Consider the following 144179-nt stretch of genomic DNA (forward strand, 5'->3'; position numbering starts at 1 on the left):
GAGGCAGCAACAGTGACTAAGCATGAAGGAGTGGAAGAAGAGGTGGAAATGGAAAAGGGTGCTGTTGAGCTATGTTTGTCAGAACTGGAAACCAGCAGAAGAGTCACAAGAGGCATCCAAAGGTTTACTGAGCAGTAAGCAGCCCCAGGCGTCACCTTTAGGAAGTACCATGCTGCTCAGGAGGAAAACGAAGGTAAAGGACACTCCTCCTACCCTCCTCCCCTGCACTTCCACGTGGTGATTTGACATGTGAAGCTTTCAGCAATTCTCCAGTTGTTGTCCATGACTATACCTCAAATCTTGAAACCGTGACTTTGATCCCTGCAAGCCCCCTCCTGAGATAAACCATGACAGCCGTACTAAGCAGCTGCCTTGCCAGTTAGATCAAACAACGTCTTCTGTACCACTGACTGAAATGACCTGAAGTCTACGAGGGTTCTGTAACAAAGATGAGACAGTGATGTTGGAGTTAGTCTCTGAAGAGCCTATGTCGATTATCACTCAGTGTGCCGGTGAGCCTGCTTTTGTGCTGCCGTCTCCTGGCCCGATGTTGAGTCACTTAGAGCTTATTGGTGACTGTGACGTCTCTCTTCCTGAATACACAGACACCCAAAGTGCTGCTGATGGCGACAACGCCACTATCTGTGGAGAGGTGGGCGGTGCCACGAAGGGCGAAGTGGCACCACAAATGTTTTTAGCACACGGTCTGAAGAGCGGTGACGATGGCGTCAATGCGAATGACATTTGTCAGATAGTGGAAGATAAAAAAGACTTTTCAGAAATATCATTGAATATACAGATTCTGCAGTTAATGCAAACTTTCCATCTGATTACAAAATCACATCTGTACAAGAGGAAACTGGACTCCAGACACGCCTCCTGTTGTACAGGATGAAGTAAAACTGCCTCAATCTTTCAGTGTCGCCTCTCCATCACACAGTGTACTTGACACTGTTGATATTAATCCTGTTATTTGTGAAGTGTCTGTTACGGACAACCTCAAAAATATCACCTGCCAGCTCAGCGATGACCTCACTACCATCACGGCTTCTGATGAAATTAGCAAAGACAAGCAAGACGACATGGAAGAGAAACACAGAGGGCTTGATCAGACGTCTGTGTCGTTTCATGAGGAGGAGAAGAAACAAGTTGAAGGAACAGCGTTAAACAATCAAAAGGAAGCAGATGAAACCAAGCAGCAGGCTGGAGATGCAGGCGCAGCTCCACAGCAGAGTGATAGGTCAGATTTAAAGCCTGTTGAGGAAACAGGAGGCCTGCAGCCATCATCTGAAGTACAACAGACTGAATTACTGATAACGAATATGATGGAAACAGAAAGGAGTGGCAGTGCATTTAAAGGGGAAAGAGGATGCTGCTTCTTTATCGCCAAACACGCCGACAAGTTCAAACAAGTCTGGTGGTGATCATGTTCTTGACCCCCAAACTTTGCCATATTGTAGCACACCTCCTAGCCAATCACAGTCCAGCTCCGCTCAAGGCTGCGCTCGACAACAAGTGCAGCAGCAGCTGGTAGCCAGACGTCCTGCAGATGGATATTCAGCCGGCTGTCCACAGTGGTGTGAGGGGAGAACAGAGAATCACAGCGAGGTCAGGCCGACCAAAGCTCTGATTCCTGAAGTAAAAGGGGTAGCAGAGGGAGGGGGTGGCTCTGTTGGGAGTTTGTTTCAGTTGGCAGCCAGGAAGAGATGATGGATAGTGACATCAACAGCAATGAGAGAGTGACAGATGTAGAGAAAATGAAGGAGAGCAAGTCAGCACTGTGCCGGTCATGAGAAGGTTTATGTGCCTTCTCTCCTTGAAAGTGATTTCAATGAGAGTGGAGCCATGAAGAGAAATGCTTCAGCAGACATGGGCACAGTAGGTGATGAAAGACAGGTTGAACGGTGGGAATGAAATACTGGGATTAGGGTCAGATACAAGTTTTACACCAGGCGCGGAGGCTGTGACAGACTTATCAGCTGCCTGTCAAGGCCAACGTGGCAAACCTCAGGCCTCAGGGAGCACTGCCACACCCACTGATGCTGGGTGGCATGAACATGAGAATTTACTTTTGGAATTCTCTGGCTCATCTCAGCTCAGCACTGAACAAAGTTCTAATAAAACCTCAGCCGTGCACAGCGGTGTAACGGTACACGCGGCCATAAAAGGTCCTGATGTTTGTGAAGTCACAAAGAGTGATAAAGCAGCTGGCAACGACAACAAGGATAGCAGCCATGAGACAAGACAAAATGAAATACAAGCAGTAAGTGAGGAAGAGCAGTGTGCTGTAAATCCACCTGGGAGTGCTCGAGATTTGGGCTCAGGCTCAGTTAAAGTTTCTGACCTCAGTGAAAGTGAGGTGCTGGACGGCAGCACAGAGAACGTTTGTCACTCTACAGGGAGCTTTACTGTGCTGAAGGGAAAAGAAACAGAAATAACTGATGTTTTTAAGCTACCATCTGCTGTTTGGTCACAGTCCTCGGACTACACTGCAAAAACCAGACTGGGCTTCCTTCCCAGCCGGTGCCTAACCCCCCTGGTGTGAGTGAGGTGAATCTTGAATGTGATCCTGAAGAAGGGAGATCAGAGGGAAGAGCCCCCGTCTGTACGTTTCCCACCGAGCAACAGTGTGGACCTGCGATCATGACAAAGACTCTTGGACAACCATCCCAAGAAGGCGAGATTGACTGGATAAAAGCTCTAAAAGAGGCCGCTGCAGTCTCTCAAACTGAACAACGGGACAGTGTGGAGACTTCTGCTACATCTTCAAGGTAAACACAAAAGCGTGTGTGTTTAAAAAGATAGAATGAGGTGTTGCCGACCGAATGGTCTCCCCTAAAAATCGGTCTGCCCTGCCTTCACTGCACATGCGTCATTAGCCGCGGTTCGCCGATTATCACCTCGTTTCTGCTTCAAACTGCGCTGCAGTCATCATCTATCTCAGCAACAGATATCTGAAGCTTTTGTACAATCATTCCATATAAATTCAGCATTATTTCATCATAAAGATGGAGGAAGCAATCAGAGCTCCGCGGCTACACGAGCTGCTAGCTGATGCGTTCACTGCGTGTTGGTCATTTCAAAGCATCACCGAGTATTGCCTCATTTCTGCTTAAAAACGGCCTCATTTCTGCTTCAAACTGCACTCCAGTCATCATCTATCTCAGCGACAGATATCTGAAGCTTTTGTACAACAATCATTTCCACATAAATTCAGCATTATTTCATCATAAAAGATGGAGGAAGCGATCAGAGCTCCGCGGCTACACGAGCTGCTAGCTGATGCGTTCACTGTGCATCAGTCATTTCAAAGCGTCACCGGGTTTTGCCTTAATTCTGCTTAAAACTGAATTTAGAATGATTTAATAGGTTTTACCTTGTCATCTGAAGGTTAATAATCACATTAATCCATTTGATCGCTTTGGGTGAAGAGACTCCGTCTCAGACGAGCTGCTGAGCTCCAAAATGACGCATGCACAGTGGAGGCAGGGCGGACCAATGTTTAGGGGTGGACCATTTGGTCTGCGACAGCGGTTTTCGTTTTATGAGGGACATGCCTGAAGAAGTACGGATTAAGGGAACACACACACACACACACACACACACACACACACACACACACACACACACACACACACACACACACACACACACACACACACACACACACACACACACAGGTGTTTTTTTTTTTTGAGAAATGGTGAACCCACACTATTTCAAATCAAAATCAAAGCTTTTCAGCTGCAAATGATGTTTTAAGTGTACTGTTTTATGTAGCATCCCTGTAAGGTCTTGTGTAAGCTCTAACTCCTCCAATGTGTTACACAAAGTAGCATGCTGTCACTCTCACATACCATGTTTTCAACTCTGTGGCAGAAAGTAATGCTGCATTTGTCTTGAGAGGGGATCTTTGAATTTTCTCAACATCCTTCATCTGCATTGTCTCAGTCCACCTAGCTGTAAGCGGGTACTGATCTTGGCTGGTGAAATAACCCGTGTTGAACTGGCTTCCTTCCATGTAGAGTCATAGACTCTCATCCACTTCACAACAGAAGAATTCAGAGATACAGAACAGCACCAGTGGGCTCCAGGGCCTGTATACAATATGGAACCTTAAGGAAAAGTCAAAGAAAATGTTGAGCGCTATCTTGATGATCTATGGCGCATTTGTCTAAAGGCCATAGCACAAATGCATTTGTGGCAAGTTCAACCACACTTTACAGTTTGCATGTAATCTGAGCTCTAAGTAAGGCGCATTATGCAAGAAAGTTGTATTTTTCAACGATGTCATTTATGTAAGGTGTATCTGAATATTGGACTGTGTAAATCGCAGGAACACTCAACTTTAGGCCATGTTTATGGTTGTCTATGGTGCAACTGCGTTCTGCTTCACTGTAAACCCAGACTAGCTGGCATGACTTAAAAATATTGATGCAATTAATTACCGCACTTTAAAAAAAGGTTATCTTCTTAAAAATTTCAAAAGTTATTTGAAATTAGTCGTACATACAGTACATCTTTTGAATACAACTAAATTACAATAAGTTAACTCAAAACTCAAAACTTGTTTTTAACTAAAATGAGCTTAACAATTTAACATCCATTAAATAAATAAATAAAATTGCATTGTGACCAAGGGATCTTCAGGATTATGAACAGCCTCTTCTACCAACTGAGCCACAATCACTGCTGTTGTTGCACTAGCATGTATTTAAACTAGAACAAGAGATCAACAACATGTTTTAAGAAGACTGATCTTTCTTCTAAGACTTTATTAGATGTCATTTTTCTTTCTTGTTTTTTTTTTTTTTTTTTGGTTTACTGAAGAAGACACAGATGTTACATCTGCTGCAATCAAACCACAAAAAGAAAATTGGTTATGGAATGACAGTACAGTGCTTTGGGACAGTGGTAAAGATGAAACTGGAAAATTGGCCAATCAATCCCGGAGTGCACCTGTATGTCAGCATGTCCTTGAAAAAGTCAGTAAACCCCGCAAATGTTCCCACCAACATTAACGAAAAAGCATAATGTTTATTCTGCCATAATTACTATTTAAATATTCTGTTCTTTGTACTTAAAATGATTAGTTTCTATTAACCCAAAAACTGTAAGTTGAAACAGCTGAAAGTATGGGTTAATTAAATCAGCATTTCTAATTTAGCTGCAACCAGAAACAATATGTTATAGCAATTTCAAATATTTATTGAATTGAATTTATTAGATAACCCTGCAACAAAATTTCACTCATATACAACAACAAAATCCTAAACAAATTAGTCAAAGAATAAAGACAGTAAGAAAAAATAAACAATGTACATGGTACCTAAAGGCATAGGCAGAAGCAAAGCTTATCAACGCCTACACCCCTCCATGACGTCAAATCAAACCAGGCATATGTGCCTGTTCATAACAAATGTGCCTTTGTGTTTGTGTGTAAACACAAACTAAACTAAACTGTAAATCCTTAAAAAGATCAAACAGACGTAACTTTAATTGTAAACGTGGAGGTCTTTGGACCCGGAAACAGATTTATCACGTGATGCGTTATGTCAGCGCTTAACAACCGGATACATATCTGGAGAATACCATTTCTTTGTATAAATATTTGAACCAGTTGATATCTGGACATCGGTTGAGTTTCTCAGGTAGATTATTCCATTTTTTAGGACCACAGAGACACAGAAGCATTTCGTGGTTGTCCTAGCGCCAGTAATTTTAAAATGATATAAGCCCCTTAAATTATACATTCCTTCTCTTTGCGTAGATATTTTTGAATTCTAATGGTAATTGCTTATTTTTGCTTTATACATCAATTGAACAGTTTTGAATGAAATCATATCATAAAGTTTTAATATCTTTGATTTAATGAACAATGGATTTAAGTTCTAGTTACCTGTTATTTTTGAGTACAGAATTTTTTTAGGCAATCAGTGAAATACATTTTTGAGTTCTACCAGCCTGTTTGGGTTTGCAGTATCCTCATGATACTGAATTAAAGTGACCATACCTCAGTATTTTAAGAGCAATGGCCCAGAGTAAGTAAGTAAGTAAGTAAGTAGGCTTAAGGACTGGGTGCTGGGTGTGAAAACGAGATGTGTGTCAGTTGGAAACCATCAAAGATGCACTGCTTTGTGCCAGGTAGAAGATATGTTTCCTTGACTGGGAGATTTTTTTAATCACTTGTGAACCTGGGATTGTACAGTACAAAGAAGCATTTATCATATTTATTACATTTTATTGTTTCCATAAGTTTTAAAGTGGTGGTCTTTTAGTGTTTCCCCTTTTGTAGTACGTCTTCATAGATTTTTGTAATTCCACCCCAGCATGGTCAGCAGTGAAATTACAAAAGTAGTAAGACTATGCATATGGATGAGGAGGTAAAGACAGAGCTGGACTTTGTAGTAACTGGAGCTCGGGTCAGATGACTGCGCCTTAATGAAAGTAAAGCAGGCCTTTATATCCAAAGGATGACATCAGCTGGGATGTCGTATCTGCTCTCCAGGGCAAGAATGAGCCTTTTTCTCACAAATGAACACTTCACTCATTACAATGCTACAACACACACCCACACCCTCCTGGAGTCACACAAGCTCCATCCTCACACAAACACAAACACTTGTCATTTGTCAGTCATTCCTCGTGTATGTGCTGTAAACTAAACAGCAAATATCCAACCCCTTCTCTTTTGTATTGTTTCTACAGACCCCTTCCATCACTGGAGTCTCCTCAAGTGGAGTTTCTTACTCCAACTGAGGAGATAGCTGCTCCTGAAATCCAGGAGGACAGCCTACCACTGAACAAACAGCAGAGAAGCCACCTGCAGTTCCTGGGAGGAAGCCACTAGATCTCCCTGAACTCAACCACGATACAACACTCCAAGAACTATCACAGCAGGTGGTGGAGCCTTCCAAACAGAAGGCAAATGAAAAGGTCTCCGAAGTAGTGGTAAAGAAGATAACAGATCTACAGGAACCAACCAAGAAGCTCACAGAAGAGCTTCCAGAACCGCAAAAGGAGCCTATAACTTGCTTGGAAATACTGGATGAGCCAGCTGCACATGCAGAACCAACACAGAGCATCGAAGAACTGGTGGAATTGCAGAAGACAATAGCACAGCACTTGAGAGAAGACATCAGTGAGCTGCCAGAGGAAACACAGGAAAAAACCATTGCAGCAACACCAGTGACAGATACAACCCAGGGTCCTGCTGAAGTTCCACCAGACAGTGGGTGAGTGTATTTTGATATGATGCAATATTTGTAGGCATCCACTTTGGTTAATCTCTTTTTGGTTACTTGCACAGAACAGGTTCATGGTTTTCACTCATATTTGCTTGAAAATATGTTGGTTTGTCAACAAGATTTTCAAAAACTAATTTTTACTTTTTCAAAAACTGGGCTGAAGAAACCAGAAGTGTGAATTGAAAGCGGTGAACCCAGGAAATTTTAAATGTTTTCTTAAAAAAAAGAAAAAAGAAGAAAAAGAAGAAGAAGAAGGCAGAATCAACTGTTTAAATAGAGATGATTTTTTTTAATGTGGTAGACAACTCTTTGGCCTATATTGATCAGGTCTATAATGATCACTTGCAAAAAATTGTAATTTTTCCTCCGTACACCACTACAATGGAGATAAAATTAAAGAATCAAGTTCTTGTAGTGTGGATTTTCCGTTTCATTCAAGGGGTTACAGCCAGTTATATGCTGCCTACTCCAGACACATTTATCATTCAGTACAATACTGTTTGTATTTCAGTTTGTACACACTTAATGCTGTATTTTTATTAAACCCCTTGAAATAAAACTGAACATCTATGCTACAGGTACAGGTTGGCCGAAATGGGCTTCTTCAAGAGGGTGGCTAATGTCTCGCTTAGAGAGAAGGTGAGACATTCGGTCATCCGTGGGGAGCTCGGAGTAGAGTCACTGCTCCTTCGCGTTGAAGGAACCAGCTGAGGTGGTTCGGGCATCTGGTAAGGATGCCTCCTGGGCGCCTCCTAAGGGAGGTGTTCCAGGCACGTCCATCTGGGAGGAGACCCAGGACTAGGAAAAGAGATTATATCTCCACACCTGGCCTGGGAAACGCCTTGGGATCCCCCAGTCAGAGGTGGTCAATGTGGCACGGGAAAGGGAAGTCTGGGGTCCCCTGCTGGAGCTGTTTCCTCCACGACCTGAACCCGGAAAAGCGGTTGAAGATGATGATGATGATAAGTGAAATGCAGGACAAATAAATTGTCAAATCCACCGTAGGAAACCTTTTCCAAAAAAATTAGAAAAATGGTGCACAAAAATATATGCCTGTGGTCAAAGATAGATAAATAACCCCACTCAGTTGATTGAGGGTTAATACACACATTTTATCAGTAGTCAGTCTGACCTCTCAGCAATGACTCGAGTGTATTCTGTACATTTGAAGTATTTTAGCACCTCTATTAATTTTACTGATGAGAGTCTCCTGGGAAGAGCCTATGGAGTCATGAGGTTGCCGCACAGAGGTGTTTGGTGATGTCGATATCTTTGCAGGAGAATGAAGGTCCGTGTATTTATGGTACTTGTGCTTCCTGTTGTACCGTATGGTTGTGAGACTTAGATGCTAACCAGTACCTAAAGTGATGTTTTTTTTATTGCGTACCACTATGAGATTCTGGTCATGTGTTGTGTTTCTCTGTGTGTATAATGCAGCGCAGTGTAGAGGGCACCCACATTCACCTCGCTGTGACAGACAGATGTTTACTTTGGGGAGGTGGGACGGGCCGGCTGTTAGCCTCAGTGGTTGCCGTCTCCAACATTCCATGTACAGTATGCTGTTCCCTTCTTTTAAAGAAACTGCCTTTTGCCATCTCTCTGAGTTATCTGTCTTCTTATTGTCACCACTTGCTACATGCCCAGTACCCATCCCCCATGCCAGAGTCGCACTTGCTGCCTGTCAGTCACAGCACTTGTGCCATCACTGCTGTCGGAAACAAACGTTTTTGTTGGGAGTAGAACAGGAGGAGTGACATCGATATGACTACTACAGTCTCATCAATGGATAACATTACACTGCGTATGTGGAGGAGAGAGAAATGTGAGTGCACACTCGATGATGAGTGCGTGTGTGTGTGTGTGGTGTTTTTTCCCCCGCCCACAGAGGCTGTCCTAGCTGTCAGTCCTGCTCAATCCGGGCAGCTTTGTGAAGTGAAGCCTGTAGTGGGAGGAATTTTGGAAGGCACTCGGCTCCACTGAAGTCATTTGTACAGGCCAGACAGAGTGGAGCAAACGCCAGAGTTCAGAGAAACACTTGCGTGAGCGTGTACGACACAGTCTAAGTCACAGTCTTAGAGAGAGATCAGTGGGATGTAGGTTTTAGTGCCTCAAGGGTTTTTGGAGCATGCCAAGAGCTCAACAGGAGTCAATCCCATGGCAGTCATAAAGCGTGATGAATTCCTCCGTGGCTGAAGTCTGGGTGAGTTCATACGAATACGATACAAGTTTATACAAGTTTCTCTCTCTCTCTGTCTCTGCCTCGCTCTCTCTTTTTGCTTTGGATATGTGTTTAAGTCTGTCCAGGTGCACTGAGCAGATGGTCTGTAGGTAACTTGTGCTAATTACACTGTGCGGACCTCATCAGGTGGGCACAGCGGCGGAGCAAATAGAAACCTCGAATGACAGAAGGATGAAAAGAAAGAACAAATGTGTGAAACAAAACATAAAACCACAAACAGGTTGAAGCTTGTTTCCATCTGCTTGTGCGTATGTTTGATCTGTTGTCTGGAATTCCCCTCAGTGCTCCAAAAATCCCATTTTAAAAAGGAATTTCAAAAATTAACTTGTGCATACCAGGAAATAATAAGGCCCAGTGACATTCACATGCAACATCAAAGTTTATCAAGTGGCTAAAACAGTGACTATATAAGGTCAGACTTTACTTTTTAAACACTCTAGGTGACTTTCTTGATGGTACGTAGGGTGTTTGTCCTCCATGTTTGCAGAGTTAAAAGAAAAGTAGGATGTGGCGGATCTCACATTTCTACTGCACGTGGAGCAGCACCATTGTTCACATGACTATACCTGCACAAATGACGCGGATAATATGTCGTTTCTTCGACCACACCAGTCACAATGTGGTTAAAGGGAAGTTGTTGAACTTGCGATATGTGTGTGTGTGAAGGCAGTGTGAGTTTTCTGCTGGATGCAGGACCGAAATGGTCCTCCCATCATTATAAACAAATAAAAAACATACAAATACTTTGTTTCATTGACTTCAGCTGGTTTTATTTCCAGTTTACAGTTTATCATTTAACACTCTGCCTGGACGTGTTGCTTGTCATCTGTTTATGTGGAACAGAGCACATGCATGTGCACTTTGAATAGAATACACACCTCCTTTATTCTCATCAGTTATGAAAGTGGACAATCAGGACTATTCTGACTTGTGATAAAGAAATCACTACTTTGAAGTGCTATACAAAAAAAAAAAAAAAAAAAGAAAACATCAACATGAAAATCATGAGTGCACAGACAATAAATGTATCAAAATAAGAAGGACTACACTCTTCTGGACAGAGACCTCCAATGTTGTGCCTGGAATCTGCTGGAGCCTCTCTTCCAGTTTGGGGGTTACAGCTCTTAGTGCTCATATTACCACTGGGACCACTTTGGACTTTACCTTCCACATCTGCTGTAGTTGTTCCTTCAGCCATTGGCACTTCTCGATTTTCTCGTGCTCTTTCTTTCAGCTGGGATTGTCACATTGATCACAACTCTGGTTTTCGTTCTATTGTCAACCACCACTATGCCGGGTGAGTTGGCCAGTAGCTGCTTGTCTGTCTGGAATTTGAAGTCTCACAGGACCTTAGCCCTGTTGTTCTCCACCTTCATCAGTGGTGTTTCCCATCAGGGCTTGGGGCTTCTAATCCACATGTGGCACAGATGTTCCTGTACATGATTCAGTGTGGGCTCTCCCAACATGCATGTTTCATCCTGCTGCTATATGCTGGACTGTCTCTGGGGCACATTTGCACAGCCTGCAACTCATGTCCTGTTGGCTGTGGTAGACTCCTGCCTCTATGGATCTCGTGCCTAGGGCTTGTTCTTGTGCTGCCATGATCAGAGCCTCTGTGCTGTCCTTTAGGCCGGCCTTTTCTAGCCATTGGTAGGACTTCTTGATGTCAGCCACTTCCTCTATCTGTAGATGGTACATTCCATGGAGGGGCTTGGTTTTCCTTGATAACTCATCCTCTTGTTCATTATCACCATCTGTCTTCAGCTGCCTGAGGCATCCTTGTAGCAGCTGGTTTTGAGGGCCATCTTTCTGATGCATTCATCGATGCTTCTTGTCTCATCCTGGGTTGAGCCTCTGACACTCACTAATCCTCACCCTCTCTCTTTCTGTTGCTCATGGAGCCTGAGGGTGCTGGACTTTGGGTGGAAACCTCCGTGCATTGTGAGGAGTTTTCATGACTTGACATCAGTGGCATCTGTCTCCACTTATGGCCAACTTGTTATTCCAGCTGGGTATGTCGTGAATGGTAGGTCCTTTGCATTGATGGCTTGGATCTTATTCCTGCCGTTGAGTTGGCTTCTCACCACCTTCTTACATTTTGGAGGTATTTGGCTGTGGCTGACCTTCTTGCATCTTCATCATGGTTTCCATTTGCTTGTGGGATTCCCAGATACTTGTAGCTATCTCATATGTCTGCTGTCCTGTCTTCTGGCAACTCCACCCCCTCAATCCAGATCTTCTTCCCCTTCTTTGCCACCATTTGCTCAAACTTATCCAATCCAAATGACATCTTGATATCCTCACTGTAGATCTTGGTGAGGTGGATCAGTGAGTTAGTGCTCACTCTTGGCATGTAGCTTGATGTCATCCATGTACAGGAGCTGGCTGATGGTTACACCACTCCTAAATCGCTATCCATATCCGTTCATTGTAATGGCTGAGGGGGTTGCGGCCTGTGCAAGACAGGAGCGGGGACAGTGCACCGCCTTGGTATATTCCACACTTGATGATGACTTGTGTGCTATCTATCTATCTATCTATCTATCTATCTATCTATCTATCTATCTATCTATCTATCTATCTATCTATCTATCTATCTATCTATCTATCTATCTATCTATCTATCTATCTATCTATCTATCTATCTATCTATCTATCTATCTATCTATCTATCTATCTATCTATCTAGTACAAATTTTAATTATGAGATTAGTAATCAGTGGTGGGCGCTGTTCAGCTAAAAGCTAAAAGCCTATTATCATATTAGCATTTCAGCTAACCTTGAAAACAATTTGCCTACCAATAAGCTTCCACTAAATTCAGTTTCTCCAACTTTAAGTCAGCTAACATTTTTTTGAATTAAGTTTGAATGCCAAAAACATTCTTAAACCCAAAAACCTTACATGATTGGATCTTACACAGTCATTAAATAAGCCACAATAATTGCCACACTGTGTGAAGGCAACAAGTGTCACCTCAAGCCTGAGTAAATATATGAATTAGATTTAAATCATTCTCCATGTGTATTTATTTCTAAATATTTGTTATTTAGTTTTTTTGCCCTGTGAATAAGCTGTACGAGGTCTGTTAGAAAAGTATCGTACCTTTTTATTTTTTTCAAAAACTATATGGATTTGATTCATATGTTTTTACATCAGCCAAGCTTGAACCTTCGTGCGCATGCGTGAGTTTTTCCATGCCTGTCGGTTGCGTCATTCGCCTGTGGGCAGGCTTTGTGTGAGCACTGCTCCACCCCTCTCGTCGTTGTTTCATTGCGAGGAAATGGCGGAATGATTTGGGCTTTTTTTCCATCAGAATTTTTTCAGATACTGTTAGAGACAGGCAGCTGGAAACCATTCGAAAAACTTTTCTGGCTTTCGGTGAAAATTTTACGGGCTTCACAGAGAATAAGGACTGTTACTACAGCTTAAGGACGCCCCACAATGGCGCACGGCGCGCCGCGCTCCGAGCCGCCATCGAGAGGCAGAAAACACCACATCATTTCTAAACGGATGGCTGTGTGGAACCGGGACCGTCGTGTGCAATTTCTCTGGTTATCACAAGAGCTGGACATCAGCCATTTTCCGGCAGATTTCACTTTTAACAAGAGATTTTGTCATGGAAAGCCGCGCGGAGGCTTCACGCGTCACGACTGATTCACTGATCGAGCGAGACAAAGGAACACCTCCGTTTTGGAGTGCCAGGGGACAAGTTGGGACATGCCTATCTCGGCTTTCAATGCTTACCAGCCCAGTGAGTATAAGAGAAATTGTGGAGAGCTGGGCATGTCCCAACTTGTCCTCTAACACTCCGAAACGGTGTTCCTTTGTCTCGCTCGATCAGCGAATCCGTCGTGACGCGCGAAGCCTCCGCGCGGCTTTCCGTGACAAAATCTCTTGTTAAAAGTGAAATCTGACGGAAAATGGCTGATGTCCAGCTCTTGTGATAACCAGAGAAAGTGCTCATGATGGTCCCGGCTGCACACATAGCCATCCGTTTAGAAATGATGTGGTGTTTTCTGCCTCTCGATGGTGTCTCGGAGCGCGGCGTGCCGTGCGCCATTGTGGGGCGTCCTTAAAGCTGTAGTAACACTCCTTATTCTCTGTGAAGCCCGTAAAATTTTCACCGAAAGCCAGATAAATTTTTCGAATGGTTTCCAGCTGCTTGTCTCTAACAGATTCTGAAAAAATTCTGATGGAAAAAAAGCCCAAATCATTCCGCCATTTCCTGACAATGAAAATCCGATGAGGGAGCGGGACCACTCCTCCCACAAGGCGTGCTCACAGGCGAATGACGCAACCGACAGGTGTGGAAAAACTCACGCATGCGCACGAAGGTTCAAGCTTGGCTGACGTAAAAACATATGAATCAAATCCATATAGTTTTTGAAAAAATAAAAAGGTACGATACTTTTTGGACAGACCTCGTATGCTAATGGAATTGCTGTTTTTCCTTTGTTCATTTAATTATTAATGTGTATCTTGATCATCATCTGATTTTGACATGCTAAACCAAAAAGACAAGTGAGGAGGGGCAATAACAAAATAAGTGGGTAACTGTTTATGGGTCAGTGTTACAAAAGGTACATATTACCCTGGTGTTAAAACCGCTTCACTGATTACCTGATTGTGTGAGGCCAGTTTTCCAGGTGCTGTTGTTGACTGAGTGGCTGTGTGCACCCTCGTATACTGGGTGGGTGAGTTGTTAAAACCTTATGTGCTGTCATCTCCCTGTATTGACAGCCAGCTGGTTTGTTGTGTATTGCAAAGATTAAGAAGACACCAGTTGGAGGTAGAGCTTTTTCATATCGTGCACCAACACTGGGAAACAGTTTGCCAGTTGAAGTAACTTCTGTTGAGACTTTTGAGGACAACCTTAAGACTGACCTTTTCTCTGAGGCATATGAATGTTTATGAGTTCAATGGTATGAATGAGGTGAAGCCGAGTTGAATGGTATGTTCCAGTTTTCACCAAATTAAATATTCATTCCATTGAAAGAATGTAAAAACATTCAGTATTTGTTTTATATAACAGCTAAAATAGATCCTTGTCATTTGATATTTTATTAATTTACAAAAAACAGAAAAGGGTCTTACATTTTAGTGTTTCACTGCTGCTGAAGTCCGACATGATCTTTAAATAGAAGTCCAAATTGTGACGTGTAGTCCGGTGATGCTGTGTACTGACTTTGTACTTCCAATAATAACAATAATAAAAAAACTTTGTGTAGTACCTCAGTTCAGCACAAAATCATGTCAGCTTTTCATCCGAACAGCTCTTCATGCCACCAGACGGCTTACAGTGGAGTGGATATTTTGTATGTGTGTGTTAGAAGAACTAGCACTGTCAATTAGCTTTTTCAAATCGTCGTCCATCAGCAACACAAACTCCGCCACATTTGTTTTAAAGCAGAGCGCCGTCCCACTTGTGTGAGTGCGCACGCGCATACCGTGCATGCGCTCACACAAGTGGAATGGCGCTGATGGTGGTGGAAGCGCGCTCTTCTTTTCTTCTTCTTTTTCTTTTGGCTGCTCCCGTTCGGGATCGCCACAGCAGAAGCGTGCAATGGTACCAAACGTATGGAACCAAATTGCACTCTAAACGCAACAATGGGACGAATAATCCATGTCACGTGATATACAAAGCACCAATCAAATAACAAAGATCCACTCAGCCATTATATAAAACCTTTTTAGGTTGTGAGGTATGGTTTTGTTTTATGTTCTAATCTCCTCATTTATAGCTGATTTTAATGTACCTTTTATGTTGTGTGTTGTTTTATGGTGTTAATGTGCTGTGGGCTCTGTTGTACAGCACTTTTCATTCTCTGAAAGCATTTTTCAAATAAAGTTATTATTGTTATTTACAAAACAATGCTACATTTTCCCCTTTAAAAATCGAATCTTGTGGTGACACTAATTAACTACACAGATATGAAGATGGAAAAGCTTCTGTCAGCACATACTATGTATAGCGTAGCTGAAAGCAGCATCATGGAATGCTCAGTTATCTTTCCACATTAAAGGCACTAAAGCAGGAACTAATCTTCACTCATCAATCCTTGCAATCTGATTTTATAACAATGCCTCATTCTTACTAGCTGGATTCCTTTTCGCTTTCTCTCTGTCTGCACGGTTACTGTTTTTGACTACCAGTGTAGGCAGCACTGAGTTTTGGTCAGCAGATGGTGTTGTGACTTCTGTGGTTGACTGGTTGCTCCTATTTCCAGAGTGCATGTGCCAAGTTGGTCACAGATGCCGACATACAGTATGCATAGCTTAGACAGTAATGGTCAATGTGGGTTTTGCCACTGATTTAGAACGTTAATTAAAGGAATGAGACAAAATATAATGATATATGGAAATGTAGGACTTTTTTTTTAGCGCTATACAAACATATTGCATCAACTAAAAATATATTTTTAGTTGCATTTATACATTAAAGTGAAGCAACCAGACGTGAATTAGACCTAAACTGACGTTTCTGATGCTATGCCTTTAAGAAAGCACACACCCTCATTATTAAATGTTCTCTTCAAAAACTGGGAGAGATGTTGTAAAGATCCACTCAGCAGATTGGCCTGGCCAGACGCCTGAACACAATAAATTTCATGTCACTAATGTAGTTATTGTGAAGTGCTACTGTTGTAAAGTGGGATTGGCAGTGGTGGCTTTAGAAGGGTTTTTGTATGTGTATGTGTCTGTCAGTCCATCTGTCTATCTTAGGTTCTGGATGACAATCACCCAGGCAGATAATCAATCCATCGTCACCTCTCAAAAGGAACCATAGCCAGGTGAAGGGTGGCATTAGGAGAAAAGATCCAGGTCCCAAAGCGGTTCTGTGGCGAGGTGGATACGGTGACACGCACCATTGCCGCATGGTCCCAGATGTGAATTGGCCTATATCATTATTTAATAATGGGGCGACCTAATTTGTAGCAAACATGCAATTATACAATTTAAGGAATATTTCAAGTGTGCACATATTGTTAATTAACACATACACTACCAGTTAAATGTGTGTCCAGTCTTTTGACTGGTACTGTACAATACACAACAGAACTCACAATAACAGCCAGCAGGTAAAATTACTTTATTATTTATCCAACACTGATTAATGTTGAAGTATAATCAAAATGCAACATTGATACAACATCACTGTGCCCGCTGGAAATTGTTTTAAAATCCTAAGGCTTCTAATGGGACACAAGTGCAACTTGGGAAAATTTACAGGCAGAACAATAAATGCACAGTGAACATCAAAGTCAAACAGGCTCCTCCCATTAGGGGTCACCACAACGGGTCATCCTTCCTCTGTAACACCAACCCCCTGCAGTTCCTCTGTCACCACATCCACAACCTCCTCTTTGACCTTCCTCTTCTCCTCCATGTGGTGGCTCCATCCTTAGCATCCTTCCTTAACCACATCCACTTTCAACACCTCTATTATGCAGCTGCATGATTCTTGCTCCTGCTGACTTTCATTCTCCATCTCCATGTATTGAAGTTTTTTTTTCGCAGTCTGCTTCCAGGTCTCCTTACATATCACAATGTCATCTGCAAACATTATAGTCCAAAACTGCATCATAAGAATTATATATATGTTGTATTATGTGAATATAATGAATTTGCTCAGTTGATTCCCGTGCAGTGTATGTACACAAGGAATGTGGCAACTGGGGGCACTTTAGGGCCAGATCAGTCAGATAATGTGAGAAACTGACGCTGAAATCAATGGCTGTTGAAGGTCAAAATCTGTTTTAGTGGCAAGTGTAATTATGAGCGAGAAGGGTTAGGCATGTCTAAAATGACCTCATCCTCCTTGTTTTTCTTATTTCTGCCGAACCAAATCACCTCAACCGACCTGTTTGTTGCTGAGATTTTTAATTACACAACAAATTCAGGATTGCTTTTTGCACTGCATGTTTAATGAAGCTGTCTTGATTTTAGATTCAGTCAGCAGCTCTCTGTCTGTACTCACTGACAGCTGACAACCTACAGTTATCCCTTTTTTTCTGTGATTGGCTTCTGTCATTTCACACTTCATCTGCCCAAAATGTGTTTGACTTTAAACGCTGCTTCATTATTTCAATACTTTCTCAGGCCTGTCAGATCTGAGTCCCTGATCCCAACACTGACCAGATCAGTGTTGGGTTCAGAAACTGAGGCTGAAAATCAATGGTTATTGAACATCAAAAATCGCTTTTAGTGGCAAGGGTATGGTGGAACTGCTGACATTTTTGGGGTGACTACTGTGCCACCAAGCCCCACCTTCAAGCCGCCTGTGGGGCTGGTGTATATTTAGAGCTACATGGGAACCATGCCCCAAGTGAGAAACAGCTGCCTGTATCTCCATTGCTTTGGCTGCCAGATTAGTGTCACACTCCTGACAGCACAAGCCTGGAATAAGGCCAAAGCTACTTCACCAGGTGGCTGACAATGACAGAGCCACTCACTCATCACCCTCAGGGAGACTACTTTACTGAAGATGGCAGGTTGGACAAATCAGGAAGTGTAGACCATAATGCCCTTGCACATGCTCTCCGGAGGAACAATATTGTTAAATTCAGTTCAATTCATTGTATTTATATAGTGCCAAATCACAACAACGCTGCCTCAAGGCACTTCATGAGTAAGGTCAAACCTTACCCCCCTGAGCAAGCACACAGGTGGCAGTGGTATGGAAAAACTCCCTCTGGTGAAAATGAGGAAGAAACCTCAAACAGACCAGACTCAGAGGGGTGACCCACTGCTAAAGCTATTCTAACAGTTACAAGGTGTTTTTTTTTTTTTTTTTTTTTACAAATTTTACAAGAAGGAACAAACAGAAGAAACAGAAAACAGAAACAGAAAAAAAAAAAAAAAAACAGAAGAGCAACCAAAACAGAGTCCTTAATTGAAATTAAAAAGCAGTCTATTTGGGGTCTTTTGTCTCTGTGCCTCCAGTTTTTTGAGTAGGTAGGTCTTGAATAGTATTGAATAGATAGTTTGGACTTCTTGAGGTTAGTCCGATGCCCTGCAGGGCCAGCATCCATTGAAGGTCTTGTCAGTGCCTCGGACAGAGAGAAAAAGAGCAGAATCAGTCAACCAGAAATAACTACACCTAAGATATTAATTCACAAGCAGTAAATTTACAGGGAAGCAGAGAGAATACTAAGGTGATCGCTGGCAGCTACCCCTGTGCTTCACTAACAGACCCAGAATTTCAATGTAATGAGGCTGAGACCTGTTCTGTTTTTAATAATATGAATTAAAAGGAGGGGAAACATAATTCCATACTACACTGGTAAGTTAGTCATACAAGACATAGAATATGTGTGTTTAGTCTGGACTTGAATGTCTCTACGGAATCTGACAATTTTATCTCTGCGGGAGATAATTTCACAAAACAGGTGCACGATAAGAAAAGGCCCTGTGGCCTGCCGACTTTTTTAACCATAGGGCCACAAAGTAATCCTGCGTCCTGAGAACACAGAGCATGGGCCAGTATGTAGAGTGTAATTAGGTCAGCTAGGAAGGGAGGCATCCATGAAAGGGAGGCGCTAGTCCATGCCATTCCTACCCAGACAGAGGTGTCTGAGTGCCCTTCCAGCCCAATCAAGGACTTATTATTAACATTAGGTCTTATTCTGTCCTGATGTGTCATTTCATCACAGGATAATGATGCGTGTCTTTATGTCATTTTAACTCACCATCCTCTGCTGCCTTGTTTCAGTCTGTTGATGTTTTTCTTTTCCCACTCCTTCAGGAACCTCCTCACAGAACAGGCAGGGACCAGTGACCACATCACTGCCTGTCTTTCTGCTCCTCTCTCTGGACTCCATTTCCCGCCTGTGTTCCATCCTCCCCTCCACGACACTGCTGAGTCCCCAACTCCTTCCTCCTCACAACCCGAGAGGCAAATTCCAGATGTTCAAACAACCCCACCCACACCTACATGTCCTCCTTCTGCTTCTCCTCCTCCTTCAGTCTGCCCAGCTCCACCTTCTGATGATCAGTTTGAGAAGTCCTGTCCTTCCTCTGTACATTTCCACCCCCATTTAAGGTATTTATGTAAACCCTATGATGGCTTCCCAACTTGTTCTTTGGCTTTTTCCTGTTGTGCAATAAGATCATAGTTCACTGAACGCACAGAATTTGTTTTTGCCCGTCTTCTGCACCATTTAAGACTGATTTCTCCGGGTCTGACACTAGTCCCATTAAATAGTCTCACTCTTAACCCTTCAAACTCTGTCCAGATCAAATCTAATCACTAAGTCAACATTTTGAAGTTATTGAGGCGTGTTGTTCTGGAACAAACAGAGGAACTACAAGATGTGTGGCGATCTGTGTCTCTAACATCTAATTCATACTTAAGAAACGCACAACATATTTTTTTTTTATTGAGAGACAAAGTGAAGCAAACTCATTTGCTACAGTCAGCATTCTGTTTTATTACCTCACGCATAAAATATTTTATTTTTCTAAGCACCTGTTAACTTATACGACTTATAATGACTCAGTGGACAGTGCCACTCCCAAATGTACTGGAGGTTAAGGTAAGCGGCTAACTGTTTAATACGATGTCTTAAAAACTATCTTTGCATTTAGTGAGTTAGACGTGTGCCCATTTTCCTCCATAGGGATCCTCTCTATGCTACCAGACTGTTCTAACGACATTTTCACGTGTTCAGTGGTGACATTTTTTTTTAGATTTCTTTGTGCTGTAATATTCTGTAATTGTTACTGTGACATGGTTTGCCTTCAAAATCAATACTGCACCAGTTAAATTTATGTTGATAAAGATAAACCAGAAAATATCAAAAAATAAAGCCCAGGTTGGAAAATGTCCACATTCCCCTTTAAGTACTAAATAATTGTGGTTCATGACCTTCTCCAAAGGGCAGAGGAAGGGCAAAGGTTATATGGTCACACATGTCTTGCAGGCACTATATCTCCAGTGGAGTTAGTTAAAAATGTAGTGGGGAGGTGGTCACTGTGTGAGTGAAGAAATTATTTAATATTTTATTGGACATCAGCATCTAAATACATGTTTCATTTCTTTTGTTGCTTCACATTATGAAAAAAATGTGTTGACATCACAAAACTCTAATTAACTCCTCACTCATTTAACAAAGGTAAAAATACAGATTTGTGCTTTCTGAGTGCCCTTCGAGTTATACCAAATTGATTATTGTCAAATACCCTGCAAAAACTGAATATTAATAACACAAATAATGTTAATAAGACAAGATATGATCATTTTTTTCTGTCAAGATATTTGTTTTTAACTCATATTATATGCTTGTGTGTTTTCAGATATTTTTACATAGTTTAAGTAACATTTTGTTTTGTTTTGAAGTGCTGACTTTTTACACAATATATATATTTTTTTAAAACCACAACTACACTTTTTCCCCATCAGCACATTTTCTCCAACAATGCAGTCTGTTGGCACATTTCTTATGATTAAGCCTATTTTTTTTTGTAATGGCACAAACAAGTGTTTCATCCAACAACACAATGATTTTTATTCATCTCACTCATGCAGATTTCAGTAAATGTCATGTATTATGTTGCTATAAGCATCACGTTATTCTCTTCTAATGCTGAATGTTCTTCTGTCTGCACCTCTTCCTGGCAGTGTGATTTATGTTCATAAATTTGTTTTATAGTGAGGGAATGACTCAGCAGTGTCAATTCCAACCAGCAGAGGGCGCATTGTTTTTGCAAAGTATTCTTGCAGCCCTGCCAGCCTGTGTGCATACTGCAGTCACCTGCTCCAAACATCTATTTAACACTCAGCAGCTCTCCACTGTCTGTTTAATAATGCCTAAAAAAGAGGCTAAATTCTTTCCGATACAAAGCTGAGAGCCAGTGCCATTGTACAACAATTACTTCTTCTAGTGTATTACTACCAGTGCCGCATGGCTCTGCACAGAACATTAGTAGCTACAATCTTTTTTCTTATAATAAAGTAATATTTTAAATGAGACCTGACTGAATCTAAGTATGCAATCTAGTAATATAGTGACTGGATCACCCAAGACCTGGACTATGCAGATTGATTCGAGATCTTATGTCAAAGTATGAGCATACAAGGTACCTGTGACGTTTGGCATTTAAACGTTTCAGTGGTTCTCAAGTTGACCTCTGCAACTGATCTGTGACTTTCACATACATACTTCTGGGTGTCATATGCAAAGTTTGGCTGGCCACAGGTATGATTCAGTATTTTTGGGGGGGTATGAAACATTGTTAGATGGAGTATTTGGCCTTTGGCACACATATGCATTCTGAGTGTCCTTGTAATTTTAAAATAAATGTGTTTATACGCCTCGATTCACCCTTCTGCCACCTCATTTTGATTTTTACCCCCCGCTGGTGCTGTTATTTTCTTGATCCCACATTCTTTTATGCACCAGATGAACTGAAAAATGAATTTATTTTGCTTGTTTAATATCTCACAGACTTGGTGGCCATCTGCTGGATGATTAGTGGACGTTGGATTGATAATGGATCAGGTGGTTGTCAGTGAGGCAGACAGCAATTTAATAAATCACAGACACAAACTGTTATTTTCTGATTGTTTCACAGTGATCATGTTCTAAAATTCATATAATAAGGTCGTACCCCCAGACAACCCTGCTAAAATGATTTATTATCAATTTAGCAGTGAAAGATAAAGAGAGTGAGGGAGAAGGCCAAGTGAGGTGCACAGTGAATGGAGTCTGTCAGTGTGTATGAGAGAGTGTGTTTTAGACCAGAAATTTACAAAATCAGACATACATAAACTGTTACTTTCTGATTGTTTGACAGTGTTTATGTTCCAACACCCCTATTCCATAGGGCGCCGTTCTACTACGTTTGCCCAGAATAAAAAAAAAAAGGATAAAACAACTTAATCCGACTTGCTGGCTTATAAAGTGCAGACCTGGCAACTTGTTGGCTTATAAAGTGACCAGAACCACAACAAATGCTGCTTCAGCTTCAAATTTTTACCTCGATGGAGCAAGATCAAACAAGTTTCAAGTAGTAGCCACTATGAATAGGAGTGATTGTTTTTGGGAACTTTGCAGCTGGCAGTTGCGTCACATGAAGTCAAATAACTTTCTGAGCTGTTTAGTTGCCCAGCATGAGAAGCACAACAGCAGCCTAATTGTAAATTCAAACTGTCCCAGGTATCTTGAACTGCTCATGACATGTTTTAATTTGTTGCATGAAAGTCCATCCATCCATCCATTTTCTTCCACTTTATCCGAGGTGGGGCCACGGGGGCAGCAGCTCAAGCAAAGCCGCCCAGACCTCCTGATCCACACACACCTCCCCCAGCTCCTCCGGGGGAACCCCAAGGCGTTCCCAAGCCAGCTGTGAGACGTAGTCCCTCTAGTGCGTCCTGGGTCTTCCCCGGGGCCTCCTCCCAATGGGACGTGCCCGGAACACCTCTCCAGCAAGGTGTCCAGGGAGCATCCGAAAAAGATGCCCAAGCCACCTCAGCAGGCGTGGAGGAGCAGCGGCTCGACTCTGAGCTCCTCCTGAGTGACCGAGCTCCTCACCCTATCTCTAAGGGAGTGCCCAGCCACCCTGTGGAGGAAACTCATCTCGGCCACTTGTACTCGCGATCTTCTTCTTTCGGTCATGAGCCAAATCTCATGACCATAGGTGAGGTACGGAACGTAGATCAATCGGTAAATCGAGAGCTTTGCCCCCCTGCTCAGCTCTCTCTTCACCACGACGGTCCGATACAGCGACCGCATCACTGCAGATGCTGCACCGATCTGTTTGTTGATCTTACGCTCCATCCGTCCCTCTCTTATGAACAAGACCTCAAGATACTTAAATTCCTCCACTTGAGGCAAGGACACTCCACCGAACTGAAGAGAGCAAAGCACTTTTTTCCAGTTAAGAACCATGGCCTCGGATTTGGAGGTGCTGATTTTCATCCCGGACGCTTCACACTCAGCTGCAAACCACCCCAGTGCACGCTGAAGGTCCTGATTTGACGAGGCCAACAGAGCCACATCGTCCGCAAACAGCAGAGACGAGATTCTGTGGTTCCCAATCCGGTCTGTTCATTACCATAAAGGTAATGAACAGAACCGGTGACAAAGGGCAGCCCGGGCACAGGCTGACGTGCACTGGAAACAGGCTTGACTTACTACCGCCAATGCAAACCAAGCTCCTGCTGTGGTCATACAGGGACTGGATAGCCCTTAACAAAGGACCCTGGACCCCGTACTCCTGGATCACCCCCCACAGGGCGCCTCGAGGGACACGGTCGAATGCCTTCTCCAGATCCACAAAACACGTGGACCACCTCGGTGACTTCGGCCTGGGTGATGGATGAGTCCACCTCTGAGTCCCCAGTCTCTGCTTCCTCTTTGGAAGACGTGACGATGGGATTGAGGAGATCCTCGAAGTATTCCTTCCACCACCCGACAACATCGCCAGTCAGGGCCAACAGCTCCCCACCCCGCACTGTAGACAGTGTTGGTGGAGAGCTGCTTCCGCCTCTGGAGGTGTCGGACGGTTTGCCAGAATTTCTTCGAGGTCAACCGATAGTCCTCCTCCACGGCCTCCTCGAACTCCTCCCAGACCCGAGTTTTTGCCTCTGCGACTGCACAGGCTGCAGCATGCTTGGCCTGATGCCTCCTGTCAGCTGCCTCCGGAGACCCACCTGCCAACAAAGACAAGTAGGACTCCTTCTTCAGCTTGACAGCATCCCTTACTTCCAGCGTCCTCCGCCGTGTTCGTGGATTGCCACCCGACAGGCACCAGAGATCCTGCGACCAGAGCTGCAAGCAGCCGCATCGACAACGTAGGTGGAGAACATGGTCCACTCTGACTCCATGTCTCCAACCTCTCCCGGGATCTGAGAGAAGCTCTCCCGGAGATGGGAGTTGAAGACCTCGCTGACAGAGGGTTCCACCAGTCGTTCCCAGCAGGCCCTCACGATACGTTTGGGCCTGCCAGGTCTGCACGAAAGTCCATTTGCAAATGTCTGCTTTGATCATGATGGGACAATAAAGATCAGTTTTTTTTTTCTGAATTTTTTAATTTATTGCAACAGTTTATGTTCATCTTAGAATTTTTGTTTTTTTGTAATTAGATTTTTTTTGACAGACTTTAATTTAGTTTCATAAGTTGTTTCATTTGTTGGTGTTGCATACCATTTTTGTTATGTTATCAGACTCTGTATAAAACAAGAAGGGGCATTCAGAGAGTGCAACACTCGCACTGTTTGACACCAGTCCATGCAAATCAGTTAATTGTGATTCACTGATACTCTAATATATGGATGACTCTCTGCTGCCTTGACATTTGATCAATGCTGTTCCATATTCAACTGCTGTATTCTTTATTAACATACAACCCATTCACAACATTTAATCTATACTGGCTACAAGCTATTGGAGTTAACTAGTTATGGTAGTGAGTTTGACCTCTCAAAGTCTCCCAAGATCAAAGGTCATGTGACAAATGGAAAGGTGATGTATGACTTCACATCAGTGCTTAATTGTAACTATAAATATATTTTTAACCAGTTCCTCAGAATGGCCCTTCTAAATATCCCCTATTCTGTACTGTACTATACTATACTATACTATATCCTCCTGACTACCTGGACACACACACACACACACACACACACACACACACACACACACACACACACACACACACACACACACACACACACACACACACACACACACACACACACACACACACACACAACAAAAAATATAAACGCAACACTTTTGGTTTTGCTCCCATTTTGTATGAGATGAACTCAAAGATCTAAAACTTTTTCCACATACACAATATCACCATTTCCCTCAAATATTGTTCACAAACCAGTCTAAATCTGTGATAGTGAGCACTTCTCCTTTGCTGAGATAATCCATCCCACCTCACAGGTGTGCCATACCAAGATGCTGATTAGACACCATGATTAGTGCACAGGTGTGCCTTAGACTGCCCACAATAAAAGGCCACTCTGAAAGGTGCAGTTTTATCACACAGCACAATGCCACAGATGTCGCAAGATTTGAGGGAGCGTGCATTTGGCATGCTGACAGCAGGAATGTCAACCAGAGATGTTGCTCGTGTATTGAATGTTCATTTCTCTACCATAAGCCGTCTCCAAAGGCGTTTCAGAGAATTTGGCAGTACATCCAACCAGCCTCACAACCGCAGACCACGTGTAACCACACCAGCCCAGGACCTCCACATCCAGCATGTTCACCTCCAAGATCGTCTGAGACCAGCCACTCGGACAGCTGCTGAAACAATTGGTTTGCATAACCAAAGAATTTCTGCACAAACTGTCAGAAACCGTCTCAGGGAAGCTCATCTGCATGCTCGTCGTCCTCATCGGGGTCTCGACCTGACTCCAGTTCGTCGTCGTAACCAACGTGAGTGGGCAAATGCTCACATTCGCTGGTGTTTGGCACGTTGGAGAGGTGTTCTTTTCATGGATGAATCCTGGTTCACACTGTTCAGGGCAGATGGCAGACAGCGTGTGTGGTGTCGTGTGGGTGAGCGGTTTTCTGATGTCAATGTTGTGGATCGAGTGGCCCATGGTGGTGGTGGGGTTATGGTATGGGCAGGCGTCTGTTATGGACAAAGAACACAGGTGCATTTTATTGATGGCATTTTGAATGCACAGAGATACCATGACGAGATCCTGAGGCCCATTGTTGTGCCATACATCCAAGAACATCACCTCATGTTGCAGCAGGATAATTCACGGCCCCATGTTGCAAAGATCTGTACACAGTTCTTGGAAGCTGAAAATGTCCCAGTTCTTGCATGGCCGGCATACTCACCAGACATGTCACCCATTGAGCATGTTTGGGATGCTCTGGACCGGCGTATACGACAGCATGTACCAGTTCCTGCCAATATCCAGCAACTTCGCACAGCCATTGAAGAGGAGTGGACCAACATTCCACAGGCCACAATTGACAACCTGATCAACTCTATGCGAAGGAGATGTGTTGCACTGCATGAGGCAAATGGTGGTCACACCAGATACTGACTGGTATCCCCCCCCAATAAAACAAAACTGCACCTTTCAGAGTGGCCTTTTATTGTGGGCAGTCTAAGGCACACCTGTGCACTAATCATGGTGTCTAATCAGCATCTTGATATGGCACACCTGTGAGGTGGGATGGATTATCTCAGCAAAGGAGAAGTGCTCACTATCACAGATTTAGACTGGTTTGTGAACAATATTGAGGGAAATGGTGATATTGTGTATGTGGAAAAAGTTTTAGATCTTTGAGTTCATCTCATACAAAATGGGAGCAAAACCAAAAGTGTTGCGTTTATATTTTTGTTGAGTGTATATATATATATATATATATATATATATATATATATATATATATATATATATATATATATTTCAAATAGGGAATGTTTATGAGTGCAATGGTAAGAATATTTCATGATGTTAAAATGTGGAAGATGGAACATTTCATCACATCTTTCATTCTTTCACATCATGAAATATTCTTACCATTGCATGAATGAAAAAAACATTCATTATTTGTTTGCTGAACAATCCTGATGATGCAGTCTGTACCTGATGCCATGCATTGACTTCTTCGTGTACAGACTGTCATCTACTTTGCTCAGTCCAGAGAAAAATCGCAACATAACCTTGTAGAGCTCTTAATCTGACAGCGATTGTACTTCAGGTAGAGACATCCCAGCGAATAATGCAAATGCCTATATACAGCTTACAATGTACTCAATTTGTTGTTGTTATTTTTGTGTGTGTGTGTATGTTACAAGAATGAGCACCATCATTAAAACAAACCCCGCCATGTTTTTTTTAAAGCTAAGTGTCATTGCTGCTAGTGTGAGTGTGCGGTGGTCGCAGTGTGATAGCACAAAATATATAGCACCAAAATTGCATGGTAAATGGAACACAATGGCATATGGTGTGAATAATCCATATCACGTGACACACAAACCACCCACCACATGATAAGGATCTATTTAGGCGCTCCACACACACACACACACACACACACACACACACACACACACACACACACACACACACACACACACACCACACACACACACACACACCACACACACACACACACACACACACATATACAGTAGTGTTCGGAATAATAGTAGTGCTATGTGACTAAAAAGATTAATCCAGGTTTTTAGTATATTCCTTATTGTTACATGGGAAACAAGGTACCAGTAGATTCAGTAGATTATCACAAATCCAACATGACCAAGCATTCATGATATGCACACTCTTAAGGCTATGAAATTGGGCTATTAGTAAAAAAAAAGTAGAAAAGGGGGTGTTCACAATAATAGTAGTGTGGCATTCAGTCAGTGAGTTCGTCAATTTTGTGGAACAAACAGGTGTGAATCAGGTGTCCTCTATTTAAGGATGAAGCCAGCACTGTTGACATGCTTTTCTCTTTGAAAGCCTGAGGAAAATGGGACGTTCAAGACATTGTTCAGAAGAACAGTGCAGTTTGATTAAAAAGTTGATTGGAGAGGGGAAAACTTATATGCAGGTGCAAAATTTATAGGCTGTTCATCTACAATGATCTCCAATGCTTTAAAATGGAAAAAAAAAAAAGAAAAAAAGAGATGCGTGGAAGAAAGGAAAACGGAAACATCCATCAAAATGGATAGAAAGAATAACCAGAATGGCAAAGGCTCACCCATTGATCAGCTCCAGGATTGATCAAAGACAGTCTGGAGTTACCTGTAAGTGCTGTGACAGTTAGAAGACGCCTGTGTGAAGCTAATTTATTTGCAAGAATCCCCCGCAACGTCCCCTCTGTTAAATAAAAGACATGTGCAGAAGAGGTTACAATTTGCCAAAGAACACATCAACTGGCCTAAGAGAAATGGAGGAATATTTTGTGACTGATGAGAGTAAAATTGTTCTTTTTGGGTCCAAGGGCCGCAGACAGTTTGTGAGACGGCCCCCAAACTCTGAATTCAAGCCACAGTTCACAGTGATATGGGCATGTTTCTCCTACTATGGTGTTGGGCCTATATATCGCATACCACGTATCATGGATCATTTTGGATATGTCAAAATACTTGAAGAGGTCATGTTGCCTTATGCTGAAGAGGACATGCCCTTGAAATTGGTGTTTCAACAAGACAATGACCCCAAGCACACTAGTAAATGAGCAAAATCTTAGTTCCAAACCAACAAAATTAATGCCTCGCAGATGTGAAGAAATCATGAAAAACTGTGGTTATACAACGAAATACTAGTTTAGTGATTCAAAGGATCGCTAAAAAAGCAGTTTGAACATAATAGTTTTGAGTTTGTAGCATCAACAACAGATGCTACTATTATTGTGAACACCCCCTTTTCTACTTTTTTTTACTAATAGTCCAATTTCATAGCCTTAAGAGTGTGCATATCATGAATGCTTGGTCTTGTTGGATTTGTGAGAATATACTGAATCTACTGGTACCTTGTTTCCCATGTAACAATAAGAAATAAACTCAAAACCTGGATTAATCTTTTTAGTCACATAGCACTACTACTATTCTGAACACTACTGTATACGAGGTCTGTTAGAAAAGTATCCGACCTTATTATTTTTTTCAAAAACCATATGGATTTGAATCATGTGTGATACATCAGACATGCTTGAACCCTCGTGGGCATGGCGAGAGTTTTTCACGCCTGTCGGTTACGTCATTCGCCTGTGGGCAGTCTTTGAGTGAGGAGTGGCCCACCCTCTCGTCGATTTTTTCATTGTTTAGGAATGGCTCAGAGACTGCTGCTTTGTTTGATCAAAGTTTTTTCAAAACTGTAAGGCACAACTGAGTGGACACCATTCGATAAATTCAGCTGGTTTTTGGTAAAAATTTTAACGGCTGATGAGAGATTTTGGTCTGGTAGTGTCGCTTTAAGGACGGCCCACAGCGCCTGACGGCAATCTGCGCTTCGAGGCGGTAGCGTCTCACCGTTTCAAGTTGAAAGCTTCCACATTTCAGGCTCTGTTGACCCAGTAAGTCGTGAGAGAACAGAGAACTTTCAGAAGAAGTCGGCATGAGGAGTTTATTCGGACATTCCATTGTTAACGGACATTTTGTAATGAAGAACGTGCGGGCAGAGTCGCATGTCGGGCCGGACCCGACCGTGGGGGGTCGCCACAGGAAAAACACCTCCGTTGGAAACCTTAACGGGCAAGTTGGAACATGCCCAAGCTGTTAAACAATTTCTCAGTTACTCACTTGTTGAAAGCCATCAAAAGCTGCCTGAATTTTACAAATGGTTTTCAACACGGAGGTGTTTTTCCTGTCGCGGCGCACACAGATTCGCCGAGTCGTCACGGAAACGACTCGGCGAATTGCTGCGCACGTCTTTCATTAAAAATGTCCTTAAACAGTGGAATGTCCGCATAAAGTCCTCATGCCGGCCTCTTCTGAATCTTCTCTGTTCTCTCACGACGTCCTGGGTGAATTAAGCCTTAAATTAGGATGTTTTCAGGTCGAAACAGGTTGACGACGGCGTGTGAAACAAAGGAATTCAGCCGAGAGGGCTGGACCACATCTCACTCAAGGCCTGCCCACAGGGAAATGACGTCACCGACACGCGTGAAAAAACTCACGCATGCGCATGAGGGTTCAAGCATGATTGGTGTAATCGCACGTCATTCAAATCCATATAGTTAAAAAAAAAATAAAAGTGTCGGTTTCTTATCTAATAGACCTCGTATTTATATATATAAAATCTAAAAACATGATGGGAATATTACTTGTGCAGATATTTTGAGATTATTAATTTTTGAAGAGGATGAGGCAAAGATCAGGGTGAAGGTCAGCAAAAACAAATTGCAGAAACATATATTCTGCTATATCTCTGGAACCGATAGGGTTAGAGAGATGATCCAAAGTTTGTATTTATCAGCTCGAGAGATGATCCAAAGTTTGTGTTGATCACCAAAATGTTTGTGATTGACTGGTAACATGAACTATTGTACATGGATACATCCCTGTGCGCAGACTGTGTAAGGCTTGCATCAGCTTTCTCATTTAAATTCAAACATATCAAATGTGGAGCTTTTCGATACTGTAACTATGATAAAGGGCAAAGCTACAGTATTTCCTTGAAGTACTCATATAGATAAAAAAAAAAAAAAAAATCCCGAGCACGTTTATATTGTCTTTTTGCAGCTAAATGAGAAGTTGTGTCATCATGCACAGAGGGCATATTTTTATTTTCTTCCATAAGTGGAATTAACCCCTTAATATCCTCACATTTTTCAATAAAATGTACAAGATATCAGTACATGCTCTACCAAATGATTGAGTGCACCATTAAAGGGTTAACAACCTTTCCACTTAGCTTGAATCTGCACACTCTAAGTTGAACACAGACACTAAAATCCTCTTGCAGGCTGTAACTTTGACGTGGTGACCTTGTTTCTTCTGGAGCACAGTTATGAATCTTTTAGGAAAACCTGCCACAGCCTGGTCTTGGAGTGCTTGAATTTGTTGAATTTTTAATTTGTTCATTTCTGTTCAGGGCCACACTCGTAACGTACCAACAAAGACAGGATGTTAATGTTAGCTGTGTACGTCTGGATTTATTTTTTCCAGTGTAAGTTACAGTAGCACAATAGAAACCTTATCTTCACACATTTGATTCCCTGTAGCTTTGGAACAGTCCTGGCTTCAGTCAATATTTTTCTTACAGCAGTTTTTTGCAGGTTAGTGAGCAGTGTTTTTACTCGTCCCCTCAGGCTGTGAAACGATGACTAAAAGCCACATCTGAGAATAGAATCACATCGATATCCCTCATAAACTCCAGCTAATGGACTTCACGTTTACATGAAAACATTTCCCTTTTCAAACGTGGTGCTGCGTGCTGACCAGGCGCAGTGATTTTGGGTTCCCACATTTTGTAGTGAAAACGTAGAACATCAATTTCACTTTAGCTGATGTTGGACCGAGGACGTTACCGGATACCTGCGTGAAGCTGGTTTGTGGGACTCCAACTGCTGCAGGCTGCAGCTGCTATTGTGTGATGTCCTCATTCTCCCGCTTTCCCATGAGCGTAGAATAGATTTATTCCACTCATATTTCTCATCGCTATCTCCTCCTGACAATCAATGGGGATTTGTATAACATAGTCCTTCTTTTATTTCCATTTGAGGGGACACTTTTGGTGTCTGTCACATGTAGCTGGAGATAAATTAGAATCTACAGCATAATCTGATTATTGCTCTTCCAGCCTTTCTGTGTAATAAAAGGTTTGATGTAAGTGGCAGTAAATTAGATCATCGGTTCAGCCTGCTGAGAGTCGACACGAAGCACAATTCACTTCAGACACCGTTTGTCTCAGCCTTGTCATCAAAACAAAGACGGTGGTGAGCACAGCTAACCTAAAAGTTAGCTTCAATAGCTGCTAATGTGCTATATGAAATGCTAACCGTGGTAACACTAGCCATTTAGCTGAGGCTAATGGTTAACTTTTACAATGTGAATTTAGCTTTGGTTGTTTTGTGTTTTTTTTTTGTTTTTTTTGCAGAAAACCCTGAAAAACATACCTAAAGATGTGAAATTTTAATATGTTTTAACATAAACATGGAGATTCCCAAGATGCCAATACCAGATGATGATCAAGATGTACATCCAGTGGCTTCACATCTCCTTAAATGCATCGAAATTTTCCCACAATGCTCTACAGATTTTGCCACAAAAATCAGCACGCAACAGTTTCTGGTAAAGAAGAAAGCGATGGTGGACACAAAAGGTGGTCATTTTTTTAGTGATACACCCAAAATAACTGGTCTGAAAAGAAGGAAATTTGCTCATAGAGGTAGGTTTTGTGATGCATGTTAACCCCCCAAAATGTGAATCAGCTGCAAATTATGAATTATCCACAAACCATGATTTGCAAAACATGAATACTGAAAAAATATCTCCCGAAACTTGAACGCACATCTGTTAAAACTTGAATTTCCTCATGTTTGGTGTACTGTATGTGCTTGGCTGAGAAGCTAATGGTTCGAAGACCATCTGTGGAATTATGAGTGCGCGCGAAGTGGTGAATCTGAAGGCGAGAATTCGTACGACTGTTGGGTGACTGTCCGCCCGATGAAAAAAACAATCAGCTGGTTTTGTTTGGTCTCTATCTTGCTTCTAACAGTCAGCTGATAGCGCTCATTCCCAGGAACGATGAGATTTATAAACCAAACTTACCTGAAATGAACCATTGCACATTAAATTGACTTTATTGGTGACTCTGACCCCTTTGAAAAGTGATGAAATTACATGTATTTGTATTGAGCTTGGTGGTGTTTTCATCGGCCAAAAATGGCCACCAGAGGGCAATCGGTCTAAAGTCCGTGCCAACCCATAGATATCATCCATAGTAAAAATAGGATCACATCATGTCATCATTTTAAGTCCTGTAACGGTTTGTTTGTATTGCATGTTTTCTTAGTTATTGCCTGCTTGAGGGAAAACCTTTTTGTTGATTTTATATCTTGTTTTACCGCTTTTGTTTGTGTGTGTTTGCACATGAGCAGGGCTGGAGGGGGAAAATGCAAAGGCGCGTATACATCCTAGTTTCTCAGAGTCTATTGTTTACCTCTTGCAGCACTCTGGTTGGCTGCGCTAGCTGCCGGAAGCTTCCATTGTGTGTGGAAAAAAGGAGTCAGAAACTGACTGATATTGGCTACACAACTCAGTGGGTGAGAGAGGGGGATCGTAGCAGGAGAAAGAGGTAGAGGTGTTGTGGGAGGGAGGAAGAAGGGGAGGCTGATGGATCAAGCGTCTGTGATTCAGTGTGGTTTGGGGGTCTGCTATTGTTTGGTTCCTGTGCATAGTCTCGGTAGTGGACTAGAAAAAACAGCTTGTCTTCTTAAAGGCACAGGAGACTGGGGAGAGAGTGGAGGAGAGCGGAGGGGAGGAGGCAGAGCAGCAACACAGCTCAGAGGTATCAGCAACCAAACAGGCGCCTCATGCAAGATGATAAGAGGGAGAGCCATTTCTATTCCATCACATTTCTTCTGGATTATTTTCTGAGATTCGTCCTGCTCTTGCTGCCTTATTTGTCAGTGAGGAGTACCTACGGAGGAGAAGAGCAGTGGGGATGCTTTGCGTAATGTGAGAAGCTCTCACTATTCATCTGCTGCTTTGCTCCTGATGTGAACGGGACTCTGTTGTCTTCTGCACTGCAGCACAGGAAACTCAGCGTGCCTTAAACACAAACTGCAAGGATCGCCGCGACGGGAGAAGGGGGTTGAAGCTGCAGGTGCATGTGGAGGTGGGGGGCCGGGGAGCAGGAGCCACCAGGGGAGGGCAGGGGGCTGAGGTAGCTGACGATGGGAGCCAACGAGTCCATGGAGCAAGGACAGACCCCCTGTCCCCTTCAGGAACACATGTGAGTGTGGCTGAGCGCTCCTTCGTGCTCGCAGGGAACATAAACTATAATCTACGGGTAGAATTTTTGGTCGAACTGCTTCTGTTTACTGGTGTGACCTCCTGGAAAGGCTCAGCACGGGCTTGGGTTTGTTTTATTATGTATATTGCACTCACCTGTCAGTCATGTTGTGTGTGTAAACAGCTGCTGATGTCACCGTCACCACGCCTCCTTGGCGTGTTTTCTGCCTCATTCGCTTGAAGTTTCCAATTGATTTTCTTCTTTTCGTGCACACTGTTATAAATTTGCCATAAAAGCTTCCAGGCTGTATAACAGTTTGGTTTGAGTCACTGCTACTTACATTTGTCACATACACGAGCATTACGCTTCTAGAGGCACTGTACAGACAGTTGATCAAATATAATGTTGCTGAAACTGGAACATGTGTGGGATCAGAATGCGTTAGTGCTCCCGGGGTGCTCGGCAGGGTGATGTTTTGTTGTGTAAAGGAGGACACGGCTGTCGTGGTAGCTGCTGTGTTGAAACAGAACACTGTTGGTGGGGCTGGAAGAAGATAACTCAGGAATCAGTGGATGAGAAAGTGAGCGATAGTGCTCCAGTTTGCTGCGCTTTATTTATATCTCAGACACACTATACTGCACGAGAGAGCAAGGACCTGAGCAGAGACAGAGGAGCACGAGATGGGAAATGAAATGACATTTATGCATTGTGTGTGCACCTGAAGGTGCTAAAGTCAAAGGTCGGAGTGCAGGTGAAGGTTCATCAGATGCACTTTATTTAGGTGCAGTGTGCAGCTCTGATATGTGTGCAGACTGTGTTACTAAAGAGCCTGTGGTGTGATTTAATGATCAGAGTAGTGACAACATAACCTCATCCTGCTTTTTAAGGTGCCATCTGCTTGCAGTCAAAGTCTCAGATTAGGAGAGATGAGGTATTACAGCCAGAGATTATTTTCGTCTGCAAGCCTTTTGTCTCTGTGGCTTCTTTGTTCTGAACATGGATCTGGACTGACGTTTTTTTTTTAAAGCAGATAAAAGTTGAGATCATTCTCAGTGGAGATGAGAGAGAAAAAGGCCATTTATTTTCATTATTTTTTAAGATGACAAACATTCTCCCACAGTATTTAATTTTCTGAAAGGGGTGGTCCATGTCTCATTTTGTCCAAATTCTATTTATATGCTGTTTGGCAATAAACTGTCAATATTTTGGATTCATTTTGGTCATCAGTATAATTGTTTTAAATTTTATTTTAACTTGTTAAAAAGAAGCTGGGAGGCCATTTTTAGGATTCAGTATGAGGTCAGGTTCCTAAAACACACACCACATTGCTGCATCCACCACACTATTGTATGTAACTACCATGGGTCCTGAATGGTAACCGCCCAGATAGAAATCTGGTCCATCCCCACCTCCCAGTACTGGTATTAATCTTCCATCTGCCTCATGCATGTGAAACAAAGCCAAGGGTTCAACACTGATGCACCTGCACGCTGGATCATCCCCAGAGAAACACACCACATGACTAAAACGTTGTTGCTGATGTTCCCTCACAATGCAAGTGAATTCAGTATCTCTGGAAATATAACTGTCAGCTGTGAAATTTAGTGATGACAGCCTAAACTGTTCCCAGCCAGATCCAGTTGATGAAAAGGCTCTACCAGAAACCATGTGTTTAATTTTTGGCCCTTGTTATTGTTTTTGACCGTTATTGATGTTATTACAAAAATGTATTTATATTTTTCAACAAAAATCTAAATAATTTTATTATTATTATTTGATATTGTTGGTCCCACAAAATGCCTCAGAGTGTGTATGCACTGCGTCTCAATTCTTGGTCTGCAAAAATGTGAGACCGGTGTCACAGACCGAACAGCCCCCCCCACAAATTGGCCCCCCTTAAAAAAATCGGTCCGCCCTGCCTTCACTGTGCATGCGTCAGCCGCGGTTCATGGATTATCGCCTCGTTTTTGGTTCAAACTGCACTCCAGTCATCATCTATCTCAGCGACAGATAGCTAAAGCTTTTGTACAACAATCATTTTCACACAAATTCAGCATTATTTCATCATAAAAGAGACGGAGGAAGCGATCAGAGCGCCGCAGCTACATGAACTGCTAGTTGATGTGTTCACTGCGCGTCAGTCATTTCAAAGTGTTACAGAGTTCCACCTCTTTTCTGCTTAAAATGGCTTAATTTCTGCTTAAAAATGACTTTAGAATGATTTAAGAGGTTTTACCTTGTCATCAGATGGTTTATAATCACATTATTCCTTTTGATTGCTTTGGGTGAAGAGACTCTGTTTCAGACGAGCTGCTGTGGTCCCAGAACTTATCTCTTTTGCATGGTTTTCTCACATATTGACTACTGTTTCACTCACTAACTGGGCATTTGAGCCACCTCGATATTAAAATCCATAGAGCAGCTGTATAAAAGAGCAGTTAAGATATATAATAGACAATCTTAATTCTTATCATCACTGTAAGGTTCTGGAAAAGCATAGGTTTCTAGACTTTGAGAATCTGAAGGTATTTAAATATGCCTGCTTCATATATAAATGTTTAGATGAACCAGTACCAACTCTTGTTAATGAATTCATACACATAAAAAGTTTCACAGGGTACAAAATCTGACACAAGAGGCGACTGTGAGATTACTCATAGAAGGACCACCTTTGGTCAGAACGTGTTATCCATAAAAGGTGGGCAAGCTTGGAACAGTCACAGTCAGGGAGAGCACCACTTTCAGTACCTTCAAAGGACAATTGAAAGCTTGGTTACTGCAAATCAGACATGCCATCCCTGGTTCTCAAGACCAGGCACCTAAGTGGCTCTACTCTACTCTTTTCTACTCTCCTATTTTACTGGCATAGTTTCACCTTAGAATTGTAATATAATATATAAGATATACCTTACTGAATTTTCATGCAACCATCTGTAGCCTAAAAACAATTCAACTGTGGAGGCACCATTTTTTTTTCTTTTCAGTTATATGTACACAATGCCCTTGTGTACTTTATATTATTAAACAGTTTAGTAGTCTTTACACAATTAACTTGTGTATGACACCCTGTGCAATATTTACACTTGTGCATGTGCAAATGAGTGTATTGGGCAACGTGCAATACAACCTAGTACTGTAATGCGCAATTCAACCAGACACTGAAGCACTTTGCACTTGTCACTTTAATACAGTACTTTTGCACCTCAACACCCATCATAAAACTTTTTTGGTTCCTCCAACTGTCGGCTGCTTATTAACTATCAATTATTGCTACTTTGAATTTGTAAATATTTGTATGTATATTCTGTTTGAATTGTTTTTCTGTCATGATTAATTTATTTTGGTATGTTGTGTGGTCTTAGACTATTTCTATGTTACTGGTACTACGGATGGAAATTAGCATCCTGCTATAATCCGGCATATTTACATGTAATTATGTTCATTAATATGCACTGTCCCATTTCAAATAAACATAAACAAATGACTCATGCACAGTGAAGGCAGGCGGACCGATTTTTAGGGGGGACCGTTCAGTCTGTGACACTGGGCTGGGCCTTTAGACTCAGCAGAGGCGGAACATATGTTCAGAAGTGAGATGGTCTAATAATAATAATAATTATTATTATTTTTATTTTTTAAAAGAAGCAAAAAAAAAAAAAAGAAAAAAAAAAGAAGAAGCCAGGATGGAAAAAAATCTGAAGTTGGCAATATTCAGCAAAAAATACTTCATAAATCTTCGTTTTTGGTCCAAGCGGTTGAAGATGAGTGAGTGTGAGGTTTTTGTTTTTTGTTTTGGTCTCTAATCTTCTATAAATCACTTAACAAGTAGTATTTCTGTCTGACCTGAGAGAGACTGACCCTCAATCAAAGAATTACTCACAGAAATTGGAAGTTTTATATGCTTCTCCCAAAACAATCTTACTCCTAAATCACATCTGTGTAGAATCTGAAGACATGACAGAAAAACAATATTCAACACTTTCAACTGTTTTTTTTTCCTTTAAAAAAATCCCTTCTCTTTGATCTAATTTTGTTCAAACTGGCTGAACTCAATAAGATGGATTTATATGGAGTGTTTTACAGGGTGTGATGTGCTCATGACGTAATCCTGTAAACATTCATTCATCAGTGTCGGAACTGGAGCGCCCTCTGCTGGCCGCAACATTTCTATCAGCACCACAGCGGGAGAAAAAAATTAAATAACAGAAGAATGACACTTTTACACACAGTCTTCTCCAAATATATTGAAACCAAAGGGTTTAAGATAAAAAAAGATGAATATGAGAAGACAGTTTAGAATGTCATCTTTTGTTTCTTGGTATTTTCATCAAGATGTGTTCAACAGCATAGAACATGGTACCTTTTTTTGTATCAGACTGCCCAATTTTTGAGTAAGTAAAAGTATTGGAACAGATAAGCCTTAAAAGTCAAAACTCTTGCATTGAGCGGTGGATTGTGTTACCGCCCTTCCCTCCTGGAAGTCGTCAATTATTTGAGTGTTGTGATTTTTTTCTTCACATTATTTCAGTCATCAACTATTGTTGTTTTCCTCAGCCAACCCATTTGAAACACCAGTGGTTTCTGTCTTCCTCAGGATATTCCAAATTTTTGTATTTTGTAGTGTTTGTGCAATGCCTATGATCAATTTTTTGTTTGTTTGTTTCCCAGCTTCATAGTGGCTTACTTTTCTTCCATAGACAGCTCTCAGGTCTTCATGTTGGCTCATCCTATTCAAAAACATTTGCAGTGTTGAGAGGTGAAACCCAGAACTAAAACCAAGAACAGACAGACCTCAGAGCTAGTAAATGTTTTTTTTTTACTGAACAATTTGAAAAGACACTTGGTCTCCAATCCAAGTTCTAACCAGGACCTACCCTGCTTAGTTTCCAAGATCTGATAGTATCAAGCATACACAGAGCACAGTCAGTATATATATGTTTGAATATTTTTGCTCACACAAAACTGCCTGGTCTAATACAAAAAGTGCTATGTTCTGTGTTGAGGGCATTATCTTCCACTCCGTGCAAAGTGATCTTCCACTCCGTTGCACACAGTGCAACGCAAATGTCATTTCTAGTTTCCACCCGACATAGATGTCACTTTTATGCCCAGCGCCATCATTCTTTAAATAGCGTGTACACTACACACAAAGTATTTTACCATTTAAGCAGAATTAACATCCATCCATCCATTCATCCATCCATCCATTTTCTTCCGCTTTATCCGGAGTCGGGTCACGGGGGCAAAGCCGCCCAGACTTCCCGATCCACACACACCTCCCCCAGCTCCTCCGGGGGAACCCCAAGGCATTCCCAAGCCATCCGAGAGATGTAGTCCCTCCAGCGTGTCCTGGGTCTTCCCTGGGGCCTCCTCCCAATGGGACGTGCCCGGAACACCTCTCCAGCGAGGCGTCCAGGGGGCATCTGGAAAAGATGCCCGAGCCACCTCAACTGACTCTTTTCGACGTGGAGGAGCAGCGGCTCGACTCCGAGCTCCTCCCGAGTGACCGAGCTCCTCACCCTATCTCTAAAGCCCCGTTTACACATAGATGGTAAGAGCTCCCGGAAGCATCCCGGAAGAGTTTTTGGCCGTCTTAAGGATCAACCGCCATTGTTAATGCCGGCACTAGTGGGCGTGGCTTAGTCCCGGCTTTACCAGGAATCGTTGAAAAAATTATTCAACATGTCGAATAATTCCGGGAGCACTCCCGGAGAATTCGCGTGACGACGGAGACAATGCGAACAAAGGTGTTTGATACTTTTTAATCGCCGTTTCATCCTGCCCCTTCCTGTAGTGCCACAGTTTACACCGCCGTAAGTGGCGGCCGGCGTTGTATCCCTAATCAATGGCGTGTAAAACGGCGATAGAGCCCACATCGGCGTCCTCAAGGGTGTTTTAACCGGCGAGAGAGGCAGACAAAATGGCAGCGCTAGCGGACAGTACGCTGTTCTAAACGCCACCTCCCGGTATGGCGTTCCAAACGGCCGATAGGCAGCGGTCAGTATAAAAACGCTAGCGCGCTGCATGCAGGCCTCTCACTCGCGGCCAGCTCCAGATATTTTTGCAGAGAAGCTCCAGTATGCCTCCTAAAAGAAAACTGGCAGCGGCAAGGACTTACCAAGAGGTCTGGTTCAGAAGCAGAGGGAGGCCTGTGGTGGAGACGGAGCAACATGTTGAGGAGGGGAAAAGGAAGGAGAAGAAAAGGCTGAGTATGATCTCCCTCCCCCTGCAGTGACAGAGGCATGTATTCCTGCTGCTTCAGCCTATTATACTCTGGGGACGGTGCCTATATGCAAAAGTTCCTGGAGTAACGCAGGATTTGCCTGGATAAAACCAGCGGTACACAGGGCATTATCGGTGGCAGCAGAACACCGCCGTTCTCACGCGCATCTTAACCTGCGATTGTAAAGGATAGAACTGGGTATTAACCCCCGTTGCCTGACGTGTGCCGGATGCTACGGCGTCAAAACGCCGCTTTATTCGGCGGATTTAGCGGCGTTTTATCCGCGTATTTGTGGCTAGTACGGTGGTCAAAACGCCGTCGAAACGCTCCGCCCCTTTCCACCGTGAAAACAGCCGGAACTACCGCGTACTTCGGTTTACGTTCTACCCACTGACAAAACCGTCTATGTGTAAATGGGGCTTAAGGGAGTGCCCAGCCACCCTGCGGAGGAAACTCATCTCGGCCGCTTGTACTCGCGATCTCGTTCTTTCGGTCATGAGCCAAATCTCATGACCATAGGTGAGGATCGGAACATAGATCGATCGGTAAATCGAGAGCTTTGCCCCCCTACTCAGCTCTCTCTTCACCACGACGGTCCGATACAGCGACCGCATCACTGCAGATGCTGCACCGATCCGTCTATCGATCTCACGCTCCATCCGTCCCTCACTCGTGAACAAGACCCCGAGATACTTAAACTCCTTCACTTGAGGCAAGGACACTCCACAGAATTAACATAAAATGAAAACAATCAGTCAACACACAAATAACAACACTAGCAAAATAAAATCTGCAGTATACTAGAAATTACACGAAGAGGAATCAAATAAAATTTCTTTGAATTCATCAAAAATAAAGACTTGTCTCAAAAACTTCAGTGAAGTGTACCTGTCTAATATCAGCTGGTGGGCTGTTCTACAAAACGTGCTTGATGAGCAACGGCTCTGCAACCTGTTGATTGGTTCTGAACCCCGAGAACACGCCAGCATCTTGAACCACTGGGGCCTGTACATAAGGTTCAATAAGGTCAACAATACCGAGGGCGAGTAAACACTCATAAAACATGCAAAGCTTCACTTTTTTGCTGCATTACTTCCCCTCTGGGAGCTTTGGTGTCCACTGTCCACTGTGTGGTCTGACAGGTCAGAACTAATGCTTCCATTTGCATCCACCTCCTCTATACCATGTAGCTGTTCCTCTGGCACACTTTGGTTTAAATGGATGGACGGATGCTACTCTTATAGGTTAGTGCTATATTTGGGCTGCAGCACACCCATGCCTAATGAACATAGCAAATCCAGTCCCTTTGTGGTCAGTTTTTGCATGAGTATGTCCTGCCTCTTAAGAAGTAATGTGCACTTGAACATGTCCCGGGTGCATTTGCACCCTCTACAGAACTCATTTTTGTGTCCACCATTAAGACGGGGGCCCCAGATTGAAATACCAGGAAATAAAAGCTGACATTCTAAACTTTCTTCTAATCATCTGCTAATCTAAAACCCAAACCAATGATCTAATACTCTTGCAATATAAAACGAAACTGGTTATGAACCATTTTAGCTTTCATTCAATGCACAGGGATTATATAAAAACATCCTCATGGAGGGATTTTCTGGTTAAATGATACAATATATTCAGTCTCTGTCACCTGCAAGGTCAGTTAATATTTTTTTTATCCAACAGACAACCTTTTGAAGGGATGAATGAATGAGAGATGTACTGATAAATTGTAAGTAAGAAAAATAGATAAAATTAAAGAAAAGGGGAAGAGAGGGTTAAACTGAATGATGATGTGTCTGCAGCAGGCGGCATAACTGAACCACTAATCACACAGCTGCTAGGATACCAGCAGCATCCACCTCCCCATCCTTCTTTTTCACCAAACTCCCCATCAATCTCTGATTTACAGTCATCTCCTCCCCTGTCTTTCATTGCGACATCACATTTGTTATTTTCTATTAAAAACAGATAATTATTGAGGTCCGTCTGTGACGTCAGCGTTGTGTACGTCAGAGAGTGACAGGTGGTGGGAGCCAGGTCCTCCCTCTTCTCTGGGGCTGGTTCTGCCTCCAGCACAGTGAAAGCTGTTCAGGTTTAAGATTCAGAGATTCAGATTCTTTATTGTCATTGTAACAAGTACAACATAAAGTAAGGTGCAAGTCTTTTTAGTGCAAAAATAAACCTTAACCAAGGTCTTTTAGACTTAAAATAAAATAAACATGAAATGTAACAGAAAGAAAAAGGTATGTTCGGTGTGCAAGTTAAGCAAAATTATATGCAAAAAAAGGAGAGAAAAGTAAGTAAAAAAACTGTGGATATAGTTTTTGAAAAAATTAAAAAAGGACCTATACTTTGACAGCCCTCGTATGACAGCGGAAATTGCACATTTAACATTATTGCATTTATTCAGAGTGTGGCAGGTGATAGTGGCATTCATAGTTCCAACACCTTGGGTAGAAAATGTTTTTCAATCTATTTGTACTTGCTTTAATGGCCCTGTACCATCTGTCTGATGGCAGTAGCTCAAACAGAGAGTGACCATGGTGGGATGAGTCCTTTAGGATGATGTTGGCTCTCCTGAGACAGTAAGAGCCGTGATGGTCCTCCAGTGTAGGGAGAAGGCACTCAGTGATATTCTCTGCCATTTTGGTAAGTGTGAAGTGCAGCGTCTCTCTGTCAAGCTTATGTCTCCCATCATGTCTGCAGCTTCTGAAGATGAGGCTGCTAATATAGAGTTTTATTCATCCACTTAAGTTTGTTTCCTGTCATGTTTTTTCATATCGTATTACTACAGTTTGCTCAGAGAATGATTTCATGTCTCCTATATGGTTTCAAAACTTTGACGTAGAACATCACTGAATAAAGATGATGTATTTCTTTTTAATTTGAAGCAATCCAGCATACAGTGAGCAAAATAATGCATTTCAACACATTTAACCCCTTTTTCAACAAAACCTTGTTATTGGTATAAACCTCAGTTGCGTTTGTTAGCTTTTGTGTCACACTTGTGTGCATCATTTTTTTTTTCAGTGTGGAGGAGCATATGGTGAGACTCATCTCCTGTAACTATAGTAAAGTGTTTGCAATCACATGAAAAATGGCCTCTTTACGGCCTGTGCACTGAAATCAGACCTAATTGCTTTAATATTTTCAGGCATAATTCATCCACTCACACAAAATAACACTGCACACTCATGTTGAGCATCCCCCCCAAACCCTTCCAGCTGGAAATTTGCACCACAGCTTTCAAATGGCTATGTGTTGGTAGCAGTGATGCCGGTAATGCGTTACTCTAATCCAGTGATTCTCAACCGGGGTGCCGTGATCGATCGTCAGGGGTGCCGTGGGTATTTTTCATATTCGCGATTATTTTTTATATTCGCGATTACCGTGCATTATTTATTTTATCCACAAAGCATAAAACGACTCAGAATCTGATGTCAAACGTGCTGCAGCCTCGCTCTCGTCTTAAGGCGGGACAATAACAAGGAGGCTGACGGCCGATTAAAACAGTGCCGTCTTCTTCAAAAGCCGTCTAAAATGCGGAGCTGTCGGTGTGTGTGTGTGTGTGTGTGTGTGTGTGTGTGTGTGTGCGCACGCGGGCGGAGTTAACAGGCTGCAGACTGTGAGGGAGGGGGTGGGTGAGGGAGATTCCTGAATGCAGGCGCGACACGTTCAGTGCGCAGCGAGCAGAGAGAGGATTTTAACCTTGAGTGAATGTTAACAAAACGGAAACGTGAAGCTGCCTCTGAACTTTCTCTAAAGGTGTGATTCTGCCGTTACCGTCCTGTTCACACCATGTGCGCGTCGTATGCTGAATTTATGAGATCATGAGATGAAATAAACGGTCAAATATCTTTAAAAACATATTTAAAAAATGAGAATATATGAATGAACTGAGCCACAAAAAAAAAAAAACAATGTTCAGACGCACAGATCACAAAAAGCAGATGAGAACTCTGAACTTTAACAGCTGTTATTTTCCAAAGGTATTTATTTGTTCAATCTTGAGCTTAATGCAGTGTTTAAGCACAAAACGTGACTGATGAGGAGAAACAATTTCAGAAATGCAACAGAAACAACCACAAATCAGAAAAAGTTGGGACTGTATGTAAAATGAAGATAAAAATAAAAATGTTGCACCATTCCCAGTTTCTCCACTCACAGAAGCCAAACGTTCTTCCAGAGTTGTGTAATTATACTACAATAGTAGAATATAAAGAAGGGGAAAAAAAGAAAAAAAAAAATAGACAATATATTCGTCAATCGCAATTATTTGTCTGACAATTAATCGTCTCAAGAAATTCCTAATCGTGACAGCCCTACTTGAGATCAGAGCGCAAAATGCTTGAGGATTTTCGAAATGCGGTGTTTTCGGTATCGATTTTCTATTGCAATAATTGGGTTTTGCGCAAAACCAGAGGTAATAGCATTATAATATTATTTTGGTTGGTGGTGTGCCACAGGATTTTGTAAATATAAAAAGGGTGCCGCGGCTCAAAAAAGGTTGAAAAACACTGATCTAATCTGACCACTTTTTTTTTAGTAATGAGTAATCTAACGCGTTAATCTTTCCAAATCAGTAATCAGATTAAAGTTACTTCTCCAAGTCACTGTGCGTTAGTATTATTTTTGCATTGTGGTCCGTGGGCAGGGGGTCGGGGTTCGACTGAACTGCCCACTTTAAGCGAGCTGTGAGTTTTTCATCCGCAGTTTTCTACAGCAGCTAGGACTCGTCCTCACCTCTTAAAGCGCTGCGACAACAGCACACCTGCACTGAGCTTTACAAAGACATTTTTATGCTTTATTTCCTCCTTTATTTAGAATTCTGAGCTGAACCGCTCCGGTATCTGCTCGTTAAAAACAGCTGATCCTCCGTGACTCAATTAACACTACTTTCCACTCAAATACACCTAAACTCTCTTTCTGAGGACCACATGATGCGAAAACACAATAAAACTTTCTTACCTGTAAATCTGGTCATGTTTTCTGCATAAATAAATGTTATCCATTCTTTGTTCTCAAACGCCAAAGCAGGGGCGAATCCAGATGGAATGGGGGCCTGGGGCAGGGATGTGCTACCCTCCCCCACAACACCCCTAGATTAAAGGCCCAGTTTTGAAGCCTTTTTTTTTTAAACTACAATTACTAATACTACTTATAATAATAATAATTTCGACAAGCAAAATGTTTAGAGAGAATTTAAATGTTAGAAAAATGTTAGAAAGAATTTAATAGTTACATTATAAACAATGTAGGTTAGAAATTGCAAGTTTTACTGTTACAGTGCTGTCAACAGTTAAATATGAGGTCAAGAAAGAGGTCTTTATTTTGCTTTTTATAAAACAAGTATTTATTTTCATTGAAGCCAAGAAAGGGTGACTATAAAGTGAGTTTTGGCAAAACAAGTATCATTGTCATGTTGAGGTGGCAGAGGGTTGTTGTCAACAGCTGGGGAAAGTAACTAAAAAAGTAACTAGTAATCTAACTTAGTTACTTTTACAATTGAGTAATCAGTAAAATAACTAAGTTACTTTTTCAAGGAGTAATCAGTAATTGGATTACTTTTTCAAAGTAACGGTGGCAACACTGGTTGGTAGATCATTTAGCTATTCACTAACATGTTTTGTTTTCTGATACTGTATTTGGAAGTAAAAATCAACCAGCTGTGTTGCTGACCTGACCACACTACCACATTGCGATTTGGTTAAACAGAATACTAGCATTTTGATTTCAAAATGTAGGGCTAGAAGGTTTATAATTTATGTAGACTCGATATTTATGTATTTATTTTGTAGCTGATTGGTTTGAGGGGGTCTATGAAGAAGAGCGTGCTGATACTGACAAAATCAAATCAAATAAAATATAAAATCCAAAACTGCTGGGGCCATTTATAAATTATGATAATCGATGCTCTGTTCAATGAAGGGTGACTGTGTGTGTGTGTGTGTGGGGGTCCTTAAGGGATCTTGATAAAACACAATCATGCTCAAATTCAGCTGCCTGAGATCCATGATTTTGTGTGTCTACTTCAAATTTGTCTTGTGCCAAACTACAACCCCAAATTAATGAAATTGGGATGTTGTGTGAAATGTAAATAAAAACAGAATACAATGTTTTGCAAACCCTCTTCAACCTATATTCAGTTGAATTCACCACAAAGACAAGATATTTAATGTTCAAACTGATCAACTTTATTGTTTTTGTGCAAATATTTGCTCATTTTGAAATGGCTGCCTGCAACACATTTCAAAAAAGCTGGGACAGTGGTATCCACTGTATTACATCACCTTTCCTTCTAACAACACTCAATAAGCTTTTGGGAACTGAGGACACTAATTGTTGAAGCTTTGTAGGTGGAATTCTTTCCCATGAAACCTGATCATGCTGAAATTCTAACTAAAAGTAATATGGATCACAATGTAATGTCAACAAAATAATAAAACAGTTGTAACCACAAATAAATAGATGATAAACAATTCACTCCCACACAATGGATCATAAACCAGAAGATGAGAAACATGACATTAATGGAGCTTACAACTGATCGGATGCCATGAAATCCAAATCACATACTTCCATGCCCATAAAATCATGATCCACATGTAGAAGTATCTTGTGATTTGACTGTACCCACACTTAAAAGTGCTGTCATTAATACTGGGGACCAAAGGTCTCCTGAGAGCAAATCTGTCTCCATAGCTACAAGATCTCTTAACTGTTGGTATTAAGAGATAGTTTATCGTTAGTGATATTTGTTTTTTTTTGCATATTGCAATGGTGCCGACTGTGTCACTGCTGGTCTGTGATCCTCTTTCCCAGAAAATGAGCCAGATGAATCTTTTAGCAGTCTTGTTTTATCCTGCTGGGATGCACTCGCCTCCCATTGGCCTCTCATCTCACATCTGAGCACCATGCATGAAAGCAATGAATGCATCATAGAGGTTTCTGTAATAGGCATCTGCTAAGTTAATGCATCCAAAATGCATGAAGCAGATACCGCCACATTGTTTTTACACTTCTGGCTTGCTGTGAGTGTTTGTGTGCTCTGGTCAGTGGTTTGGATTGGAGAGTGAAATGCTGATAGCAGCTCACTGAGGATATTGCTGTTTGGGATGCTGCAGCTCACATACTGCTGAGCTGAGAAGAACCTTCATCTCTGCAGTGATGTCACTGGTTAAAGAAACCTGTTTTGTGATCCACTGGTACGCATCAGCTCAAACATTGCCTTGCTTTGTCCTATTGTCTGTGTTGATGACAAATTTTTTCCAGCCCCCCACATCTTACATGGGAGCAGCTGTTAGTCGAGCTGTATGTCCAGACCCCCCACCAAAGGGTCAATGAATGCCTGCAGCATGACCTGAGATAAATCCCTATAGATTAGTCAGATCAATAAATTTTGCAGACGTGCATGCTTTGTCTAACGGTGGTGGTGGTGGAGTCTCTTTTTTTGGATTTTAGATCAATGTATTAGACTGTGCTCTTCATTACCATCATCAAAACACCAAATGAGGGAATATCATTTGGAAGAATGGTGTCCCATCATCACTCCAGTAGAACTGAGGAGACTGAGGCTGTTTTGGTGGCACATGATGGCCCAACGCCTTACTAAGACACTTTTGTTTTATTTATTTTTGTATTTGTCACACATCTATACAGGTGCACTAAAGGTCTCAGCAACATCTCAGCTTTATCAGACCAGATTACAGTGAATGGCAGTAGACTACTTTTTCTCCAATGTGGATGAAGCCCAGCAGTTCGGGGAGGGGGGGGGGGTGTTGCCGGTGGTGAGAGAGAGAGAGAGAGAGAGAGAGAGAGAGAGAGAGAGAGAGAGAGAGAGAGAGAGAGCTAGAATATGCCATTTGCAGGCAGTGGGCTTCTGCAGCCAGCTTCCTTTAGATTGGAAGGCATCATTTCCTGCTGTGGAGGAGGGAGACAGACGGTTGTGGCTACATTTGTAGAAAAAAAGTGGAACAAAGGACTGCGATTGCAGACTGGAAACAAAGATGGTGATGTATTAGTCTGTATTGAACAGTGATATTCGGCAGTTGTCATTGAAGACAGGATCTTGTAGAGGAGAACGAAACAGCAGCTGCACCCCGTGTAGCAGACAGTAGCATCGTTGTGTGGTGAGGTATAGTCTGCCAGCGGTGATGGCAGTGAGTGCGTGGCAGGCTCTGTCTCCACTGCAGTGGGCTCGCTGGGGCTGGGACTCTCTCCTGGGAGGGGCAGGTGACAGGGACAGCCCGGACTTGGATCCTGCTCTGGGGCTCCTCCGCCGTCTCTCGTGGGGTTCTCGGCATGATAACATGATCTTGGATGCCGGGGAGCCAATCAAACAGAGGTGAGACAGGAGGAAAGGCTGCGCCAACATGCAGTCAGAGCATGTGGCTCGGTCATATGCGTGTGCAGCAGCTCTGAGACCGAATAATCAGTACTACTGCCGTAATATCACTGTTTGTTCCAATATAACATATTGTGTTTTTTTAATGAGGCCTTCTCACATACGCAATAATCAGTCATTTCTCAATTCACTGTGTCTGTTATTGTGTTATTTGGTTCGAGCTTTAATTTGCCTTGTGTATCTGTGGGTGTTGGATATGTGCCTTATTTCTCAGGTATGTCCTGATTTGTAACCTCACTGTAGATTCAGCATTGTCATTCTAAAATATAAAATTCTACAAGGGCACAGACACTTTGAGAGTTGATGGTCAACTCCAATGTGCTTCACAAAAAAAATGCATGTGTCTTATTTGCAGATATACAAATGAAAGCTATCAAATCAGTACGGTTTTCAATATTATGCATGGTTACATTTTGTACCATGAACTCACATTTTCCACAAAATTGACATTTTCTTTCTTTTGAAATGTAGTTATGAAGTATCTATTTATGTGGTATATTGCAAAACTATAGGTAATTTGATAGGTGATATTTATTTATTTTTATTGGGGGGGATGACAAATATAGGGAGTCTATTCCATGAGATCTTGCAAATATTATGGAGGAATTATATGGTGTGCATGCTCGAAGGTTATGCTGCATTCAGTGGCAAGTGGGATCTCAGAATTTATCACTTCTATCTTGGACCCTACCACCAAACATATATAGTCTCATGAAGGTATGAGAAAATGTTAGCCTCTCCACTTCATCATTTTGGCAAATCAAGCAAAACATTAGCACTGTGAATGTTGTCATATCTGTCCAGCAGATATCCAGCAAATCTTTCCGGAGATCCTGCTAGCTCTGGTTCCATGTGGGCATTAGCTGTGTACATGGCTTTCTTTCTGTTTCAATTTTGTATCATGAGCAATTTGAGCAGTTGCACTCACAATTGAAGGTCTACTGCATTTCTTTGGCTCCATGATGGGAACACTCAGAAATATAGTGTAGCAAGGCCGTTTAAGGGTCAGAAATCCTTCACCTGCATCATCTATTATGTCAACACAAAAAGTGTCATCATGCCTTGTTGCTGTATTTTAACTCACGTGGCTCAAAATCCTGTAAGGTTAATTTTGATCATATTGGCGATATAAGATGGTGAAACCTTTATCTGACTATACCTTTGCTTTAAAGAGTTACACTGGAACAGCTCCTCTAAGAAGTTGGGGTGAGGGCTTGGGGCCAGGGGTGTCATTTACAATCTAAAGAAAAAATTGAACCAGTTGTGATGCTGATGCTTATAGTTCCAATATAATCAGAGGATTCACTGATGTAAACGTGTTCTTTTGTTGCAGGAGCTCAGATTCTGATGGTGCATTTGAGACCCCTGAATCCACGACTCCAGTGAAAGCTGTTTCTCCTGCAGAACCTCCAAACCAACTACTCACATCCACTGACATAGGTACAGTAAGAGAATTACATTTTTTGTTGGGTCAGTTGTTAGAAGGTATGCTCTGGCAAAATAGGTACCACAGCAATGAGGGGTGAAAAGGAGGTTTGTTCCACCATCTAGTGGAATGAAACTGCATTTCACATGTGGAGAAAAGCTCTAGTAAGTCCCTTTGGCTGATCCCTCGTGAGATCCACAGCGGATCTGCATGTTGATTTAGCACAGGTTTTACGACGTATGCCCTTGTTGACACAACTCCACATTACATGGAGAACTGTGGCAGGAGTGGGGTTCGACCTTCAACCTTCCACGCTGAAACCAAGCGCACTGACTACTTGGTCACCACCCCTGCTTGTGCAGGAAAACTCACAAAATCAACTTGAAGAATGAAAATGGTGAACACTTTAACTCTCACATATAGTGTCTTTTTTTCTTTTTTTTTTTTAACTGCCCTTTTTTTTGATCCACTAGGTGGTGGTAGTTTCACTGTATCATTTTCAGCTTTAGTCACTTTGTGCATTACATGCCAGGTGTATCTCTTATTTAGCCTTCCTGCTTTCATCACAACTTAAAAAAAAAAGACAATTAAAGTTTACAGTGATATAAATTAACTTTAATTCTTAAATGCTGATTTATATTTCCATTAGGGGTGGAACGATACACTAGTTCCATATGATACATATCATGATACACCTATTGCGATTTGATATTACAATACAAAATTACAACGCTGTTACAATGCTCATTATGTAGAAATTATCCCTGCTGCTTAACTTTAAAGAAACAAATTACTCTGAAGTGTAATCTGATGTTATCTGTTTAATATTTGTATATTTTATAAACCATGTATAATTTTTTCTGCAAGAGGTTGCCATTTCTGATTTTAGACCCTGTGTTGTCCTTTGGTCTACACCGGGGTGGGCAATCATGCCATGAAGGGCCGAGACACTGCAGGTTTTCCTTACTACCAGTCACCTCAGCAGGTGATTTCATTCATGGTCAGTTGTCTCAGCAGGTGATTTCATTGACAATCAGGTGTTTATGTTCAGGGGAGAAGCTCATCAGCAACCCACCTGTGAGGTGATTGGTTGCAAGGAAAACCTGCACTGTCTTGGCCCTTGCTACCCACCCTTGGTCTACACATTAGAGGTGTTACAAGAGGTGCTTTCTTCCATTTGCGAAATATAGCGAGGATTCGTCCCATTTTGTCCACGGCTGATGCTGAGACCCTGATTCATGTGTTTGTTTCCTCCAGATTGGATTATTGTAATGTCCTATTTTCAGGGTTGCCGCAGTCCAGTATCAGGGGTCTCCAATTAGTTCAGAATGCTGCTGCCAGACATTTGACACGGAGCAGAAAGTTTGACCATATTACACCTGTTCTGGCATCCCTTCATTGGTTACTTGTCTCTGTGAGATCAGACTTTAAGGTTTTGTTTTTAGTCTATAAAGTTGTTCATGGACTGGCACCGACCTACTTAGCTGATCTGATTAAACCCTATGTACCGTCCCGGGCTTTGCACTCATCTGATGCAGGACTGCTTTGTGTCCCGATGGTAATCATAAAGTCTGTTGCTCAAAGGACCTTTTCTTATCGTGCCCCAGTATTGTGGAATGGTCTCCCATTGTCGATAAGACAGTCCGATACTGTGGAGACCTTCAAATCAAGACCGAAGACACATTTTTTCTGTCACTGCTTTGGTTAATATAGTGTGTTATTCTGCTTTTTAAAAAATCTTTTAAAATGTTATTCTTTTAATTTTTGCTTTTAATTGTGTTTTTAAAGTTGTTGTTTTTGGTTCATTTTGAACTGTTTTATGTGGGGCGCCTTGGGGGATGTTGTCGTGATTTGGCGCTTTTATAAATTGAATAAATTGAATTGAAAATTTCTTCCATGCAGTAGTTGACTTTTCACAGTATCATGATGCACATTTTGAAAAAAACTATGCAATTTGATATATGCTCCGCGATGTGCTCATCACGATGTGTGACACATTCCACCCCTAGATTCCATAGAAAACTATCTGAATGTTTGTTTTTGCTCCATCTCTTCTGCTGCAGCCACAGAGACCTCTGTCAATGACCTCACCTCTGACGTGACTTCAACGAGCCCTCCCTGCCGTTCCTCCTCTTTTGTTTTTGATGAGAACAAGCCCATTGCAGCCAGTGGCACATACAACATTGAGCTTTTTTCTGGAGAATCCAGTCACTCATTAACTCGTTCCCTCAGCCTCCAGGGAGGAGAACTAGACAACTGTGATCTGCTAGATGGATGTACAACCGGCTTTCGTCCGCATGCTGAGTCGTTTAGCATAGGCACTGATAGCACCCCAGGGACAATCCACAGGCCCAAGAAAGTTTGTTCTGGATCTTTGAAAAAGAAGCCAATCATCAAACAAAACTCCAATCCTGAGAGTCCAAAACAGGCCTCATCCAGCTTCACCCCAGAGAATAAGAAGCACACAAAGCCACGAACTGCCAGCCCTCTTCAGCTGCAGGAAGAAGCAGAAGCACCCTCCAGCCCGGGAGGAACACTTCGAAAGACAAGGAAGAGCTGTGTGGAGACTCCTCCCCCTCTCCCTGAGGAGACCAATCATACCAGGCAAGAGGAGAGCCTTGCCATCCCTGTCATACCCTTGTGCCAGGAGGACTCCCCTCTACCTGGTAGTCCAACTATCAAAGAAGAATCTCCAATCCCTCCCAGTGGCTCCTATAAGTGGGATCCAGACAATTTTGATAACATCAATCCATTCCAGACAGGAGGTAGTAAAATTGCCAACTCCCCTCTTCTGGAGCGTAAAACTGTCTTGTGTGCTCCTGTTGCAAGTCCGCCAGTGAGTCCCCCCTTTCCTACTGGGGAGCCACCTCAACACAGCAAGCCAGCCCTCCTTAAAGAGACGGTTACAAACCCTGAAGAGCAACCGATCATCACCAAACATCAGTCACTAAGGCTGGAGTTTGATTATTCTGAGGAGAACAGTGGGGTCTCACATCAGGCTTCTCCCCCACCCAAACTGGGCAAGAAGCCTGGTGCCAATAAGATGCCTCTGAGGAAACCAAAGCTGGGGCTGAAGAAGGTTCCATCAGCTCCACCAGAACATCTGGACAACAGCCCTCCAGCAACCCACAATGGAAATGAAGATGAAATACCTGCTCCTAAAGGATCTTACCACTTTGAACCTGACAAGTGGGACGATCCAAACTTTAACCCATTTTCTTCAAAAAAAGGCATCGCCAACTCCCCCAAACTATCCAGACCTTCTTATAGCTTTGATCCCAATAACTTTGATGACTCTATAGACCCTTTCAAATCCCTCAACAAGATGGACAACTCACCTCCCAAGGCATCAGCCTCCTTTGACTTGCCAATCAACGACTATGATGTTGAAAATGACAATGATAACATTGGAGAACTGGAGGACCAGAATCAGAACAAACCTGCCAAGAAGAAAAAAACTCCCATCAAATCGTAAGTCAAATCACAAAACTCTGCCTTCATGTTTAAAAATGTCTCCATCATTATTGGCGAGGTTTTGTTGTGTTGTGTGTGTGTCTTGGTCCACTTTGGTCTATGCCAGTGTCCACTGTCTGTCTCTCTGTCACCTGTGTCTGTGTATTCTCATATGTCACAGGAAGTCCAGGGGTGTGTCTTCTCTATGTTGTCTGTTGTAAGTACAGGGACAATACCACCATTCAGCCTTTAATACCCATAATTCATTGTGGCTTATGTTAAAAAGTATGTTGCCATGATCTCAGTAATCCCTCCTTTTTGCTATTAACACAAACATTGCAAACTCTTACAACTGTGTCCACATAATCACATTTAAACTTTTCCATCTATTTAAGGATTTTAACTGTAGCAAACCAAATTATTTTCATGTTTTAAAGCTCTACATTAGTTAAATGTGATACACATTTAACTAATGTAGATATATCCCATGACCCATGGGATTCCTGAATAAATATCAGCCTCTACTGTAGAGGTGCTGTTTAAAAATATCATTTAAACTTAATTGTGCTGCACACGTGGATAAACTGCCTAAAAAAACAGACATTTTATGCCATCTTTGCTTGGCAGCCTTTTCAAATGTTTGAATGGTTTCTGTTGTTTTTGTGGGCTTTTCTTTAAAAACAGACAATGTTTTCTTTAAGGCAAATTTCATGTCATGGGGGAGCAACATGGCAGAGCAGCATTTAGTGCTCTTGCCTCACAGTAAAGAGGCAAGAAAAATCTGGGTTTAATTCCTCTCGTGCTCAGGTGTTGGCGTGGGTTTCCCTCTGTGCACTCTGTTCCCCCCCCCCCCCCCACCAAAACATACAAATTAGAGAAAATATTCCTTCTACTAAGACAAAACAAGGCAGTGTCTCCATACTTTTTGCATATGAGTAAAACTGATTTTTGCAAAATACACGTGAGTATGTACCATTCCCAGCACACTTCCCATACTTTTTCAAAAAGCGAACATCTCAAAACTGTCTTCTGTTGAAGAGTGTGACATGCTTTTCATGGGTTTCATGTTGCAAAGAAGGATCAGAAGGGGGCTTCTGCTAAGAGAACAGAAGATCCAAATTATTTTTTGCTAAGAGAACAGAAGATCCAAATTACAGCATACTGTACCCAAATGTTTACTTTCACTTACTTTGACAGCAGCACACCAGCAATGGGAGACTGGCCCAAGGTGAAGAAAACTAGGTTTTCTGGAAGATCCTCTTAACTCAGACTCAGTTACTGTGGTCACACTCTGTGAAGCTAACCTACTTTTTGACAGGTTTTCTTCAAAAAACTGAGCTTCTCCTCCTTTAGATTTCTGCAGACTGAAGGAGGAGTCCTTTTCTTGAAGAGACAATTTATATAGAAGCACAAATACTCCACAGAAATCTCTCTGTGGAGGGTAGACCTCTTTTTCTTCTTTTTAAACTTTTTAACGACTATCCGTTTGAGCACTTTCATTTTTATGAACATTTTCAGCCCTCATATTGTTCATATGACACATAGTGGACATGATCTCAGTTCTGAATAAATTCTTTGTGTTGCACCTCCTTTGTTTGACATAAATGTGGTGAGGCTAAGCATATTTCTGAAGCAATCATCTGTCAGCTGTCTCACACATGCCCGCACGAATGCACACACACAGTCCAGGTCCCATTCTACTTGTGCAACTGGAATTGTGTTAGAAAAGCCAAATCAGCATGTGTATCAACCCTGCTGTAGTGCGTACCCCAAGCAAAATGGGAGAAGGCCAATGAAATGTTATTGCTTTACTGTATTTATTTATTTTTTTTTTTACAGATTTACTGTATGTGTAATTACTGTAATTTAACAGTGGGACAGTACTGTAATCTTTTGACAGTAATAAACTGTGGCATGTTTCATTAGGCACACTGTAGAATAACTTTACAATAATTCTACAGAGTGGCAGTATGAAGGGGGCAGCTCTCGCTGCTAGTACTTTAGTGTAAATTAAGAGACTTTTTTTACAGTGCACATTAGGTGGCACCAAATGGGTTAAAATTGGCTGCAGGTTCATGGCCTGAGGTAACAAAAGTAAAATACTCAAGCAGACAGTGCTAGATTTTGATACATTCATCAATGTCCATTTAAGTTACTACATGTACATTAACAAAGACATTCTTGTTGAGGATCTGATTTTTTTGAAGATTTATGAGAAAAGCTCTGTTCCTGACATGAATTTTTTATTTAGAGCACATTTTGACCACACAGTAACTAAGCTGATTTATTCATCTTGACAACAGTTTCACTATATACTGTTACACAAATGGTTGTGCTGTAGCTTCATGCAAATAATGTCCTCATTTTATGCAAAAATATTGATGCTGCTTATTAATGGATCCATCGTGTTCCACCTTTTAGCATTTGTAACAATCCATAATTCTATTTGAGATATGTCGCTGAAATTCAGTTGGACAGATCTGGTGAAAGTGTTGACAGGGACTGAGTGGTTCTGGATCTTGATGATTGTCTTTTTCTCAGTAACACTTTCAGAGTGAAGAGGTCACCAAGGAAGTCTGCAATGTCTGACCCATCTCAAGTGAGTGTTTATTCTCTACATCTGCCCTTGTCTTTGTATTTCTGTCTTTGTCTTCTTCCAGTAATCTCTTTCACTGCCTCCTCTTCTGGTTTGCAGGACTCACCTGTAGATGAACCTTCCTCGGTCCACCCACAGGATGACCACGCTACAGACGAGGAGAAGCTGGCCTCCTCTACCGGTCACAAGTGGGCAGCTCTGCATGACATGGATGCAGATTTGACTTCTGACTCACAAGACGTCCCTCAGCCGTCTGACCTCACAACCTTCGTAAATGAGAACAGTCTCGGACGTCAGCCTTCAGGTGAGTCTGACCTCCGTGATCCTACAGCCTCCTGTGTTTGAACAAATGTGAACAGAGATGAAAGCACACAACAGAAGAGCAGCCCTCAAAGAAAATTCAAAGCTCATGTTTGGATAGACTATTGTGTGACACATATAAGCCCATTATCCCAGTTCTTTACCACCTTCTGACCCAGTGAGGAGCCACCTTGTTCTCAGCAGCTCAGTCAAGCGGACCTCCCCTGACATCAATCTGGCGCTAAACGTCAGCCTCTGCAAATAATACGGTATGTGTTTTTCTGTCTCAGGGTCAGACTATGAAATTGAGTACATGGAGAAGATTGGCTCTTCTTCGCCTGTGAGTATGACATTCTTAGTCATGTTCATAGTGTACTATTTGAACTTTATACATCTATGTATTTATATTGTTTACAACAAATTCTCGCTGTACTGTCTGAAAGTCACAAATGTCACAAATCAGACCATATTAGAAAAAAAAAAACCTGTGATATTCTCTGGCTCCGGGTGAGATCTGGTCAAAATTTTTCTAAAAGTAAGTGTACACTGAAACATTAAGGTAAAGTTGTGTGCCAGATATCAAGGAGATACTTCAAACATGAGAGACATAACATTCCAGAAACCTCAGTATTACAGACACACACAGACATTATTCGGTACAATTATATAATTTTATATCACATCAAAATGAGAGAGAAAAAACCCAGATTAATTTGTATTGTCCAAAATCAGCTGGATGTAGAAGGGATGATTTTATATTAAACTAGAAGCACTCAGAGAGTGCAAACCTCCGCCAAAGCCATAGGGTCACTGACCCTAAAGAGATTCCCTCCTTGGCACAGTGATCTATTCAACAATTCAGTGTTACAACCAAAACTATGATACATACACTTTTCTTTCCTGTATATTTGACATCCTTGACCATGAAAACATACCAGTAGAACTTGTCTTTATTAGTTGAAAAGTTATTGTATAAAAACGATTTTTTTGGTAATGGCGGTTTTCTTCTGGATCTAGCTCCATAACATTTGAAGCTCCATCAAATCTGATGACACCTTACTGAATCAGTACAGATTCAGCTACAATTTGGTGTTAGTTGTGCATCTCTAGCTTCATTTGTCACCTCACACTGACACATTTTCTATTTTCCCTATATTTTTGCATATTCTGGATCACCAGATCCGGAATCCGGATCCGATCATCACCAAACTTTGTTGTTTGATAGAACATTTGACTATGTTACACCTTAATTTTTTTCAAGCCTTTCTGCCTTGTTTTTGTGGAGTTAGAAACTAGAATGTCAAAATTCCCCCTATCCTGCAATGGTGAAGAATCCTTTAAAAAATTCCTGGATCCGGATCATGATCCGGATCACCACTAAAATTTAATCACTTGTTCCTCTTGTAATTTCCAACCACTCCACAAAATCTCATCAAAATCCGTTCAAAACGTTTTGAGTTATCCTGCTGACAGACAGACAAAGAAACAAAGGCAACCGAAAACATAACGTAATGAATGATTTCAATTCATTGTTTAGTGTTTTATGCATTTTTATTTGATTTAGTTCATGTACGTAGTTTAACATATATGTGCCATCTTGAGACCCAGCAATGCATTTTTGTCAAAGGGACAAACATTCCACAGCTTTAGCTCAAAAGAATTATCCAGTTAGTGCTAGATCCTGTTGGTTACTGCAAAGGACAATTCATAAATAAATAAATAAAAACCACAACAATGTGCCTTGTTATTTTCACCGATGACAATTATTTAAAGGGAAAAAAAATAAAAAAAGAAAAGATTGCAACACTTTTATTTTTCTGTCTCTCACTTGCTCTCCTGGATTCTGCAGCCACTGTCTGTGAAGAAACCATCTTTGTATCTTAAGTTGGACTCGGTATCTGACAACGTGATGAAGAATGCATGCACCCATGGATCTGGTCCCAGTTCTCCCTGCACAGGGTATGACACAGACTCCATTGCACTGTTTTTATACAACCCCTGGCAATAATTATGGAATCACCGGCCTCGGAGGATGTTCATTCAGTTGTTTAATTTTGTAGAAAAAAGCAGATCACAGACATGACACAAAACTAAAGTAATTTCAAATGGCAACTTTCTGGCTTTAAGAAACACTATAAGAAATCAGGAAAAATAACTGTGGCAGTCAGTAACAGTTACTTTTTTAGACCAAGCAGAGGGAAAAAAATATGGACTCACTCAATTCTGAGGAATAAATTATGGAATCACCCTGTAAATTTTCATCCCCCAAACTAACACCTGCATCAAATCAGATCTGCTCGTTAGTCTGCATCTAAAAAGGAGTGATCACACCTTGGAGAGCTGTTGCAACAAGTGGACTGACATGAATCATGGCTCCAACACGAGAGATGTCAAATGAAACAAAGGAGAGGATTATCAAACTCTTAAAAGAGGGTAAATCATCACGCAATGTTGCAAAAGGTGTTGGTTGTTCACAGTCAGCTGTGTCTAAACTCTGGACCAAATACAAACAACATGGGAAGGTTGTTAAAGGCAAACATACTGGTAGACCAAGGAAGACATCAAAGCGTCAAGAGAGAAAACTTAAAGCAATATGTCTCAAAAATCGAAAATGCACAACAAAACAAATGAGGAACGAATGGGAGGAAACTGGAATCAACGTCTGTAACCGAACTGTAAGAAACCGCCTAAAGGAAATGGGACATACACAAAAGCTAAACGAAAGCCATCATTAACACCTAAACAGAAAAAAACAAGGTTACAATGGGCTAAGGAAAAGCAATCGTGGACTGTGGATGACTGGATGAACGTCATATTCAGTGATGAATCTCAAATCTGCATTGGGCAAGATGATGATGCTGGAACTTTTGTTTGGTGCTGTTCCAATGAGATTTATAAAGATGACTGCCTGAAGAGAACATGTACATTTCCACAGTCATTGATGATATGGGGCTGCATGTCAGGTAAAGGCACTGGGGAGATGGCTGTCATTACATCATCAATAAATGCACAAGTTTACGTTGATATTTTGGACACTTTTCTTATCCCATCAATTGAAAGGATGTTTGGGGATGATGAAATCATTTTTCAAGATGATAATGCATCTTGCCATAGAGCAAAAACTGTGAAAACATTCCTTGCAAAAAGACACATAGGGTCAATGTCATGGCCTGCAAATAGTCCGGATCTTAATCCAATTGAAAATCTTTGTTGGAAGTTGAAGAAAATGGTCCATGACAAGGCTCCAACCTGCAAAGCTGATCTGGCAACAGCAATCAGAGAAAGTTGGAGCCAGATTGATGAAGAGTTCTGTTTGTCACTCATTAAGTCCATGCCTCAGAGACTGCAAGCTGTTATAAAAGCCAGAGGTGCAACAAAATACTAGTGATGTGTTGGAGCGTTCTTTTGTTTTTCATGATTCCATAATTTTTTCCTCAGAATTGAGTGATACCTTTTTTTTGTTCCTCTGCTTGGTCTAAAAAAGTAACCGTTACTGACTGCCACAATTTTTTTTCCTGATTTCTTATAGTGTTTCTTAAAGCCAGAAAGTTGGCATTTGAAATGACTTTAGTTTTGTGTCATGTCTGTGATCTGCTTTTTTTCTACAAAATTAAACAACTTGTTGTGAAAGTGTAGTGACACGGACCCACAACAGGGGGCGCAAATGAACGGTCAATAGATGAGCCAAAAAGGAACAATTTAATGTTGTGAAATGTGCACAACGAATATACAGACAATCTCAGAATATGATTACAGTCAAATTACAAAGGTGACGTGTGGGCAGGCTCGAGGATACAAGACGTCTGTCCTGAGAAGGGCCGGAACCACACGATTTCCGCCACCACTGAACCTGGTGAATACTGGAGCCGCCAAGTCCCGAATTCCCAGGTGATCACCGTCTCCGACTGTTGGATCTGGTACTGCTGGCGAGAACAAAGACAGTCAAGTGTGGGTGTGTGTACACCCAGCAACAACAACGGTGGGAATGCCACCTCCACCTCTCACTCAATATGTGATGAGTACCGCAGTGATTCCTCAGGGAAAAAGAGTGCCGTCCTGCACTCACTCAGCTTCCACAGAAAGAGGAACCAGTACTCCTGCAAACACTCACAATATACAGATATATTGTAACACAAAACGGCTGAGGATATTACCTTCAATGAAGTACGATATCTCGGCGATGAGGTGGAGATGACGTCTGGGTTTTATGGAGTGAGGTGATGAAGAATGAGTGACAGCTGTCAGGAAGTAATGAGTAACAGCTGTCACTCCCGGCTGTGTCCGTGGTGGCAGCGCCCTCTCGTACCTGAAGCCCGCACTTCAGGCAGGGCGCCCTCTGGTGGTGGGCCAGCAGTACCTCCTCTTCTGGCGGCCCACACAACAGGACCCCCCCCCCTCAACGGGCGCCTCCTGGCGCCCGACCAGGTTTGTCAGGGTGTCGGCGGTAGAAGTCGGCCAGGAGGGCCGGATCCAGGATGAAGCTCCTCTTCACCCAGGAGCGTTCTTCGGGTCCATACCCTTCCCAGTCCACCAGATATTGGAACCCCCGGCCCATTCGACGGACGTCCAGGAGCCGGCGCACTGTCCAAGTTGGCTCCCCGTCAATGATCCGGGCAGGAGGCGGCGCCGGACCGGGAGCACAGAGGGGTGAGGTGTGGTGAGGTTTGATCCTGGAAACATGGAAGACCGGGTGGATCCGCAGTGAAGCTGGGAGCTGGAGCTTCACCGCGGCAGGGCTGAGGACTTTGAGGATACGGAAGGGGCCGATGAACCTGTCCATCAATTTTGGAGACTGTACTTGCAGGGGGATGTCCTTCGTTGACAACCACACCTCCTGCCCGGGCTGGTATGCAGGGGCCGGGGACCGCTGGCAGTCTGCATGGGTCTTGGCCCTCGTCCGGGCTTTCAACAAGGCAGAACGGGCGGTGCGCCACACCCGACGGCACCTCCGAAGATGGGCCCGGACCGAGGGCACACCGACCTCTCCCTCCACCACGGGAAATAATGGGGGCTGGTACCCCAAACACACCTCAAATGGGGAGAGGCCAGTGGCAGAAGACACCTGGCTGTTATGCGCATACTCGATCCAGGCCAGATGGTTACTCCAGGCCGTCGGGTGCGCGGATGTTACGCAGCGGAGGGTCTGTTCCAGTTCCTGGTTGGCCCGCTCTGCCTGTCCGTTCGTCTGTGGATGGTACCCGGACGAGAGACTCACGGTGGCCCCCAGTTCCCTGCAGAAGCTCCTCCAGACGTGTGAGGAGAACTGGGGACCACGGTCAGAGACGATGCCGGTGGGTATCCCATGCAGACGGACGACGTGGTGGACCAGGAGGTCTGCTGTCTCCTGGGCTGTTGGGAGCTTCGGGAGGGCCACGAAGTGGGCCGCCTTGGAGAATCGGTCCACTATCGTGAAGATGGTGGTGTTGCCCTGGGACGGCGGGAGGCCCGTGACGAAATCCAGGCCGATGTGGGACCAGGGGCGATGAGGCACCGGTAATGGCTGGAGAAGTCCTTGGGACCTTTTATGGTCTGCCTTGCCCCTGGCACAGGTGGTGCAGGCCTGGATATACTCCCGGACGTTGGCCTCCATAGACGCCCACCAGAAGCGCTGCCTGACAACTGCCACGCTCCTTCGCACCCCTGGATGACAGGAGAGCTTGGAACCATGACAGAAGTCCAAGACTGCAGCTCTGGCCTCTGGTGGGACATATAAACGGTTCTTCGGACCTGTTCCTGGGTCCGGGCTCCGTGCCAGGGCCTCCCGGACGGTCTTCTCCACGTCCCAGGTGAGGGTGGCCACGATAGTGGACTCCGGCAGGATGGGCTCCGGTGGATCCGACAGTGCAGTTTTGACCTCCTCTTCGTGTACCCGGGACAAGGCATCCGACCTGTGGTTCTTGGTCCCGGGGTGATAGGTGATCCGGAAGTCAAAACGCCCGAAGAACAGGGACCAGCGAGCTTGCCTGGGGTTCAGCCGCTTGGCGGTCCTGATATACTCCAGGTTCCGATGGTCAGTGAAAACCGTGAACGGCACAGACGCTCCCTCCAACAGGTGTCTCCACTCCTCAAGAGCCTCCTTCACCGCAAGGAGTTCTCGATTGTCAACGTCATAGTTCCGTTCAACCGGGGTCAACCTGCGAGAAAAGTAGGCACACGGGTGAAGAACCTTATCGGTCTCTCCGCTCTGGGACAGCACGGCTCCTATCCCTGAGTCAGAGGTGTCCACTTCAACCATGAACTGGCGGCTAGGGTCGGGCTGCACCAAAACTGGCGCATTAGAGAACCGTCGTTTCAACTCCTTGAACGCGGCTTCGCACCGATCCGACCAGGTGAAGGGGACTTTTGGAGAGGTCAGGGCTGTCAGGGGGCTAACTACCTGACTGTAGCCCTTAATGAACCTCCTATAGAAATTAGCGAAGCCGAGGAACTGTTGCAGCTTCCTACGGCTTGTTGGTTGGGGCCAATCTCTCACCGCTGCAACCTTGGCCGGATCAGGGGCGATGGAGTTAGAGGAGATGATAAACCCCAGGAAGGACAAAGACGTGCGGTGAAACTCGCACTTCTCGCCCTTCACAAACAGTCGGTTCTCTAACAACCGCTGCAGGACCTGACGTACATGCTGGACATGGGTCTCAGGATCCGGAGAAAAGATGAGAATATCGTCCAGATATACAAAGACGAATCGGTGCAGGAAGTCCCGCAAGACGTCGTTAACCAAGGCTTGGAACGTCGCGGGGGCGTTGGTGAGGCCGAACGGCATGACCAGGTACTCAAAGTGACCTAACGGGGTGTTAAATGCCATCTTCCATTCGTCTCCCTTCCGGATCCGAACCAGGTGATACGCATTTCTAAGATCCAGCTTAGTAAAGATTTTGGCTCCATGCAGGGGGGTGAACACGGAATCCAACAATGGCAACGGGTATCGATTGCGAACCGTAATCTCATTCAGCCCCCTGTAATCAATGCATGGACGGAGTCCGCCATCTTTCTTGCCCACAAGGCTCGAGGATAGAAGACGTCTGTCCTGAGAAGGGCCGGAACCACACGATTTCCGCCACCACCGAACCTGGTGAATACTGGAGCCGCCAAGTCCCGAATTCCCAGGTGATCACCGTCTCCGACTGTCGGATCTGGTACTGCTGGCGAGAACAAAGACAGTCAAGTGTGGGTGTGTGTACACCCAGCAACAACAACGGTGGGAATGCCACCTCCACCTCTCACTCAATATGTGATGAGTACCGCAGTGATTCCTCAGGGAAAAAGAGTGCCGTCCTGCACGCACTCAGCTTCCACAGAAAGAGGAACCGGTACTCCTGCAAACACTCACAATATACAGATATATTGTAACACAAAACGGCTGAGGATATTACCTTCAATGAAGTACGAAATCTCGGCGATGAGGTGGAGATGACGTCTGGGTTTTATGGAGTGAGGTGATGAAGAATGAGTGACAGCTGTCAGGAAGTAATGAGTAACAGCTGTCACTCCCGGCTGTGTCCGTGGCGGCAGCGCCCTCTCGTACCTGAAGCCCGCACTTCAGGCAGGGCGCCCTCTGGTGGTGGGCCAGCAGTACCTCCTCTTCTGGCGGCCCACACAACACAACTGAATGAACATCCTCCAAGGCCGGTGATTCCATAATTTTTGCCAGGGGTTGTACTATGATTATTTACTTTATTGCATTACACCGTGTAGACTGCTCAGCCATAACAGTGTGACCATCTTCCTAATATTGCATAGACTCCCCTTTTGCCACCAAAAACAGCCCTGGCCAGTGAAGAGACCGTGTGTTCTGACATCCTTCTTCAGAGTCAATATTAACATTTTCAGCAATTTCAGCTACAGTAGCTCTTCTGTTGTATTGGACCACTGTTGTATGGCTGCCCATGACCCTGTTGCCAGTTCACCGGTTTTCCTTTCTTGGACCACTTGTACATATTGACCATTCCAAACAAGGATCATCCATAAAGACCTCCAGTTTTGGAGACATCTGCCCAATCTTCTAGCCTCACAATTTGGTCCTTGTCAAAGTTGCTCAAATCTTTATGCTTCTCCATTTCTCCTTCCAACACATCAACTTCGAGGACACAATATTAACATGCTGCCTAATATATCCAACCCACTGATGGGTATCATTATAACGAGCTAATTACTGTTCTTTATGTCACCTCTTCGTGGTCACATGGCTGATCGGTGTATATTTACTGTAGGACTCAGATTTACATTGAAATTGTGTGCGTAATTCAGTTTGATTTGGATTACGCGATGCATATAACTGCACTTCACCGTCTAAAGACTATGCATCATGTTCAGTTATGTCTGCCCTTCCATCTAACATTCTCTTTCTCTACAGGAGCTTTGAGGAGATGGAGGCTCAGATAACAGCAGGTATGCAGACACCTGTGCTGAGCTGCAGACCTGGTCCTAAAGGCTCTGCTGGGGATAAGGGCAGGAAGAGAGAAAGCGAGGCACTCAGCCGGACACAGAGCGCAGAGAGGGACGAGCAGGTGAGCCATAACCCTCATCTGTTCAGACTCAGTGAGAAGTTATGCCATTATCACACACTGCCAAACATCCGCTCTCATTTTGTGTGTCTTTATGTTCACTGCCATTTCTAAGAGAATATGATTTTCTCACATAATTTAGTGTGATTCAGCTTCCATTAATCTTAGTGTAACTGTAACAGCCAGCTGGTCTCTGTAAGTTCCCGGTTACAGCTGAGTGAGTCAGTCGATAAAAGCTGCTGAAACGCTCAGTGCTTGCTTTGCCATGCTGACCCCTCCCCTCCCCTCACCCCCCTCCTCCTGGTGCTCCCCCCCTTATAGCCCCCTGTCCAGCGCCCTGTGGAGGCCCCGCCTATGCCTCTGTTAGACAGACTGTCAGAGTGTGCTGATCCCCTACAGTACCTGGAGTCTGACCTGGCTGAGACCAACCCCACTGCATTCGCCCAAAAACTACAGGTTTGTTAACAGATCACACATGACCCCTCTTGGTAAATCTCACAGGTATCGTCTCTGCTGCCATATCTTTGTCCCTGATGTGTGATTATGTGTGTTATTGTTGTGTCAGTCCATTGTGTCACCTCCTGCTGTAATTCATCCTGCCTTTTTTTTCCCCCCACACTACATCATCCTACTTTCTCCAGGATATTTTAAATCACTGTGTGGAACAGATTGATGGAGTGTGCAATGTGGAGAGAATAGTAAGGGCACTTTCACACCTACCCTGTTGAGTGATATTAGAGTTTATTTGGGGAGGTGTGTACACTCATTTGAACTCTGATGTGGACCAAACAAATGGACCAAGATCTTGGTTGGGTTCCAAGTGGACCACAGCATTGCAAATTTTTGGTGAGAATGCAATCTGAACCACGGTATCAATCATCAAACTCATATGTGAATCCCACACATTGTGTACTTTGTTTTGCATTGCAAAGATGCTGCAGAATGAGTCAGCTGATGTTGCATACAGAGGGCCTCATACAAATTTGGTCTGACAATTTGAGCTCTGCACAGTGTGTGAAAACCCACATAACTATGAAGAAGTGGATGAAATGTTCAGAGAACTACAATCCCAAATCAGAAAAAGTTGGGACATTATGGAAAATGCATATGAAACAAAATGCTGCAGTGATTATTGACTTTTATTTCAATTTAAACAGTGTTAACCCAAGATATTTTGTGAGGTCAACTTCATTTAATTTGTTAATATACACTCAACAAAAATATAAACGCAACACTTTTGGTTTTGCTCCCATTTTGTATGAGATGAACTCAAAGATCTAAAACTTTTTCCACATACACAATATCACCATTTCCCTCAAATATTGTTCACAAACCAGTCTAAATCTGTGATAGTGAGCACTTCTCCTTTGCTGAGATAATCCATCCCACCTCACAGGTGTGCCATATCAAGATGCTGATTAGACACCATGATTAGTGCACAGGTGTGCCTTAGACTGCCCACAATAAAAGGCCACTCTGAAAGGTGCAGTTTTGTTTTATTGGGGGGGGATACCAGTCAGTATCTGGTGTGACCACCATTTGCCTCATGCAGTGCAACACATCTCCTTCGCATCATCCGTGAAGAGAACACCTCTCCAACGTGCCAAACACCAGCGAATGTGAGCATTTGCCCACTCAAGTCGGTTACGACGACGAACTGGAGTCAGGTCGGGACCCCGATGAGGACGACGAGCATGCAGATGAGCTTCCCTGAGACGGTTTCTGACAGTTTGTGCAGAAATTCTTTGGTTATGCAAACCGATTGTTTCAGCAGCTGTCCGAGTGGCTGGTCTCAGACGATCTTGGAGGTGAACATGCTGGATGTGGAGGTCCTGGGCTGGTGTGGTTACACGTGGTCTGCGGTTGTGAGGCTGGTTGGATGTACTGCCAAATTCTCTGAAACGCCTTTGGAGACGGCTTATGGTAGAGACATGAACATTCAATACACGAGCAACACCTCTGGTTGACATTCCTGCTGTCAGCATCCCAATTGCACGCTCCCTCAAATCTTGCGACATCTGTGGCATTGTGCTGTGTGATAAAACTGCACCTTTCAGAGTGGCCTTTTATTGTGGGCAGTCTAAGGCACACCTGTGCACTAATCATGGTGTCTAATCAGCATCTTGGTATGGCACACCTGTGAGGTGGGATGGATTATCTCAGCAAAGGAGAAGTGCTCACTATCACAGATTTAGACTGGTTTGTGAACAATATTTGAGAGAAATGGTGATATTGTGTATGTGGAAAAAGTTTTAGATCTTTGAGTTCATCTCATACAAAATGGGACCAAAACCAAAAGTGTTGCGTTTATATTTTTGTTGAGTATATATATCTCCATTCCTTCATTTCAGGCCTGCAACAAATAAAAAGAAAAAAAAATGGAACCGGGGCAATTTGGGGCTAGTAATGAGGTAAATAGGTAAAACAATGTTATGATAAAAAAGGTGATTGTAATCATGATTTGGTACAAAAGCAGTATCCACAAAAGGCTGAGTCTTTAAGAAGAAAAGACAGGCAGAGAATCTTTAGCTTTTATGAGAAAATGAAGTGAATTCATGAGAATTCATGAGAAAATGAAGTGAAATGTGTAAAACCAATGTTCGACAAAGAACATTGGTTGACCCATGAAGAAACTGAGTAAGTTGTGAGAAGGAATGACAACATTACAATGTGGTAAATGCTTTACAGTTCCAACTTTGTTTTTGGAATATGTTGTGTTATTAAATGGAAGACTGGATGGCTGTTCACATGTTAAATTGAAGTTGACCACACAAAACATCTTAGGCTGAGACTGCCTGCAATTAAACTAAAGACAAACTAAATGTAAGAATCACTGCATTTTTTTTAAATCTGCATTTTCCATCATTCCAACTTTTTCTGATTTGGGTTTGTACTTATAAAACTGTCATATTTATTCCAGTGTTGCGCAAACTCCTGAATACGCTGCTTTGATGTATATCCTGAATTGAAAACACAACATTTTTGACCAATGAGGGGACAGACCATTATTTTTTTAAGCGTATTTTGGTATGCTATGAAGCCAATGACAAAGTGCAACATTAGAACATTTTGTTCCCTGGTTCAGTACTAAACCAGCAAAAAACAAGCAAAAATAATAAAATCAAAATGGAAACAATACTTACAGTTGTATGTTAAAGTTTGGGCACCCCTGATGATTTCCATGATTTTCCTTTATAAATCATTGGTTGTTTGGATCAGCAATTTAAGATAAATATGTATATCATATGAATATGATACATGTATATCAGCTGAAATCTCTGAGACAGCTTTTTGTATCCTTCCCCTAAACCATGATGCTGAACAATCTTTGTTTTCAGGTCATTTGAGAGTTGTTTTGAGGCTCCCATGTTGCCACTCATTAGAAGAGATGCAAAGAGGGGAAGCATTTGCAAATGGCCACCTTAAATACCCTTTCTCGTGATTGGATTCACCTGTGTAAGGAGGTCAAGGGTCAATGAGCTTACCAAACCAATTTTGTTTTCCAATAATTAGTGCTAAATGTATTTAAATCAATAAAAGGGTGCCCAAATTTATGCACCTGCCTAATTTTGTTTAAATAATTATTGCACACTTTCTGTAAATACTAGAAACTTCATTTCACTTCTCAGATATCAGCGTGTTCATCTGCTATATGATATATTTCACTGAAATTTCTGATCCAGACAACCAATGATTTAGAAAGGAAAATCATAAAAATTATCAGGGGTGACCAAACTTTTGCATACAATTGTACTATACAAGGGCCAGCTAAAAAGTTCTGCCTCCATTGTGATTATTTCAATAACAAGCAAGATATCGAAGTGAAACTGGTACGAGAAAAATCCTTTACTTATTGACTATCGCTGCACTACAAGGTTTTCACCTGCAACATGAGGCACGCACAGAATCACCTCTGACGTAACAAATGTACACAGTAGGTGGTAAAAAATGGCAACATACACAGACGTGCATTTGAAACAACGTGTCATTGAATTCCTCACAGTGGACAGTTGTGGACCCATAGCCATTCATTGTGGAATGAAGGCTTTAGATGGTGATGTCTGTGTGGCTGCCAGTACAAACAGGAGGTGGGCAAGACGTTTTGAAGGGTGAAAGTCCAACCACAAGTCTGCATGATCAGGCTCATAGCAGGCACAACATAACAGCCACATGTACACAGCATCAAGTGCAAGTACAGTGGCATAGTCTTCACAGAATTTATGGAACATGGTAATGCTGTCAACTCTGATCAGTAGGTGTACATTTTGCAAAAGCCACACACACACACACACACACACACACACACACACACACACACACACACACACACACACACACACACACACACACACACACACACACACACACACACACACGCTTGAAGCTGGTTTATACTGGAAAAGATGCAATTCTTCAGCATGACACTGCTCGTCCACACAAGAGTCGGCAAACACAGGATGCATTGCAGAGGCTCAAATCTTACCACACCTACAGTACAGTCTGGATCTGGCACCCTTCAACCTTTTCCTTTTTCCCCAAACCTGAAAGAACACCTGAAGTGAATGAAGCAGGGGTGCATTCCTGGTAATGAGAGAAGACACCCAATTTCTTTACAGGGGGGACGTAAAACCTTATCTGGTGTTGGCATAAGTGTGTCGATACGAAAGATTATGTGGAAAAGTAATGACACTGATGAAAGACAACATTCTAAGCTTTAAGCAGATATTCATTAGTATCTTGCTTGTTATTGAAATGAACTGCCTTAATTCTTTGTGGAATTGTAGATTCAGCAAGATGCAGAAAACATTTCTCAGAGGTTTGGTCCATATTCACATGATAGCGTCACACAGGTTCAACATCAAATATACCACCATGTTTGACACAGAGTCATGCAAATCAGTTCATACTAACACCTATGTGTGTCCATGGCCTTGAAATGTTGGACAGTTCTGTCCAAAATTGAACTACTTTATCCATGTCTGACACACAACATCTATAATAGCTCCAAACTATTCAAGGTCAAACAAGGTTAAAGGCCAAGTACCCAAAAGAAAGATGGCATATGATTTTATATTAGTGTTTACTCGTAACCATATTATTAACTAACTCCTTGACATAGCTAATAAGTAATATGTATATATTTCTATCCCCTGTATCATATACGTAAAGAAGTAAATGTCCCCTGTATATAAGATGGTCCAAATTTTGACACTGGCCTATGACAGTGGTTCTCAAACCGGTCACCAAGTACCATCTAACCAACACATTTTCCATCTCTCCCTGCTGATTAGCTCATTCAGGTGTGCTTAACCAGTCAAGTAGTAACAGACACACAAATAAGCTAATCAGCAGGGAGAGATGGAAAATGTGGTGGTTAGGTGGTACTTGGTGACCGGTTTGAGAACCATTGGCCTAAGACTTTTAATGAGTCCCATCTCACCCCTTCCCCCTTCCCCCAAATAATAATAATAATAAAAAAATCACATATCGAGGTATTGTAATCAAAGATGGACTCACTGGGCCGAACCCCCACTCACCCATGTGCTACCACTGCACAAGGGTGTTATGAGGGTTCCACTGCAAATTCAGCCCACATTACCCAGTTGAGAGTCCAAAGCCCTTGGATGGAGAAGATGGTTATAACTTAATAATGAAATGTGGGTTTTATATACTGTATATATATAGCTAGGTTCCTTTAAACAGGCGGTTAGTCACAGCAATAATAATAATCATAATAGTGTAAGTGTGTACGCTCATGTCAAGTTTCTGTTGTCCCTTTGCTGTCTCATCCTCGGGCCGCATTCGTATTCTGTTCCCCAACCCCCCCACTGCTCGCCCTGTGCGTGTGGCCCAGGAAGAGCTGGTGCTTGCAGCCCTGAGGATAGAGGCTCTCCAGGTAGCCACAAACATCTCCCAGTGCCCTTCCCTCTCCACTGTAGCCCCCCAGGTACAGAGCTGAGTCAGCCTCCACTTGTCTGCATGTGTGACTATGGCGTAAGCGGTTGTGCCTTGATGAAGCGTGTTTTTTTTTTTTTTGCGTGGTTGTAGTGCGCGTGCATGAGATTCTTCGCCTGCCTCTCCTTCCCCCGACATGCATATCCCGCGCGCGCGTGTGACTGTGAGTCCATGGCCTTTCGACATCGTGGTTGCACGGCAGCTTCCACAGTCCCAGCACCTCTTCAGTCCTGACAGGAAACCCCTAACACGGCTTAACACTGTCCGCCCTCCAAATGACTAAATGAGCTCTTCCAGGCCGGCTCTCTGCAGAACCCGTGGTGCTGTGCCCGTAGTTCCTCGCCTTTATTGTGCATGTTGGGCAACATGCATGTTGCCATGTTCATCAGAGGCTTCCATGAGCATGAATGTGACTGGGAATGTCTAACAGCAGACTTAATATAACAGCAACCATGAGAATATTAATGAAAATCTAATTCCAAGGCATTTAAGTTGATGCAGTGCCATCAGCCACCCAAAGTCCAGTCACATTCTTGTTCTATGAGTTGATCCTTTAACTAAGCTAACAGCACTAACCAACAGCTACATCAGCACAGGCAGGAACCAGGATTCACTTTGACAAGAGCTTCAGGTGTGAGTTAAAACAAGATGAAGCGAATGCTTTACTTCAGGATCGATGGACGATCAACGGTTTAATGCCAGTGGAAAAAGTCTCCTAGAAGCTAGAATGGCCCAGAAAGAGCCATGTTAACTCTCCTTCCATGTTTCATGCTGTTGTCTCGTGCACTTTGCAGTCTCGTCTGAAGAAATCCAGCACTCGACGTTGGAATATCAACGGTTCACCTTTAATTAAAGTAAGAGTAATATGATGCGTCGGTGTCCTGCCCTCATCCAGATCCAGCTACAGTTCTGCAAATATTTGAATAGTAAAACATTTTCACTGTTGTGCTACTGTACTCCAGCACATATTTTTTTGTCCACAACCTTGTGGGGTATAGTCAGTCCTGTTTTACACACAGCGCAAAGCAGCACACAGCACACAGCACAGTGAGAGTGTTCTTGCTAATTTCCAACTGACAGTGTTATTTTGGGTGAGGTGGTCTTAAAGTAAAACAATGGTCTGAAATATTGCTTAGCAGAAAGCCGTTATGCTGTAGACAACCATAAACCCAATCTGAAGTCAAGAGCAGACTCTTTCTGCTTTTTATACAGTGCAGTATTCAGATACACCAGTAGCTGCATGGTGCATGTATACTTGTAGTCTGCTTATACACACAGGGATGCACATTCACACATCAAACTACAATGAAATGGAATGGAAGGCATGAATGAAAAATGGCATGAAAGTAAATACTCTTGGAAAAATATAAAACTTCATTAAAAAAAAACTTCAACTTCTTTACTGCTTCACGTTAGGTAACTTTAGTAGCACACCCATGATTAATTAAGCGATTAAATACTACAAGCCCTTTGTGCCCTGCACTTTACTTTGCATTCAGATCACACATTGCGTCAGTAGTGAAGTGAAGTTGGACACATCCCAAATGCATTTGAGCTATACACTTTAGACTGCACTTTAGATCATCAAGATAAGGCCAGAAACCTCAGCAGAAGAATAGTTCTTCAACTTGGGTGAAATGGAAATGACAGGCAGCATGTTGACTTCACAGTCATTTCTTTGTTAGTTAAGAACACATGTGCCGGAGTACACAGTCAAAACAACAGAAAATGTGCCACTGTCTGAATACTTGCAGACAGCATTGTAGCTCCCATAAACCCTAGAAATGTAAGATCCACAAAGTGTGAGACTGCTTTTGTTTTCTCTTCTATCCTTCAGGAAACCCACTATTTCCAGTTGCCGCTCACACTACCATAGATTTCCTTTATCCCTGTAGCTGTAGCACCTGTGATCTCATTTAATCTAGGGTTTTTTTTTAATCTGTTGTATCTGTTGTCACATTGAGCAATTTTGCTTGAATCATGCACATCCTTCTGGAGAAATATTTGTCAGAGGGGTATTAGCATTTCTCTCAGCATTGCTCTGTTATGGTTAGATACCCAGATAGTCAAAGTGGAACCCCAAGATGCAGGCAGCAGGACACAGGGATTATGTACAAAAAAGGTGATTTATTTATACACACAGATTCCCAAGGTGACAAAATCCACACATTGAAAAAATACACGGGGTAGAGGGAACAGAGTCCAAAAACAGAAATAACCACTGATGGGAAAAACAAGGTAAGGGGGTGTTGGTCAATAATGAAATACTCACAAAGAGACACATGCTGGAGCCACAAGGATCAGTGAGATAGGGAGAATCAATCGGCAAACAAAAGCGGAAGAGAGAGGGTTTCAATACTGAGCGAACTAATGAGTGACAGGTGCGACCAGTAGAGGCCTGAAAAACTTGCCAAAACAAAATCCCAGATAATCCGTGTCTGCTACATTTAAGATGCGTGGAATTTAACAAACACAAATACAGCAACGTCTATAAACCCAGAGAGTTTAATGCTGCTGTCCGTAGAGCCTGAACAGAGTGTCTGAAATGCATTTGTCCTGTCGTGAACATACTGAGATTAGACTTTCCTACCCATAATGCACTGCTGGGCACAGCATGTGCTCACTAAAACCTTAAAATTAGCACATTACTTTAAAACTAAAACATATATCTGATATTTTCACTTTATAAAACGTCAGACATGACAGTAATTTTAAATAACTTGTCCAAAATTAGTTTGGTTAAAATTTGAACCACACGTTAAAAATGTATGCCTCTGGATGACTTGGGTGATATTGCCAGCGTATCAGTATGGTGTTAAAGGAATTTTTTTTTCTTTTCTTTTGTGAGATTAGTTCTCATTTACTTGTAGAGGATGGAGTGGTTTCTTATGCAGGCAGCTCTCTTCTGTTTGCAGAGGGTAGAACTATACATCTGTTAGGAAACTTTTAACAGGTAGGTGCTCAACTGATTTTAAAAGTGTTTGTCACTGTTCATCTTTGTTTACTATGTTATCGGTCTAAAAGTTATCAGACAAAAATGTATTGGAAGATAATTAGCCCGATAATGGTTTTTAAAGTTATCTAAAAAGATAATCTGATAATGAAAACATTATCGTCAATAATTATCTGTTACCGGATTATCGGAACTGTGCCCACCACTGGGTACTCGAGATATGGGAATGGACCGGTTGTCTGCCTGGGTGGTTCTGTGGTGTCATGGATGTAGTGAAGTGCAGTACCTGTGCATGCTCCCAGCCTTGATTTGACAGAATTATTCTGGCAACCACGGCTGTCTGTTTTTATTGTAAAAAATGGATTTCCATTTTTACAATGTACATGACAACACAAAGGCCGTCAGCAGTGATCACGCAATAATAAAGTGATTGTTAAAACATGATTTAGTACAACACATTATTTTTAGGAGATGTTAAATATGCCTTTGTACAATTCTGTATATCAAAACTAGTCTGTGACAGCTTGATATTCAATAATTACGAATTTAATGTGATAAATTTATTGGAATACAGTTATTGTATGATTTAAGATATTTATATTGTGTATTAGTGATGACTTTCTTTTTCTTTTTACTGTAAAACTGTAATCATCCCCAGCACAAGCAGGCATCACAACTATTCTTTCTACCCTTAAAATGCATAAATCCCACAAAACACAACTTCTACAAAGCCACACAACATCAGGTGCTCTGCAGGGAATTTTCATGTCATAAAGTGGAAATAAAAACAGCAAGGGCCACATTTATTCTCTGTATTATATTTTGTTTTATTGTCATTCTTGCCAGTTTATGATACTCGGTTGGCTATGTAAAATGGTGCCTTAAGAAAAAAGAATGAGTCACGCCATTAAAGGAGGAGGTGATGATGATTTTCTCAGAGCTTCTATTGTTGTTAAACTGAATTTTATGACCACATAAATGTGACTTTTTCTGTTCTCCAGTTTTTACCTTCAGCTACTGGATTACACACCAGGTTTTTGTTTCATGAAGTCCTCACTATAATCCAGGGGCCATATCCGCAAAGCAACTCAAAGCCCTCTCAAAGAGCTCTTAACTTAGCCTAAAATTTCCAGGCAAGGAATCCTAGCCTAAGAGAGAGCCAAGAGGTGTCTGAGAGCAACACTGAGCAAGGAGGGGACAGAAACGTTTATCTTTGTGAGGAGGCGGGTTGACTCCATTGCTAGGTATGACGCAGTCCTCTAAGAGCTGTGACTGGTTGTCACAAAATGGGAAGGAGAAATAAAAAACAAATGCGCGCTGCACTCCCAGCTATGAATCGACAATGAAATCATCATATCATATAAGCTGAACTGCATTAAGACGTATAATTGTGAAAATAATTTAATGCCATGATGATGAAACTCAGCAAAACTAAATCGTTACACAGCTTGAAAATGTTTGAATGTACCTCATTCTCATGCCAATTATCTAGATATTAAAAGCATGCATGCGTGCATTGTGTATTTAGTAAGTTCATTGTAAGTACATAATATAATTGTAAATACGTTAAAAATACGTGCATGACACAAGAAAGTGAAAATACTTATTTCCATTGTGGTCCATTTAAGAATCAAATGACAAAATAGAAGTAATAACAACAACAATATTATATGAATAACAATATTAATAATACCGATGATAATAATAATAAAAATAATTATAATATTAACAGTGTGTATATGATAACAAGAACCTAAACAATTTATGAATACATTAAGACAGTATATTAACATAACAACATAACATAATTAACAGGAAAAAAAGGAGATGAGTTCTTCTAAAAATTGTTGAGGTCTAAGGTTCTAAAAACATTCTGGACCCACGCCATTCCAACTCATTATCGAAACTTTGCATAATTTATTACCACCCTTGAAAAAAGTCAGCTACCTATTTTATAAACACTACCTAATCTAGAGCTTGTGGATCCCCACAGGCAGCACACTAGTTATACTGATTATCTTATTGTTATGTTTAACCCCCATGCTGGTAATTGCACACAAGCGGCGAGTGTGAGAAGCACTGGTATGCACTGTTTAATAATGTAATTTTTTTTTGTTTGCACAAATAAGAACATGCATTTAGCACAGCTTCCCATTGCCGATTTTTGATGCCCAACTGTCTACCTTTTTGCATCAAAAAGGTAGACAGTTGGGCACCCAGAATTGGTCACCCAGTCACTGCTTGACATTGGGGTTAAGCTGTGGGAAAAGTAGCGTTGCAGAATATTTTGAGTGATCTGCAAAGTTTTGAACATGTTTAATAAATTTGTGATGGGAGGATACAAAAAAGTTAATAGTCAGCTGGTAATGTGCGCTGAGTGGGGAAGCAGAAGCCTCCTTTCTGATTCTCCTCTGCAACATATACTGAGCAACAAAAGAATTGCAAGTGTTTCTACAAACAGTAGAAAGGAGAGTAGATGTCATTTTGAGACTACCCTGCGTCAATAAAACAGTCAGATTCTGTGGAGATTTTCAAGTCCAGACTTAAGACGCACTTATTTTCCATTTCATGTGGCTAGCATACGGGTACAGTTTTGTTTTACGCTTTTTACTCTTTTAATTCATTTATTAGTAATTGGAGTGGGCTGCGGCCTCAACTTTACCTAAATTGTGGGTCTTTTAGTGAAGTTTAGGGCTAGTGGCCGGCGATCACCTTAGTACTTCTCTGTTTTTCTTGTTGTTTAATGCTGGCAAATCATACAGTATTTTTTGTCTTTCTGATGCCTGTTTCTGTTTTTTCTCTCTGTTTAAGGTGCAGCTCCATCCAGAGATGGGAGTTGTATTCGTGTTGGCAATCCTCCTGTCCTGTGCGCCAATAGCATTTCTTGTATATTTGTCCGTGAATTTTTCTGTGACTTGTTCTGTAGTTTATGTTTGTAGCATGGCCCAAGCAGAGGGTCACCCCTTTGAGTCTGATCTGCTTGAGGTTTCTTCCTCAGAGGGAGTTTTTCCTTACCACTGTTGCTCTGGGGGTTGGTAAGGTTAGACCTTACCTGTGTGAAGCACTTTGAGGCAACTCTGTTGTGATTTGGCGCTATATAAATGAAAATAAATTGAGATTGAAAAATTGAAAAACTACCACAGAGATGCAGATTATACAACCCCTGGCAAAAATTATGGAATCACCGGCCTCAGAGGATGTTCATTCAGTTGTTTAATTTTGTAGAAAAAAAGCAGATCACAGACATGACACAAAACTAAAGTCATTTCAAATGGCAACTTTCTGGCTTTAAGAAACACTATAAGAAATCAAGAAAAAAGATTGTGGCAGTCAGTAACGGTTACTTTTTTAGACCAAGCAGAGGAAAAAAGTATGGAATCACTCAATTCTGAGGAAAAAATTATGGAATCACCCTGTAAATTTTCATCCCCCAAATTAACCTGCATCAAATCAGATCTGCTCATTGACATTGACCCTATGTGTCTTTTTGCAAGGAATGTTTTTGCAGTTTTTGCTCTATGGCAAGATGCATTATCATCTTGAAAAATGATTTCATCATCCCCAAACATCCTTTCAATTGTCCAAAATATCAACATAAACTTGTGCATTTATTGATGATGTAATGACAGCCATATCCCCAGTGCCTTTACCTGACATGCAGCCCCATATCATCAATGACTGTGGAAATTTACATGTTCTCTTCAGGCAGTCATCTTTATAAATCTCATTGGAAATGTTGGGAAAGTGTAGTGACACGGACCCACAACAGGGGGCGCAAATGAACGGACAATGGAGGAAGTCAAATAACAACACTTTACTGTTGTGAATAAGCACAACAAACACAGCAGATTACAATAATAGTCAATGAAGTCAATTCACAAAAATGTGTCGCATGGGCAGGCTCGAAGATAAGAGACGTCTGTCCAAAGCAGAACCGGAACCACACGATTTCCTCGGCCACCGAACCCCGGGAATACTGGAGCCGCCAAGTCCCGAACTCCCAGGTGGCCACTGCCTCCGCTTGTCGGATCTGGTACTGCTGGCGAGGAACAAAAACAGTTAGATGTGGGTGCGTCTGCACCCAGCAACACGTATGGTGGAAAACCACCTCCACCTCTCGTCGGAAAAAAGGAAACAAAATATCTGCTATCCAACACACAAAGTAACAGGTATTCCTGTCAGGAAGACAACAAAGTCGGCTGAGTATGTTACCTCCTCGGTAGAGCGATATCTCGGCAAAGAGGTGGAGATGTCGTCCTGCTGATATACCACTGCTGATTGGATGATTGGTGACAGCTGTTGTAGGCGATAAGTGACAGCTGTCACCCCGGCTGCTCCTGTGAGGCGGCAGCGCCCTCTGGTGCCTGGAGCCCGCACTCCAGACAGGGCGCCCTCTGGTGGTGGTGGGCCAGCAGTACCTCCTCTTCAGCGGCCCACACAACAGGACCCCCCCCTCAACGGGCGCCTCCTGGCGCCCGACCAGGCTTGTCCGGGTGGCGGCAGTAGAAATCGGCCAGGAGGGCCGGGTCCAGGATGAAGCTCCTCTTCACCCAGGAGCGTTCTTCGGGTCCGTATCCCTCCCAGTCCACCAAATACTGGAAGCCCCGGCCCATCCTACGGACATCCAAGAGCCGGCGCACAGTCCAAGCCGGCTCGCCATCGATGATCCGGGCAGGAGGCGGCGCCGGACCCGGAGCACAGAGGGGTGAGGTGTGATGCGGCTTTATCCGGGACACATGGAAAACAGGATGGATCCGCAGTGAGGCCGGAAGCTGAAGCCTCACTGCGGCTGGACTGATGACCTTAAGGATTTTGAAGGGGCCGATGTAACGGTCCTGTAGTTTGGGGGAGTCCACTCTTAGGGGAATGTCCTTTGTGGACAACCACACCTCCTGCCCTGGCCGATACGCAGGGGCTGGGGTCCGCCGATGGTCTGCATGGGCTTTGGCCCTCGTCCGGGCCTTTAGCAAAGCAGAACGGGCGGCGCGCCACACCCGACGGCACTTCCGCAGGTGGGCCTGGACCGAGGGCACACCGACCTCTCCCTCAACCACCGGAAACAACGAGGGCTGATACCCCAGACACACCTCAAAAGGGGACAGGCCGGTGGCTGAAGACACCTGGCTGTTATGGGCATACTCGATCCAGGCCAAATGGGTACTCCAGGCCGCCGGGTGCGCGGCCGTCACGCAGCGCAGGGCCTGTTCCACCTCCTGATTCACCCGTTCTGCTTGCCCGTTGGTCTGAGGATGATACCCGGACGAGAGACTCACCGTGGCCCCCAGTTCCCGGCAGAAGCTCCTTCAGACTTGCGAGGAGAACTGGGGACCGCGATCAGAGATGATGTCTGTTGGAATCCCATGCAGCCGGACGACGTGGTGGACCAGGAGGTCCGCTGTCTCCTGGGCAGTTGGGAGCTTCGGGAGGGCCACGAAGTGGGCCGCCTTGGAGAATCGGTCCACTATCGTGAGGATGGTGGTGTTGCCCTGGGACGGCGGGAGGCCCGTGACAAAATCCAGGCCGATGTGGGACCAGGGGCGATGAGGCACAGGCAGCGGCTGGAGCAGTCCCGATGCCCTGCGGTGGTCAGCCTTGCCCCTGGCGCAGGTGGTGCAGGCCTGGATATAATCCCGGACGTCGGCCTCCAGGGTCGCCCACCAGAAGCGCTGCCGGACAACTGCCATGGTCCTATGCACCCCTGGATGACAGGAGAACTTGGAGCCGTGACAGAAGTCCAGGACTGCAGCCCTGGCCTCTGGTGGGACGTAAAGTTTGTTCTTCGGCAAAGTTCCGGGATCCGGGCTCCGTGCCAGGGCCTCCCGGATGGTTTTCTCTATGTCCCAGGTGAGGATGGCCACGATAGCGGACTCCGGGATGATAGGTTCCGGTGGATCCGACAACTCCGTTTTGACTTCGTCTTCATGCACCCGGGACAAGGCATCCGATCTCTGGTTTTTGGTCCCGGGACGGTAGGTGATCCGGAAGTCAAAACGGCCGAAGAACAGTGACCAGCGGGCTTGCCTGGGGTTCAGCCGCTTGGCGGTCCTGATATACTCCAGGTTCCGTTGGTCAGTGAAAACCGTGAATGGCACGGACGTTCCCTCCAACAGATGTCTCCACTCTTCAAGAGCCTCTTTCACCGCAAGGAGTTCTCGATTGCCGACGTCATAGTTCCGTTCAGCCGGGGTCAACCTGCGTGAAAAGTAGGCACACGGGTGAAGTACCTTATCGGTCTCTCCGCTCTGGGACAGCACGGCTCCTATCCCTGAGTCAGAGGTGTCCACCTCAACCATGAACTGGCGGCTAGGGTCGGGCTGCACCAAAACTGGCGCAGTAGAGAACCGTCGTTTCAACTCCTTGAACGCGGCTTCGCACTGATCCGACCAGGTGAAGGGGACTTTTGGAGAGGTCAGGGCTGTCAGGGGGCTAACTACCTGACTGTAGCCCTTAATGAACGTCCTATAGAAATTAGCGAAGCCGAGGAACTGTTGCAGCTTCCTACGGCTTGGTGGTTGGGGCCAATCTCTCACCGCTGCAACCTTGGCCGGATCAGGGGCGACGGAGTTAGAGGAGATGATAAACCCCAGGAAGGACAAAGACGTGCGGTGAAACTCGCACTTCTCGCCCTTCACAAACAGTCGGTTTTCTAACAACCGCTGCAGGACCTGACGTACATGCTGGACATGGGTCTCAGGATCCGGAGAAAAGATGAGAATATCGTCCAGATATACGAAGACGAATCGGTGCAGGAAGTCCCGCAAGACGTCGTTAACCAAGGCTTGGAACGTCGCGGGGGCGTTGGTGAGGCCGAACGGCATGACCAGGTACTCAAAGTGACCTAATGGGGTGTTAAATGCCGTCTTCCATTCGTCTCCCTTCCAGATCCGAACCAGGTGATACGCATTTCTAAGATCCAGCTTAGTAAAGATTTTGGCTCCATGCAGGGGGGTGAACACGGAATCTAACAATGGCAACGGGTATCGGTTGCGAACCGTAATCTCATTCAGCCCCCTGTAATCAATACATGGACGAAGTCCGCCATCTTTCTTGCCCACAAAAAAGAAACCTGCCCCCATCGGGGAGGTGGAGTTCCGGATCAGCCCGGCAGCTAATGAGTCCCGGATGTAGGTCTCCATTGATTCGCGCTCAGGTCGTGAGAGGTTGTACAGCCTGCTGGACGGGAACTCAGCGCCTGGAACCAAATCAATGGCACAATCGTACGGACGGTGCGGGGGAAGGGTGAGTGCCAGATCCTTACTGATGACGTCAGCAAGATCGTGGTACTCAACCGGCACTGCCGTCAGATTGGGAGGGACTTTGACCTCCTCCTTAGCCTGTGAACCGGGAGGAACCGAGGATCCTAAACACCCCCGATGGCAGGTTTCGCTGCACTGAACCACCACCCCAGACGGCCAATCAATCCGGGGATTGTGCTTCAACATCCATGGGATGCCCAAAATCACGCGGGAGGTAGAAGGAGTTACAAAAAACTCAATCTCCTCCAGGTGGTTTCCAGACACCACCAGAGTTACTGGGTGTGTCTTGTGTATGAGTAAAGGGAGGAGGGTGCCATCTAGTGCCCGCACCTGCAACGGCGAAGGAAGCACCACCAGAGGGAGCCCTACCTCCCTTGTCCATCTGCTGTCTAGCAGATTCCCTTCTGACCCCGTGTCCACCAGTGCTCGGGCTTGAAGGGTTAAATCCCCGCTCAGGATTGTGACTGGGAGTCATGTGGCAATTTGTGTGTGTCTCACTTGAATGTTTTGACCCCCCCTTAGCCCAGTCTCTAAGGGCGAGTGTTGTCGTTTTGGCCGTTTGGGGCAGTTTCTCTGTGTGTGCTCAGTTGAACTGCAGAGAAAACACTCTCCACGGATCAGCCTCCCCATTTTGGCCCTGTGCATTTCCGTAACAACGTCAGCAGGGGGAGCTGTTGCCCCACAAAGCGCTGCGGCTGTGGAGCGTGGGGAGGGCGGCCCCTTTTCGAACCCGGAAGGGAGAGGGGCGGCGCGTATCCGGTCACGTCCTTCGCCTCGCTCCCGACGGCGTTCCTCCAACCGATTGTCTAACCGTATAACGAGATCGATAAGCCCATCTAAATCCCGCGGTTCCTCCTTAGCTACCAGCTGCTCCTTCAGAACCAACGACAGTCCGTTTATGAAGGCGGCGCGGAGCGCAACGTTATTCCAGCCGGAGCTCGTAGCCGCGATGCGGAAGTTGACTGCATAAGCGGCTGCGCTCTCGCGTCCCTGTCTCATTGACAGCAGCACGGTTGAAGCGGTCTCTCCTCTGTTAGGGTGATCAAACACTGTTCTGAACTCCCCCACAAACCCAGTGTATGCTGATAACAACCGTGAGTTCTGTTCCCAGAGCACCGTAGCCCAGGCGCGTGCTTTACCCCGAAGCAGAGCAATCACATAAGCTATTTTACTAGCGTCTGATGCGTACATGACGGGACGTTGTGCGACGACGAGCGAACACTGCATAAGAAAGTCCGCGCACGTCTCCACACAACCTCCGTACGGCTCAGGAGGGCTTATGTATGCTTCAGGGGATGGTGGGAGGGGTTGTTGAACCACCACTGGAACATTTATATCCTGCACAGGGTCGGCAGGAGGACGAGCTGCAGCAGCGCCCTGAGCGCTCGCCGCCATCTGTGCGGAGAGAGCCTCCACCCTGCGGTTCAGGAGGATGTTTTGCTCAGTCATTTGATCCAACCGAGCCGTAAAGGCGGTGAGAATGGGCTGCAGCTCACCAATCACGTCTCCTGCAGACGCCTGCGCTCCCTGCTCTCCCATTGGTCGTTCAACAGCCGGGTGACGCCCCTCGGAGTCCATGACGCTGGCCGAGATATCCTGTTGGGAAAGTGTAGTGACACGGACCCACAACAGGGGGAGCAAATGAACGGACAATGGAGGAAGTCAAATAACAACACTTTACTGTTGTGAATAAGCACAACAAACACAGCAGATTACAATAATAGTCAATGAAGTCAATTCACAAAAATGTGTCGCGTGGGCAGGCTCGAAGATAAGAGACGTCTGTCCAAAGCAGAACCGGAACCACACGATTTCCTCCGCCACCGAACCCTGGGAATACTGGAGCCGCCAAGTCCCGAACTCCCAGGTGGCCACTGCCTCCGCTTGTCGGATCTGGTACTGCTGGCGAGGAACAAAAACAGTTAGATGTGGGTGCGTCTGCACCCAGCAACACATATGGTGGAAAACCACCTCCACCTCTTGTCGGAAAAAAGGAAACAAAATATCTGCTATCCAACACACAAAGTAACAGGTATTCCTGTCAGGAAGACAACAAAGTCAGCTGAGTACGTTACCTCCTCGGTAGAGCGATATCTCGGCAAAGAGGTGGAGATGTCGTCCTGCTGATATACCACTGCTGATTGGATGATTGGTGACAGCTGTTGTAGGCGATAAGTGACAGCTGTCACCCCGGCTGCTCCTGTGAGGCGGCAGCGCCCTCTGGTGCCTGGAGCCCGCATTCCAGACAGGGCGCCCTCTGGTGGTGGTGGGCCAGCAGTACCTCCTCTTCAGCGGCCCACACAACAGGAAAGGCACCAAACAAAAGTTCCAGCATCATCACCTTGCCCAATGCAGATTCGAGATTCATCACTGAATATGACTTTCATCCAGTCATCCACAGTCCACAATTGCTTTTCCTTAGCCCATTGTAACCTTGTTTTTTTCTGTTTAGGTGTTAATGATGCCTTTCGTTTAGCTTTTCTGTATGTAAATCCCATTTCCTTTAGGCGGTTTCTTACAGTTCGGTCACAGACGTTGACTCCAGTTTCCTCCCATTCGTTCCTCATTTGTTTTGTTGTACATTTTTCGATTTTTGAGACATATTGCTTTAAGTTTTCTGTCTTGACGCTTTGTCTTCCTTGGTCTACCAGTATGTTTGCCTTTAACAACCTTCCCATGTTGTTTGTATTTGGTCCAGAGTTTAGACACAGCTGACTGTGAACAACCAACATCTTTTGCAACATTGCGTGATGATTTACTCTCTTTTAAGAGTTTGATAATCCTCTCCTTTGTTTCAATTGACATCTCTCGTGTTGGAGCCATGATTCATGTCAGTCCACTTGGTGCAACAGCTCTCCAAGGTGTGTTCACTCCCTTTTAGATGCAGACTAACGAGCAGATCTGATATGATGCAGGTGTTAGTTTTGGGGATGAAAATTTACAGGGTGATTCCATAATTTTTTCCTCAGAATTGAGTGATTCCATATTTTTTTCCCTCTGCTCGGTCTAAAAAAGTAACTGTTACTGACTGCCACAATCTTTTTTTCTTGATTTCTTATAGTGTTTCTTAAAGCCAGAAAGTTGCCATTTGAAATGACTTTAGTTTTGTGTCATGTCTGTGATCTGCTTTTTTCTACAAAATTAAACAACTGAATGAACATCCTCCGAGGCTGGTGATTACATAATTTTTGCCAGGGGTTGTATATCGTGAATCTAAAGTAATGGAACATACATTTGCACACAAACACAACCACAGATGCTGGCAAGCACCTGGACAGAATTACAGAGGTGTGGCATGTTTTGAGCAATGACTCTCTGTCTATATAACAATTAGGAGTGGTGATTTAGTTGATGTATGAGGGGCCTATGAAAGCAAATGATAAAACTTGAAATTTGTTGCCTTTTTGCCATACCATGCATCACTGAAATGCTTTGTGAATGCACCATTCACAGACTGGATACTGGTTTGACAGTGTGGAACATCTGGAAAGTATTCACAGTGTTTCACTTTTTCCACAATTTATGTTATGTTATGTTGCAGCCTTATTCCAAAGTGGGTGAATTTCATTTTTTCCTCCAAATTGTACACACAATACCCCATAATGACAATGTGTAAAGGTTTTTTTTTTTTAACTTTTAGCCAATTTATTAAAAATAAAAAACTAAGAAATCAGATGTATATAAGTATTTATAGCCTTTCCCATGATGCTCAAAATTGAGCTCAGGTGCATCCTGTTTCCATTGCTCATCCTTGAGATGTTTCTACAGCTTAATTGGAATCCAGCTGGGGTAAATTCAGCTGATTGGACATGATTTAGAAAGTGACATACCTGTCTACATATAAAGTCCCACAGTTGACATTGACAGTGCATGTCAGGGCACAAACCAAGCATGAAGTCAAAGGAATTGTCTGTAGACCTCTGAGACAGGATTGTCTTGAGGCACAAATCTGAGGAAGGGTACAGAAACATTTCTGCTGCTTTGAAGGTCTCAATGAGCACAGTGGCCTCCATTATTTGTAAATGGAAGAAGTTTAGATCCACCAGGACTCTTCCAAGAGATGGCTGCCTGTCTAACCTGAATGACTGGGGAAGAAGGGCCTTAGTCAGAGAGGTGACCAAGAACACAATGGTCACTTTGTCAGAGCCCCACCATTCCTCCATAGAGAGAGGAAAACCTTCCAGAAGGACGACCATCTCTGCAGCAATTCATCAATCAGGCCTGTATAATAGAGTGGCCAGACAGAAGCCACTCCTTAGTAAAAGGCACATGGCAGCCCACTTGGAGTTTGCCAAAAGGCACCTGAAGGACTCTCAGACCATAAGAAACAAAATTCTTTGGTCTGATGAGACAAAGATTGCCTTTTATAAAATATTGAGCAAAAGGTGTGAATACTTACAGTATGTACATGTGATTTCTTATTTTTTTATGTTTAATAAATTTGCAAATATCTCAATAAAATTGCGTTGCCATTATGGGGTGTCGTGAGTAGAATTTTCATTGGAAAAAAGTGAATGTAGTCCATTTTGGAATAAGGCTGTAACATAAAATATGGAAAAAGTGAAACACTGTGAATACTTTCCAAATGCACTGTAGCCAGAAGTTTAAATGTTCATGAGTCGACTATCAGCCAGTTAAGGATGTAACATAGTGATGCTGTGCGACAGACCCATAGAACACTTATGGGATATTCTGCGCTCGTATACCGCTGTTGTTCAACTCCAGAATGCCTTGAGGGAGGAGTGGCAGGCCCTTCCTCAACAGGAAACTCACCATTTAGTGGGTTCCATGTGCAGAAGTTTAGCTGCATTAATTGCAGTACATGGTGGCCACACGTGCTATTAAGTGTGATCTGGTCCAGAACATTACCATTGACAAACTCAAACACACCTTCATTTACTGTTGTGTGTAACATCTTGGACAAAATCTGACAGAAACTTTACTTATAAAGCAATATTAAAATATACTTGCTTTTCTTTTGTTGTTCAGTATACAGTAGTGTTCAGAATAATACTGGTGCTATGTGACTAAAAAGATTAATCCCGGTTTTGAGTATATTTCTTATTGTTACATGGGAAACAAGGTACCAGTAGATTCAGCAGATTCTCACAAATCCAACAAGACCAAGCATTCATGATATACACACTCTTAAGGCTATGAAATTGGGCTATTAGTAAAAAAAAGTATAAAAGGGGGTGTTCACAATAATAGTAGCATCTGCTGTTGACGTTACAAACTCAAAACTATTATGTTCAAACTGCTTTTTTAGCAATCCTGTGAATCACTAAACTAGTATTAAGTTGTATAACCACAGTTTTTCATGATTTCTTCACATCTGCGAGGCATTAATCTTGTTGGTTTGGAACCAAGATTTTGCTGGTTTACTAATGTGCTTGGGGTCATTGTCTTGTTGAAACACCCATTTCAAGGGCATGTCCTCTTCTGCATAAGACAACATGACCTCTTCAAGTATTTTGACATATCCAAACTGATCCATGATACCTGGTATGTGATATATAGGCCCAACACCATAGTAGGAGAAACATGCCCATATCATGATGCTTGCACCACCATGCTTCACTGTCTTCACTGTGAACTGTGGTTTGAATTCAGAGTTTGGGGGTCTTCTCACAAACGGTCTGTGGCCCTTGGACCCAAAAAGAACAGTTTTACTCTCATCAGTCCACAAAATATTCCTCCATTTCTCTTTAGGCCAGTTGATGTGTTCTTTGGCAAATTGTAACCTCTTCTGCACATGTCTTTTATTTAACAGAGGGACTTTGCCGGGGATTCTTGCAAATAAATTAGCTTCACACAGGTGTCTTCTCACTGTCACAGCAGTTACAGGTAACTCCAGACTGTCTTTGATTATCCTGGAGCTGATCAATGGGTGAGCCTTTGCCATTCTGGTTATTCTTCTATCCATTTTGATGGTTGTTTTCTGTTTTTGTCCATTTTAAAGCATTGGAGATCATTGTAGATGAACAGCCTATAATTTTTTGCACCTGCGTATAAGTTTTCTCCTCTCCAATCAACTTTTCAATCAAACTACGCTGTTCTTCGGAACAATGTCTTGAACGTCCCATTTTCCTCAGGCTTTCAAAGAGAAAAGCATGTTCAACAGGTGCTGGCTTCATCCTTAAATAGGGGACACCTGATTCACACCTGTTTGTTCCACTAAATTGACAAACTCAATGACTGAATGCCACACTACTATTATTGTGAACACCCCCTTTTCTACTTTTTTTTTTACTAATAGCCCAATTTCATAGCCTTAAGAGTGTGCATATCATGAATGCTTGGTCTTGTTGGATTTGTGAGAATCTACTGAATCTATTGGTACCTTGTTTCCCATGTAACAATAAAAATATACTCAAAACCTGGATTAATCTTTTCAGTCACATAGCACTACTATTATTCTGAACACTACTGTATATCTGATGAAAAGTATGTTGCACTCTTCAACAGTTTTGAGATGTTAACAGATACATGTTGACTTAAGGAAAAGTGTAGGAATAATGGAGCACTACACTCGCGTAATGAGAATTGCAGTAACCAGCAATATTCAACAATCATCAGTTACACCTGTTTGTAAGTGGTCATATAATAGTAGTAAATATGGTTTTTGCCTGTTATTTTAATAAATCATGCATGATTTCCTCAACTTTGTAATTTGGATCCAAATTAGGGCCAATTACAGGCATTGGGAGATTGCCCTTACATGGTAAACTGTGTAGTGTTAAATCAACTCTATGCCTGAGTGTATTTTCTCCCACTAAAAATACTATTAACTTCACTGAAGTTGATAAATTTTTAATAATGATTTAACACTATGATAGTTGATTTAACATCTGCATCCAATTGTATTTGGTTGGATATTATTTTTAACACAAATTTATATTATTCAATAATATTTTAACACAAACCTTTCTGTGTATATTTTGGTTTGTTGCCAGTATTGCTCACGGCCTTATCCAAGTCCTGTTAGTTTTGGGTCACCCCGCACTTGGTCTTTATTGTTGGAAGAGAAGATGTTACAGTATCTTATACCACTTGACAGTATGGTATGTCAATACAATATTTTACAGCAGGTATAATTTACTTATTATATTATAATTTGCTTTAACATCATACAAACATCTATTTGTGGTCTAGTCCTTCATCTCTTGTATACGATGCAGTTACTGTATCTGTATAAAGTACCACGTTCCTGCCCTCTGCCTTGCCTGGATCTAATTCTATTCAAGGTTGACATGAGCAGGAGACCACTGCGGGTTCCAGTTTTTTTTTCTTTTTTTTGGCGGGGAGGGGTAACATCAGCCAATCATTTGGCTCACACTGTGGCACTGAAGACTGTTTCATCCAATCATGCTGCAGCTGACAGGAGCATCACTAGTCTGCCCCATTTGCACATTGATTTATTTTGCTGTGTGTTCCGCTTTGATACAGTGTGATGCTGCCTGGCGGTTTGGTTCAGGAGAACGTGCGTGTGAGAGAAGTTCTGGCTGTAGATCAGCATCATATGTACTGACTGGTTATGTTTCATTCCCTCTCACTCCTCTCCTTTGCTTCCTGGAAACAGCATCGAGAAACACCGTCTCCAGTCGAGAGTTCCGTGTCCAAGATCTCGCTTTATGCCAGGACCAACACTAGTTACATTGAAGCAGAGAGTCCGCATCTCCCTAAAGATCTGGACCACTCGCTGGGAATAGCACGAGAAGAGGTGCCAAAAACATCACTGTGTGTACTCACTGAAGAATGTCATACTTTACTTAATGTCACTGTCCATCTTCTCAGATTGTGACAAAGGAAAAAGAAGTACTGGAGTGGCAAAGAAAGTATGAAGATAGCCGACAAGAAGTGGTGGAGATGAGGTAAGACATCTCATCTCACACTGGCTCATTGTGACTCCTGATTTAAGAACTTACTGGCCTTCTCTGGACTGATATCATGAGATGCTTTGTTGCTGAGCTTCAGCTGGTATCACCAAAAAATGATCAGATGGTTTATCTTACGGGCAGCTTGGTGGCTTTAGCACTGTTGCCTCACAGTAAGAAGGTCCCCGTTTGGCTTCTGGCCTGGTCGATTTCAAAAACTAATTCTTGATAATAAACAGATACAGTAAACTGGTAGTCATAAAAAAACTGTGTAAATGTAAAGCATTCCCAGTCTTGCTGTGAGGGCAAACATACCGTATGAAGCACAAACACTAAAATATATACATGTAATTGCACCATCTTATTTTGAAATGTGTGGCTGCAGAGTTTGTCTGTGTTAGATACTGACAAATTTGTCATCCACAGGAGAATTGTTGCTGAATATGAGAAGACGATTGCTCAGATGATCGGTGAGTCCTGTTTCAAAATAAACACTAAATTATTGGGCTCCACTTTCTTTTCAGTGCACATGCATTTTATTTTGAAATAATTTGTTTTATCCCCAAGTATCTGTCGCTTCTTTTGGCTGAACTTATTCATTTGCAACCTGGTAAAAATATACAAATTTCTTTGTTTTTGTCCTGTTTTATTACCGCTGATCTCAGAGAGTAAGAAAGTATTTTTGGATTCTCTGACACATGCTGCCTTTGCTGTGCACTTGCTTTTCTGTTTGATAAGAGCCAATGGCACTGAAATGGACAGCTGCACAGATTTTCTGGATTCCTTTACTTTCTCCTCGGGTCCAATCGTTCTCACACCGTCTCCATCACCTCTGGACGTTTCTGGCGAACTGAGATCACATCTGGCTTTAAAGCACCGTCACAAAAACAACAGTCTGTCTGTGCTTGTCTGACACTCGGCTTTCCCACTTCTCGCCCTCCCAGCTTGACTTAACACCGTCCCTTTTCTTTTCTGTTCTGCTCCCATCTTTGCCCTTACTATTTGATAACTCTGACAGGCATGCCAGGTGAGTAACGCACGATCGTCTTTAACTGGTGTGTCAGTTCACATTGTTCCATCTGTTCCTCAGTGAAGCGAGCGTGTGTGCTCGCTGTCTTCATCTCATCCAGTGACACTTGTTGAGTCCATTTACTGTGTGCCACCTTGTGTGGCAAGTCGTTTATTTTTTGTGGGTTTTAAAATTTTCCTCAGTGAAAAGGATAAAATTATTACATATCTATTTGACTGCCCTTAATACCGACACTCCGACACCTATATTAAGTACAACAGAACTTCAACAAATATTTTATATATATATATATATATATATATATATATATATATATATATATATATATATATATATATATATATATACAGTGAAATCATGGAGGGGTCTGACATTTTCATCTTAGATGCATGTCCACTGTGAGAGACAGTAGCCTTTGTTTGCAATTACAGAGGTCAAATGTTTCCTGTATTTTTCCACCAGGTTTGCACACACTGCAGCAGGGATTTTGGTGCATACAGATCTTCTCTAGATCTTTCAGGTTTGGAGTTTCAGCTCCCTCCAAAGATTTTCTATTGAGTTCAGGTCTGGAGACTGGCCAGGCCACTCCAGGACCTTGAAATGCTTCTTACAGAGCCCCTCCTTAGTTGCCCTGGCTGTGTGTTTGGGGTCATTGTCATGCTGGAAGACCCAGCCATGACCCATCTTCAATGCTGTTACTGAGGGAAGGAGGTTGTTTGCCAAAATCTCGCAATACATGACCCCATCCATCCTCCCTTCAACACGGTGTAGTTGTTCTGTCCCCTTTGCAGAAGAGCACCCCCAGATTATGATGTTTCCACCACCATGCTTCATGGTTGGGATGGTTTTCTTGGGGTTGTTCTCATCCTCTAAACATGGTAAGTGGAGCTGATTCCAAAAAGCTCTATTCTGATCTCATCTGACCACATGACCTTCTCCCATGCCTCCTCTGGATCATCCAGATGGTCACTGGTGAACTTCAAACGGGCCTGGACATGTGTTGGCTTGAGCAGGGGGACCTTGCTGCCCTGCAGGATTTTAAACCATGACAGCATCATGTGTTACTAATGTATTCTTTGTGACTGTGGTCCCAGCTCTCTTCAGGTCATTGACCAGGTCCTCCTGTGTAATTCTGAGTTTTCTCAGAATCATCCTTACCCCACAAAGTGAGATCTTGCATGGAATCCCAGACCAAGGGAGACTGACAGTCATCTTGTGTTTCTTCCACTTTCTAATAAATAATCATAACAGTTGTCTTCTAACAAGCTGCTTGTCTGTTGTCCTGTAGTCCATCCCAGCCTTCTACAGGTCTACAGTTTTGTCCCTGGTGTCCTTAGACAGCTCTTTGGACTTGGCTATGGTGGACAGGTTGACGTGTGATTGACTGAGTGTGTGAACAGGTGTATTTTATACAGGTAACGAGTTCAAACAGGTGCAATTAATACAGGTAAAGAGTGCAGAATAAGAGGGCTTCTTAAAGAAAAATTAACAGGTCTGTGTGAGCCAGAATTCTTGCTGGTTGGTAGGTGTTCAGATACTTATTTGCAGAAGTAACATACGTACAAATAAATTATTAAAAATCATGCATTGTGATTTACGGATTTTTTTTTTTTTTTTTTTTTTTTTAGATTATGTCTCTCACAGTGGACCCTTCCATGATTTCTAAGTGGGAAATCATGGAGGGTGTTCAAATACTTATTTTCCTCACTGTATATATATATATATATATTTGTCTCAACACACCACCATGATGGAGTTGGAATGAAACAATCAATATGTGTCTGTGGTATTCTGTGCATCAGTTCAAAGCCTTGGTATTAACAAGAATATTCATATTTATTTTGTCCATTTAGTTATGTCCTCTGAAAATGGAGGGACTGTGGATAAAAATGACTGTAATTCTTAAATGATTGATACAATGTTTTTGTTAAACCCATGACTGTTTCACTTCAACGCCATCGTGGTGATGTATAGAAACAAAATTACCAAAAATAAAAAAGTGTCACTGTCACTTATGGACCTGACCATACCTGTACCAGCACATTGGCGTTTTCCCGCGACCACTACAGAGGGCAGTAACAGTCACTTTAACAAGTTTAGTGAGCAAAGCAGGTTGGTAATCTAATAAACAGAACTAGAAAAGCCTGTAAATGTTGTTATTTAATTCTGATAGGGAAGATATAAGAAACTGAGACCAAACCAACTGGCTGCTTAGATTTTTCAGATTTTTCATTTTCCTGTTTGCATGTTCCATTAGATGTATTAGAAATACTCACACAGAAAAATACAATACTAATCACAATTCCATTTAGAGATATTGTACAATTGAAGTGCATAAGTATAGAGTTGGGATGTCATAAATATTCGGGCATTGACAGAGTCTTTAGCATTTTATTTGTGTTTTGCACCTTGTTACAATCAAAAATAAGCTTTAATTTGAGGGTAATTACATCCAAATCAGGTTAACAGTGTAGGAATTACATTTTATAGGTGATCCCATAAGGTTCCAAGGTCTTCAGGCATGATATTCGCTCATTATTTCATTAAAAATCAGCATACAAAAGGTCGACCGACAGCTGATTCCAACTGTGACAAAATCTGTTGAAGTTCGGTTAAAGAAATCACCAAGAAATGGATCGCATATGGCACAACAGTAAATCTGTCTACATCACAAAGAAGACTTTGCCAGTGTCCACATATTAATGGTCCTAACTGTAAATGTGTGGCGTAGGCTGTCATTGAATATTCAGTGTGTACAGACTGATTGTATATATTTATGTGTATCTATCAGAGGATGATCAGAAAGAGAAGTCTCTGTCCCACCACACCATCCAACAGCTGATCACAGAGAAGGATCAGGCCTTGGCGGACCTCAACTCAGTCGAAAAGTCTCTGGCGGACCTCTTCAGACGCTACGAGAAGATGAAGGAAGTGCTGGAGGGCTTCCGCAAGGTGAGTCTCACCCACATGCACACACACAACTAATGTGTTTAAGTGTTTAACAAATAAATGTTCTTCACTCTCATCAGAATGAAGAGGTTTTGAAGAAATGCGCTCAGGAGTATCTGTCCAGGGTTCGTAAGGAGGAACAGCGCTATCAGGCTCTTAAGATTCATGCAGAAGAGAAACTAGACAAGTGAGTCTGTGCCAGAGGTTCTCAAACTGGGGAGTGACTTCTTCACGGAGGGCACACAACCTTTTTTTGGGGGGGGGAAGTAGTCATGACTTGGGTGTAAAATGTGAAGCAGCAATGACCTGGTGGCCACTAGACCCAAGTTTCAGAAAGGAAAGAAACTAACAAACAAGCTCATTTCAAGCTCCATGTAACTTCAAAACCACACATTTGCTGAGCTACATTCATACAAAATCCTTCCAGCAGAGTTGTGGGAACCTCTTATTTGAGTTTTACAAGATAACCGCTGTTAAACAATCAGAAAGTGACAGTTTATTCTTATGATTTAATGAATATCTGTGTGGAAACACTCTCTCCCTCACAGACCACATTCACTATGTACATTTCTTGACCGTCTCCCTTGCTTTCTTTTTCTTTTGGAGGTAAATTAATACAAATTCTTTCTGAGGGGTTATTTGGCAGTATGACTGTATTATTAGAATTTTAGAATGCAACTGTTATGAAACAATCATAAAGTCTAACAGTTTACTTCTCTGAGATAGTACATTTGTTTGCAGAAACAATCTCTCTTTCACTTGACCTCGTTATATGCTCCTTGAATGAGTTACAAGATGATAGTACTTATTGTCTATCTATCTATCTATCTATCTATCTATCTATCTATCTATCTATCTATCTATCTATCTATCTATCTATCTATCTATCTATCTATCTATCTATCTATCTATCTATCTATCTATCTATCTATCTATCTATCTATCTATCTATCTATCTATCTATCTATCTATCTATCATCATTACATTTTAGAAGATACATACAGTAGTACAAGAAAAAACGGTAATGCTCTTAAAAATGAATGATATAATAAAACTTCTCTTTCTTAATATCATTAATATTGGATAAATATTGAATTGCTATTGTGGGAAAAGGGGGTTTGTCATTTCTTTGGCCCCACCCTCCAAAGGTGGCAGGAGCAGGAGTAGTAGTGTGGCTGAAAAAGTGTGTACAGAATGCAGACAGGCTCAGCAGGCCAATAATACATGCATATAGACAGACAAATGTGGGACTTTGAGGATGTTTAACATGAAGTCCGCCCACATCTAAATTCTAAAGGTAGATAAAAACAGACTTTGCACAAAGCTATTTCTTTAACTGTGTCTCCAGGGCCAACATGGAGATCGCCCAGGTGCGGGCCAAGGCCAAGCAGGAACAGGCAGCTTACCAAGCCAGTTTGAGGAAGGAGCAGATGAAGGTGGACTCTTTGGAATGCACTTTGGAACAAAAGGTCAGTCAGCTTTCCCATAAGCACTAGTTTTGACATGTAAAACAATAAAAAAAATCATTGCTGGGATGTCTTACAGACATAAAGACATGGATGACCTCTAATTTCCTGCTTTTAAACTCAGATAAAACTGAAGTTATTGTACTTGGCCCCACAAATCTTAGAAGCATGGTGTCTAACCAGATCGTTACTCTGGATGGCATTTCCCTGATCTCTGGTAATACTGTGAGAAATCTTGGAGTTATTTTTGATCAGGATATGTCATTCAAAGCGCATATTAAACAAATATGTAGGACTGCCTTTTTGCATTTACGCAATATCTCTAAAATCAGAAAGGTCTTGTCTCAGAGTGATGCTGAAAAACTAATTCATGCATTTGTTTCCTCTAGGCTGGACTATTGTAATTCATTATTATCAGGTTGTCCTAAAAGTTCCCTAAAAAGCCTTCAGTTGGTTCAGAATGCTGCAGCTAGAGTACTGACGGGGACTAGCAGGAGAGAGCATATCTCACCCGTGTTGGCCTCCCTTCATTGGCTTCCTGTTAATGCTAGAATAGAATTTAAAATTCTTCTTCTTACTTATAAGGTTTTGAATAATCAGGTCCATCTTATCTTAGGGACCTCATAGTACCATATTACCCATTAGAGCGCTTCGCTCTCAGACTGCGGGCTTACTTGTAGTTCCTAGGGTTTGTAAGAGTAGAATGGGAGGCAGAGCCTTCAGCTTTCAGGCTCCTCTCCTGTGGAACCAGCTCCCAATTCAGATCAGGGAGACAGATACCCTCTCTACTTTTAAGATTAGGCTTAAAACTTTCCTTTTCGCTAAGGCTTATAGTTAGGGCTGGATCGGGTGACCCTGGACCATCCCTTGGTTATGTTGCTTTAGACGTAGACTGTGTTTCATAATTATTGTATGGCCTTGCCTTGCAATGTGGAGCGCCTTGGGGCAACTGTTTGTTGTGATTTGGCGCTATACAAGAAAAAAGTTGATTGATTGATTGATCAGTGAATCTGAACCATTTCACTACAGAACAAAGAGATTGAGGAGTTGACAAAGATCTGTGATGAGCTGATCGCCAAGATGGGGAAGAGTTAGCGAACACACTCCATGGGCAAGAAGAGTAGCTGTGGAAAAAACGACCCGGAAAAGGGAGCGGATCCGAAAAAAGTCACCATTTCCCAGACTGATGGACATCTGAGGCCAAAGTTGTTGTCAAGTTACATTTCCTACTGATGTTTGTGTATATAGAACCAACAGGAACAGCTTCCTATGAATCACTCTGTGCTTTTTGTTTGTTTGTTTTTTGCCGTTTCTGTGTTGTACCGTGTCAGGGGTTTGGTAAAGTATTAGAAAATGAACCATATCAGTGATGAGTGCGTGTGCGTGCGTGAGGTTCCCTAACCTTTTCCATATTGGACTGTGTGTTTGTGTGAGGACGTGAGATCTTTGTTTGTGGGTTCTATTATCTATGATGACGTTGCCATGACAGCCACTGAGGGAGAAGACTGTTTACCCACAACATTGTTGTCTCTTCTTAATAACAAGAGAATGAAAAAGAATAAGACAGACTTAGATTAATCTATAAAATGTCGATATAGTAAATTATCTCAGTAGCTTCCTGCATGTGAGAAAATCTACTGTTAATGTTTGTATATAATGTAGACATTGAGTCATTGGAAAGATTAATCTGCATTTTTTGATAGTCATTGCCTCATTTTCACATGCCCTCTTCATGTAACCTTGTAGATACTTATCACAGCTTTCTTGATTAAATTGTGGGACTTTATTTTTATTTTATTTTATTTTGATATCAAGCCATTTGTGACTGTATTTAGTTGTGAGCAGGAGTAATTTAATTTTGGATGGATATATGTTCCAGTCCTGCTGTGGTTATTGTGTCACACTGAGGAATAACTACTGTACAGCAATCGCTTACAAAGTGCAATAAAAGATGGCAATATAGCATACTGGATCTATGTTAGTTCCTTTTCTGCACCTGCACTGTGATATTCAAATGGCTCCACATTCATTTTGTTTGTTTGTTCCAGCCATTAATTACATTTAGCACATTTATGCTCTGATTTCTCTTGTGCCTCTTTGTTGGATTTTTAGGAGGATTACAGATTTTCACCAAACATGGTGAGAAATTTATAATTTGGAATTGACACATTTAACAAAAGGGGTAAAACAATCAATCAAACAAAAAACACTAAATGTGGAGCTTTTTTTAAAAAAAAAGAAATGCAAAATAGGGTATGTTAAAATAACTTATTTTCATGAAACTTGGTGAAATGGTTTTGGTTTATCTGATCAAAATGTTGGCAGGTGTTGGTGCTGGTGTCATCAAGAATATGGCCCCCTTGAATTATGTACTTGGGGTCTCCCTGCCCAACCCCCCCCCCCTTTTTTTTGCATAAGGAGTCATTGCAAAGGTTCACTAAAGATTCTGCCTAACCACATTTTGTTATGCCTTATTCCAAAATGGAGTAATTATTTTTTCCCCTCAAAATTCTGATAAAATAATGATGACATGAAAAAGCTTTTTTTTCCTGCTTTTTTTTTTTTTTTCAAATTTATTAAAATAAAATATTCCAAAATCACATGTACACAAAATTTATTAAATTTGTTGATGCACCTTTGGCAGAAATTATAGCATCAAGTCTTCTTGAATATGATGCCACAAGCTTGGTGCAGCTATCTTTGGGCAGTTTTGCCCATTCCTCTTTGCAGCACCTCTCAAGCTCCATCAGGTTGGATGGGGAGCGTCGGTGCACAGCCACTTTTAGATCTCTCCAGAGATGTTCAATCAGATTCAGGTCTGGGCTCTGGCTGAGCCACTCAAGGACATTCACAGAGTTGTCCTGAAGGCACTCCTTTGATATCTTGGCTGTGTGCTTAGGGTCATTGTCCTGCTGAAAGATGAACCGGTCGCCCCAGTCAAGAGCACTCTGGAGCAGGTTTTCATCCAGGATGTGTCTGTACATTGCTGCATTCATCTTTCCCTCAACCCAGACTAGCGTCCCAGTTCCTAATGCTGAAAAACATCTGCACAGCATGATGCTGCCACCACCATGCTTCACTGTAGGGATGGTGCCTGGTTTCCTCCAAACATGATGCCTGGTATTCATGTCAAAGAGTTCAAGCTTTGTCTCATCAGACCAGAGAATTTTGTTTCTCATGGACCAAAAGTCCTTCAGGTGCCTTTTGGCAAACTCTAGGCAGACTGCCATGTGCCTTTTACTAAGGAGTGGCTTCTGTCTGGCCACTCTACCATACAGGCCTGATTGGTGGATTACTGCAGAGATGGTTGTCCTGGTGGATCTGTACTTCTTCCATTTACAGATGTTGGAGGCCACTGTGCTCACTGGGACCTTTAAAGCAGCAGAAATGTTTCTGTACCCTTCCTCAGATTGGTGCCTCAAGACAATCCTGTCTCAGAGGTCTACAGACAATTCCTTTGACTTCATGCTTGGTTTGTGCTCTGACATGCACAAACCTTTTATGTAGACAGGTCTTTCCAAATCATGACCTATCAACTGAATTTACCCCAGGTGGACTACAATTAATTTACAGAAACATCTTAAGGATGATCAGTGGAAACAGGAGGCACCTGAGCTCAATTCTGGGCTTCATGGCAAAGGCTGTGAATACTTATGCACATGTGATTTCTTAGGGGTTTTTTTTTTTTTATTATTTTAATTAATTTGCAAAAATAAAAAAATAAAAAACTTTTTCATATTGTCATTACAGGTATTGTGTGTAGAAGTTTGAAGAAAAATATGAATTTCATTAATTTTGGAATAAAAAGTGTGGAAAAGGTGCAGCACTGTGAATACTTTCCAGAACCACTATCAAAGGTTTCACTTAATAATAATAATAATAATAATAATAATAATAATAATAATAATAATAATAATAATACGGCTTGGGTTACATATTTTCATTTCATGAAATTACCGAAATAATAGATTTTTACCCAAAATATTATTGCCAACACACACTACTGTCTCATCAAAATCATATTTGTCACCTAGGGTCCATATTCCACATGGGGTGGGGGCTGGTGGAATAGACAGTGGAAAATGCATCCCGGGATTATTTACTGTATAATCTGACACTTTTTTTTTTCAATATTTATTTAATTAATTTAAAAGAAAAGCAGAAATGAGTACATTACAAGACACTGAATGAAAAGGAGCAGAGAGAAGAACAAGTCTTATATTTTCTGCCCCTTTTTACAATACAATCTTTCAATTTTAAGCATCATTATTCAACATTATTTAACAGATTACATTTTTGACTTTGTCACATACCACTGACTTATTTCATAATTTTAGCCATTATTTAAAAGATTACATTTTTAACAGGTTACATTTTAGACTTAAAACATTTTAGACATTATTAACAGATTACATTTTAGACTTTGTCACAACCCACTGATTTATTTCATAGTTTCATACTTACTTAATATATCTAGTTTAATACATTTTTTAAATAATTTAAGCGACCTTGATTCTTTGATTTCTTTGTTGAGGTTGTTCCATAATTTTACACCATTCACTGCACTCCGTTCCTTTACTTTGGTTCTGAATCTTGGTTTTGTAAAGACTTGTATTCCTTTCAAATTATAACTACTTACTCTTTTTTCAAACATATTTTTAATGTTTATTGGTAAGGTATTTTTATTAGCTTGGTGCATTGTTTGTAATATTTTCAAATCAACTAAATCATGAAATTTAAGTACCCTATACTTAATGAATAATGGATTAGATGGATCTCTAAAATGACTATTGCTAATCATTTTTAAAGCTCTTTTCTGCAGAATAAATAATGGTTGTGTATAAGTTTTACATGTTGAGCCCCAGATTTCTACACAATAAGTTAAATATGGGACAATCAATGAATTGTACAATGTTAATAAACCATAACTATTCAACGAAATTTTACTTTATGCAAAACAGCAATGGCTTTCGCTATTTTTCCTTTTGTATAATTTATGTGTGACTTCCATGTAAGATCTTCATCAATCATGACTCCTAGAAATTTTGTTTCTTTTACCCTTTGTATGTCCATTCCATCTATTTTTAATGACACATCATTTTTTTTCCACTTTGTCATTAAACAATATGAAATTTGTCTTATTAAGATTTAGTGACAATCTGTTTATATCAAACCAATGTTTAACTTTTTCCAACTCTGTATTTATCACTTGTACTACTTCCTGTATATCTGATCCAGAGTAAAATAATGTTGTATCGTCAGCAAATAATATGCTGCCAAGTACTTTAGATACATTCACAAAGTCATTGATATACAAAATAAACAGTTTGGGTCCAAGTACCGACCCTTGTGGTACTCCATAAATAATGTTACACAATTCTGATTTAGTATTATTTATCTGAACAAACTGTTTTCTATTTTCTAAGTAGCTTTTTACCCACTGATGTGCAATACCTCTAATTCCATATTGTTGTAACTTGTGAAGCAATCTTGAGTGGTCGATAACATCAAAAGCTTTTTTCAGGTTGATAAAAATACTTACAAAATAATCCTTATTATCTATTGTTGTTGACATTTTCTCTGTTAATTCCATAATTGCCATAGCTGTTATGAGCTGATGCGGGTCAGAGAACTGAACCAGCATCTGACAATGGCCCAGCGCTAAATAACCAGAAAGCGGTTCCAAGAAACAAATTTATTCCCCCTCATGTGCAATAATTCGTGTACAACATAAATAGTCAGCTGTCTTGGCAAGGTGAAGGACGGCGCGCTCTCCAGCGCCCAAATGGATCAAAGCCCGGCACTTCTGGACTCAGATTCACCGCCGAACACCCCCCAGGTGGATACGACAAACTGACTCTGTGAAGGACGGAAAAGGTGAGGTAAGTCAACAGAGCTACAACAAATATCCTTCAGAGGCACACACTATCAGCAACACATTGAGGTCTGAATTTAAGCCTTATGTAAATGAGCAGCTTCTCACAACAGTTGGAGGATCATCAATCCGTACGCCACGGCAGTGAGAAGCAAACTGCACAATTCTCATCAATGTTCAAATATACTGCGTAACAAAACGCCAAATTACTATTAATGATTATTCAGACGATAATCACCTCCGATGTGTGCTGACAGCATGTGTCCCTCACCCGTCCTCCTTCACAGGCACGATGTGTCAAACCCTGGCGCGGTCCCTCAGCGTCTCACACCGAACGTCACAAGGTCGAGTTCCAGGCAATTCTGCTCAAATCACTCATGGCTTAAATGCAGAACGCCATCTCATTATCTGCTTCAGCTGAAAGTCTTTAAGTCTGCACGTGAGCATCATCCACAGGTGCTGCAAGTTGTTAGGCCTGCATGTGAACATCCTCCACAGGTGCAGCCAATAGTTCTGATGAGGGTGAAGGACTCTTCCGCCAGCACCTTCTCCACAGAAAAAACAGTTTGCATACCACCTGGAGAGCAAAGAAAAGAAAACAGCACCCAAATGTCCAGCCAAACCTCCCAACACACAACAATAGCTGTCGAATGTTTTGTTCTGAATCCACACTGAGCATTATTTAAAATATGATGTTTCTCAATGAATTTGTCCAACCTTGTCACAAAAACTTTTTCCATAATTTTAGAAAACTGTGGAAGCAATGACACTGGCCTGTAATTTGAAAAATTATGTTTGTATCCATTTTCATATAATGGGACTACCTTGGCAATTTTCTTTTCGTCTGGGAAAATTCCTGTTGACAGAGACAGATTACAAATGTAAGTGAATGGTTCAATAACAGTTTCTATTATACTTTTTACAGTCATCATGTCTAAATTGATCTTTTGCTTACACAGTTTACAATATTTCTTATTTCATCTTTTTCCACATTGTCAAGGAAAACACTATTGACCGTATTTACAAGTGTATTTAATTTATCTTCTACTATTAGTTTATATTAGTTTATGACTTGACGTGTATGCATGCTTTTCGAAAGGTTATATGTTATAGATAAAGTATACCTTCTTTTTATTACTTGTTCATTTACACTGCCCTTGAAGTCCTCACAACTGTAGGACTTGTTTGAGCTTGGCAACGCATATCTTGTCCCCACAAGATATTATCTCTAATCTATAATATGCTGTCTGAGTGTACTTTAGCTCTGTGTGCTGTTGGCATGCGGTCCATGTACTGGTGTATGTATTTGCTGTTTTTCTTCAATCCATATTTTCTCTTTCACACTGTTTTTTCATTGCTCAGTGTTGTTTCTTGATAGCAGATGGAGAAAGACTGTGCACAGCAGCATGAAAATGAAAGCCAGAAAAAAAAACCTCAAGTCTATCAGAATGTTCATTGAAATATCTTGCAGCATTTATAACAAGTACTGAACATTACTGTGAAATGACAACACATTTTTTTTTAATCGACAACAGACCATACTCTATATCGGACATAACTTGACAGCTTCACACATACATGTTGAATTGTGTTTTTAGATAGGTCCAGGGTCATGATGGGCATGGCCAGATTACAAAGATCTGCAAGGTCAGCAGTGAATCCTGGTTTTTCTTTTTCTGCTGGACAGTCAGATTTACATTCAAGACATCAAAGCGATAATTGGCTGATGTGATAGCTCAGAATAAACTCGGGGGGGGGCTTCAGGACAAACAAACTGATTTTCAGTGTGCGATCAGAAAGATCAGAAAGTACACGGACCCACAACAGGGGGCGCAAATGAACGGACAATGGAATAGGTCAAATAACACACTTTACTGTTGTGAATATGCACAACAAGGACAACAGATTACAATAAAGGACAAAGTCAAATTCACACAGGTGTCGTGTGGGCAGGCTTGAAGATAGGAGACGCCTCTCCAAAGTAGAACCGGAACCACACGGTTTCCTCCGCCACCAGACCCCGGGAATACTGGAGCCGCCAAGTCCCGAACTCCCAGGTGGCCACTACCTCCGTGTGTCGGACCTGGTACTGCTGGCGAGGAATAAAGAACAGTTAAAGGAGGGCGCGTTCGCACCCAGGAATCCGAACGGCAGGTAAGCTACCTCCACCTCTCGTTGGGAAGTTCTCTCAGAGAAATGCACAAAGTCACAAAGATCACTGTCAAACAGTTAGCTGAGTACGTTACCTTCTCGGTAGAAACGATATCTCGGCAAAGAGGTGGAGACGTCGTCCTGCTGATATACTCCTGCCAATCAGATGATTGGTAACAGCTGTTGCAGGTGATGCGTGACAGCTGTCACCCTGGCTGCTCCTGTGAGGCGGCTGCGCCCTCTGGTGCCTGGAGCCCGCACTCCAGACTGGGCGCCCTCTGGTGGTGGGCCAGCAGTACCTCCTCTTCTGGCGGCCCACACAACAGGACCCCCCCCCCAACGGGCGCCAGGAGGCGCCCGACCAGGTTTGTCCGGGTGGCGGCAGTAGAAATCGGCCAGGAGGGCCGGGTCCAGGATGAAGCTCCTCTTCACCCAGGAGCGTTCTTCAGGTCCATACCCCTCCCAGTCCACCAAATACTGGAAGCCCCGGCCCATCCTACGGACATCGCCATCGATGATCCGGGCAGGAGGTGGTGCCGGACCGGGAGTACAGAGGGGTGAGGTGTGATGGGGCTTAATCCGGGACACGTGGAAAACGGGATGGATCCGCAGTGAGGCCGGAAGCTGAAGCCTCACTGCGGCTGGACTGAGTACCTTGATAATCTTGAACGGACCGATGTACCGGTCCTGCAGTTTGGGGGAGTCCACTTGAAGGGGTATGTCCTTTGTAGACAACCACACTGCCTGCCCTGGCCGGTACGTAGGGGCCGGGGTCCGTCGACAGTCTGCATGGGCCTTCGTCCTCATCCGGGCCTTCAGCAAGGCAGAACGGGCGGCACGCCACACCCGACGGCACTTCCGTAGGTGGGCCTGAACCGAGGGCACACCGACCTCTCCCTCAACCACCGGAAACAAAGGAGGTTGGTACCCCAGACACACCTCGAAAGGGGAGAGGCCGGTGGCTGAAGACACCTGGCTGTTATGGGCGTACTCGATCCAGGCCAGATGGGTACTCCAGGCCGCCGGGTGCGCGGCTGTCATGCAACGCAGGGCCTGCTCCACCTCCTGATTGGCCCGTTCTGCTTGCCCCTTGGTCTGGGGATGATACCCGGATGAGAGACTCACCGTGGCCCCCAGTTCCCGGCAGAAGCTCCTCCAGACTTGCGAGGAGAACTGGGGACCACGATCCGAAACGATGTCCGATGGTATCCCATGCAGCCGGACGACGTGGTGGACCAGGAGGTCCGCTGTCTCCTGGGCCGTCGGGAGCTTCGGGAGGGCCACGAAGTGGGCCGCCTTGGAGAATCGGTCCACTATCGTGAGGATGGTGGTGTTGCCCTGGGACGGCGGGAGGCCCGTGACAAAATCCAGGCCGATGTGGGACCAGGGGCGATGGGGCACGGGCAGCGGCTGGAGCAGTCCCGAAGCCCTGCGATGGTCAGCCTTGCCCCTGGCGCAGGTGGTGCAGGCCTGGATATAATCCCGGATGTCGGCCTCTAGGGACGCCCACCAGAAGCGCTGCCGGACAACTGCCACAATTCTTCGCACCCCTGGATGACAGGAGAGCTTAGAGCCGTGACAGAAGTCCAAGACTGCAGCCCTAGCTTCTGGTGGGACGTAGAGTTTGTTCTTCGGCCCAGTCCCGGGGTCCGGGCTTCGTGCCAGGGCCTCCCGGACGGTTCTCTCTACGTCCCAGGTGAGGGTGGCCACGATAGTGGACTCCGGGATGATGGGTTCCGGTGGATCCGACAACTCCGTTTTGACTTCATCTTCATGTACCCGGGACAAGGCATCCGATTTCTGGTTCTTGGTCCCGGGACGGTAGGTGATCCGGAAGTCAAAACGGCCGAAATACAGTGACCAGCGGACTTGCCTGGGGTTCAGCCACTTGGCGGTCCTGATATACTCCAGGTTCCGGTGGTCAGTGAAAACCGTGAATGGCATGGACGTTCCCTCCAACAGATGTCTCCACTCTTCAAGAGCCTCTTTCACCGCAAGGAGTTCTCGATTGCCGACGTCATAGTTCCGTTCGGCCGGGGTCAACCTGCGGGAAAAATAGGCACACGGGTGAAGGACCTTATCGGTCCTCCCGCTCTGGGAAAGCACAGCTCCTATCCCTGAGTCCGAGGCGTCCACTTCAACCACTAACTGGCGACTAGGATCGGGCTGCACCAGAACGGGTGCAGACGAGAAGCGCCGTTTCAACTCCTTGAACGCGGAATCGCAACGATCCGACCAGGTGAAGGGGACTTTTGGTGAGGTCAGGGCTGTCAGGGGGCTAACTACCTGACTGTAGCCCTTAATGAACCTCCTGTAAAAATTTGCAAAGCCGAGGAACTGTTGCAGCTTCCTACGGCTAGTGGGTTGGGGCCAGTCTCTCACCGCCGCAACCTTGGCCGGATCAGGAGCGACGGAGTTGGGGGAGATGATGAACCCCAGGAAGGACAAAGAAGTGCGGTGAAACTCGCACTTCTCACCCTTCACAAACAGCCGGTTCTCCAACAACCGCTGCAGGACCTGACGTACATGCCGGACATGAGTCTCAGGATCCGGAGAAAAGATGAGGATATCGTCTAGATATACGAAGACGAATCGGTGCAGGAAATCCCGCAAGACATCATTAACCAATGCTTGGAACGTCGCGGGGGCGTTTGTGAGGCCGAACGGCATGACCAGGTACTCAAAGTGACCTAACGGGGTGTTAAATGCCGTCTTCCATTCGTCTCCCTTCCGGATCCGAACCAGGTGATACGCATTTCTAAGATCCAGCTTAGTAAAGATTTTGGCTCCATGCAGGGGGGTGAACACGGAATCTAATAATGGCAACGGGTATCAGTTGCGAACCGTAATCTCATTCAGCCCCCTGTAATCAATACATGGATGAAGTCCGCCATCTTTCTTGCCCACAAAAAAGAAACCTGCCCCCATCGGGGAGGTGGAGTTCCGGATCAGCCCGGCAGCTAATGAGTCCCGGATGTAGGTCTCCATTGATTCGCGCTCAGGTCGTGAGAGGTTGTACAGCCTGCTGAACGGGAACTCAGCGCCTGGAACCAAATCAATGGCACAATCGTACGGACGGTGCGGGGGAAGGGTGAGTGCCAGATCCTTGCTGAAGACGTCAGCAAGATCGTGGTACTCAACCGGCACTGCCGTCAAATTGGGAGGGACTTTGACCTCCTCCTTAGCCTGGGAACCGGGAGGAACCAAGGATCCTAAACACACCCGATGGCAGGTTTCGCTCCACTGAACCACCACCCCAGACGGCCAATCGATCCGGGGATTGTGCTTTAACATCCATGGGATGCCCAAAATCACGCAGGAGGTAGAAGGAATTACAAAAAACTCAATCTCCTCCAGGTGGTTTCCAGACACCACCAGAGTTACTGGTGGTGTCTTGTGTGTGAGTAAAGGGAGGAGGGTGCCATCTAGTGCCCGCACCTGCAATGGCGTAGGAAGCGCCACCAGAGGGAGCCCTACCTCCTTTGCCCATCTGCTGTCTAGCAGATTCCCTTCTGACCCCGTGTCCACCAGTGCTCGAGCTTGAAGGGTTAAATCCCCGCTCAGGATTGTGACTGGGAGTCGTGTGGCAATTTGTGTGTGTCTCACTTGAATGTCTTCACCCCCCCTTAGCCCAGTCTCTAAGGGCGAGTGTTGACGTTTTGGCCGTTTGGGGCAGTCTCTCTGTGTGTGCTCTGTTGAGCTGCAGAGAAAACACTCTCCACGGATCAGCCTCCCCATTTTGGCCCTGTGCGTTTCCCTAACAACGTCAACAGGGGGAGTTGTTGCCCCACAAAGCGCTGCGGCTGTGGAGCGTGGGGAGGGCGGCCACTTTTCGAACCCGGAAGGGAGAGGGGCGGCGCGTATCCGGTCACGTCCTTCGCCTCTCTCCCGACGGCGTTCCTCTAACCGAATGTCTAATCGTATAACGAGATCAATAAGCCCGTCTAAATCCCGCAGTTCGTCCTTGGCCACCAGGAGCTCCTTCAGGACCAACGACAGTCCGTTTACGAAGGTGGCGCGGAGGGCAGTGTTATTCCAGCCGGACCTCGCAGCCGCGATGCGGAAGTCGACTACATAAGCAGCTGCGCTCCGGCGCCCCTGTCTCATTGACAGCAGCACGGCTGAAGCGGTCTCACCTCTATTTGGATGATCGAACACTGTTCTGAACTCCCTCACAAACCCATCATATGTCAGAAGGAGCCGTGAATTTTGCTCCCAAAGCGCTGTAGCCCAAGCGCGTGCCTTGCCGCGAAGCAGATTAATTACATAAGCTATCTTACTAGCATCAGTCGCGTACATGACGGGACGTTGTGCGAAGATGAGCGAACACTGCATAAGAAAGTCCGCGCATGTCTCCACACAACCCCCGTACGGCTCTGGAGGGCTTATGTATGCTTCAGGGGAAGGTGGGAGGGGTCGTTGAACGACCTGTGGAACGTCACTGTTACGCACAGGGTCGACAGGAGGGAGAGCCGCAGCAGCGCCCTGAGGGCGCGCTTCCACCTGCGCGGCGAGAGCCTCCACCCTGCGGTTAAGGAGAACGTTCTGCTCGGTTATTAAATCCAACCGAGCCGTGAAAGCGGTGAGGATCCGCTGCAACTCACTGACCATTCCTCCTGCGGCCCCTGTGCGCCCTGTTCTTCCATTGGCCGTTCAACAGCCGATTGACGCCCCTCGGGATCCATGACGTTGGCCGAGATATCCTGTTGGGAAAGTGTAAGTACACGGACCCACAACAGGGGGCGCAAATGAACGGACAATGGAATAGGTCAAATAACACACTTTACTGTTGTGAATATACACAACAAGGACAACAGATTACAATAAAGGACAAAGTCAAATTCACACAGGTGTCGTGTGGGCAGGCTTGAAGATAGGAGACGCCTCTCCAAAGTAGAACCGGAACCACACGGTTTCCTCCGCCACCAGACCCCGGGAATACTGGAGCCGCCAAGTCCCGAACTCCCAGGTGGCCACTGCCTCCGCGTGTCGGACCTGGTACTGCTGGCGAGGAATAAAGAACAGTTAAAGGAGGGCGCGTTCGCACCCAGGAATCCGAACGGCAGGTAAGCTACCTCCACCTCTCGTTGGGAAGTTCTCTCAGAGAAATGCACAAAGTCACAAAGATCACTGTCAAACAGTTAGCTGAGTACGTTACCTTCTCGGTAGAAACGATATCTCGGCAAAGAGGTGGAGACGTCGTCCTGCTGATATACTCCTGCCATCAGATGATTGGTAACAGCTGTTGCAGGTGATGCGTGACAGCTGTCACCCTGGCTGCTCCTGTGAGGCGGCTGCGCCCTCTGGTGCCTGGAGCCCGCACTCCAGACAGGGCGCCCTCTGGTGGTGGGCCAGCAGTACCTCCTCTTCTGGCGGCCCACACAACAATTTACTTATTTTTTTGTATACAAGGTCTGTCAATAAAGTATAGGTCCTTTTAATTTTTTTCAAAAACTATATGGATTTCATTCATATGTTTTTACGTCTCCTTGTGGGAGGAGTCGTCCAGCCCCTCGTCGGAATTCCTTTGTCTGAGAAGTCGCTTTAAGGACTTCCCACGGTGCGAGACGTCGCGCAGCGGTCCCAGGCGCCGTTGTCAGCCTGTTTCAAGCTGAAAACCTCCACATTTCAGGCTCTATTGATCCAGGACGTCGTAGGAGAACAGAGAAGTTTCAGAAGAAGTTGGTTTCAGCATTTTATCCGGATATTCCACTGTTAAAGGAGATTTTTTTAATGAAAGACGTGCGGACGGATTGCAGCATTGGCTCGCAGCCGCTGGGATGCTCCGCCACTGGAAAAACACCTCTGTTGGAAGCCTTAAGGACAAGTTGGAACATGTCCAGCTGTTAAACAATTTCTCATATACTCACTTCACTGAAAGCCATCAAAAGCCGCCTGGATTTTACAAATGGTTATCAACACGGAGGTGTTTTTCCTGTGCCGCCGCACCGCGCCGGCTGTGTCCCTACGCGCGTACCCGTCCGCACGTCTTTCATTAAAAAATCTTCTTTAACAGTAGAATATCCAGATGGGACTGTGGGTTGTCCTTAAAGCGACAGTATCACCTCAAAATCTCTCATCAGCCGTTAAAATTTTCACCGAAAACCAGCTTAATTTTTCGAACCATGTCCACTTCGATGTGCCTTAAAGGTTTAGAAAAAATTTTGATCAAACAAAGCGCCAGTCTCTCAGCAACTTCTCAGACAAAGGAATTCCGACGAGGGGCTGGATGACTCCTCCCAGAAGGAGTGCTCACAGGCAAATGACGTCACCGACAGGCGTGGAAAAACTCACACATGCGCACGAGGGTTCAAGCATGTCTGACGTAAAAACATATGAATGAAATCCATATAGTTTTTGAAAAAAATAAAAAGGACCTATACTTTATTGACAGCCCTCGTAGTTTGCTGTATTTGGTGGCACAAACAGCTCTAATCTTTTAATAGGCCTTCAGGCTAATTCTTGCAACGTGTGACGACCAGCTGCTCTCTTAAGTCCGACTGTGATCAACCACCAAAAGCACCATATTACTACGGACAGCTATACACGCACATGCACGTGCACACATGCTAAAAGACCGACTGCTGAAATTCACGAGTCACTTTGAGCAGTAACTTTGATTTTCTTGTTGGACGGATGCAGAGAATGGCTTTTCCAAAGGCTGAAATATTGGCCAGTTTTTATAATACCTCATGCAATCCATTTCTTTTTGATTTCACAAGAAAATTTCATCCTGTAAACTCACATGGAGGAAAGGCTTTGTGCCTGTGAGCGGCGTCTGTGTGGTCCTGCTGTGATGGCAGAAAGGTGTCTAGAGATAATTTTGATGTTCTAGACAAAAGATGTGCTGTGATAAAGAATGTTTGAAGCTTTCGGGGCACTCTCGAAGTGCTGCGTTCTGTTTGATGATCACCTGATGAAAGAGATTTAAAGGTCATTTCTGAAGAGCCATTTCACAATTTTACAGACAGATGGACGTTTTCAAAAGGAAGCATAAGAGTGATCTTTGAAAGGTCAGCGGCTTTTAGAATAGCTGCTCTTTCCATTAGAACGCTGGAGAAAGTGTTTTATGTAGATAGAGCTTAAGTTGAAACATAAAATTGACATGTTTTTCAACGGAAGCCTAGCTTTACATGATTTATGAAGACAGTGGTCGGTGACGTGGGTACCGCACTGTCCGTCACACCGGAGTATTAGTCGCATCTGTCTAAAAATGTGTCATAAAGAAGAAAAAAGTCACACCAGTCTAAAGGTCCATTTATTTTTTAAATGTGCTGTGACATCTTCATGCAACAAGAAGCAAAATCAATTTAATCAGTGTATTAATGATTTATAACACAAACACCACACTGGGGATCAGAAACTAACAAGCTAATTAATATTGTTGTAGGAAGCATAAAACGCCAGTGAACGTCTTCTTGTGGCCACTGAACAGATGATCACAGCTGTGGCAAACATGCAGCTTGATTAAATGTTTAAAACTGATTTCTTTTATCATATATTATCTTCTTATGGAAGGTAACATGCTACCAAACTGTAAAGGATAACAGTCACCCAACCATACTGTCAACCGTCACCATACGGGCTGATACAAGGTTGGCTTGGAGTATTGTAGATGTAAAAACCAGTAATTAACCAATAATTAACCTTCAATAAATGTGATCTCTTGACAGGGTTTTCTCTATATTATCAATATATATTATCAAATATTAATGTCTTTACTTTGATGTACTCTCTGTGATCGTGTCTTTGATTGTGTTCTCTATTTTTCATATATACATGTATGCATGTGTGAGAGTTCATGTACCATTATTCCTTTAAATAATTACTTATTGTCAAAGCAATCATATACACTGAACGGCTCAAGTGATCATTAAAACTGTCAAACGAGAAAGTGAGCAGATGATCTTTGGCTTAGTCAATGTGCAGACTGTTTTGCTAGAATGTGCAGACTGTTTTGCTAGGGTCATGTTTTTGCTCAGCGCAGATGTGCACCTTTAATTAACAGTTCAGCCTTGAGGAAAGAGCACTGTAACCAGAACACTGGTTCAGGGCTGGACATTATTCTGGGAAGCTTAGGAGACTGAGGGCTCAAAGCCATAACAGTTTTCATATCAATGTGAGACCAGACTTTGTGTCTTTCCATTGTTTTGTGATATTGTCACTCCTATATGCTGTATGTAACTATATTCAATAAAAAGGAGAAGCAAATGGGCGGGGCCTTCAGAGCAAACGACAGTTCTTTCTGAAGGAGCTGCTCGTTTGTCCTGTCCTGATCAGGAAAAGAAATTCAGTGTCTCTTGTGTGATCATTTTCTGTGTGTAAACTGGGTTGTTCTTTCCAGGTCCAACTCCAAACAACTCTGACATCTTGGTCCTTCGATCCGGATGCCAATAGACTGGAAACTCGTCAACCTGTGACGGAGAATGCCCGTGGAAGTCCACGGTCGCGGCGCGAGAACCAGTTCCTGCAGACCCTTTTCCGGGAGACGGGTCTCCTCTCTAACGGGTCGATGTTTACCGGGGTGAAGGCATACGGACTTCAGCATTAAATTTTACTCTCTGAGAGAGAAAGAGAAAAGTCAAGTGGCGCAGCGGTTAAAGACCATCTGTTACGGAGCCGCATGCTCGCGTTGCATTCACACTGTGTCAGACACCTGATGTGGTTGTTGGCTCCAGATTGAGCCAGCAGCGGTTACAATTGGCAATTAAAAAAAAAAAAAGCAAGAGACAACTGAAAGACCACTTTTGGGTCCTGAACAGCGCGTAAAAACTGTACAGTGTTAGGTCGGTGAAACCTTCGGTGGGGAGCCGTAAAATTCTGATATATTATAAAAATATATTATCTAAATTCTGATATAAAAACCGGTTGGAGCAGAAAGCGTGATAACAGCGGAGCTAAAATGTGATAACAGCTGAAACGCAGCGGTGTGAATGTGTTTGTGTGAACGTGTGTGTTTTTATGACTGAGGGCGTGCGCAACTGAATCGCAGGGGGCCTGTCACCAGTTTTAACCCACTGGCAGAAACTGTCTGTGAAGCAGGTTGTAAGCGTTCTTTACGCACCACACCTGTTTGCAAGCCTACGAGTCTGAAAAGAAGCCATAAGCAAGGTCTCCCACCTCTCAGAGGTCGAAGTGGTGACACTTTTCAGACTGATCGGTGACCAAACAGTGAAAAAAGAACAACAACCTGTTGGTTTAGATCTCCCTATGAGATAACCCCACGAACAGCTAAAATGGGTAACAGTTGTTCTCACAGCCAACATGACACACAGTCAAATGATGTTAGGTACATGTGTGTAAACTGGGTTGTTCTTTCCAGGTCCAACTCCGAACAACTCTGACATCTCCTCAGCGATTCCAGAACACACCTACATATGAGTGCCACATTTTATGGACATCAGAGTTAAAAATCTAAATTATGAATTTTGACCACACTGATGATGATGATGACCACCATAGTGTGTTACTATGCTTTTTAATCTTTTAATTCATTTTATTAGGAAACGGAGCATCCTGTGACCTTGATTTTATCTAGATTCTGGGTCTTTTGGTGAGGCTTGGGGCTGGTGGTCGGCGATCACTTTGGTATTTCTTTTGTTTTTCTTGTTGCTTAATGCTGACAAATTGTACTGTGTTTGTTGTCTTTCTGATGCCTAATTCTTTTTCTGATGCCTGATTTTTTTCATTTGTGTGAAGCACCTTGAGGCAACTTTGTTGTGATTTGACGCTATATAAATAACTGAAATGAAATTAAAATTGATGTTTCATCTTTAAATTTTCATTACTTGCTTGTTTGTTTTTGGGTTTGTTTATCAGGTGGAGTGATGAAGTCCTGCTCCTATAGGTCCTTCTGCAGCCAGGCCAACAACCAGCGCTACAGAGCACCAGGGGTCAGAGTTCACTGCTGCTACAGCGACGACTGCAACCTGGCGAGTGCCGCCTCTTGCTGCCCGACTCTCACCTGTCTGCTGCTGCCTCAGCTGATCCACTGCTTTTACAAGTAGAACAAAAAGAGTCTCTACCTGCAACAAAAATGACAAATGCGTGCCCTTATCCAACCAAAAAATATCAAATCCATACTACAGCGAGCTCTCAGGGCAGCCAGTCTGCTCCGTGTGGGTCTGATCTCGTCAGATCTCAGAAGCTAAGCAGAGTGGCTCCTGGTTAGTACCTGGATGGGAGACCTCAGAGGAAGACCAGAGGTCGCGTCTGTTCCTCCAGGTAAAACTGGAGTTGCATCAGGAAGGGTGTCCGACGTAAAACTTGTGCCAATTCCCAACGTGGATCTCTGCTGTGGTGACCCTGAACAAAAATGGAAGCAGCCAAAAGTAAAAGAACAACAACTACAGTTAACTCTAAATGCCACTTTGCTCTTTGACTGCTATTATTTGTCCGAATTGAGCCACAAAGGAGTTCCTGAAGAGATGGAGGTGCTGGGAGCGACGGCATGGATCACACACACTTTTGGACTGGAGCCATGAAGAAGTGCTCAAGTAGATGTGTCTTCATTAGATGTCAATAAGCAACTAAATAGATGCTCCAAAGGGAATTACTGAAATAACAGACAGATGATGTTTATTATTTTTTGCCTCTATTAAAGATGAGACAGTTTGTCATGTTGATTTCATTTGGGCAGGTACTGAAGGTAAAAGACATAAAGTGTGATCTGTTATTATTCAGTGCACAGACTGCTACAACAGCATGCTCAAGCATTTCACAGATATCGACAATTCAGGCACTGAGGTCTGGTGTGTAAAGGTAAAGATGATCTATACAACTGTTATATGTGGAAAAAGGACCTGAGGGTTTTCAAAGAAGATGAATATTTACCGTAATGTCTTAGACATCAACACACAGAAGAAGAAGAAAAATCAGGCTGTGCTTCATGTGTGTAAATGCCAAAAACACGACGTCTCTGGTACCATAGAATATTCCTTTATTCCACCATTACGTTCACACACACACACACACACACACACACACACACACACACACACACACACACACACACACACACACACACACACACACACACACACACACACACACACACACACACAGCCGTCCTTCCCCAGAGAGAGAGAGAGAAAAAAAATCACATCCCGCTGCCTCTCGCGATAACATGTTTCCAAGTGTAGGAAGTTAACAATCTCACTCTCTCTTTTAAGCGGCAATTAACAGTTATCAAAAGGTTACCTTGGCTGATGGAACACACAGCCATTATAAGAAAAAAACAAAACAAAACAAAACAAAAACAGGTGTGCTCAAATAACAAAAACAGCACCCAGATAATTAATTGCTTATTAGTTCAAACAACATTAACAGTGCAATTAGCATCACAGTACCCATATGCCCTCATCCAGTGCCTTAAAAAGCATAAGAGTGGAAGCACCTTTTTTAGTTAAACAATCGGTGAGTTGTGACTTGGCTTCTGACCAGAAAACCTCTTTGATTTTGTTTGCTTGTATGAGCTCTTTAATGCTACTTATCTCTAACCTGAGTCTCTTTTCCGACACCTGCTTTGTACTCTTAAGTGCATCAAACAGGGAATGATTGTCCGTAACACAGGTCACAGGAAGAGAGTTGAGATCTGCTCTACCAGAGGTAAGTTCAGAGTAGAGCGTAGCCAGGAACATCGCATTGTCAATACCATCTGACATGGCAAGGGTTTCTCCAGCCAGTGTGCTTCTTACCACACGTCTGATTTTCTTAGATTGCCAAAACAGTGGTGAGAACTTTCATGTTTTTCCCATGAGTACAATTAAAGCTCCTGTGTACCTCCACCTGGAAGATTGCCAAGAGAGGCATCACTGAAAACCACGAAACTCAAATCATTACTGTCTCCCAAGTATTGAAATTTAAGTGTGACCTTTTCTGATTTTAGTTTGCGAGTCGCTTTGTTCACTTCATGAATGGACTGAACAGTGGCATTTCTAATGTTGGATGCCAGACCACTTGTGTCAAACATAACATCTGGTCTAGTTTGTTTAGCAACCCACAAAATCTGTCCTATTTTTGACCTCAGTTGTTCTCTTTCTGTCTCATTTAGCGGTGCATCTCTCTGTACAGCCCGTGCTGCTTGTAAATGAAGTGGTTGTAAGTTGTCAATATACGAGGTCTATTAGAAAAGTATCTGACCTTATTATTTTTTTCAAAAACCATATGGATTTGAATCACGTGTGATTACATCAGACATGCTTGAACCCTTGTGGGCATGCGAGAGTTTTTTCACGCCTGTCGGTTACGTCATTCGCCTGTGGGCAGTCTTTGAGTGAGGAGTCGCCCACCCTCTCGTCGATTTTTTCATTGTTTATGAATGGCTCAGAGACTGCTGCTTTGTTTGATCAAAATTTTTTCAAAACTGTAAGGCACAACTGAGTGGACACCATTCGATAAATTCAGCTGGTTTTCGGTAAAAATTTTAACGGCTGATGAGAGATTTTGGTCTGGTAGTGTCGCCGTAAGGACGGCCCACGGCGCCTGATGGCGATCTGCGCTTCGAGGCGGCAGCGTCTCGCCGTTTCAAGTTGAAAACGTCCACATTTCAGGCTCTGTTGACCCAGTAAGTCGTCAGAGAACAGAGAACTTTCAGAAGAAGTCGGCATGAGGAGTTTATTCGGACATTCCATTGTTAACGGACATTTTGTAATGAAAGAACGTGCGGGCAGAGTCGCATGTCGGGCTGGACCCGACCGCGGGGGGTCGCGACAGAAAAAACACCTCCGTTGGAAACCTTAACGGGCAAGTTGGAACATGCCCAAGCTGTTAAACAATTTCTCAGTTACTCACTTGTTGAAAGCCATCAAAAGCCGCCTGAATTTTACAAATGGTTTTCAACACGGAGGTGTTTTTCCAGATTCTCCGAGTCGTCACGGAAACGACTCGGCGAATTTGCGTGCATGTCTTTCATTAAAAAATATCCTTAAACAGTGGAATGTCCGCATAAAGTCCTCATGCCGGCCTCTTCTGAATCTTCTCTGTTCTCTCACGATGTCCTGGGTGAATTAAGCCTTAAATTAGGATGTTTTCAGGTCGAAACAGGCTGACGACGGCGCCTGGAAGCGCTGCAGGTCGTCCCGCTCTGTGGGAAGTCCTTACACCGACATAAACACTCCATAATCTCTCATTAGCCGTTAAACTTTTCACCGAAAACCAGCTTAATTTCTCGAATAGTATCCACTCGGATATCTCTCACTTGTCCAGAAAAAATTTTGAGAAAGCAACGCGCGCCGTGTGGAGCAGCGTGTGAAACAAAGGAATTCAGCCGAGAGGGCGGGACCACATCTCACTCAAGGCCTGCCTATAGGGAAATGACGTCACCGACATGCGTGAAAAAACTCACGCATGCGCACGAGGGTTCAAGCATGATTGGTGTAATCGCACGTCATTCAAATCCATATAGTTAAAAAAAAATAAAAGGGTCGGTTTATTGTCTAATAGACCTCGTAATTGTGCTGATGCACCTCCACTCTTCCAGCCACAGTCACAATGTCCATGCCCACGTAAGAAAAACGGTCATGTTCTTCACGGCCCACATGAAAAGCAGACTTAAGTACTGGGATTACTTTAGTACTGAAGTGCTCTGATGCTGCCCAGAGAAAATCATCCACATGGCATACCAGTACTCCTGTTACCTCAGCATGCTCGTTCTGCCAATAAAACACTGCTGGATCAACTTTTGACATTTTACCATCAGTGTCCAGCATGAGTTCTTTGACCTTACTGTACCAGTAGAGGGAGGCATCTGCAAGTCCATAGACACATTTCTTCAGTTTCCACAAAACACTGTCCACACCTGCTTCAGGTGGGGTGCAAATGTAGACATCTCTTGTGAGTTCCATACCTTGCAAAAAGGCAGATTTAACATCAATAGCATGAACTTTCCATTTGTTTTGACAGATCACAGCTAACAGCAGCCTGAGTGACTCTGATGCACATGTGGGGGAATCTTTCTGTAACTCATGGATATTGAGTTCTTCAAAACCTCTCGCCACAAGGCGGGCTTTTGGAACAATACCTTTAGAGGTTTCTTTCAAAGTACAAACCCATCTGGTTGAAACACATTTTTGACTTTTGTTGGTAACCTCTTCATAGACATTGTTATTTTTCCAGTGTTCAATCTCTTGCTGTTTAGCAGCATCAAAAGAGATGTCTTTTGTAATGAGGGCATCAGCATTTGTGTTATCACATGCAGTGTGAAGACTATCAACCTGTGACATGTGTAATGCTTGTTTTTGTCCTTCACTGCCATCAAGTTGAAGATGCTCCATGTTGTACCAGTTTTTGTATTGCCCCTTGGCTTTTCCTGCTCTGCCTAAAACTCTGGCAGTGTGCTGAGTATCATCATCTGTGTTTGTAAATGTGACGATCTGGTCTGTTCTTAGTTTGACATTACTAAAACCGTGAGTATTAGTTACACTACTCTCTGTGTCACTGTGTGCCTCATTAGTTCTACTAACATTTTCTCTCTCATCTGTCTCTATGTTTTCAGTGACTCGTTCTTCTCCATTAAGACTCATCTCATCATCCGAACTCTCTGTTACATCAGTATGAACAATGTTTTCATTTTCTTTCTCATTTTCTGGAAGACTGGGCAGTATTGGCTTATCCTCATCCTGTCCATTCACTTTATTGAGCCTGGACTGATGTACTCTGACCAGAATCCCACCGTGTCTTATAAACACAACAGCTCCGTCCTGACCAATAACTACACCTGGACCCTTCCACTCTGTAGTGTCTGCTCACTTGTAGTACACTCTGTCTCCTGTCTCATACGTTTCATCTATAGGTCTGAGGTGCTTACACAGTGCTCTTCTTATCCTTTCTGAGCATTCCACTTCTGTGAAAGCCCTCCTCGAAGCATGTAAAGCTGCTACATGTTGCCCTACTTTAGTACTCATAGAAGTTCCCTCTAAAGCAGGTAGTTTATCAACCAAAACAGAAGGAAGATTAGGACTTGTTAAATTCTCCACCGTTGTCAGTAAACAACCGCTTGGGTGAACCGTGGACACTTATCCATGAATGGATGAAGGAATTGACAATCTCTGAAGGTTTCTTGGTCCTGACAATGTTTCCTGCGCTGAAGCGTGTGAAATGGTTGATGATGTGCAGGTACCACATGCCAGGTTCCAACTCATGTAGATCCATTGCCACCCTTTCATTATACTCCGAGGCCAATGGCAAACCGACAGCTGGCTTGGGCTTGGTCCTGCTGTACCCCTGACATATCTCACAGTCACAAATGATCTCCTGCAAAATGACTGGACACTCTTTGTCAGTATTTCCAGAGCTGTGAATGAGCCGCTGCAGCCGGTCTGCGGAGGCGTGCCAAACTGCTTGTGAAGCTTCAGCAGAACTTTACGCTTCTCTTCTGTTGACATCTCTGCTGTGGCAACAAGAATTTCACTTTCATTGCCACTCAGTTTAGGACCTTCATCTCTAATGTCCACACAATAGTGTCCCGAACTAGTGAGCTCCAAAGGCACTGGTTGCTTGAACATGATAACTCTGTCATTTTCCATATCTAAAATTGTTTCTGCTCATTTTGCTCAACAGCAAGGGAATGTCAGCAGAAACAACTTCAGTTTCAATGTGGCACTTTGACTAATCTTAGCAGGAAGTTTCACTTTTCTGTTGGAGTTTACCACTTGTCCATCTCCAAATCTGAATGGTCTACAGCTTGGCGATTCTGTTTTTAGCATTTTGTTGATTTGATTTTCACTCAAGTCTTTAACATAACTATCCAGCCACTTTTCACCACACACAGTACGTGTTCATGCAGTGTCAATAATGGCTGATCCTAGTGATTCGGTTAGGAAGGTCTCAGAGTCAGTCATAACTTTGGTAAACAGAGTAATATTGCATTCCTCCACTTTCTCATCTTCTGTTAACTTTACTTCATTTCGTCGGTGAGGACAATCTTTGGCCTAATGGTATGTGCTCTGACAAATGGCGCATTTTGTTCGCTTACCATATTTGTCGAGCAGATTTGTGCCCTGCCGCGGGTGCCGCTGATTGCTCTGAGAAGAGCCGTTGCTCTGTCTGAATTTACCCGGTGGTCTTTGATCCGTGAAAAAAACTCCATCTTGTGTCTCGCCACCATTGCTCGCTCCGTTGTTTTTGCCTCCGAAAATCCGCTTCAGTGCAGACTTCATCGACGCAAATGATAGATCCGTGCACGCTGTGAGTGCCAGCTGCCTGCTCTTTTCCTCGAGACAAGCTGTGTCCAGAAGTTTAAACGCCAACACAGCGTCAGGCAGCATCATGTTGTACTTTTTCATGCGGTTGTAACGTTGTTCAAAGTCTATGATGTAGTCCGCCATGGAGAAAGCACTGTCTTTGGCTATCAAGTCAAAATGAGAGTATGCTTCATAAGCACGGTCTTTTTCCTCTTGAAGGAATACCGCGTCCAATTTAGCAAGCAAGGTTTCCATACCATCATCCTTGTTCAGGTCGGCTGCGGATATTTCCAAAGCAGTCTCTCTAGCTCTCCCTTCGAGCCCCAGCGCCACTGCGAGTGCCTGCTTCTTCTTGTTTAAGTCCGTGACAAGTCTCCAAATACTAACTTCATTTTTCCAGCACTCGTACGGCCGAGCTTCGTCAAACTTTGGAGGTATCTTATAATTGGCAACCATCCTCTGCTATCATGTAAATGCCAAAAACATGACGTCTCTGGTACCATAGAATATTCCTTTATTCCGCCATTACGTTCACACACACACACACACACGCACGCACGCACGCACGCACGCACGCACGCACGCACGCACGCACGCACGCACGCACGCACGCACACACACACACACACACACACACACACACACACACACACACACACAGCCGTCCTTCCCCAGAGAGAGAGAGAGGAAAAAAAAAAATCACATCTCGCTGCCTCTTGCGATAACACGTTTCCAAGTGTAGGAAGTTAACAATGTGCATGATCCTGGCAATAAACTACTGGGTTCCAACCTTTATCCATCACTTGGGCCAGCAGTTTGACACCACCGGGGTGCGCTGTACCCTGAGTCTGTGCTGTCGTTTTTCTTCAGTGCTTGAACTTAAAGTGACTTTTAGGAAATGTTTCAGTCTAACACACCCTATTTATAACTTTAATGAATTTTACATTTTTATCCAAGGCCATCAATTGTGGCCATCCCCAAGTGTAATTTACATTATTTAGCACATTAGTTTTGTAAATGTTCACTCTTGTTTGTTTGTGTACCCCTCCAAGGCACACATCGAAGACGATGACCCAGCCCAAATCTAGCCGCTGGGCATACGGTGTGTTGTGTGGACCATTGTACTGTTTGCGTACCTTGTGTACACACAAGACATCTCGACCCAATAAGAGGAGGATGGGTATGTCTGGTTCAATTGGTGGGATTTTATCTGCTACAGAAGCTAGGTGAGGAAAATGCTTTACAATGTCAGGTGTGGGGATTTCTGAGCGATCATCTGGCATGGTATTGCATTCTAAAAGAGGTGGCAGTGCCACATGAATCTTTCCATCTAGAGATGAGACAACAAAATCATAAGCTTTCCTTCCTGTTGCCTCTCCGAACAGGTCTTGAGAGTATAGGTGGAGGGGGCTACACTGAGGCCAAATACATCAAAGAAAGCTGACTTGGCAAGAGATCGATTGCTTTGGTCATCTAAGACCACATACATTTTTTGAGCTTTGTTGGGACAGTTTGCAGGGTACACATTTACAAGGGAGATTTTTGAACAAGACCTGAGTCCAAGAGACTTGTCACAGATTTCTATGCATTTTGAAGTGACTTCAGGAGATGAGCTATTGTCTTGCTCCCCGCCATGCTCTTGCTGTGTCACTTGTCCCTCTGCAGACCAAGGAGCAGGGCCAGGGTGTAGAGCAAGCAGTAAGGTGCTTGTTGCTATTACACTCCTTGCACTTGACAACAACTTTGCAGTCTTTAGCTAGGTGCTTAGTAGAAGCACAACAGCGAAAACAGATAGAGTTCTCTTTTAGATAAGCTTTTCTTTCATCTAAGTGCTTGACGCTAAACCCACAGCACTTTGCTAAGGGGTGTGGCTTATTGTGTATAGGGCACCGATCAGCTGGCTCATCTGATTTCTTTTCTGATACACTATTTGTGACTGAAGGTGTAACTGCAACTTCAGTTTTTCTCAGTGACACTGTTTTGTAATTGTTGTGTCTCACAGGTTTCTCTGGCTTTACATGGGTCATAGCGCTGGATGTAGAGAACATAAAACTTGGATCATTAAGGGTTTTTGCCTGGCTACATATGAAACTTACAAAGTAGCTAAATGGTGGAAAGGAAACATTATGTTCTTCCTTGTACTTAGAGCCCTGTGTAATCCAGCGTTCTTGTAAACCAAAGGGAAGCTTTTCTACAATAGGGTTAACCCCTCTCGCTCTGTCGAGATAGGTTAAACCTGGTGACTGTCCCCCTGACTTGGCTGACTGAACTTCCATCAAAATATCACCTAGTTCTCTGAGACGCTGGCTGTCTTTGTTAGATATTTTTGGAAAAGTCTCTAGTTTTAGAAGCAGAGCGTTTTCAATAATCTCAGGGGAGCCATATGTATCATCTAGTCTTTGCCAAACCACAGCGAAACCTGCTGCTGGATTGTGGACATGAGCTGACCTGATACGCATGGCTTGTGGAGACGAGTCTGGACCGAGCCACTTCATTAGCAGGTCAAGTTCCTCTCTGGCTGTTGAGGTCCCTAGTGGTATCTTGAAAAGACATTTTCCAGGCTCAGTAGTTTTCTGGATGGTCATCAAATTTTAGTAGCCCAAACCTTACCATTTCTCTCCTGACAAGGTATTCGGTGAGATCAGTCATTTGTGTTGCTTTACATGGAAAATCTCTCAGACTGGATGTGTGAGACACTGGGGTAGGAACATAAGGCGAGTAGTCTCCGCTTTGTGCACCAGGCGTTGTCTCATCTTTAATGAAGGGCTTAGACCGGCACGCCACCTGATTACGAAGTGGATACCATTGGATTGGGTCTGGTTGTGCTTGTTCTGCCTTTGTGGGTATGACGAGAGGTTCCTGTGAGAAAGGAGCTTGCTGCCGAGCGTTTGGTGTCACGTAGTGGACCTGCACATATTCGCTAGTCCGTTGAACACGATCTTCAGAAGAAATCTGGGCGTCATCAAGAGGATCTGACTCCATTGCTGCTGCAGCCTCATAAACTGCTGCTTCTGCTGAGGCCGCTGTAGTGCTCCTCTCTACTTTTAGGACATACAGATTTGCATCCAACTCTGCTTTACGCTGTTCAGCTTCAGCTAACATTTTTTGATTTTCTGCCTCAATGCGGGCCTTTTCTTTCATCATTTCTGCTTCTTGAGCTGCAAATTTAGCTTCTACCAGGGCCGCCTTTGCTTTAGCCTTAGCCTTGGTAGCTGCTGCACTGGCTGAGGATCTATTTGATCTCCCAGATGACATTGGAGCTTGTGACTTCAGAGGTGACCTCAAAATCTTTAAATGCTTGGTACTTGTTGCTCCATGTGTCTTGTCTTGATCATAGCGAGCAGTCAATAGTGCATCTGGTCTTAGCCCGACGTGTAGCTGTCCTTTTACTATTCTGTCCTCACACAGGCGTGCTGGACTATGCTAGACAGATAGCGAACAAAAAAGACCTCAGGCTGTTGAAGATGCCTTCATCTTTTATGTAAAACTGAAAAATAAACAAGAAAATGTGTCAATGGACACCTTGTGAATACATTCAGCATTCAAATTAAATACATGAATTAAATGAAAATGCATAAAGTGCATGCAAATTTAACTAAGACGTAGCATTTTAACTTATAGGTCTGCATTTCTGTTCACACAGGTAATAGGAACGTATTTACCTCAATGCATTTTAATTGTAATAGCATAACATTCACTCGGAGCTAGCAGAAAGCTAGCAACCTGCTCATGTTAAGTTGCAACTAATATGACAACGTTCATAAATTGCCAACAGAGAAAAACTGAGATATTTCTAATTAAAGCAACGTTACAACACCATAACATTTGGTAACTTACGGACAAAGATACTCCAAGGCTTAAAGAACGCTGATGAACTGTGTTTGCACCACACTATGGAATGGCTATGTTAGTTCGACTGACCTTTTTTGAGAGAAGAAGAAGAAACTAAACCCTACTCACATCCAGTCACTAGGGGGCAGCAGCGGAATTAAACAGAATACAAACAGTCTTTTCTGCATACACATCTCTCTGTGTAACAGTACACTGAGGCTTAGTAAATCACTTTCTAGACTGATTCACTGTGCCCCGATTCTCTGTGTCCCGGGTGCATGTGGCACATATGAGTCATGTTATCAAATAGCTGATAGTCTGGAGAAGACATAACACATGCTCATCAGTTGGACGGGGTAGTCTTCTAACTAATAACAATTTTTGGGCCACCTTTCCTCTGTTGAGAGAAATAAATACAAAGACACTGACATCCACAAAATTTACTTTTGATAGGAAAAAAAACTGACTTGACTTGCTACTTAGTTTTACCCTTAATGTACCCAAAAACAAAACACTAATTTATAAGGGGGTGTCTTTATGCATAAAAATATGGCATAACTGCTGCAAATATATGTGTAGTTTTGCAGATATAGTTCCTGATTCACCGTGCCCCAGTTTCCCCTATAAATAAATAAATAAATAAATATACTTTCCATAGGTTTCTAGCAGAAAATTAAAAAATAGATCAAAATGCACGTGAGAAACCTAACCACATTTCAACATCATCAGTGTCATCTTCTGACATTGTTACAAGATTGGGAGTGACATTGATATCATGCTGACTGACATCAAAGTATAATATAATAAATAGACCCCAATGTTAATACGTCGACATGCCTGCTGAAGGTGTACCACTTTTCTTTAGCTCCAAGATGCTGACACTGATGATGTTTGACATTCAAGGGTCAGAAAGACCCTCACATCATATATACCAACATTATCTTGACCCACATGTCAAAATCCTAAATAATTTCTAGAGAAGGTGATCTTTGAACATACTGGTGATATAACACTGAATCCTTTGTTTGAACACTAATGCAGATGTGCAAAAGATGGTTAAAATAAATTTAAAAAAGGACTACATGCACCTTTAAAATGGGAAATCCTTTTTGCATTGAGCACTGTTTTGTAAGTAATTGTAATAGAAATTTACAGAAGCTGTGAATTTCCCTCCTTTCACTGTTGTATATTTGTACTTCTAGTATGTACTATATTGTAGGGAAATACATTTTACTATTACATTACCTAACTAAACAAGGAAGATAAAGGAGCCTGGACTGTTCATATAAACAACACTTTTATAGATGATTGCAAATATAACAATATACATTTTGAATCTGTTTAATGTTTAATAATTGTTTATAGACTAAATGACTTTTTCCTTACCACTGTTGCCAATGTGCTTGCTCGGGGGGGTTGGTAAGGTTAGACCTCCTGTGAAGTGCCCTAGCGTGACCTATGTTGTGATTTGGCACTATATAAATAAATAGAATTGAATTGAACTGCAAGTGCAAGTGCATTACATTTTACTGTAAAGTGTTCCAAGTACACCCTGCGATAGACTGGTGTTCTGTCCAGGTTGTATTCTGCTTCACACCCTGTGATGGCTGAGATAGGCTCCAGCCCCACCATGACCCTTATTTAGAGTAAGCAGGTATAAAAAATGGATGGATAATATAATTTAATATAATATGGTGCATCATGGTGGCTTTGTGTTTAGCACTGTTGCCTCATTGCAAGAAGGTTGTGGGATCGCAACCTGCTCCAGCTTCATCCCCCTTCCAAAGACATGCAGGTTAGGTGAACTGGAAACTATAAATTGTCTGTTGGTGTGGATGCATTTGTCTGTCTGTGCAGGGTGTACCCTGCCTCTGGCCATATGAATACTGGAATAGGCTCCAGCCCCCATGACCCTTAATTAGAATAAGTATAGAAAATAATAATATAAGTCACAGCTTTAAAGCTAAAAACTCCTTATATGAAGTATGAAATTCAGCATGCATGTTACTTCTTAATAATAACAGAAAACTGAGTAATTCAAGAGGTTATCAGGGATCCTTTTTCTAGATGCTCCATGTGAACTTCTCTGCCAACGTTTTTGTCCTGTAGTTTATATATCCACCACTATGAGGCAGTGTAGCCACACTGTTAATTTTTCTATTTGTGAAAGCCAAAACTTCACTGTTGCCTTTGGTAATTGATCAGCCACGCTTCACGAGCACTGCTGAGACTGGCTTGACTCAATAGTGATAATAATAGTACTGTTTTCCTGCTGTCTGCTGGGATTTGTAGCTCAGTGCTGCATTCACTGACTCGCTCTCACTTCCCTTTCTACTGGGCTCTCCTTTGACAGGCAGGTGTGATGTTGTGAGCACAGTGCCCTGGACCGCTGACCCCAAACCGTGAGTCTACGGATGCCCCGGGTGCCCACATCTGCATAGCGGCCCCATGTCAGCTCTCATCAGCTTTGTTTGAAAGACTTCATTGACGTTAATTCTGAAGGGAGGTTTTGCCTAAACTGATGGACGGATAGAAGCTTGAGGTGTTTGACGTTTCTGTTTTTCTGTCTCACTTCAGTTCAGAATGTTCAACAGTGTTACGGTCATGTTTTACTACCTTGCTACCGTTTGTGCATTTTCCCATTACAAGGCTACCCTGTGAGAGGTCACGTGCACGTTTCTCCCAAAGCCGAGGACAGGGTTTATAATTTGATGAAGGATTTGAAAGTGCAATCTCAGCCTAAGCCCTGACTGAACTGGCCGTCTCTGGACAATAAAAGCAGTGACTGTATTCCTGTATGTTCGCCATTTGAGCTAAAACTGAAGGTCATCGCTATGGCAACTTTGCTGTTAATATTGGAGTATGTTTAATCCCAATCCTCAGGCACCTGAAGACATTATCAGTGCAAATCCTACCTTCAGTCATCAGAGGAATGAGCTGGCTGCCCTTTAAAAGAGGCTGAGAACGCGTCTCTGCGGTGGTTTTGAAAGGGAACCGCGTAGATTCCTTCCCTTCTTACCTCCATATGTGTGATTATTTGTGTGTGCATGTTTTGTCGTTATCACAGAGGATTCAGTCACTGCTGAGTGTGATGCGATTTGCTGCATGAGACTAGACTTGGGACTTGCCGATTCATGACTTGAGAGTGACTTGATGGTGACTTTGTCCCACCTCTGGTACATAGTGTGCTCCGTGGCAGTTGCAAAGCACTGGATGCAGAGCAGATGAAGATCTACACTCTTCCGCATCCAAGTGCAAATGAATCGCGCACACACGACACCGCCGCGGCTCATCCCGCCCTGTTTTAGAGCGGGATCTAAAACAAAAAAGTTTGTTTCTACAGCGATCTGACCACTGAATCACAAACCTCACTTGGACTCGGTTAGCCTACTCACCTGGTTTGCTGTGCAGCTTGGCCTTGGGAAGTTGTGTTATTTTGAGAAGTGATAGCCAATTTTAATGGCAAAATAAATAAACAAACCAAGAATCTAGTTTATTTGTAGTTCTACATATTATTAAGGTGTTTTTACTCATTTTTTTTGTCTCTTCCATAATGTTATTCTTTCTTTCTTACAGCATCCGTTACAACATCATATTATGGAAACTAGACAATGACATCATTTAGTGACTTCTAGCAACTTTTAGGACAGCCAATAGCTACTTTTCTTACTGAGGAGTTTGCAGTACTGAGTATATCACTCTCCATACAGCTTGTAAATCTCACTAGGTTGATACAATAACATATTTTATTTATTTAATTTTGTTGTCATTTTGGCTGCTCCCGTTTTTGTCCAGGGTCCCCACAGCAGATACAACCAGATCCGCATTGGTATTGGCACAAGTTTTACGCCGGTGTTGCAGACCGAACAGTGCTGTTATGTGCTGACACGGGTCAGAGAACCGAACCAGCATCTGACAAGGGCCCAGCGCTAAATAACCAGAAAGCGGTTCCAAAAACAAAACAAATTTATTTCCCTCCTGTGCAATAATTTGTGTACAACATAAATGTTCGGTTGTCTGGCGAGGTGAAGGACGGCGCTCTCTCCAGCGCCCAAATGGATCAAAGCCCGGCGCTTCTGGACTCAGATTCACCGCCGAACACTCCCCAGGTGGATACGACAAACTGACTCTGTGAAGGATGGAAAAGGTGAGGTAAGTCAACAGAGCTACAATAAATATCCTTCAAAGGCACACACTATCAGCAACACATTCAGGTCTGAATTTAAATTTTATGTAAATGAGCAGCTTCTCACAACAGGTGGAGGATCATCAATCCGTACGCCACGACAGTGAGGAGCAAACTGCACAATTCTCATCAATGTTCAAATATACTGCATAACAAAATACCAAATTACTGTTAACACTTATTCAGACAATCATCACCTCTGATGTGTGCTGACAGCATGTGTCCCTCACCCGTCCTCCTTCACAGGCACGATGTGTCAAACCCTGGCACGGTCCTCAGCGTCTCACAAACGAACATCACAAGGTTGAGTTCCCGGCAATTCTGCTCGAATCACTCATGGCTTAAATGCAGAACGCCATCTCATTATCTGCTTCAGCTGAAAGTCTTTAAGTTTGCACGTGAGCATCATCCACAGGTGCTGCAAGTCATTAGGCCTGCACGTGAACATCCTCCGCAGGTGCAGCCAATAGTTCTGATGAAGGTGAAGGACTCTTCCGCCAGCACCTTCTCCACAGAAAAAAACAGTTTGCATACCACCTGGAGAGCAAAGAAAAGAAAACACCAAAATGTCCAGCCAAACCCCCCAACACACAAGTCCGCCCCTAAAAATCGCTCCGCCTTCTGCATCTGAGAATGCGTCATTTCGGACCACAGAAGCTTGTCTGAGACGGAGTCTCTTCACCCAAAGCAATCAAATGGATCAATGGATTATTAACCATCAGATGATAAAGGTAAAACCTCTAACGTCATTCTAAAGTCAGTTTTAAGCAAAAACGAGGCCGTTTTAAGCAGAAACCCGAAGAAATTCCGTGACGCATCAGCTAGCAGCTCGTTTAGCCGCGGTGCGCTGATCGCTTCCGACGCCTTTTATGATGAAATAATGCTGAATTTATGTGGAAATGATTGTTGTACTAAAACTTCAGATATCTGTCGCCGAGACAGATTACGACTGGAGTGCAGTTTGAAGCAGAAACGAGGTGATAATCCGTGAACCACGTCATCAGGGGAGACTGATTTTTAGGGGGACCGTTCGGTCGGCGACACTGGATGCCCTTCCTGATGCAACTCCAGCTTTACCTGGAGAAACACACAGCCACAGGTGTTCCATAAAGGTCTCCCATCCAAGTACTAACCAGGCCCCGCACTGCTTAGCTTCTGAGATCTGATGGAATCAGGCTGACACAGAGCAGGCTGCATTTTATTTATTTGCTGTATTTTGTATTATTAATCTGTATCTACAAACAAGCAGCCTTGGATCTCTGTGCAAACCTGGTATCGTCTGATCTCAGATGTTAAGCACAGTAGGTCCTGATTAGCACTTGTCTGGGAGAGGGCTGCTGAACACAAAAAGTTTTGTGTTATCATTCATATTCTCTGAAAAATGTGGGAAAAAATCATCAGTGGAATCTCTGTCTAACTTGTTCAGATGCATCATTTTAAAAAGAAACATTAGAGGTCGTGAGACTCTCTTGCCAACAGTTTATTGGCTTGAGTCCCTAAAAAGAAGGTATAAGTTAAAAAAATGGTCTTGGACAGACACGAGGACCGTCGGCTGCGAAATCAAACAAACACGCCTGAGTTAAAAGAATGCACATGGTTCATCATCAAATACTTGTGCCATTGTGTGGCAGGAACAACAGCACTCAGCGGGGATGCGAGCGTGTGAGGTGATGCCTGTGTTTACCAGCACTCTGATTCTGGCTGCTCAGCCTGGGTTCAACCAGCGGTCACCGGTTCTGAGGTCTGAGGTCTTTTGAAAAAGATCTATGAACCAGAATTAAAATGATCTACCTCCGGACTCCGGACAGAGGGCCATGAAGGCTTTCACTCTTTGAAACAGGGGTTTTAAAAAAAAGCTGCGGAGGGAGAAAAAAAAAATTATTTTCCTAAGTGTGTTCCCCTGTGAGGCCCACCGTCTGAGGCTGGGTATGGACTGATGGCACCAACGACTTGACTGGAAAGATACACTTCAGACAGTGTGCAATAGCATGACAGATTATTTGATTTTTATAATTTTTTACAAAGTAACACAAAGTGAAAGTTATTTTCTCAATAGCAAACATTACAACCACTAAATCAACCAAATTTTGAATGGATTAGCTTCAACAAGTTTCTCAGACGTACTGAGTACCTCTAGTATTTAATAGTCATATTACACCTTTTTATAGACTCCTGAGACTCAGAAAAACAAAAGTGTTGCAATTTTAGTTTTTTATTTATTTATTTTGCATTAATAATTGTCTTTGGTGAAAACAGTGGAAACTGTCAGAAACATTATTTTTATGGACTGTCCTTCGGGGTGGACAGTAGGATCTAGTCCAGACCTGGGCAAACTGCAGCCCAGGGGCCACATGCGGCCCTTTGCACGTCTCTGTCCGGCCCTCATGAGGTCTGTGATTATTATTACATATATTAAAAATGTCAAGCTTGTGTGTTGCAAATCATTAGAGAGGTTTATTTAGGCATATTTAAATATTTACACATTATTACAATAATAAAAATTACCTATAAAAGCTATTAAATAGGTAATTTTTGTAAATTTGTAATGGGAGACAGCCGAGTTATCGATGGTGTGGCCCCCCTACTTTCTTCATGCCAGGATTAGAGTTCAACATAACCCGATGCTGCAGGATTGGGACCAACCCCAAAGACTATCTTGCATTTATAAAAATTTATAACGGTCTCTAGTTTCCTGAGTCTTAATGGTAGAACTACTAATGCATTGCAAATCCAACCTTCTCGAACATCTTCTCAATCTTCTTCTAATACTTTTCATTTTTGTATTGTTTATGTGGTAAAATGTAGATTATTACTATAAGCAGTCCCATCAAATCATTTTTAAAAATTCAGTGTACCATTGATTTCAGCGGTCATAGTCTGGTCTGTGTGCGCCTGATTCTGTCACATCTCAGATGTGAAGCAGAGTAGATCCTGATTAGTACTTGCATGGGAGACTGCTAGGGAGATCAGAGGCTGTGGAGTTGCATTGAGGAACACATCCAACATAAAAATTGTGCCAAATCCCAATACACATTTATACTGGATCTGCTGTGTTGTGTACACACACACACACACACACACACACACACACACACACACACACACACACACACACACACACACACACACACACACACACACACACACACACAAAATGCTGCAATAAAAACTAATTTTATTACGATTACTTTTCCTCATAAAAAAACATTATCATCTGTTTATCACTGGATTTCCAAGTCAACAATCTTTGCACCAACATAAGGAAACACGAGTCGTCACCTTATGTTCTCTACGTTTTCACCTGCCTCCTCTCTTGGGATGTGTTTCTATATCAGCTATTGTTACAGGTTGTCTATTTTTGATGCCCCCATCTGCACGATGAATAAAGGAGCAGGATCACAGATGCCTGTGATTAGCTATTGTATTTTTTGTTTACTAAAATTACCATAGTTCTGCTTATTCTGTGCATAATGGAGAAATATGTGTACAGCATAGGCAGAGCCGTGGTTTACGTAAATTAGGGGGTTGGAGGTGGGGAGTGGAAAGCTTGATACAACTTCCTTGTGTTCATGACCCTTGGTCAGATGCTGCTTGGATGTGGTCAACGCAACAACAGTTTTCGCTCATTGTTAAATAATGTTGTTGCATTGCAATATTTCTCCTGATGATCACGTTCCTGTTTTACCACGGGAAGATATTATATTGACAGTAAAACAAAATATATATTTTTTTCTGCAACTTTGACAAACACGTGTTCAGCTGTCAAACAGAATTAGGGAATAGCCCTTTTGTGTTTGATGATTGCGGCTATACGGTCACAAATGGAGTTTTACGGTGACGCGGGAAGCGGAGCTGGTAAAAAGGAGCGTTAAAATGGATATTTGCGACCGTTATAACAGCATGAACGTCCGCAAATCACCAGACACAAGGGGGTTATTCCCATTCTAATTCAATTCATCATTTGCACAGTTTATTTTCTGTAGGTAATTAATTTGGTCGGTGAGGCTTACTGTTGAGGCAGCGTCGCTCCAACAGCGGTCAGGACACAGAGTAATCCATCAAACGTGAAAATCCATCAAATGTGAAATGGTAATTCTATATCAGAATCCACATCGATACTTTTCGTATGTTAGCTTAAATTCAACCATTTTGATGGTGGCGGCCTTGTCGGTTTGCAACTTTCTCTCGCTCTCAACTAACAGCGCTAACAGCTAGCAGCGTGCACGGCCGGTGTTCTGTTGAATTGTGCATCTCGATGCATAAATCAACAGTTCCGCGTCCCGACAATACTGTGCATGCAGGTGCACGCGTGCGCAGTTGCATCCTGGAATGATAGGAATGATATTCTACAGGAATGACATCTTGTCAGAACACCGGTCAGAGCGTGGGGAAATACATCCAAATGTGAAATGGTCGAATATTTGCCACCGTTACCCCGATATCACACGGTCTGGAATGTCACACGATTGACCAATCCGAGTTGTGGAAAAATGTAATTGGATTAGAATTATATTTTACAGGTGCTGTCTTTTTTTTTTTTTTTTTTTGCAATACTCTTTTTTTTTTTGTAGCAGTAGGGTCACGTTGACTTTCAAGCATTTCAAAGCAGTAATTGAGTTTCGGAAGCAACTGGTTAATTTTTGTATGTACTTCCAAAACAGTGAATCCTTTTCTCAGGCAATAAATTTATTAGGCTTTAAAGCATTTCAAACAAGTCAACTCTTTTCTGAAGCAATGAGTTCATTTTGTGTTCAATCATGCATTTCAACAGGGAATCACTGTTCGAAACAGTTGCTTCATTCATTGTTTGAAGCACTCTAAAGCAATGAATCATATTCTCAAAAGCCTGTTTCATTGTGTCTGAGTGTTTTTTAAAAAAAAAAAAAAAAGATTTTCTCAAGCATCATACTTGTTTTGGGCTTCAGGATTTCAAAAGACCGAATCATTTCCTGAAACAACTGTGAATATAATTAACACAAAAAACAGTTTCTTAATTGTATTTCAAGTCTTTTGAAACTGTATAGAAGGTTCTGAAGGAATGATTTCACTTTGCATTTCAAACAAGAGAGTAATTTTCTGAAACAATTTAATTATTAAAGTGTTTCATAACAGGGAATCATTTTCTGAAAAAAAAAAAAAAAACCTGTTTCATTTAATGCTTTGAGCTTTGAAAACAGGGAATGATATTCTGAAACAGTTATACACTCTAGTATTTAAAAGTTTGTTTTCTAAATCAATTAGTGTACTGAGCATTTCTGAAAGAGTGAATCAGTTGCCAAAGCACCTGGTTAATTCAGTTCAAAGTTTGAAAAAGCTTTGTGTCTGCTATTGCTATGTGTGGAATAGTTCTGCATAATCATTTCAGAATAGTTCTGAAAACCAAACCCAGCCTCCTCAGCTACACCTATGATGTATTATAAGTTCTCAGTTTGCTCCATGCCATGGACATGTGTTTAGAACCCTACCTTAAAAAGCTTTCAAGTCTGAGGTATGAAACTCTGGAAGAAGACTGTACAGTAACAACTCATTGGTGAGGCTGAGGGTAAATGAGTGAGGGAACAAAGGGTAACAAAGGAGGAGAGAGAAAGCAGACCTTGGAGCCAAAACCCAATCACATCAGTAAACCGCTGCGCCTGTAAGGGCAGGCTCAGTCAGCCGTACAATCCAAGTGGGATAATTAGTTTTGGAAATGAATATCAACTGATATAATTGAGCATTCTCTACTAATGAGATCCTATTTGTTGTCACCATTGAGGCGTTAATTGATGGGTGAGGGATGGATAGAGGGAACGTGGGCAGGCTGTGCAGATATGATGGAGGAAGCACTGCTCATGCTGGCGTCCAAGAGTTGTCTGGGTTTTCTGACCCATGTTAGATTGGTTGCCTTCAGTAGTCAGTGACTCAGGTTCTGCTTGCATTCACACAGTGTGGTATTCATCACCGGTCACTTCTTTTTTGTTTGTCCGAAGACGAAAGAAAGCTGTTGCTGGAATGGACACAGGAGGAGGGCGGAGTAGTAAAAAAAACATAACAAACAAACAAACAATAAATAAATCCGAGAGGGTTCTACAAGAATGGGGCAAGATGGGAGTCTTGGAGGAGTTAAAAGATTGGTGTTGAACCTGAGAGATAGAGGAGATTTGATTGGGCGTGGGCTGTGAGGAGGGGTCATGGAGAAATGAGAGAATATAGGAAGGCAAATTTTTTGACACAGTTTAGGGAAGTGGAAGTAAGCTGTCCTTTTAAAAGAGGAGGTGAAAGTAGGCTATGAGATAATCAGAAGTATAATTTAGGAGAGGGGGTGAGGGAAACTGACCTGACCAGAATGCGGGACCTGCCGTTGACCCTTCTGGTTCTGTAAACCAGAATCAGAACTCAACTCCAGCCTGCAGGGGGTGAAATGGTGAAAGCTGAACTCATCACTGAGGATAAATCAAAGTTCGAAAGCTTCATTTGCTCTTTGTTTGTGGAATAAATGAAATTGTAAAATCTAGTTTAAAGAGGTTGCGATGAGGACAAACTCTGCCAGCCTCTTCAAATATTTCAGAGACCATAGGATGGATTTCAGCAGTTTGGCATAAGGTATAATCCCTTTTCAAATTTAGCTGTCAAAGACCAAGGTCACAGTTGAAGGTCAAACTTATTCCTATGGAAATAGACAAGGGAGGAAGGCCGATAACTCCTGAATCAGAGGTGAAAGACCCACAGTTACTATCAGACACCAGTAGTGATCACTATGTGGACTAAAGTGACTCAAATGTTGGTCACATATAGGGATCTGTAAAACTTGACAAGTTAGCACAACTTACATGACTTGAGGAAACCAATCACCTTAAGTCTTCTAAGCTTAGATAACTTAAATACTTCAAGTATGCAAAATTGTTGTAATGCTGAACAAAAACTCAGTTGATTTGTGTTAAATTGTTACATTTGACATATTCAAAGTTAACAGTTTGAAATATTTTGCAATCATTATAGTGTTCCTGCAACTCATTTTATAAATATTTAATGCAACTAAAGATCCAGATCCAACTTTGTCTGTCTGTCGATAAAGGATACCATCTTACATAATGCTGTCAAATATGAAAGACATTTCATCTTTCTTGGCAGAGTTAGGAATTTTGAAAATTTGTTCTTTGCTAAAGATAGGAATTTTTCCAATTTTCCAAGATGTTTTGTGGCTTTGCCCTTTGAGCTATGACCTTGAAAAGTGAAACAATTCTTGCCTATCAGGATATGAATCTTCAGTAAAAATTATATGGGCTCCAGGCTGTTCACAAACAGACAAACAAACAGGGGCGAAAACATAACCTCCTCCGACTTCGGTGGCGAAGGTAATAAATAGGCTTTTGTATCATTTCCACACAGGATAGCTGTGCTTTTTTTTTTTGTTTCAACCAGATGAGTTTCACAGCCAGATTTTTCTTTCTTTTTCTCATTATACTACCCCTCTTTAGTTTTAGAAACTGCAAGAAACTTCGTATTTAATCTCTTGCTCAAGGACACTGTGACATGTAGCAGCAGACAAGAATCTTAGGTCACAATCAAGGACAGGCAATGTTAACTACTGAACATGAATATGAAGCCGTGCAAATTTCCAAAATATGCCATTGCATTGCAGTAGACTTTGTACTCAGGAGAAAACCGTTTGGTTAAAGTAGAGATGCACATGGAGCCAAAGTGTGTGATACTTTTTTATTTTTAAGTCTACTTTCAGTGACCAGCACCTTAACAGAAGTTTTGATGTGCGTTGCTTACCTGTTGCTTATACAATATAATACAGACCTGCCTGCCACCTTGTGCAGTAAATAAACTTATGATGAGAAATTAGGAGCAGGTGCGGTTGAAATGACATGTAACTTGAAGTGACATTGTCACTTTCTTGGTCAGTTTCTGTCTAAGGCTACCGCTTGTTTGGTTTGTACAGAGTAAACCTATTTTCATATTGAGCTTTTCAAATTAAAATCCCTGTTGGTTTTCGCTCAAAAATCAGACAGTACCAGTATGAGCTGTCACACGTCCCTGAAACTGGACATCATTTTCAACAGCAGGCTTCCTCCTAGCTTGACAGACCGCTCACAGGAGCCAGCATGAAGACAGATGGATGCAGGACAACTGGCAAAAGTGTTTGAACACAGAGGATTAACAGAGAAATGAGCACAGAGGTGACAGTAATAAAACACTAGGCAGGCCCACTCCACGGGACGGCAGGTCCAGACGCACAAATGATTTCATACTCATTTCAAATTAATGTGGGACTAACTCAGTCATACTTCAGCTGTGTGATGTCCATTCTGCTCAAGCAGGAAACAATCGAGGCTTACAGATTACAGATTACAGATCTCTAAAATCAGAAAGGTCTTGTCTCAGAGTGATGCTGAAAACTAATTCATGCATTTATTTCCTCTAGGCTGGACTATTGTAATTCATTATTATCAGGTTGTCCTAAAAGTTCCCTAAAAAGCCTTCAGTTAATTCAAAATGCTGCAGCTAGAGTACTGACGGGGACTAGAAGGAGAGAGCATATCTCACCCATATTGGCCTCTCTTCATTGGCTTCCTGTTAATTCTAGAATAGAATTTAAAATTCTTCTTCTTACTTATAAGGTTTTGAATAATCAGGTCCCATCTTATCTTAGGGACCTCGTAGTACCATATCACCCCAATAGAGCGCTTCGCTCTCAGACTGTAGGCTTACTTGTAGTTCCTAGGGTTTGTAAGAGTAGAATGGGAGGCAGAGCCTTCAGCTTTCAGGCTCCTCTCCTGTGGAACCAGCTCCCAATTCAGATCAGGGAGACAGACACCCTCTCTACTTTTAAGATTAGGCTTAAAACTTTCCTTTTTGCTAAAGCTTATAGTTAGGGCTGGATCAGGTGACCCTGAACCATCCCTTAGTTATGCTGCTATAGACGTAGACTGCTGGGGGGTTCCCATGATGCACTGTTTCTTTCTCTTTTTGCTCTGTATGCACCACTCTGCATTTAATCATTAGTGATCGATCTCTGCTCTCTTCCACAGCATGTCTTTTTCTTGGTTCTCTCCCTCAGCCCCAACCAGTCCCAGCAGAAGACTGCCCCTCCCTGAGCCTGGTTCTGCTGGAGGTTTCTTCCTGTTAAAAGGGAGTTTTTCCTTCCCACTGTAGCCAAGTGCTTGCTCACAGGGGGTCGTTTTGACCGTTGGGGTTTTACATAATTATTGTATGGCCTTGCCTTACAATATAAAGCGCCTTGGGCAACTGTTTGTTGTGATTTGGCGCTATATAAAAAAATTGATTGATTGATTGATTGATTTAACACAGGCTTGATCCTGAGATTGGACATTCTTGAAACTGTCAACACTGAGGTAAACAAATGAGATAAAGTCACTGTGTGTGCTGACACCTGCAGGACTCGGCCTCCGCTGTTCACGTAACATCACAAGCATACGATGAGAGAAAACTATCTAAATACAACCTCAACCCAAGTGTTCAGTTACCTTCACCAAGGAGATAATGTTTTCACCAGGTGTTGTTTTTCCTGTTAGCGGCTTAACTCAAAATGTAATGATTGGATTTCATTCAAAGTTGGTGAGCAGACCGAACATGTTCCATGAAGTAAGTGATTCGATTCTGGGTGTGACCCGGAATATTTTGGAACTTAGATACCAGGAGAATGTTTGTGAGATAGCAATATTTAACTCAAAATGTTCTGAGAGGACGGCAAATGGATTGCATTTGTATAGCGCTTTCCCATCTGCATCAGAAGCTTAAAGCGCTTTACAATGATGCCTCACATTCACCCATTCAAACAGACACATTCACACACCGATGCCAGGGTGCTGCCATGCAAGGTGTTCACTACACACCAGGAGCAACTTGGGGATTAAGGACCTTGCCCAAGGGCCATTAGTGATTTTCCAGTCTGGCTGGGGTTTGAACCGAGGATCGTCTGGTCTGAAGCCCAATGCTTAACCACTAGACCATCACGTCCCAGTCATAAAATTTCTTCATGTAGATTGCAAGTTCCATCAGGAGAAAAAGTAAGTCCTATATAGGCCCTGAGGCACATTGGTGCTGGTGCCTAATTATCTCCAGATTCTGTAGTGTAAAGCAGATGAGAGTCTCTGACTGCTCTTGGACAGGATGCCAGTCTGATGCAGGTTACTTCCCCAGCTGAGGTCAGTACCATTTACAACTGGGTGGACTGAGAAGATGCAGGTTAAGTGTCTTGTCCGAGGACTCAGACAGGTGGCATAAGTGGGATTCAAAACCAGGTCTATTTATTGGCAGGCCAGCTCCTTATCGCTTCAGCTACCTGCTCAGGGAGGGCATCTGCTGTAAAATATGTGCCAAATCCCAATGTGGATCTCTACCGGAGCTGCGGCATTGATCCTGAACAACCGGAGACAGCTGGCGGTGGAGGTGGGGGATGATAACTTATTGTGTTTATCTCGTTTCGTGTTTAAAGCATCTAGACAGGTACAGCTATTACTACCAAATATTCTCAAATTGCATAACATCAAGCAATTTTTTTCTACAGTGCAGACCGTTCACCACATCACAAACTGCCCCTATTCAGAATTTATTCACAAGATGCAAAACCATTTCCACTCTGCATATATCATCATAAGCTGAAAAAAAAATAAATATTCAAATGTGATTCTTTACTTTCTGTTTAGTTTTTTTTTGTTTATTTTTTATGTAAAAATAAATATGTTGAAGTGCTGGCTTGTTACTGAAATACAGTGAGCGATTTCATTTGTGGCCCTGAGACAGACTGGATACCTGTCCAGGTTGTACCTGCTTCTCATTCCATGACTGCTGGGATAGGTTTCAGCACTCACTAATTGGAATAAACAGGTATAGAAAATTAATGAATTTAGAACAAAGGACAACAATGGAATTTACAGTCATTTTCAAAAATATTATTCCAAGGGATCAATACACTGGAACAAAAAAAAAAAAAATTAATTAATTAATTAATAAAGATCAGTGGGAAAATAGATAATGTTGTGGTAGAAAATTAGCAGTCCTTCAACCCAAAATAAAACACAATCAAAACTGTAGCCCAAAATAGCGTAAATACCTGTTAAAAAAAAGAAAGAAAAAAAAAATCAACCTGAAAACTTCCTTCATATTAACAAGGATATTGGATCCTACATTTACAGACTTCTTTAATGTATGCAAACTTGGGGTCTCAGAGTAAGTGAGAAAATGGGGTTTCTGAGTAATTTTAGAAAGAAATCTGCTAAATAGCATCAGTGCTATGGAGCAGCACTGATGCCATTTAATTGAGGCCAATATATGTCATATATTATATATTACTGTACATTTTCAGGAAATATTTGATAGGCATACTATCAGGACAGGTGGCTCTGTGGGATAGGAGTTGGCCTACCAATATGTACATGTGATTTCTTAGTTGTTGTTTTTTTCAAATTTTTAATAAATTTGCAAAAACCTAAAATTAAAAACAACAAAAACACTTTTATTTTGTCATTATGGGGTAGTGTGTGTGAATTTTGAGGAAAACAATTCATTTCATCCATTTTGTAATAAGGCTGCAACATAACCAAATGTGTAAAAAGTGAAGTGCTGTGAATATTGTGGATGCAATGTATGTGATAGAAAGATGCTGAGGATGGAGCCACCAGGGACGATGAGAAGAGGAAGGTTCTGGAACAGTCTGCTTGCTAACATAAAACAGTCTGATTCTGTGGAGTCATTCACATCCAGATTAAATACCCATCTGTTCTCCCTTTCATATGACTGATATATTAGTGTTGTACCAAACTACTTTTCCCTCCAACTTAAATTATGTCAGTAATATTGGATCAGGTCTCTGGCTCATTATATCTAAATTCTGAGAATGTGAGTGAAGCAAGTGCGAGCTGGTGGCACTCACTGGCTCAAACAGGAATTTTTTGAATAACATCCAAGGGCTCATACATGGATAGAGTGCTGGACTGATCAGGCTTAAAAGATAATACATTATGCATTTTATTTTATTTTTTGTACGTGCCATGGATCATAAATATCTACTGTGCATTCAAGTTGAAGATCATCATTTCTGACATGGAGCTGAGAGCAACAAAACCATGGAATATAGAGTTTAAACTAAGCTCTTCAAGTGTTGTGACTATAAAAATAACTTCATCTGTCACAACCAGGTCATCCAAATGAAATTTCTTTTCTTGGTCCTTCCTTTTTTTTTTACATTTCTCTTACAGCTGAAACAAGAATGTTAATGAAGCTACAATTAGAAGCTTCTTGCTCTTCATTTTCAGTGCAGAATCCTCCTTCTCCATGTTTTCTAAGTGACTCCATATCGCATCACATTAGTGCAGTTCACTGCAAAGTAGCTGCAAGAATCAGCACGAGGTCAACTCTAGCAAGGAAAAAAGAAAGGAAGAAAGGGATCAGTGACTCGTTCTTCTCCATTAAGACTCATCATCATCCGAACTCTCTGTTACATCAGTATGAACAATGTTTCATTTTCTTTCTCATTTTCTGGAAGACTGGGCAGTATTGGCTTATCCTCATCCTGTCCATTCACTTTATTGAGCCTGGACTGATGTACTCTGACCAGAATCCCACCGTGTCTTATAAACACAACAGCTCCGTCCTGACCAATAACTACACCTGGACCCTTCCACTCTGTAGTGTCTGCTCACTTGTAGTACACTCTGTCTCCTGTCTCATACGTTTCATCTATAGGTCTGAGGTGCTTACACAGTGCTCTTCTTATCCTTTCTGAGCATTCCACTTCTGTGAAAGCCCTCCTCGAAGCATGTAAAGCTGCTACATGTTGCCCTACTTTAGTACTCATAGAAGTTCCCTCTAAAGCAGGTAGTTTATCAACCAAAACAGAAGGAAGATTAGGACTTGTTAAATTCTCCACCGTTGTCAGTAAACAACCGCTTGGGTGAACCGTGGACACTTATCCATGAATGGATGAAGGAATTGACAATCTCTGAAGGTTTCTTGGTCCTGACAATGTTTCCTGCGCTGAAGCGTGTGAAATGGTTGATGATGTGCAGGTACCACATGCCAGGTTCCAACTCATGTAGATCCATTGCCACCCTTTCATTATACTCCGAGGCCAATGGCAAACCGACAGCTGGCTTGGGCTTGGTCCTGCTGTACCCCTGACATATCTCACAGTCACAAATGATCTCCTGCAAAATGACTGGACACTCTTTGTCAGTATTTCCAGAGCTGTGAATGAGCCGCTGCAGCCGGTCTGCGGAGGCGTGCCAAACTGCTTGTGAAGCTTCAGCAGAACTTTACGCTTCTCTTCTGTTGACATCTCTGCTGTGGCAACAAGAATTTCACTTTCATTGCCACTCAGTTTAGGACCTTCATCTCTAATGTCCACACAATAGTGTCCCGAACTAGTGAGCTCCAAAGGCACTGGTTGCTTGAACATGATAACTCTGTCATTTTCCATATCTAAAATTGTTTCTGCTCATTTTGCTCAACAGCAAGGGAATGTCAGCAGAAACAACTTCAGTTTCAATGTGGCACTTTGACTAATCTTAGCAGGAAGTTTCACTTTTCTGTTGGAGTTTACCACTTGTCCATCTCCAAATCTGAATGGTCTACAGCTTGGCGATTCTGTTTTTAGCATTTTGTTGATTTGATTTTCACTCAAGTCTTTAACATAACTATCCAGCCACTTTTCACCACACACAGTACGTGTTCATGCAGTGTCAATAAGGCTGATCCTAGTGATTCGGTTAGGAAGGTCTCAGAGTCAGTCATAACTTTGGTAAACAGAGTAATATTGCATTCCTCCACTTTCTCATCTTCTGTTAACTTTACTTCATTTCGTCGGTGAGGACAATCTTTGGCCTAATGGTATGTGCTCTGACAAATGGCGCATTTTGTTCGCTTACCATATTTGTCGAGCAGATTGTGCCCTGCCGCGGGTGCCGCTGATTGCTCTGAGAAGAGCCGTTGCTCTGTCTGAATTTACCCGGTGGTCTTTGATCCGTGAAAAAAACTCTCCATCTTGTGTCTCGCCACCATTGCTCGCTCCGTTGTTTTTGCCTCCGAAAATCCGCTTCAGTGCAGACTTCATCGACGCAAATGATAGATCCGTGCACGCTGTGAGTGCCAGCTGCCTGCTCTTTTCCTCGAGACAAGCTGTGTCCAGAAGTTTAAACGCCAACACAGCGTCAGGCAGCATCATGTTGTACTTTTTCATGCGGTTGTAACGTTGTTCAAAGTCTATGATGTAGTCCGCCATGGAGAAAGCACTGTCTTTGGCTATCAAGTCAAAATGAGAGTATGCTTCATAAGCACGGTCTTTTTCCTCTTGAAGGAATACCGCGTCCAATTTAGCAAGCAAGGTTTCCATACCATCATCCTTGTTCAGGTCGGCTGCGGATATTTCCAAAGCAGTCTCTCTAGCTCTCCCTTCGAGCCCCAGCGCCACTGCGAGTGCCTGCTTCTTCTTGTTTAAGTCCGTGACAAGTCTCCAAATACTAACTTCATTTTTCCAGCACTCGTACGGCCGAGCTTCGTCAAACTTTGGAGGTATCTTATAATTGGCAACCATCCTCTGCTATCATGTAAATGCCAAAAACATGACGTCTCTGGTACCATAGAATATTCCTTTATTCCGCCATTACGTTCACACACACACACACACGCACGCACGCACGCACGCACGCACGCACGCACGCACGCACGCACGCCGCACGCACACGCCACACACACACACACACACACACACACACACACACACACACACACACAGCCGTCCTTCCCCAGAGAGAGAGAGGAAAAAAAAAAAAATCACATCTCGCTGCCTCTTGCGGATAACACGTTTCCAAGTGTAGGAAGTTAACAATGTGCATGATCCTGGCAATAAACTACTGGGTTCCAACCTTTATCCATCACTTGGGCCAGCAGTTTGACACCACCGGGGTGCGCTGTACCCTGAGTCTGTGCTGTCGTTTTTTCTTCAGTGCTTGAACTTAAAGTGACTTTTAGGAAATGTTTCAGTCTAACACACCCCTATTTATAACTTTAATGAATTTTACATTTTTATCCAAGGCCATCAATTGTGGCCATCCCCAAGTGTAATTTACATTATTTAGCACATTAGTTTTGTAATGTTCACTCTTGTTTGTTTGTGTACCCCTCCAAGGCACACATCGAAGACGATGACCCAGCCCAAATCTAGCCGCTGGGGCATACGGTGTTGTGTGGACCATTGTACTGTTTGCGTACCTTGTGTACACACAAGACATCTCGACCCAATAAGAGGAGGATGGGTATGTCTGGTTCAATTGGTGGGATTTTATCTGCTACAGAAGCTAGGTGAGGGAAAATGCTTTACAATGTCAGGTGTGGGGATTTCTGAGCGATCATCTGGCATGGTATTGCATTCTAAAAGAGGTGGCAGTGCCACATGAATCTTTCCATCTAGAGATGAGACAACAAAATCATAAGCTTTCCTTCCTGTTGCCTCTCCGAACAGGTCTTGAGAGTATAGGTGGAGGGGGCTACACTGAGGCCAAATACATCAAGAAAGCTGACTTGGCAAGAGATCGATTGCTTTGGTCATCTAAGACCACATACATTTTTTGAGCTTTGTTGGGACAGTTTGCAGGGTACACATTTACAAGGGAGATTTTGAACAAGACCTGAGTCCAAGAGGACTTGTCACAGATTTCTATGCATTTTTGAAGTGACTTCAGGAGATGAGCTATTGTCTTGCCTCCCCGCCATGCTCTTGCTGTGTCACTTGTCCCTCTGCAGGACCAAGGAGCGGGCCAGGGTGTAGAGCAAGCAGTAAGGTGCTTGTTGCTATACACTCCTTGCACTTGACAACAACTTTGCAGTCTTTAGCTAGGTGCTTAGTAGAAGCACAACAGCGAAAACAGATAGAGTTCTCTTTTAGATAAGCTTTTCTTTCATCTAAGTGCTTGACGCTAAACCCACAGCACTTTGCTAAGGGTGTGGCTTATTGTGTATAGGGCCCGATCAGCTGGCTCATCTGATTTCTTTTCTGATACACTATTTGTGACTGAAGGTGTAACTGCAACTTCAGTTTTTCTCAGTGACACTGTTTTGGTAATTGTTGTGTCTCACAGGGTTTCTCTGGCTTTACATGGGTCATAGCGCTGGATGTAGAGAACATAAAACTTGGATCATTAAGGGTTTTTTGCCTGGCTACATATGAAACTTACAAAGTAGCTAAATGGTGGAAAGGAAACATTATGTTCTTCCTTGTACTTAGAGCCCTGTGTAATCCAGCGTTCTTGTAAACCAAAGGGAAGCTTTTCTACAATAGGGTTAACCCCTCTCGCTCTGTCGAGATAGGTTAAACCTGGTGACTGTCCCCCTGACTTGGCTGACTGAACTTCCATCAAAATATCACCTAGTTCTCTGAGACGCTGGCTGTCTTGTTAGATATTTTTGGAAAAGTCTCTAGTTTTAGAAGCAGAGCGTTTTCAATAATCTCAGGGGAGCCATATGTATCATCTAGTCTTTGCCAAACCACAGCGAAACCTGCTGCTGGATTGTGGACATGAGCTGACCTGATACGCATGGCTTGTGGAGACGAGTCTGGACCGAGCCACTTCATTAGCAGGTCAAGTTCCCTCTCTGGCTGTTGAGGTCCCTAGTGGTATCTTGAAAAGACATTTTCCAGGCTCAGTAGTTTTCTGGATGGTCATCAAATTTAGTAGCCCAAACCTTACCATTTCTCTCCTGACAAGGTATTCGGTGAGATCAGTCATTTGTGTTGCTTTACATGGAAAATCTCTCAGACTGGATGTGTGAGACACTGGGGTAGGAACATAAGGCGAGTAGTCTCCGCTTTGTGCACCAGGCGTTGTCTCATCTTTAATGAAGGGCTTAGACCGGCACGCCACCTGATTACGAAGTGGATACCATTGGATGGGTCTGGTTGTGCTTGTTCTGCCTTTGTGGGTATGACGAGAGGTTCCTGTGAGAAAGGAGCTTGCTGCCGAGCGTTTGGTGTCACGTAGTGGACCTGCACATATTCGCTAGTCCGTTGAACACGATCTTCAGAAGAAATCTGGGCGTCATCAAGAGATCTGACTCATTGCTGCTGCAGCCTCATAAACTGCTGCTTCTGCTGAGGCCGCTGTAGTGCTCCTCTCTACTTTTAGGACATACAGATTTGCATCCAACTCTGCTTTACGCTGTTCAGCTTCAGCTAACATTTTTTGATTTTCTGCCTCAATGCGGGCCTTTCTTTCATCATTTCTGCTTCTTGAGCTGCAAATTTAGCTTCTACCAGGGCCGCCTTTGCTTTAGCCTTAGCCTTGGTAGCTGCTGCACTGGCTGAGGATCTATTTGATCTCCCAGATGACATGGAGCTTGTGACTTCAGAGGTGACCTCAAAATCTTTAAATGCTTGTTGTTCTTGTCTTGATCATAGCGAGCAGTCAATAGTGCATCTGGTCTTAGCCCGACGTGTAGCTGTCCTTTTACTATTCTGTCCTCACACAGGCGTGCTGGACTATGCTAGACAGATAGCGAACAAAAAAGACCTCAGGCTGTTGAAGATGCCTTCATCTTTTATGTAAAACTGAAAAATAAACAAGAAAATGTGTCAATGGACACCTTGTGAATACATTCAGCATTCAAATTAAATACATGAATTAAATGAAAATGCATAAAGTGCATGCAAATTTAACTAAGACGTAGCATTTTAACTTATAGGTCT

General features: G+C 43.0%; 1 protein-coding gene across 9 annotated transcripts; it reads left to right on the forward strand.

Moving 5' to 3' along the window:
• Positions 1-33400: 33400 nt before the first annotated feature.
• Positions 33401-96234, forward strand: tacc2 (transforming, acidic coiled-coil containing protein 2). 9 transcript variants are annotated; one of them, XM_034185328.1, is made up of 20 exons: positions 47928-48109; positions 49637-49642; positions 49840-49946; positions 51996-53403; positions 53567-53602; positions 55927-55984; positions 56081-56285; positions 56572-56621; positions 58131-58240; positions 64632-64785; positions 65104-65238; positions 71532-71591; positions 88529-88669; positions 88744-88820; positions 89250-89293; positions 89842-89850; positions 92645-92805; positions 92883-92989; positions 94152-94272; positions 95299-96234. In XM_034185328.1, exons 1-20 carry the CDS (start codon positions 47958-47960, stop codon positions 95362-95364), a joined length of 3207 nt encoding a protein of 1068 aa, XP_034041219.1. In that variant the 5' UTR covers positions 47928-47957; the 3' UTR covers positions 95365-96234. The 9 variants fall into 9 exon arrangements, with proteins under 9 accessions (XP_034041223.1, XP_034041219.1, XP_034041218.1 ...); XM_034185332.1 differs by lacking the exons at positions 47928-48109; positions 49637-49642 and adding an exon at positions 33401-33879; XM_034185326.1 differs by lacking the exon at positions 49637-49642 and having other exon boundaries at positions 47994-48446.
• Positions 96235-144179: the final 47945 nt, after the last annotated feature.

This window comes from Thalassophryne amazonica, chromosome 13, assembly GCF_902500255.1.
Source record: "Thalassophryne amazonica chromosome 13, fThaAma1.1, whole genome shotgun sequence".
NCBI classification, from domain to species: domain Eukaryota; kingdom Metazoa; phylum Chordata; class Actinopteri; order Batrachoidiformes; family Batrachoididae; genus Thalassophryne; species Thalassophryne amazonica.

Excerpts from the sequence above, each read along its gene's own strand:
- tacc2 (XM_034185326.1), top strand. The coding sequence starts at position 48,256 with ATGGCAGTGAGTGCGTGGCAGGCTCTGTCTCCACTGCAGTGGGCTCGC. Across the intron at positions 64,786-65,103 it reads GCGCAGAGAGGGACGAGCAG|CCCCCTGTCCAGCGCCCTGT; the intron begins GTGAGCCATAAC and ends CCCCCCTTATAG. Across the intron at positions 94,273-95,298 it reads AATGCACTTTGGAACAAAAG|AACAAAGAGATTGAGGAGTT; the intron begins GTCAGTCAGCTT and ends ATTTCACTACAG.